The sequence below is a fragment of the Megalobrama amblycephala genome, linkage group LG20, assembly GCF_018812025.1.
Source record: "Megalobrama amblycephala isolate DHTTF-2021 linkage group LG20, ASM1881202v1, whole genome shotgun sequence".
NCBI lineage: Eukaryota > Metazoa > Chordata > Actinopteri > Cypriniformes > Xenocyprididae > Megalobrama > Megalobrama amblycephala.
Window position 1 is genome coordinate 31,954,556 of NC_063063.1, and position 140,000 is coordinate 32,094,555.

The 140,000-nt window shown below is 37.0% G+C and overlaps 3 protein-coding genes and 1 long non-coding RNA gene across 6 annotated transcripts; 1 reads left to right on the forward strand and 3 right to left on the reverse strand.

The window, feature by feature from the left end:
- Positions 1 to 2,913: 2,913 nt before the first annotated feature.
- LOC125255940 lies at positions 2,914 to 5,613 on the reverse strand. The gene is made up of 3 exons (XR_007182032.1): positions 5,300 to 5,613; positions 3,986 to 4,010; positions 2,914 to 3,731 (listed from the first exon to the last, which is right to left on the reverse strand). It is a non-coding gene; the product is annotated as an uncharacterized LOC125255940 (long non-coding RNA).
- Positions 5,314 to 12,413, forward strand: grem2b (gremlin 2, DAN family BMP antagonist b). Of its 2 annotated transcripts, none has more exons than XM_048171542.1 (2): positions 5,314 to 5,432; positions 11,520 to 12,413. In XM_048171542.1, the coding sequence occupies exon 2, from the start codon at positions 11,521 to 11,523 to the stop codon at positions 12,019 to 12,021; it is 501 nt and encodes a 166-aa protein (XP_048027499.1). In that variant the 5' UTR covers positions 5,314 to 5,432; position 11,520; the 3' UTR covers positions 12,022 to 12,413. The 2 variants fall into 2 exon arrangements, with proteins under 2 accessions (XP_048027499.1, XP_048027498.1); XM_048171541.1 differs by lacking the exon at positions 5,314 to 5,432 and adding an exon at positions 8,928 to 10,076.
- A 5,366-nt stretch (positions 12,414 to 17,779) lies between these two features.
- fmn2b (formin 2b) lies at positions 17,780 to 76,764 on the reverse strand. 2 transcript variants are annotated; one of them, XM_048170064.1, is made up of 20 exons: positions 76,616 to 76,764; positions 70,803 to 72,514; positions 64,685 to 64,848; positions 60,326 to 60,473; positions 59,991 to 60,008; positions 59,656 to 59,717; positions 56,569 to 57,518; positions 54,665 to 54,806; positions 45,949 to 46,036; positions 43,059 to 43,120; positions 37,848 to 37,939; positions 37,507 to 37,636; positions 35,103 to 35,249; positions 34,902 to 34,961; positions 34,690 to 34,810; positions 31,401 to 31,493; positions 28,704 to 28,755; positions 26,549 to 26,698; positions 18,741 to 18,822; positions 17,780 to 18,523 (listed from the first exon to the last, which is right to left on the reverse strand). In XM_048170064.1, exons 2-20 carry the CDS (start codon positions 72,487 to 72,489, stop codon positions 18,497 to 18,499), a joined length of 4,275 nt encoding a protein of 1,424 aa, XP_048026021.1. In that variant the 5' UTR covers positions 72,490 to 72,514; positions 76,616 to 76,764; the 3' UTR covers positions 17,780 to 18,496. The 2 variants fall into 2 exon arrangements, with proteins under 2 accessions (XP_048026021.1, XP_048026022.1); XM_048170065.1 differs by lacking the exon at positions 59,991 to 60,008.
- A 5,983-nt stretch (positions 76,765 to 82,747) lies between these two features.
- On the reverse strand, positions 82,748 to 115,088 carry chrm3b (cholinergic receptor, muscarinic 3b). The gene is made up of 3 exons (XM_048170066.1): positions 114,618 to 115,088; positions 95,269 to 95,342; positions 82,748 to 84,787 (listed from the first exon to the last, which is right to left on the reverse strand). Exon 3 carries the CDS (start codon positions 84,762 to 84,764, stop codon positions 83,184 to 83,186), a length of 1,581 nt encoding a protein of 526 aa, XP_048026023.1. The 5' UTR covers positions 84,765 to 84,787; positions 95,269 to 95,342; positions 114,618 to 115,088; the 3' UTR covers positions 82,748 to 83,183.
- Positions 115,089 to 140,000: the final 24,912 nt, after the last annotated feature.

The window sequence follows — 140,000 nt, forward strand, 5'->3', positions numbered from 1 at the left end:
TGATATTATGTATAATGCAACCCAAGAATTAAATGTTTTTTTTATTTTTTTTTTATTAACTATTATTACTTATACTAGTTTATAAGTTAGTACTATTTAATAAATAACTGATATTGCATATAAATTATTTTTGGAGCAAGCCAACCAGTCAAAAAAAAGTATAACTTTGCCAAATAAATGTTTGGATTATGTCACATCTGGAATGATTCTATGAAAGTTACTTCCATTTTTAGACTTTAAATCACACATTCATACATTTCTGTTTTGATAGGCTATTTTAAGTTACTTTCAAACCTGACAGCATTGGTCAGTGATGTGATGTCATGTTTCATTAATGTGTTCATTCTGTGTTGTTCACACGATTCACCAGTGACCTGTGATCTCACCAACTACTGTTAGCATTGTACAGAGCCCCACACGACATGCAAGAAATGTCATGTATGGGACTCGATTTATAAATCATGGGCATGATTTACTGATTCGTTCCCTCGATTTATAAATCGTGGGCACGATTTAGTAATTCATTTCCTCGATTTATAAATCATGCACATGATTTACTGATTCGTTCCCTCGATTTACTAAATCATGCACATGATTTATTGATTCGTTCCCTCGATTTATAAATCATGCACATGATTTACTGATTCGTTCCCTCAATTTATAAATCGTGGGCACGATTTACTGATTTGTTCCCTCGATTCATAAATCGTGCACATGATTTACTGATTTGTTCCCTTGATTTACTAAATCGTGTGCACGATTTACTGATTCGTTCCCTTGATTTATAAGTCCTGTGCATGATTTACTGATTCATTCCCTCAATTTATAAATCGTGTGCATGATTTACTGATTCGTTCCCTTGATTTATAAATCGTGTGCATGATTTACTGATTCATTCCCTCAATTTATAAATCGTGTGCATGATTTACTGATTCGTTCCCTTGATTTATAAATCGTGTGCATGATTTACTGATTCATTCCCTCAATTTATAAATCGTGTGCATGATTTACTGATTTGTTCCCTCGATTTATAAATCGTGTGCATGATTTACTGATTCGTTCCCTTGATTTATAAATCGTGTGCATGATTTACTGATTCATTCCCTCAATTTATAAATCGTGTGCATGATTTACTGATTCGTTCCCTTGATTTATAAATCGTGTGCATGATTTACTGATTCATTCCCTTGATTTATAAATCGTGTGCATGATTTACTGATTCGTTCCCTCGATTTATAAATCGTGTGCATGATTTACTGATTCGTTCCCTTGATTTATAAATCGTGTGCATGATTTACTGATTCATTCCCTCAATTTATAAATCGTGTGCATGATTTACTGATTCGTTCCCTTGATTTACTGATTCGTTCCCTCGATTTATAAATCGTGTGCATGATTTACTGATTCGTTCCCTTGATTTATAAATCGTGTGCATGATTTACTGATTCATTCCCTCAATTTATAAATCGTGTGCATGATTTACTGATTCGTTCCCTTGATTTATAAATCGTGTGCATGATTTACTGATTCGTTCCCTCAATTTATAAATCGTGTGCATGATTTACTGATTCGTTCCCTTGATTTATAAATCGTGTGCATGATTTACTGATTCATTCCCTCAATTTATAAATCGTGTGCATGATTTACTGATTCATTCCCTTGATTTATAAATCGTGTGCATGATTTACTGATTCATTCCCTCAATTTATAAATCGTGTGCATGATTTACTGATTCATTCCCTTGATTTATAAATCGTGTGCATGATTTACTGATTCATTCCCTCAATTTATAAATCGTGTGCATGATTTACTGATTCGTTCCCTTGATTTATAAATCGTGTGCATGATTTACTGATTCATTCCCTTGATTTATAAATCGTGTGCATGATTTACTGATTCATTCCCTCAATTTATAAATCGTGTGAATGATTTACTGATTCGTTCCCTTGATTTATAAATCGTGTGCATGATTTACTGATTCATTCCCTCAATTTATAAATCGTGTGCATGATTTACTGATTCGTTCCCTTGATTTATAAATCGTGTGGATGATTTACTGATTCATTCCCTCAATTTATAAATCGTGTGCATGATTTACTGATTCGTTCCCTTGATTTATAAATCCTGTGCATGATTTACTGATTCATTCCCTCAATTTATAAATCGTGTGCATGATTTACTGATTCGTTCCCTTGATTTATAAATCGTGTGCATGATTTACTGATTTGTTCCCTCAATTTATAAATCGTGTGCATGATTTACTGATTCATTCCCTCAATTTATAAATCGTGCGCATGATTTACTGATTCATTCCCTTGATTTATAAATCCTGCGAATGATTTACTGATTCGTTCCCTCGATTTATAAATCGTGTGCATGATTTACTGATTCATTCCCTCAATTTATAAATCATGTGCATGATTTACTGATTCATTCCCTCAATTTATAAATCCTGCGAATGATTTACTGATTCGTTCCCTCGATTTATAAATTGCGTGCATGATTTTCTGATTCATTCCCTCGATTTATAAATTGTGTGCATGATTTACTGATTCCCTTGAATTATAAATCCTGCACATGATTTACTGATTCGTTCCCTTGATTTATAAATCATGAAGATGATTTACTGATTCATTCCATCGATTTATAAATCATGCTCACTATTTACAAATTAGTAAATAGTCGCATGAATTAACCTACTATTTTTTTCCCTGCATGTCATGTGTGGGGCTCCGTAGTATTGATATCAACTACAGGAAGAATTATGAAGAGTGCACAAGATAAAGTGTTGACTGTGTCAGTGCCTCACATGTACAGTATGTGCTTGTGATCTTACACTGCCGTCTAGTGGTTGAATATGAATACTGCACTGAGTGAATGCATTTTTATTTATGATCTTTATTACAGATATTCTAAGCAGCTGCATTGGTGACATTACTCTCCTGAGTGAGGGACTTCCTGTGAGTGATGTCACCGTCCATCTGTGAGTCGCTGTGACCCGATGACATCAGTTTCTGTAATGCAGCTTTACCCCTCCACAGCTGGACTGGATTTACTGTTACCATGATAATGACTTAGTCATACTGACATTTTACAAACTTTTCATCCCAGTGGTATATTATAATGGAAGCCCTGACAGTCAGTGAGCGTGTGTATCTGTGTGATGTGCAGTGATTATATGTGTGTTTAAACAGAGTGTGTAAATTCAGGGTGTGTTTATTTTGACTGTTAATGGAGTGTGAATATATTACTCAAGGAGATTAAGCATGTCATATGTGCTAATAAAACAAAGAGAATCTTCTGAAACAACACTTACTGTCAGACCAAAACTTTATATAGAGCTATATACTGTGTATAAATATGGTATTTCATACAATAATATTAACTATATGGTATTATAACACAATACTTGTTTATTGGCCTAATAATTGGCTTGGCCATTATCATTGAGAAATAAATAATTACACAACAATATCAAATTACACAATAACAGAAATGAAAGCACTGTACAAATGCCACTGAATGTTTCAAGAACTGTGCAAAATAATATGTTTATAAACATTTTTAGCTCTGGTATCATATCTTGGCAACAGAATGGAATATCAGAATGATCTAGTGACCCTTCATCACTCCAGCTGCTCTTATTGCCTCATCTGTGATCTCTCCATCCTCAGAGCCCAAAGCCAGAGAGAGTGTGACTGATTAATGCAGCGCGTGTCCAGCAGGTGTCGCTGTAATAAAGCAAAATTCTCAAAAAGATGTTACAGGAGCAGAGGAAAATGAGTCAAATCAGACACTATATATATTTTTTTGTATCATGAATGCCTGAAACATATTAATCCATACAATTTTAGCTTTCCTTATAGTTTTAACAATAAACATGGAAATTAACATTGAATTGGGAGAATACACCTGATTCTAACTTAGCTCTAGATCTGATTAATAAATGCATATTTTAATAACAATAATGATGAAAAAGTATTACCTGACTGTGACCATGTTGAGAAACACTGCAACAAAAACATACACTAGTTACAAGCAACAGTCCACATGAAAATGAGAGAGAAAGAACACTTCAACTCTGTCCAACTTTTCCAAAGGCCATTAAAAAAGTTTCTTGTGATGCATAATCTCCTGAAAAAATACAAACCAACCTTCAAATCCTACAGAATCCATGTGTACACACACACACACAGGAGTCAAACACACTTAGATGTCCGCATCAATAGAGATTTACAAAAGTGATTTCATATCCATAGAAAGCACATTAAATGCAAGTAAAACATCTACTTTTAAGGTTTCAAATAAGTTTTGGGAGAATTAAATGTCAAAATGTGGGTGAAAATGTTCCATAGTCATTCAGTGTAACACTTATTTAAGTAAAAATCGAAACAACACACTTATTCTGACCTGTACATATTAAAATATAGCATACTAAATTTTATTGCATTTTAAATAAGTAAAAAAAAAAAAGTCTTGCTGACAAATGGGCAAAACTTAGGATAGTGGCAAAGTTTAAAAATGTAAAATTACAAGTAATTAACATGTGGGGTAAGAGTAATTAGTCTTTAATATGGCATAAATAGGTTTTTGTTGTAAATATCCCTGACAGTATATATTGTTACACTGAATGACATTTTTTAGTTTTTGTCTTCTGTAAATCATGGTAAAAATTTATAATATTTAATTTTTGCTTAGAAAAAAAAAAAAAAAAAAAAAAATTAATCAGGACCCATTCTGATGTATAGAAAATTAACAACAATTCGAAGCTGTATAACACTTGTTATGATGATTGAATTTTATTTGTCTTTGACCCACATGCATATGCATAAATAAAATAAAATGCAATAAAAAAAAAAGCAGCTGTGTATGTTTAGCATTTTTGGGATTTTATAAATATATGCAAGTTTATATTATTATATTTGACATAGCAGATATTTACATTCAACAAGACACAATAACAGTACAGTATTTATTCACACATTTCCTGTTCATAATTTGATTCCTCCTCTATCAGTTGCAATATTTTGCTCTCAATGTTCATGACAAAATCCTCAAAGTAGTGAAAAAAGCTGAAAACTGAAAGTATAAAGAGGGGAGTGACTGAAGAGAGAGAGAGAGAGAGAGAGAGAGAGAGAGAGAGAGAGAGAGAGAGAGTTGTGGCATGATTTGTTTGCTGATCAGAGCCAATAGAAAGCTCGCAGGGTGATAAGATCCACATGCGAGTGAAGGAGAAGAGCCAGAAACGAGAGTTCAAACAAACAGAGAAAGAGAGAGAGAGAGAGATTTATAGAGTCACCTCGAGAAATCAGCATCAGAGTCTCGGAGAATCCCTCAGTCGGGAATCACAGACTCCTGAGGAACCTCCATCTTCTCCTCCATGGGCTTCATCATCCGCGTCCCCCTGCGTCTCTGACTGCGCACGCCTCGAGGTGAGTCCGGGAGATGTGTGGAGAGCTGCTGATCTGTGAGTGTGTGTGTGTGTGTGTGATCCGATTACTGCGTTTCTGCGGGTGGTGAGCGCGCGCACCAGCACTGTCGGGTAAAGAGGATTTGTGGAGCCTTGCGCAGCATTTCTGATTCTGTTTGTGAGTCACACACTCCATCCTTCACTTTTAGCCACACAAATATTGCTATGGTTTTATAATTAATAATCATACTCGTGATTAGAGCCGATGATCGGCTGGTATTTGAGATTATTAGCAGCATCAGTATTAATCATCAGCTGCTTGACAGATTAACACGTGACTAATAAACTTCCAAAATCCACTGACAATCTTTAAAGTTTCATTTGGATGTTCCTCTAACAGTTTTTGAATGTTGCTGCTTGTTTCAGAGAACATTCAAATGTAACATTCTCATGATGTTTGAAGAATGATACAATACAATGGAATGTTCATTTAACGTTCGAATAACCAAGAAAGACTTTTGAATATTTAAAAATAACTTCTAACGTTCTAAGAACATCAGCTGCGATACATTTTAAAGTCTTTGTTTCTACAGCGCTTTATACAAGACAGATTCACAGTAATAAACAGGAAAATAGAGTTAATGTTGTAAAATTAAGTTTTTAATGCTTAAAATAATTAAGTTGAGTGCATCTCCTTTGCTGTAATTAAACTGTCACATCATCATCATCATCATCATCATCACTGTGCTTGAACACAAATGCTGAACTGAACTCTACAGAGAGACGGATCAAAGACATCAAGATCTTATGAAGAGCAAATCTGGTGATGAAGATCTGCAGCTCATGAACATCAAACGGAAATATTCAAATGGAAATATAATAGAGTTACTAAAGATGAAACCTTATATATTCCCATATTTCTGAAATCAGATACTTGTTTAAATATTTCAATCATAACTAGACAATGAACATTCAACTTTCAGCTAACTGATTGATCAGCCTTTAAACAGAAATCATCAAGCACAATGCAATTTATGTCACTATATCTCATTATACACTAAAAAATGCTGGGTCAAAAACAACCCAAGTTGGGTTGAAAATGGACAAACCCAGCAATTGGGTTAAATCTTTTATTTAACTCAACTATTGTTTAAAAATGACTTAAAATGAACCCAAAATATGCTGTAAACTAACATTAATAAGTTGATTAAATAAAAAACATTAAATTGCTTATTAATAAATGTTCACCTTTTGATTATTATTGTCTCCTCTAGTAATTATGTGTCTGATTTTTAATTTCCAGCATATTTTGGGTTCATTTTAAGCCAGACATATACAAACAAACATTTAACCCAATCTCTGGGTTTGTCCATTTTCAACCCAACTTGTGTTGTTTTGAACCCAGCATGTTTTAGAGTGTGTATATTTCACTGCATGCACATACACTGGAATGGTTACATTAGCAGAAACTAAGTTTTTCAGCTGGTGGCAATTACATGTGTGTGTGTTTTGGTGACAGGAGTGTATTGCGGTCCTGCGCTGGAGTCTGTCCGCCGCGGGCGACTCTAGAGCCGCTCTGAACATTAACTCTGTTTTGAAAGCAAATGAACTGGAAGCTCCGCCACTTTCACAGCGCTGTGATCGACTTTGATAACATGCTGTTCATTTTCACAGACGGCATGTGCGGCGTGTGTCTGACAGACTGACTGATTGACTTTTAAAAGCGTGTTGTTAAGAGAACGGAAATATGTGCATCGCAGAAGCAGCTTTCTTCACTAACAGTGTTTGTGTTTGAGCAGTTCCATTCAAGATAAAGAGTTTGGGCACACTAGATCTTGACTTTTTGCCGTTATAAAATGCTAGTACGCAGAAGTATTAAACATGATAATTGGAATAATGAAAGTCTAATTACAGGCTCAGAGTGAATGAATGTGTGGCTCATCCAATATATATATTTGTTTATTATGTCAATGTGGTTTTGTGTCACTTCCTGTGACCCCACCCATCTTCCTCGACCCTTAACAAAGGTCACGCCCTTTCCTTTTGCCTCAAATGGCTCCTGACCCCTGCTAACCCGCTCATTGAGAAGGATTGGCTTTCTGTCCAGATCTCCAGTGCCGTCTCACTTTCAGATAAAGACACATCTGCTTCCCTCATCCAGAGGATTTGCTCAGTTTTATCCAGGCTCATACTGATTCAAATCTAATGTTGTGAGAACCTTAAAGGGTTAGTTCACCCAAAAATGAAAATTCTGTCATTAATTACTCACCCTCATGTCGTTCCACGCCTGTAAGACCTTCATTCATCTTCATTCAAATTAAGATATTTTTGATGAAATCCGATGGCTCAGTGAGGCCTGCATAGCCAGCAATGACATTTCCTCTCTCAAGATCCATTAATGTACTAAAAACATATTTAAATCAGTTCATGTGAGTACAGTGGTTCAATATTAATGTTATACAGCGACAAGAATATTTTTGGTGCGCCAAAAAAACGACTTATATAGTGATGGCCGATTTCAAAACACTGCTTCAGGAAGCTTTACGAATCTTTTGTTTTGAATCAGTGGGTTGGAGCACTGCCAAAGTAACGCGAACTATTGAAATATCTAAACACTTATGACATAAAGCCTCGTTTACTGAAACCACGTGACTTTGGTGCTCCAAACCACTGATTTGAAACAAAAGATTCGTAAAGCTTCATGAATCAGTGTTTTGAAATCACCCATCACTAGATATTGTTAAATAAAGTCGTTATTTTGTTTTTTTTCTTGGCACACAAAAAGTATTATTGTTGCTTTATAATATTAAGGTTGAACCACTGTAGTCACATGAACTGTTTTAATTATGTTTTTAGCAGCTTTCTGGGAATCTGAATCGGATTTTATCAAAAATATCTTCGTTTTAATCCGAAGATAAACAAAGGCCTTAGTTCACCCAAAAATGAAAATTATCCCATTATTTACTCACCCTCAAGCCATCCTAGGTGTACATGACTATCTTCTTTCAGGCAAACACAATTGGAGAGATATTTAAAAATATCCAGGCTCTTCCAATGGGGAGCGAGATTTTGAAGTCCAAAAAAGTGCATCCATCCATCATAAAAGTAATCCATACAGCACCAGAGGGTTAATAAAGACCTTCTGAAGCAAAGTGTTTTTGTAAGAACATTTCTCTTTAAAAATTCTCGTTTTAGACTTCTAATTCATGATTTTCTGTCAGAGGTCACTCTTCCGCCGGAACTAAACCAGTGTAAAGTTATAAATATGGATTTTTTTCTTACAAAAACGCATCACTTTGCTTCAAAAGGCCTTTATTAACCCTCTGGAGTCGTATGGATTACTTTTATGATGGATGAATGCACTTTTTTTGGGCTTCAAAATCTCGAACACCATTCACTCCCATGATAAAGCTTGGAAGAGCCCGGATATTTTTAAATATAACTCTGATTGTGTTCGGCTGAAAGAAGATCATATCCATCTAGGATGGCTTGAGGGTGAGTAAATCATGGGATAATTTTCATTTTCGGGTGAACTGTCCCTTTAAGCTTGGGAAGTAGCTTTTATATACATAGACAAAATCTACAGTCTAAGAGAGAAACACTTCTGACAGGTCAATTAAAGACTGAAGGACTAAATCAAATAAAAGATCCTGCTGGATTCCTGGAGTTTCCCCCGTCAGCCGAAGACACTCAAGGGCCGCGGAGACACATTTCCAGTCATTGACTCCTGAACACAGCTTCAGTGACGCTGTAAGTCTTGTGCAACAGAACAGAGAGAGACGAGGAGGAGTGGAAGAGGTCGTGAGATTTATGAGGCGTCTGCGATATCAAACTCCGCCGAACACCAGCGGCTCCCGAACGCTTAAGCAACGACTCGCATTCATCATCTTTGTGCAAACAGTCCGAGTTTTTCCGAGCAGCTAGCGTAGATTCCTAATGTGGACGAGATGGAAGAGTCAGGGTTCAGAAGGGAAAAACAAAAGCCCGTCATTCCTGGAGATTTCTAATCAAGAGCAGGAAAAACTTGGAGGAAGGTTCAACCTTGACGCTCTCTGGAAGGAAACCAAGGAGCTTTGATTCATGAAAAAGAGCCGCTTTGTAAATATTTCGTTTATGGGAATGATTCACTCACATTTGTTTTTCCTTCCGGCGATGCCACATCTGTGCTAAAGATGTCCGGCGTGATTGACGGATGGCTTTCTCTCGCGCCAGAGCCGTCGTAGCTCTCCTGACTGCGGGCGAAGTGACAAATTAAAGTTAATCTGTGACTTCCTGTCTTCACAGGAAACAGTCGGGGTGAAACTCTTCGACCCCAGAGATCACTTTAGAGATGCTGAAGAACATGAGGAGGGATTTGATTAAACTGACCCATCATAATTAGTCATATGGAGGATATTCACAATATATGTGTGTGCTTTATTTATTACGGGTTCAAGCGTGTAGATCTGAAACTCTGTTGTAATTGTTCAAATTTCCAAGGATCAGCATTCTCCACTAAAAGTGATCAGACCAAACTGTAAGTCGTAGAGACTTGAAAATTTGAGGGCTGGTAGTGCTCACACCATCTACAGCGTCACCAAGGCTTGCCCAAAACTGTTGGAAAAATCCTTTGCTTAAGATGGACAAAATGCCACGGATTCGATTGTCATTCTGGCAAAATGTTCAGGTATTTTGGATTTTTTTTGAAAAACCCTTTGAGAACTAGTCCTAGGTTTTTGACCCGATCGGAACCAAACCAGTGAAGCAAGATTATCTGGAGTCTGATTGTCAGTAATTATCAAAAAAAGTTGAAATTTCGATTCACGGTCTCAAAGGGGTGCCAAAACGTTTGAAGTGGGCGGAGCTACTTTTACTAAAATGGCTATAACTTGTGAACGGAATGAGATATTTTCACCAAAATTGGTACACGTATGTATGGGCTCAATTTTTGGTCATGTGAAAAAAATCGTGGCGATTGGCCACTTGGTGGCGCTATAACAGGAAAAAGAACCTAAAAATGGCTATACCTACTTGACCGTTAGTCTGATTAACTTGAAAATTGGCATGCAGTGTCTTTGTCCAAGGTGTCATGATTGTCTATGAGGACATTGACGTATCTCAAAAAACATGTCCGCCATCGGCCAATGAAGTTTGAGCAGCTATCAGACAAGGTTATGGATGCCGATCAAAACAAAACTCGCTGAGCCTGTTTGACTCACGGCCCTAGAGGCCTGTGAGAAATTCAAAAGAAATTGGCCACAAGGGGGGCGCCTTCATGTTTTTCATGTGCATCAAAGATCGTATATCACATGATTTTTCGCACACACCCATGAAATTCATACCACATAGTAGAACTCATCATTCTGAGCAACTTTGCCTCTAGGACCGCCGCTGTCCATCGAATTGTTCGTTAAATATTGGAGATTATTTCAAAAACCTACTTTGGCGAACTGATCCTAAGTTTTTTTTCTCTGGAAAAAATTCTCGGGACTCTCGGAGTCAATAAACTATGGCCTTTGGATAGCTATAGCAGGATAATTTAGAAAATTGGTGTGGCCAAGTCTACCCAAAAGCCAATCATTCCTAAATGAAAACTCAGAACTTGGCATCATTACATGAGCATGTGCAGCACATGATTCTAAAGAAGTATGGAAACTTTTATGGATATAGGTGGGTCTATTTCCTATAATAAAAACATTTCCTACAATAAATTGCCTGCATTGGCTGTAAATGGTCTTTTCCATCTATGACTGAGATGGTTACAGGCTTTGCTAAATAAAACATTACCTTTTTACGCATGTGCTGAAAGGCCTTAAAGCACTTGAATACAGCTATATTACTTTTAATTTTAATCATTAGATGGTATGACTCAGTGAGTGAGTGTGTGAGTGTGAAAAAAATCCTTTGTTCCTTACATTCAAACTCAAATTGCTATACTGCATCCTGTTTAAAATCTCAAATTCAGTAATTAAATTAGAATTTAAAGGACATTCTCAATTCAGTTCTGAATGATGTTCAACCTGTGGTTTGTAGTTGGATAATTACTTTATCTGATGTAGTAACCTCGTTAATCCTGAAGGAAGAGTGTTTGGTCGTGTGTGTAACTGTCCGATCTCTCCGTCTGTTCCAGGATGAGCTGTAAGGTGGCGCTGTGGCTGCTGCTCGCCGGCACGCTGTGTGTTGTCTCCGCCGGCCGCAAGATCCGGCCGCAAGGCTCCATCCCGTCGCCCTACAAAACCAGCTCCAACACCTCGGACCGGCGTGCTCGCAAACAGGAAGTGCTGGCCTCCAGCCAGGAAGCGCTGGTGGTGACGGAGCGCAAGTACCTGAAGAGCGACTGGTGCAAGACGCAGCCGCTGCGGCAGACGGTCAGTCAGGAGGGCTGCAGGAGCCGGACGGTCATCAATCGCTTCTGCTACGGCCAGTGCAACTCCTTCTACATCCCGCGACACGTCAAGAAGGAGCAGGAGTCGTTCCAGTCGTGCGCCTTCTGCCGGCCGCACCGCTTCACCAGCCTCACCGTGGAGCTCGACTGCCCCGACCTGCAGCCGCCCGTCCGCTACCGCAAGATCCAGCGCGTCAAGCAGTGCCGCTGCATGTCCGTCAGCGTGTCCGAGTCTGGGAAACAGTGAGAGGACGATGCTTTACTGTAGACACCTGCTGCTAATCTGAGCTGAAAGACTGCGAACCTTCAGCACAGCGTCTTCAGACGGAGAGAGGAAAACTGATGGTGTTTGAGAGACTGTTCAAAGACAGACGAGATCCAGGCGTGACCTTCAGTGCTGGTTAACAGAAAACATGCAGAAAACACTCTTAGAAGAAAAGGTGCTGTATAGAGCCTTAAAGGATTCTGTCAGGCGATTCATATAGAAACTCTTAAGAATAAAGGTTCCAGAAGGGGGTTTCTATGGAAGCTTGTATAAAATGTAATTGCGACTTCTCACAATTCTGACATTTTTTTCTTAGAAACACGAGTTATAAAGTCAGAATTGCGTGATATAAACTCGCAATTTCAAGAGAAAAAAATTTGCAACTTTCTCATAATTCTGACATTTTTCTCAGAATTGTGAGATTTAAATTTGCATTTGTAAGTTATAAAGTCAGAATTGCTTGATAACTTTCAATTGTGAGAAAAAAAAAAATGAATTCTGACTATCGACTTTGTAACTCGCAATTCCGACTTTATATCACGCAATTCTGACTTTATAACTCGCAATTCCAACTTTATATCTCGCAATTCTGATTTTATACCTTGCAATTCCGACTTTTTAGCTCACAGTTCCAACTATATCTCGCAATTCCGACTTTATACCTCGCAATTTCCACTAACTCGCAATTGCGAATTTTTTTTGCAACTTTCTCACAATTCTGACATTTTTCTCAGAATTGTGAGATTGAAATTTGCATTTGTAAGTTATAAAGTCAGAATTGCTTGATAACTTGCAATTGCGAGAAAAAAAAAAAGGAATTCTGACTTTATATCGACTTTATATCTCGCAATTCAGAATTGCACAAATCTCGCAATTCCGACTTTATACCTCGCAATTCCGACTTTTTATCTCGCAATTCCGAGTTTTTATCTCGCAATTCCGACTTTATCTCGCAATTCCAACTTTATATCTCGCAATTCCGACTAACTCGTTATTGCGAAAAAAAATGTGCAACTTTCTCATAATTCTGACATTTTTCTCAGAATTAAGAGATTTAAATTTGCATTTGTAAGTTATAAAGTCAGAATTGCTTGATAACTTGCAATTGCGAGAAAAAAAACTGAATTCTGACTTTATCGACTTTATATCACGCAATTCTCTGACTTTATAACTTGCAATTTCTAACTTTATATCTCACAATTCAGAATTGCACAAATCTCGCAATTCCGACTTTATATCTCACAATTCCAACTTTATATCTCGCAATTCAGAATTGCACAAATCTCGCAATTCCGACTTTATATCTCGCAATTCCGACTTAATATCTCGCAATTCCGACTTAATATCTCGCAATTCCGACTTTATATCTCGCAATTCCGACTTTATATCTCGCAATTCCGACTTTATATCTCGCAATTCCGACTTTATATCTCGCAATTCCGACTAACTCGTAATTGCGAAAAAAAATTTGCAACTTTCTCATAATTGACATTTTTCTCAGAATTAAGAGATTTAAATTTGCATTTGTAAGTTATAAAGTCAGAATTGCTTGATAACTTGCAATTGCGAGAAAAAAAACTGAATTCTGACTTTATCGACTTTATATCACGCAATTCTCTGACTTTATAACTTGCAATTCCAACTTTATATCTCACAATTCAGAATTGCACAAATTTTGCAATTCCGACTTTATATCTCGCAATTCAGAATTGCACAAATCTCGCAATTCCGACTTTATATCTCGCAATTCCGACTAACTCGTAATTGCGAAAAAAAATGTGCAACTTTCTCATAATTCTGACATTTTTCTCAGAATTAAGAGATTTAAATTTGCATTTGTAAGTTATAAAGTCAGAATTGCTTGATAACTTGCAATTGCGAGAAAAAAAACTGAATTCTGACTTTATATCACGCAATTCTGACTTTATAACTTGCAATTCCAACTTTATATCTCACAATTCAGAATTGCACAAATCTCGCAATTCCGACTTTATTTCTCGCAATTCCGACTTTATATCTCGCAATTCCGACTTTATATCTCGCAATTCCGACTAACTCGTAATTGCGAAAAAAAATGTGCAACTTTCTCATAATTCTGACATTTTTCTCAGAATTAAGAGATTTAAATTTGCATTTGTAAGTTATAAAGTCAGAATTGCTTGATAACTTGCAATTGCGAGAAAAAAAAACTGAATTCTGACTTTATATCGACTTTATATCACGCAATTCTGACTTTATAACTTGCAATTCCAACTTTATACCTCGCAATTCAGAATTGCACAAATCTTGCAATTCCAACTTTTGATCTCACAATTCCAACTTTATATCTCGCAATTGCGAGAAAAAAAAGTCAGAATTGCGAGAGTCGCAATTACCTTTTTTTATTTAGTGGTGGAAACAAGCTTCCATAGGTTTCTGCAGTGATGCCACAAAAGAACCACTTTGGTTCCCTATAGAAGCTATTTAAAAACAAACAAATAATACAAAACAAAAAAACACTATAAAAGAACCATTTGTGGAATGGAAAGATTAAAGGTTCTTCATGAAACCATCGATTCCAATAAAGAACCTTCATTTTTAAGAGTGAGGGGTGTCCATGGTATCATTTGATGGATTTTAGTTTTAATTAATTTTGTTTGGTTACACTATTATTTCAATGGTCCACTTTAGACATTCTACTAAGTAACTTTGCAACTACATGTCAACTTATTCTACTAACCCTAAAAGTCTACTAATACTCTTGAGAGTTTGTTGACATGTACAGTAGTTGTGAAGCTACTTTAGTTAACCTTTTGTTTTAATTGTATTTTATGAATTAAGCAGCTCATAAAAGTACTTTATCACTAGAAAAAAAAAAAAAAAAAAAAAACTTGAAATAACCTATTATGCAGTCATTTTAGACGTTTCTCTTTGCTTTTTGGCATAAAGGGTTCAAGACCCTGTAGAACTTTAGAGTTCTATATAGAACCCTTTGTTCTAAGAGTGTAGACTGATTGTAGAGATTCTATAGAAATATGGTACAACAGAAGTATATTATATATGTAGAGAAACAACTGAAGTCTATATTAAAACTATTGAGTTTGTCATTTGTTCTTCAGTTAATCTAAAGCAGATGCACTCGAATCATTGATCCTTCAGTCCTATTATCTTGCTGTGAGTTCGATGATCAGTAGCACATGAAAAGATGAAAGATTCACCTTATTTCGATTGAGAAGATCTCAGTCCTCAATCCAACGCAGATCCGTCATGTCACCGGTGTATGCTACAAAATGATTTTTCAAAGTTGTAAATAAAAAGATTATTGGAGTACGTTTTACAAGAAAACACTGTTTCAGTCTTTTTGCTTCAAAACTTGCTTTTTCAGTGAATGTTTCTCAGTGTAAACACAGATTGATTTTTGTTTGCTGATTTTGAGGGAAATTCTGTGTACGGTTTTAAAGACCTGTTCACACCAAGAACGAGAACGATAACAGTAATTGCTCTAAGGAGCCGTTTACACTAAAAACTGAAAACTTGTGTGTTTTGGCCATTCATTTACAAGACAACAGAGTTTTGGTGGCCTGAAAATGGGTTTCAAAGTGCAAGTTTTTGAAAACGATAAAATGATATAAACTATAAAAAAAAAAAAAGTCATGCGCATGTGTGTTAAATGTTAAGGCTATAGCTAAGTGACGTCGCCATCTACTGGCCTGGCGTGAATAATACAATGGTTTTAGTAGTTTTCACAAATCCTTGTGAACGGGGATCGTTTTGACAACATTGTCATCATTACTCAAAGGAAAAACATTTCCGTTTTTAGTACATCGTTGTCATGTAAACGTACACTAAGAGAATAATGGAGTCCACACCACAACTATATAACGATTACTTCATGAACGATAAAAACATTTACAGGAAATCCGAATCCATCTAAGGACACGTTTGTCGAAACTAAGTGAAGTGTTTAACGACGAATGAAGCTAATGAAATAACGTGTAAATTTTACTTACTGATTTATTTATTGTCAACTCTACATTTTAGTGATTAGTGTTATCGATGAATTGGAAATTGTGTATTTTTAGTGGGGAGTCTTATTGATGAAATTAATTGATTAACTGTTGTCGTTATTGGTGAACTGAAGTGCTCATGATAATTTTAGAGGGTATTATTTTTATGAAATTTGTGTATGTTAGATTTTTTAGAGAAATTGTTTATTTAATGACCTGCCCAAGGACTACAGATGGAAATTAGCTAATAGCTAAATCTCTCTTCTTGAAATTAATGTTTTTCTGTGCATTGTCCTTGATAAACAAACAAAAACAATAGACAAACACAACAACGATGTACTAAAAATGAAAAAGTTTTTCCTTTGAGTTTTTCACATACAGACAACAATATTGTCAAAACGATCCTCGTTCACACAGATCCATGAAAATTACTAAAAACACCGTATTCTGCTGCCAGGGCTCTAGATGGCGACGTCACTTTGTAAAGAAACACTATGACTGAACGTATACGCATGCGAATGACGTCAAAGTTTTTGCTGTTTACACGGAGATGATAATGGTATCATTTTCAAAAACTTGCACTTTGAAATCATTTCCAAAGATTCCGTTTTCAGGCCCCCAAAACGCCGTTGTCATGTAAATTTACGGCTAAAAAGTTTTTAGTTAAAAATGGTGTTGAGGCTCCTTAGTGAACTAAAGCATTCCATTATTCATGGAATGTGTTCATTAAATCAGGAGAATAGATCACAAGAGTGCGCTGCGTTTTCTATATTGTTATTGCGAGAAAGAAAACATTGCCGCGGACTGAAAAGAGATCGTCACAGATGATACCAACGTCACATTAACTCTTTCGCCGCCATTGACAGAATTTTCCGGCAATCCATGTTACTACTGTTACGGTAGGGGGCGCTGTTATGCTGCATCTGAAAGAGTAAAGAATCTCCGAATCAAAACAGGCGAAGCAGCAGCAGAAATGTCGCTTATGAATGTTGTAGTCTTTGAAAAAACAAAACGTGATTTTCTCATTTTTTTGTTCAAAATGTTGCTTTTTTTGATTAAACTCAAATTCGAATGTTGGGGGAAAAAAAAAGAAAAAAAGGCATTTAGCATGAAATCAAAGCATGAGAAGCACGGTTCAATGCTGAGGACATTCATTAGAGTAGAAAACACTTTCAGGATTATTATCGTTAAACTATTACAAACATTTCTGTTAATTGAAAGCTGAAATAAAACAGTTGAAAAAATTAAAATTAGAAATGTCTTGGTGATAAACTTAAGTTTAAGTTTGAAGAACTAAAATTAACTGGAAATAAATCTAAACTAAAACTGAAATAAAAATAAATTAAAAGCACAAACAGCAATATTAATATAAAGTATGTAATATTTTTTAAAAATATTAAATTTTATATTTAAATATTTAAAATGTAAAGATTTTTATATTTAAATATTGCGTTTTTTTATTTATTTTTATATTTAAATATAAGATATAAAATGTTACATTTAAATATTTTTTAAAATATAAAAAACACTTTTTTTTAAATGTTTGTGTTTTACTTTTTTATATTTAAATATAAAAATGATAAATTTTACATTTAAATTAAATAACATTTTATATTTAAATATTTTTTAAAATATAAATACTTTTAAATATTGCTGTTTGTGTTTTTTACTTTTTTGAAATGACTAAAAATAAACTAAAATTAATGTAAAAACTAAATCAACACTGGTTCAAGTAAATTTCAAATCAAGTGAGATAAATTAAAATGTCTGAATTTATTAATCGCTTTATTTTACATAAATTACACTCTTCTCAAAACGTTCAGATACAAACAGTTATTGCACATGGAGCGCAGACGGATCCACACCTCCAACACGGACATGCTAAAAACAAACCAGAACGCTACATAAAGATGTTAATAACATTTACATTAATTTAAAAAAAACCTCATTTTTAAATACATTAAGTGAGTGTGTGGATGCAGCAAAACAATCTTGCATAATTTCACAAAAACACTGAGTTGATTTCCTGAACGTTCGCCGTTTCTTTCGATCACACTGTACTTTCTCAAGTGTCTCTTTCAGGTCCTGTAGGACGGGAGGGTGTTTGGCTCTGCTGTGCTTTGAACATGTTAAACGAGTGCGCTGATTAAAAGCTCGTGACGGTCGGCCGCTGATGTTCACGAATAAAGACGCATCAGATTTCTCTAAAAATAAAACAACACTTTTCTTTGATGATTTTTGCTTCCGTCCTCCGGTGTGCGCAGCGAACTTCAGCGGTGATTGCAGTGGGAATTCTGGAGCAAACATCTGATATGTTCATCACCGCACAGGATGTGACATCACGTTCTGAGGGCAGATCACTTCCTGTGTCCGTACGGCAGAAGTAGTAACACTGAAGCGGTGTGTGTAAGAGCGAATTAAAGATCGAACGGCAAGAGCCCGAGAGCGTTCGTCAGCCTTCATCAGACGTCTCATATCTTCATACCCAACTTTGCTTTCTGAGGGAGACAAAAAAAGAGGCCAATTTAATTATTAAAGACTCACTAATTGTGTTTAGCGTCTCCTACAGCAGGTTTACACTCATCCAAGGTCAAAAACACTTTAATTCCCTCATAATATCCACTGCAGCATCAGCTCTTTTCTCTCAGTGTCCGAAACGGTTTGAACATTAACATGTTCTGTGTGTGAAAAGAGATGTAGATAAATCTGACTTACGATTCCAGACGCGTGTTTGGGTTTGACGCTGTACGTGGCCTTTTCCTTCACCTGTCGGAAACACTCCTCCGCCGCCTTCAGCCTGAGAAAACATGAGGAGTGACTGAAGCAGCGGCTGAAACAAGTTCATTCTCATAAAAACTATGAACCACAAATGGATGAACAGGACAGGGCTAATCCTTATCCTCAACTATAACTATGATACCCAGTTACCCACAATCCAACACACTCGCACACACTTTATTATTAATATGGAACGTTTTTCTTAAAGGGGTCCTTGATTATGATTTCACTTTTTTAACTTTAGTTAGTGTGTAATGTTGCTGTTTGATCATAAACAACATCTGCAAACCCTAAAATTTACATAAACCCCGCCCCCGAGAACACGCAACAAAGGGGGCGGGGCCATGTTGGGCTGCTTTAGAGAAGAGGAAGAGTTGTAGTAGTAGAGTGTTGTTGTCATGCCGTCATTTTACGCCGGACTGCTTCAAAAACGAGGGTCAATTCAACACAAAAGATTAACATGATCTAGTGGATGAGTTGAATCAACTCCACAGCAACTACATCAATTTATCCACTAACCATTCAGAAACGTCTAAAAGTTGTAACTTCTTCCTGAGTCTCTCCATCAGTGTCGACTCCGGTTTGAACAATGTAAGGCTGAACACTGTCGTCATTTTGGCTGCGTGAGATTCTCCAGCTTTGTTGTTGTTGAGCTGTTAAAGCTCCGCCCTCTTCTGGAAAGGGGGCGGGAGCATCAGCTCATTTGCATTTAAAGGGACACACACAAAAACGGCATGTTTTTGCTCACACCTAAATATTTGACAAGATGTAATAAATGATCTGTGGGGGATTTTGAGCTGAAACTTCACAGACACATTCTGGAGAAACTTATATTACATCTTGTGAAAAAGGCATTATAGGTCCTGTTTAATAAAATAATACTCTAAATAAGAAACTAAAACTGTCAGTAGGTGGTGGTAAATGTATAAATATGTCATTCATTCATTCAAACAGCTGATTTATTCAGGAATGAAGTAAATGACTATGAATGAGCCATTGAATAATTCACCAGATTCATTCAGAAATGCTGCTGAGTTTATAGAACAACTATTCTGCTATGGCTTTATAGGTAACAAACAGTGTCAAAAATATATTACAATATTAACTTATTTATTGAACTGTTGTATAAAATCAGTATCACATTTGCACTCGTGCTATTCGGGACAAAAACAACACTCATGTGATTTATATATTTATATTTAATTAAAAATACAGTAAAAAACAGTAATATTGCAAAATATTATTACAATTTAAAATAACTGTTTTCTATTTAAATATATTTGACAAAGTAATTTATTCCTGTGATCAAAGCTGAATTTTCAGCATCATTACTCCAGTCTTCAGTGTCACATGATCCTTCAGAAATCATTCTAATATGCTGATCTGCTGCTCAATAAACATTTATGATTATTATCAATGTTGAAAACAGTTGTGTACTTTTTTTTTTTTCAGGATTCCTTGATGAATAGAAAGTTCAAAAGAACAGCATTTATCTGAAATACAAAGCTTCTGTAGCATTATACACTACCGTTCAAAAGTTTGGGGTCAGTAAGAATTTTTATTTTTATTTTTTGAAAAGAAATTAAAGAAATGAATACTTTTATTCAGCAAAGATGCATTAAAATCAATCAAAAGTGGCAGTAAAGACATTTATAATGTTACAAAAGATTAGATTTCAGATAAACACTGTTCTTTTGAACTTTCTATTCATCAAATAATCCTGAAAAAAAATATTGTACACAAATATTTTGTACAATTGTACACATTAAATGTTTCTTGAGCAGCAGATCAGCATATTAGAATGATTTCTGAAGGATCATGTGACACTGAAGACTGGAGTAATGATGCTGAAAATTCAGCTTTGCATCACAGGAATAAATTACTTTGTCAAATATATTCAAATAGAAGACAGTTATTTTAAATTGTAATAATATTTCACAATATTACTGTTTTATTTTTTTAATTAAATAAATGTAGCCTTGGTGAGCAGACGAAACTTCTTTTAAAAACATTAAAAATCTTAGTGGTTCTCTCTCTCTCTATCTATCTATCTATCTATCTATCTATCTATCTATCTCTCTCTCTCTCTATATATATATATATATATATATATATATATATATATATATATATATATATATATATATATATATATATATATATATATATATATATATATATGAGAAACTCATACAGAGGAATTTTTCCCCTAATATGTTGAATTTTAGGGTAATTCTAACTGTATTCTACAGGCTTCATCACACAGTGAGTTGTTGTCGTAAGGCCCTCTTTTGGCCTTGATAACAGCTTTCATTCCTGCTGGCATTGTTTTTATGTAAACTCAACTGTTTGTTTATATCGTCTCAGGAGTTTAACTATATCATCCAGCTCTGATGTGATAAATGCGACTATAAGGCATGAAGATATTGAGATACTATAAACATTAACATCATGACTTCCTGTAAAGCTGCTTTGAACGCGTGTTGTGTGAATTTGAGTGGCTGATCTGCTGTGGCAGGACACAAACAGAGGACCGGTCAGGAGACGCTTCGTCCGTGTTAACATCAACTAGTCTTGACAGATCTGTACGCCGCTTAATCGGAGCGTTCGGAAGTTATTATAATCTTCCTCTGTGGCTGAACGCAGATGATTAAGCAGCGCAGGAGCGGATTCGTTTACACTTCTTCTGCAGGTCATGTGTGCGGACGGATGCCAGGCGCTGCGCTGCGTTTCATGACCTCCGACCGGTGAATGAAGCCCGAGCACCATAATTGGCCATGTTTAGTCACAGATGAATCCTCTGATGCTAAATGCATTTATGAACCGACGGCATTAAATTATTTAAAAGTGAGTGTGAATCTGGTGTTGTTCAAGAAGGAACTGGATGAGAATGATGCATTTATTGCATTATTAAACCTGATAATCATTATTATATCAGTACTGGAGAACGTCAGAGGATCTTAATGCATCCTGAGTGAGTTGTTTCTACAGATTTTTCGATCCGAAGAGGCCAAACGAAGCAGAAGCGATGACCTCGGAGAGCTGAAGCTCATAAAACAAGACGGATTCAGAGCCGTAACTCAATCGCCGCGGCGTCGCGTCCGCTGGAACAGAAGTGCAAAGCAAACGGATCATCTGTTGTGATGTATTTGGCTGCTAAGAGCGCCGTGTGTGCCGGCCTTGTGAGCGCTTGAAATGTTTACTGGAGGGAGAATTATGGGCCGCGGGTAAAAGGCAGAGAGATATTCTTCCTGCACATCAGTAGCAGCTACTTCAAACACCGTAAAAACATCCCGGCGCACAGGAAAAGATCCATGTATCTTAGAAGCGCGAGTGCCGTTCTGTCTGTTGGACCGGGACGAGGACGAGACGCTGCCTTCACAGCCAAATATGGTGGTGCTGCGGCGCAGGTCACGATCCGCATCACAACCTTCCGCTCGTGATGAAGACATCGACACCCACTCCGAGAGAGAGAGAGAGAGAGAGAGAGAGAGAGAGAGAGAGAGAGAGAGAGAGAGAGAGAGAGAGAGAGAGAGAGAGAGAGAGAGAGAGAGAGAGAGAGATGCTTGTGCTGCGAGACAATCTGGACTTTAGAAACGACTGTAAGTCATTTCACAGGTTAAGAAAGATTTAAAAATAAACTAAATGAAATGAAATAAAAGGAAAACTAATAAAAATAAAAAAGTAATAAATAAAAATAAAGAAAAACAAAATTAAAACAATGAACAAAGAAAAAAAAACTAAAATAATGAGAAAACTATCAATAAGGAATAAAGAAACAAATTTAAATGAAAAGAAAAAAGAAAGAAGAAAAATATTATCAAAAGAAAAAAATAAGTAAAAAAAAGAATAAAAATAAATAGAAATAAAAGAAAAAGAAAAAAAGAACAAGAAATAAAGATGACAATAAATAAAGGAAAAAAAATCAAACAAAGAAAACTAATAAAAGAAAATAAGAAAATAAGCTTAATAAAATAATAAAATAAAGAAAAATAAAAAATAAAATAAAATTAAATGAAATAAGAGAAAAAATTAAAATGAGAAAGACAAGAAAAAGATACATCTAAAATAATAATACATTAAAAAAATAAAATGATCAATAAAAAAGAAAAAAGAAAGAAAATAAAATTAAGTGAAATAAAAAGAAAACTAATAAAAATAAAGTAAAGAAAAATAAAAAAATAAAAAGACAACGATAAATAAATAAAAGGAAAAATATCAAAACAATTAAATGAAATAAGAACAAACAAAATGAAGACTAAAAAAAAAAAAAAGAAAATGACTGAGAAATTAAAAAAAAAAATAATAATAAAATAAAACCAAACCAAAAATAAAATAAAAAATAAAAAAATAAAAAGAAATAAAGAAAAAAATAAAGAAAGAAAAGGATAAAACTAAAAAATAATAATAAAAAAAAAAGAAAAAAAAAATACCAATAAAGAAAGAAAGAGAAAGCAAGAAAGTGTATTGGAGACGTTGATGTTCTTCCACACGTTTTTACGAGCCGATCTCTGGACAGAGACTCTGTGAAAGTGTCGGAGGTGTGAGACACACGACTGACTTTACAGTCTAATATCACGTCTGCGATTACAAACAGCCCTTAAAGAGGACCTTATAAAACGAGAGATAATCAGCTGCTCAAAACACCAGAACAGAGTAGAAAATAAACAGACACCGAAACAAATTCAACGAGAGACACGACTGCTCTTGAACATTAGATTGAACCAAGTTCTGTTTACCTGTAAAGCAGCAGTGAGATGTTTATTTGCGTCACACTGCTGCTACTTCAGTTCAGCCCTCAAACCCAGACGGGGTTAAAGAAACACACACACACGTACGAGAAGAGCTCCAGGGCAGAGAAGACGCGCGGGAAACAAAGCAGCGGCGCGGCTCTTCACTTGAGTGGCTCCGCTGAGTGCTTTCTGTGTCAGACAGATTTGTCTCTCTTGGCTCCAGATGACGAGACGCTCCAAACAGCCGCCCTTCTGTTCCAGCGCACAAACGACAAGCATTCATGACAAATTGGGGCCGAGTGACAGGGAGAGAAAATTCTTTGGGGTTTTAGGTGCCGCTGCTGGAGAAAGGCAAACACTTTAGCAGCAGATCGTGTGATTAAGAGGCCAGCGAATGTCAAAGGAAACGCAACACTCTCTGGGAACTCATCTATCAGATGCCAGACGCGCTCCGGGAGTCAGAAGTGTCGTTTCGGCCCTCAGATAAAGGCGCTCTGTGCGGAATAAAGCGCCGTCTTATCGCTGCAGGTACGAGCGTTGGGAAAGACCGGGCCCGTCTCGTTTCGTACATCTGGACGATTGTGTTTCGAATTATACGCTGCATATTGAGTTTCACGCCCTGGCAGACAAGAGCTCGCCGCTAACCTCGCCGCTCCGGAGGTCAGAGGTCATGGGCTCCGGCCATCGGGATCCGTAGGCCGTTCCCACACGCCATGAGGAAAGATGATTTGGCACCCAACGGGTCAGACGCAAAAGTAGCAGAAGGAACGACAGGAAGTCGACATGTTTAATGGTTTGATATTAATGTTAAAGAAAGGAAGGAAGAAAAACAAAGCAAAATAAATAAATATATAGAAAGATAAGCATAAATGAACAAAAAAAGGAAATTAAATGAAAAACAAATACAAAACCATAAATAAAATAAAAAGAAAAATAGAAGAAATAACTGAAAACAAATTAAATTAAAAATAAAAGAACAAGAGAAAAAGAAAAGCACTAAATGATTAATAAAAAATAAAGGCAAAAAATAAATATATAAATGAGCAAAAACAAACCAATTAAAAGAAATAAAGAGAATCACAATAATAAATAAATAAATAAATAAATAGCAAATAAAAATAAATAAAACAAAACAATTAAATGCAAAAAAAGGGAAAAATAGAGAATGACAATTAAAACATTAAATAAATAGAAATAAAAGGAAAGATAAAAAAGAAATGAATAAATTAAAAAACCTAAGCCCTAAATGATAAAAGAAAAAAGCAAAATAAAAAAATAGAAAAAAAAAAGAAAAATAAATGAACAAAACAAACCAATTAAATTAAATAAAGACAAATAAAAAGAACAAAGAATGAGAAAAACAAAAAGAAAATAAAAATAAAAATAAAGAGAATGATAAAAATCTAAATAATAATAATAATAATGATAAATAAATAAAATAAATAAATTTAAAAAAAAAAAGCAAAAATAAAGAGTTAAATGAACAAAATTTAAAGAAAAAAACTGGAAAAGAGAAAGAAAAAGAAAAACAAAGCAAAAATAAAGAGAAAATAAATTAACAAAAAAAAATTAAATGAAATACATAAATAAAAAGGACAAAAAACAAGAAAAGTAAAGAAAAAGATGAGAAAAATGGAGAATGACAATAAAAACATAATATATAAATAAAGCAAAAATAAAGAGAAAATTAAAAGACAAAAGAAAAATAAAGGAAAAAGGAAAGAAAAAGAAAAAGAAAAAATAAAGAGAAAAGTAAAACAAAACAAAACAATTAAATTAAATAAAGAAATAAAAACAAAAAAAAAAAAGATAAAAAAAAATTGAGAATAGCAATTAAAACAAATAAAGAAACAGAAAAAGGAAAACGGAAGATAAGAGAAAAATGAAAAGAATAAAAGAAAAATAATTGAACAAAATTAAATGAAAGACAAAAGAACAATAAAAAAAACAAATAATAAATAAATAATGAAAGAAAAACAAAGGAAAATAAAGAGAATGACAAATAATAGCAAATTAGCAAAGTAAAAAACAGTAAAAATGGAAACGAAGGGCCTGTAATCTGCATGTGAGAGGCGAAACCGGACCGGCCGTTTCAGGACAGATGTAGAGATACGGCCGGCCCTCGGTGGCTCTTCCTCATGAATAATGTAAAGCTCGGCTGAAGGGCTCGTTTGTATCTGTTGACTTTCGGCGCTATCGCGACGCTCCATCGCACCACTGGAAGCTAACGGTACCGCTCCGGTACTCTTTTCATTAGCGGGGTTAAACAAACACAGGGTTCATTTGACGCGCTCTCGCTTTCGTAACGTGGCAGATATAATCTAATATTAAACACATGGCACAAGTTATGGGAGAGTTAAAGTGCTTTCAGTGAAGACACCGCCTGAACATCACATTACTGCACAAGAGTTGAGAATATTTAGAGATTTTGACTGGAAAACAAGACAAATATACTGAGGAACAACATCACTGCTCCGTTCTGCAGGGTCATAAACGTCAGACCCATCTTTGATCTTCACACAAATATCAGTGCAGAACAAACGCACGAGGAAGATTCAGGAGCGTCTAATTCCAGGAATGATGCTCCGGACACTTTTCCATGCCAGAACAAAGCTTTCCTCCATCACAGACGCAAGGTGTAACAAATCCGACCGCGGCGGAAGCGCCGTATATTCCCTCTGACAGAGCGTTCGCATATTTCAGACCAGAATGTAGCCATCCCATGATGCACCTGTGGACGCAGGCTCAGGTATTTGCAGTAACGCCACATTAAATCACGCAGCTGGACGGCAGGCGTTTCTAAAGCACACCTCGCCCCTCCAAAGATGTTTTCACAACACTTAAAGAGCGACTCCTCCACAGAAAGGAGCACTTCATTAATCAGCCAGGATAAAGAAAGAGCTTCGGGGTTTTTGGGTGTAAACCGACGTTCGCCGTCTAGCATTTCACCACGATGATCCTGGACTAAACACTGACGTTATGGAGGGAAAAGGTGTTTGTTGACACGCATACCTCTCCTGCAAAATGACCTTGTTCTCCTTCTTCCAGGTGTCTTTGAAATCGGTGGAGAACTCGTGCCAAACGGAGAAGAAGGTGTTGGGAGAAACCTCTTTCTCTCCGCTCTTGGCCTTGACCGAGAAGAAGACGCACAGCTCCAGGAACCTGCGGCACAAACAGGAGTTTTCAGAGAGATGCGACTGCAGTTCGAAGAATTCCTCGTGGAGGGAACAGAACGTCTCGGCACCAAAATGAGAGAGATTTTATTTTATTTTCCTGGAGAAACTTGGTTACTAGGTTCGTTCAGTGTTTTCTATGGAAGCTTGTTTCTGCCACTAAATAAAAAAAATGAAATAAATTCTGACTTTTTTTCTTGCAATTGTGAGTTATTCCCCCAGTTTCACAGACAAGGCTTAAGCTAGTCCGAGACTAAAATGCATGTTTTAACTGAAAGCAACTTGTACTGAGATATCTTAAAATATGTCACTGCCATTGTTTTGTCTCAAGACTCACCAGTAATGTTTTTTTTTTTTTTTTTCAAAGGCATGTTTATAAAAGCTACTTAAATACCTTAATTGAACTAAGGCCTAATCCTGGCTTAACTTAAGCCCTGTCTGTGAAACTGGGCCATAAAGTCAGATTTTCTTTATATACAGTCAGAATTGCGATATAAACTCACAATTCTGTGATAAAAACATCAGTCTTTATCCCCTCACAATTGGACATAACACGCAATTGCGCGTTTATATCTTGCAATTGACTAAATCTCACAATTCTGGCTTTATATTTTGGAATTCCAACTTTATAACTCGCAATTCTGACTAGAAATCTCGTAATTCTGATTTTATATCACAAAATTCGGACTAAATCTCTCAATTCTGACTTTATATCTCGCAATTCCGACTTTATATCACGCGATTCCGACTATACATCACGCGATTCCGACTTTAAAACTCGCAATTCCGACTTTAAAACTCGCAATTCCGACTTTAAAACTCGCAAATCCGACTTTAAAACTCGCGATTCCGACTTTATATCTCGCGATTCCAACTATACATCACGCGATTCCGACTATACATCACGCGATTCCGACTATACATCACGCGATTCCGACTATACATCACGCGATTCCGACTATACATCACGCGATTCTGACTTTAAAACTCGCAACTCCAACTATACATCTCGCGATTCCGACTATACATCACGCGATTCCGACTATACATCACGCGATTCCGACTTTAAAACTCTCAACTCTGACTATACATCACGCAATTCCGACTTTATATCTCGCAATTCCGACTTTAAAACTCGCAAATCCGACTATACATCACGCGATTCCGACTTTATATCAAGCAAAATCCGACTATACATCGCGCAATTCCGACTACACATCGCGTAATTCCGACTATACATTGTGCAATTCCGACTATACATCACGCGATTCTGACTTTAAAACTCGCAATTCCGACTTTACATCTCGCAATTCCAACTTTACATCACGCGATTCTGACTTTATATCACGCAAAATCCGACTATACATCGCGCAATTCCGACTATACATCTTGCAATTTAGAGAAAAAAAAATGTCAGAATTGTGAGAGAAAAGTCGCAATTACCTTTATTTTTTTATTTCATGGTGGAAACAAGCTTCCGTAGTTTTCCACCTAAAGATCCGTAAAAAAGACTGATTCACAAAAATCTTAAAGAACATACCAATTTTTTAAAGATAAATTCTAAGGAGTTTGTAAAATGTTCCTCAGTGCAATTATTGAAAAAATTTCATAAAATTACAAGTTGTCTTTGTGACAATCTTAAATACTTCTGGGAACAACAAAAAAAAAACATCTTAATTCTTAAATAAGTAGAAAGGAAGATTTTTATTATACCTGTTAACTGTTTGTGTTCCGGGTTATTGCCTCTTTTCCCCATTACATATTTTAATAATCATCATAAATTAGGTATCATTCAAAAGTTTAAACACTCAAAATTCACCCTGCGAAAATGTTTTTTAAATTTGACTGCGTTACAATGGAAACGCTACGTTAAATCCTTTTAGCAGCTCAATTTTTGTGATAATTTCAAATTTAATCCCCCCTTTTTTTTTTTGTTATTTCCATAAAAAAAAAAAAAAAAAGACAGAAAAGACATGGCAAAAATGACTCCTTACATTTTGTGCGTTTCACTGAGTTGCTTCTCTTGACTTTCCAGCTCAGTTTTTGCTGTAAAAAGAAAAGAATAAAAGTCATGTTTTGAACCTCCATGCGAGTTTACAATTATAAAACAATTAGTTTCTACAGCGCTTTATACAGTACAGATTGTTTGAAAGCAGCTTCACAGAAATAAACAGTGTTAATGTTACAAAAAAGGTATTAATTATGAAACAATTTGAGCTGTAAAGAAGCTCTACAGAAGACAATAGTGAGATCATTCAGACAGATTTAAGTGTGTCGTGCATCATTCCCATATTTTCCCAGATGTCTCTGTTCCAGAAGACACAGAAACAGACAGTCAGGCAAGGATCGGACGGTTTCTAGGAACATGGAATCAGGTTGTGTAATTGAAGCCAGAGAAGCAGCAGCAGCTGCCGTTAAATCATCTGACATCAGACGATAAGTGTGTGTAAAGGTGAGATTCGACCTGATCAGACGAGAGCAGCGTTTACTGTCCGTCGCTTATTAATGACAGATGTACAGCTCTTTCACTCTGTCTGGTATGATGTTCAAGTTGTGGTAACTTGTTAAAAGCATCACCGATCACATCCAATCCTTTACCAAAACACAGGAGAAATATAACGCTCATCTTAAGCAGCAGTGTAGGAAAAACAGACACTTGACCAGGAAACAGAAAGAAGCTGCTGCTTTTGATGTGATTCATGAAAGAGCTGCAGGTCAGATTCAGAGTTCAACTGAAACGAAAATGAAAGCAGGAAAAATGGGCAAGCGTAAGGATTTGAGTGAGTTTGACAAGGGCCAAATTGTGATGGCTAGACGACTGGATCAGAGCATCTCCAAAACTGCAGCTCTTGTGGGGTGTTCCCGGTCTGCAGTGGTGAAGTATCTATCAAAAGCGCTCCAAGGAAGGAACAGTGGAGAACTGGCGACAGGGTCATGGGCGGCCGAGGTGTGGTCCGATCCAACAGACGAGCTCCTGTAGCTCAAATTGCTTCAGAAGTTAATGCTGGTTCTGATAGAAAGGTGTCAGAATACACAGTGCATCACAGTTTGTTGCCGCAGACCAGCCCATGCTGACCCCTGTCCACCGCCGAAAGAGCATGGACCACGTGAGCATCAGAACTGGACCACGGAGCAATGGAAGATGATGAATCATGTTTTCTTTTACATCACGTGGATGGTCGGATGCATGTGCGTTGCTTACCTGGTAAACCAGGATACACATCCGAGTTTCTTTTAACCGTTTACACTCGCATAGGACATAACAGACAACTCCACACAATGTGCATTTTGACAATCGTGTGTGTATTTGATCATGCAAGCGCAATAAGCTGTAAAAGAGAACTGAATTCGGGATTTTCACGGCTTATTGTGATTAATAACACTCTAACATGTCCAGAACTCTAAACAGTGCTGTGATGTTGAAGTGTAACACTTTAGAAAATTGATTTTTGAAATTTGTGAATCAATGCGAATTGTAAGTGAACCGATTTTTTCACCCACCGCTAATATATAAAATGTATAAATTTGTATATGCATGAATTTGGTCTATTGGCTTCTTTCAGGAGAGAAAGAGAGAGGCTTCCTCAGAAGCGCAGAGGTCAGCAGGGGTCACCGCTCAAGGTGCTCTTTGACAAATTGAGGCCGGTAGTAGTTAAGGCTTCAACGCCATGAAAGACCACGAATCACCGGTCTGTCTGTCAAGAGTGTGTGTGAGAGAGACAGTATGTGATGAATGTGTGTTTTCACATGTTTTTGGAACACTTTTGCTGCATCTCTGCATGACAATACATCATTCTGCTGCAGTTTTGATAAAATCAGAACCAGATTTCTCCTAACTAAAGGCCACTGATATACTTCAAGCGAAATCGAAGAATGAACTGGTGTGACTTCATTCCGGAAAAAAATCAGGACAAAAAGTTTGTTTCTGGAAGTTTCTGAACTTCCCAGAAAAGTTCACTCCAGCTGGTAAACAAACTCCCATTGGTCCATGGCGATGATGCAATAGGTGGGTGTGGCTCTGAGGCTCCTCCTATTTATCCATGTGTACATCTTCGCCGGTTTATTTCTTCTGTTCAGTCCATCAAGGTCAGACGCGAGTAAAATGACACTGTTTTTCATGTTTAATAATGTAAAACTGCTGCTTTAAAGCGGTTTAATGTATAAAGTGCTGTATAAATATCCACACACTACGATCAGATGTTTTCTTAACTGCTGTTTTTTTGTTTATTAAAGGAAACGCACAGCACATAATTACATATTCATCTAATTGAGTGCGCCGTAGGGATGTTTGCTAACAGTATATCTCTGGAAAGGCATTTCCAACTCTTTTTACCCTTAAGCAAAGAACGAAAAAGGGTTTTCCTGGGAGTGTGTGTGTGTGTGTGTGTGTGTGTGTGTGTTGGCAGACGTCTAGTCCTGGTGGGTCAGAGACGCACATTAATGCGACTCGGGGTTAGTCGAATCTCATGCTCGGTGCTCCGGAGGTCACAACGCATTAGCAAACCTAGCCTCTAATTTTCACCCACGGCAGAAGAAATGGCGCTGAATTAAGTGGATTCTCAGGAGAGACGGAGGAATTCTGTTCCACCGCTGATGGGAAGAATCTCAGGAATTCCCAAGTTTAATTGACACCAGTCACACTTCAGCGACTCCGATCGCAGGACAGATCTGTGACTCCCACGGTCGCTCACCTTCACTGACGAACGTCTCCATCTGGTCTTTAAAGGGCTGTAGATGCTCTTCCGTCGTGACCGAGCAAACCTTCTCCACCTGTGCAGTGCATGCTGGGAAACAGGACATTTCACAGTCATAAAGAGTTGCAAAAATAATGATCTGCATAAAAATGAATGCAAAATATTAATAAAAACTATAATAGCATCTCAATGACACTAAAATAACGCAAACACACACTGACGATTGAACTGAAACGATCAATGCATCTCAAAAGCACATGGAATGATTCCCCTGACCTTTGACCTCCAGAAGGGTCAGAGAGCAGTTTGAGAGACTACTGACCGATCTGAATACATCTGCAAACATCATCGGGATGGTCCTGAGATTACCCTCACTAAACCGAAACAAACCATCCATCTTGATGTGAACGAAACTCATCAGATGAGCCGCTTATTAAAGCAGCGGTGAGCATGTAAACTCTGTTTGAAAGGGATCGTCTGCAGCGTTCATGCAACGTCTGAACCGTGTGAACCTGCTGCTTCTTAAACTCAGTCAGAAAAAAAGAAAAAGAGAGAAGTGTCAAAGTATCAAGTTGTTCAAAGACAAAACGAGCAGAATGTGTGGATAAACTCCAGGATTAGACAAATCAAACACGTTAACCTGTGAACCTCAGAGATTAAAGGAGGCAGAAGTGAGCGAGGGGGGAAATCTTCACTTCCTTCCCAGAAAGCAATCTTTCATTCTCAGCTAAAACATGCAGCAATTAGTCCAATTACGGTCACGGGAAACAGTCTGGGCAGAAGGCGATTACCGAGAGCTTTTCCTCACGACCGGAGAAATAAGACATTACTCCACCTGAGGGCAAACGCTGCCTTCCTCTGATTGCTAGTTGTGTTTTAATGTCACGGCGGGTAACAAGTTAAAACTATAAAACAGCAGTTAAAAAAAAAAAAAAAAAAAAAAAAAAAAAAAAAGACAAAAACTCAACCCTGAAACTATTTTTGAGTCTGTTAAAAATGTTTGATAAATAATATAATTAAACTATAACCTATAACTCTGTTTGTGTGTGCATGTATGTATATTTACACACATACATATATACATTTAAATACACTACGGTTCAAAAGATTTTTAATGTTTTTAAAAGTAGTTTGTCTTCTAAAAATACAGTAAAAACAGTAATATTGTGAAATATTATTACAATTTAAAATAACTGTTTTCTTTTTTAATATACTTTAAAATATAATTTATTCCTGTGATCAAAGCTGAATTTTCAGCATCATTACTCCAGTGTCACATGATCCTTCAGAAATCATTCTAATATGATGATTTGCTGCTCAAGAAACATTTATGATTATTATCAATGTTGAAAACAGTTCATATTTTTGTGGAAACTGTGATAGATTTTATTTTTCAGGATTCTTTGATGAATACAAAGTACAGCGTTTATTTGAAATATCTTTTGTAACATTATAAATGTCTTTTCTGTCACTTTTGATCGATTTAATGCATCCTTGCTGAATAAAAGTATTAATTTCTTTTCAAAAAAATTAAAATAAAATTCTTACTGACCCCAAACTTTTGAACGGTAGTGTATAATGCTGTTATTTTGAACTTTCTATACATTAGGGAATCCTGAAAAAAAAAAACTACACAACTGTTTTCAACATTGATAATTAAATGTTTTTTGATCATATCAGAATGATTTCTGAAGGATCATGTGACACTGAAGACTGGAGTAATGATGCTGAAAATTCAGCTTTGATCACAGGAATAAATTACACTTTACTATATATTCACATAGAAAACAGCTGATTTAAATTGTAATATTTCACAATATTACTGTTTTTACTGTATTTTTAATTAATTAAATGCAGCTTTGGTGCACAGACGAAACTTTTAAAAATATTAAAAATCATACCGATCCCAAACTTTTGTACGGTAGTGTACACATTTTTTATATATATTATATTTTTATTATATTATATTTATATTTTATATTATATATATATATATATATATATATATATATATATATATATATATATATATATATATATTCATTCCACCAAATGTTGATTTCGTAATTCTTCTGAAGTTAAAACATTAGTATCGTGTTGCTACACTGTAAAAAATTATTTTTAGTTTAACTTAAAGTTAGCTGGTTTCCTTAGAATTTAAGTTCATTGAAATTAAAAATTTGAGTTAATACAATTAAGGTTTAATCAACAAACTCAAAATATGTCATCTGAACCACATTAATTTTTGAAGTTCATTTGACAAAAGAAAAAATGCTGCGATTACAAATCATGAAAATAATTTTTTACAGTGTAGAAATGTTATGATTGTGTTTGTTTTCCTGGCTTTATTGGAGGACTATAAAACACTGCATCTTTTTTGTTTGATAATTTTGACCAATTGTCATTTACTGCAAATAAATGCTCAAAATGATATTTTTATTTCAAATTTGGAAGAAATGTTATTAGTTTATAGAATAAAACAATGTTCATTTTAGTCAAACACATTCCTCCCAGAAAAACTGGATTTTACAAAGTTATCAGTTTGTTTCGGTCTATTTTCAGTGGTGTTTGACAAAGCAAAACTCAAGAGCGATGCTGTGTGTTTGCGGTCATATTTTGATCTCTAGATACAGCATTGAAGAATAACCACAGGTTGAACAATGTATGCGAGAAATGTTTGTCTGTGCTGATTGTCAGCTCTGTTAACCTCACGAAGAAATAAAAACAGCCAATCAGAGCGAAATCAGCAGGACCAATTACAGCAGCGTCTGTTTCCTGGAGCGAAACCCTTATTCGTGTGATTGATCGAGGCCGTACCGGCTGCCAAAGACGCAAATTAAAGAGAATTTTTTAATAAACAATTGAGGAACTGTGTTAAAGAGGTACAATAAAGTATGTAGTAAAGGCCTGCTAACCATTTCAGAAGTGTTAACAACTTCCAGGCCCATTAACGGCTGACCTTAGGAAATGACTGTGCTTTAACAGAGACGGATCACAATGCTAAAGCCTTTTCAGTCATTTCTTGTATTTGATCCGAAGTTATGTTGATTTCACACTGTAGAAAGTCTCAAATTACATCAATAACCTTCAGACTTTAAGGCTTTTTCCCAACTTTCAGCCAAAGCTTGTCAATCAACTTTTTTCCTCGCTTGAGGAGAATCACTTTAAGCTACAAAACTTTAGAAATCAGAGCTGATTCAGGAAGGACTTCAGCAATTGAACACAAGGGTACATTGAGTCATAAACACATACACTCATCCATCTGTCAATATTTATTTAATTTTACCTCGCAGATCTTTTCGGAGTCTCAGAAGATCTTTAGTCAAGTCCTCAAACTTCATCTGAGAGGCCTGAAACAGGTCGTGAGGTTCTGGGAGGGGAAACACACACGTCTCCCTGCCCGCATCCTGAAACACACACACACACACACACACACTGAAGACTTTTAAACATTTTTGGACCATGCAGTTCTGTGAGAGCATCATAAATTAACCTCACCTCATCAAAGTGTCTCAGGTAGTATGACACGATGTATGACAGAAGACTTTTACTGTTGTCCTGAAAACCAGAAGAGAAAAGTCAGCTGATTGCATCAACTAAACCAGTTAAAAGGTGTGTGTGTGTGTGTGTGTGTGTGTGTGTGTGTGTGTGTGTGTGTGTGTGTGTGTGTGTGTGTGTGTGTGTGTGTTTGTCTCTTACGCTGCTCTTGACATCCTTGAGTTTGGGCAGAATGTCTAGCGTAAATCCATCTGCTTGACCTCTGGTGCGATTCCCTCCGTTCATGAAATTACCAAAAGCCAAAACTAAACCAAGAATCTTCAGAACTCCAGAACCGCTCTGAAGAGTCTGGAGAGAGAAGCATAGAAACCTGGATTCAAGGACAAAACGGGACAGTCTTTGTGTTTGTGACGGCTGAAAAAGAATCTGTTATCTGTTAGAGGGTTCGGTGCATCAGGCGATCCACACTCCAATCCAGAAGGGGGCGCCACAACAGGACAAAAGAGCAGCAGAAGAGGAGACAATCTACGCACCAATCCAAAACAAGAATGGCGAGTTCAGATGGCACCAAGAGCTTGCTAGTAGCCTACACGTTAAGTTTCGATTCATTTGTGACGCGCTCCACAAACTTCACGAAAAGGAGATTGTGACAGCAGAAAGTGTCATCCTCTATTTTACAAAAGCACAATGTTTTGTTTTTAAGTGAGTCATCTGAGTTGATTTTGTGAGCAAGAGAGTCATCTAAGCCAATTCGTTTAGTCATTCGAGTCGATTCTGTGAGCAAACGAGTCAACTGAGCCAATTCGGTGATTGAGTCATCTGAGCCAATTCTATGAGTAAACAAATCATGTGAGCCTATTTGGTGAGTGAGTCATCTGAGTTGATTTTGTGAGCAAGCAAGTCATTGAGCCAATTTGGTTAGTCATCTGAGCCAATTTGGTGAGCAAGCGAGTCATCTGAGGCGATTCTGTGAGTAAGCGAGTCATCTGAGCTGATTTGGTGAGTCATCTGAGTTGATTCGGTGAGCAAGCGAGTCATCTGAGCTGATTTGGTGAGTCATCGGAGTTGATTCGGTGAGCAAGCGAGTCATCTGAGCTGATTTGGTGAGCAAGCGAGTCATCTGAGCCAATTTGGATAGTCATCTGAGTTGATTCGGTGAGCAAGTGAGTCATCTGACCTGATTTGGTGAGTCATCTGAGTCAATTCGGTGAGTGAGTCATCTGAGCTGATTTGGTGAGAAAGCAAGTCATCTGAGCCAATTCAGTTAGTCATGCGAGTTGATTCGGTGAGTAAGCGAGTCATTTGAGTCGATTCTGTGAGTAAGTCAGTCATCTGAGTTGATTTTGTGAGCAAGCAAGTCATCTGAGCCAATTCAGTTAGTCATCTGAACTGATTTGGGGAGCAAGCGAGTCATCCGAACTAATTCTGTGAGTAAGTGAGTCATCTGAGCCGATTCTGTGAGTTAGAGAGTCATCTGAGCCAATTCGGTGAGTAAGCAAGTCATCTGAGCTGATTTGGTGAGCAAGCAAGTCATCTGAGCCAATTTGGTGAGTCATCTGAGTTGATTCGGTGAGCAAGCGAGTCATCTGAGCTGATTTGGTGAGCGAGTGAATCATTTGAGTCGATTTGGTGACCAAGCGAGTCATCTGAGCCAATTTGGTTAGTCATCTGAGTTGATTCGGTGATCAAGTGAGTCATCTGAGCTGATTTGGTGAGAAAGCAAGTCATCTGAGCCAATTCAGTTAGTCATCTGAGTTGATTCGGTGAGCAAGCAAGTCATTTGAGTCGATTCTGTGAGCAAGCGAGTCATCCGAGCCAATTCGGTGAGTAAGCGAGTCATCCGAGCCGATTCTGTGAGCAAGCGAGTCATCCGAGCCGATTCTGTGAGTAAGCGAGTCATCCGAGCCAATTCAGTGAGTAAGTCAGTCATCTGAGCTGATTTTGTGAGCAAGCAAGTCATCTGAGACAATTCGGTTAGTCATCTGAACTGATTTGGTGAGTAAGCGAGTCATCCGAGCCGATTCTGTGAGTAAGTCAGTCATCTGAGCTGATTTTGTGAGCAAGCAAGTCATCTGAGACAATTCGGTTAGTCATCTGAACTGATTTGGTGAGCAAGCGAGTCATCTGAGCCGATTCTGTGAGTTAGTCAGTCATCTTAGCCAATTCGTTGAGTAAGCGAGTCATTTGAGCTGATTTTGTGAGCAAGTGAACCATCTGAGCCAACAGGCTTGTTCGAGATGCATCGGCACCATGCAGACCAATTGTGTATGACAAAGTACCACGAGAGCATTTGGAGTGCATACGAGTCCTTATGCTTTTGAATTACTCTCGTGACACTTTGTCATACGCTGATCGGTTTGCACAGCGGCGATGCATCTCGAACAAGCCTAATATGGTGAGCAAGTGAGTCATTGAGCCAATTCAGTGAGTAAGAGAGTCATCTGAGTCAATTCGGTGAGTAAGCGAGTTTTCTGCCTGATTCAGATCAATGATTCCTGTATTTGATTCACTTTAGATTCACAAATGGTTCAAATGATTCATTACAAACAATCAGGATGCTTAGGTGATTAGGACACTAATCCAGTGCTTGGTTGTTGTACCGCACCTTGCAGACTCTCTGCAGAATCTGGAGTTTGCGTTGAACAGACGAGATGCATTCAGTGAAGGTCGACTGGAAGAGAATACAGAAGACTCGTCCGGAGAAATCGGGAATCTGGGAGAGCTGATGGAGGAACCTGTGAGCAAAAACAAATTAAAATGTTTAGAGAGTTTTGAGCTATAAATTCAAACAGTTCAACGTTAAAGAAATAATTCCCACAAAAATGAAGAGCACCTGGTTAAGACTCGTTCCCAACAAACAAAAATATGTTCTGATCTGCATATATTAAGTTATGAAAACTTTTCACTTCGGTTCAACTTTTCAACTTTTGTATGCGTTTTCCTCACTGTTCGGGTTTGTCCAGAGGTTTGCTTCCTTCTTTGTCTTTTGAGGATTTGATGTGTTTCTCGATTTTCTCCAGCTCATCTTGCTGTGCTCTCTGAAACCACAAAACAGTATTTCATTTTCAACACAAACTATTATTGGACAATAAACTGAAAGAATAAAACTGACATCTACAGTAGTTGTTGGTCAGAATACGCTTTAGTGTGAATCAGACTTTATGTTGATGGTGTAGTCAGTGCCACTTTCACAGCATCCACTGTATTTTACACAAATATGCACACTGGTGTTCTTTGCGTTTAGCCGCATTATTATTTGGGTTCGTTTGGAAGGAGAACAGAGTCGTAATCAAAGTCGTTAGGAAGCCAGAGTCCAATAAAAGCCGCACCGTCTCATGAGTTTCCTTCTCTCCGAGCAAAAGAACAACAGAAACGGAGTTTGGGGCCGCAAATTATGGAAAATGTGGTATTGTGAAAGTACATCAAACAGCCAGACGCAATTGACACAGGAAAGACAGAGAGACAGATACGCACTACGTCAACGCCAGCACATCATCAAGAGACCATAGAGGACAGAAACTGAGATTAAGCTCAAAAACCTTCCTGCATCGTTTAAGCGTCGCTAAATGTGAGACACAACAGGCAAAACCATTGTTTGTCTTCTTTGAGACTAGTGAAACGAAAACATCCAAAAGTTTTTTTTTGTTGCACTTTATCTTTATGCGTCTGTAGATTTCAATCTCAATTCATCTCTTTAAAAGGTGGTGAGTTTGAGTCAGAAATCTCCACTTCAGCAGCTTTACACACACACACCACACTTGTGCTCATATCATTCACCTGTTCTATAGAACATTTATTTTTCTCCTGAAAACAGTGAAAATGGTTTTTTTTCTTGCTGTTGACAGTAAAAGTCAACAGCAAGAGTGATACAAAGATTTCAGAATCCAAAACCCTTTAACTCTATGTCAAAAACAATCAAATAAGAATTTTGAACCTGGCTTTATGCAATGTTCCGATTTCTGGTCTGGAAATGCATGCAAATGAGTATTTTTATTCATAGAAAAATGCAAATTTAAATTTCATATTTAAACATAACATTTAGCTTAATGTACTGTGATTAATCAACTGTGTAATTATGATGATATCAATTTTTTCTAAGCAATAATCTTAGTAAACACCTTTTAATCATCCAGGGCACCTTAGCAACCACCTAGAACTGTGGCAACATGACCAAACTGTAAATGAGTGCATTTTCATTTGGTCGCTTCATGCATTTTTACTGATCAGCCAATCATGTTTAAATAACCTCCAAGATGCATTTGAGACCAACAGCAGCTGTGAAACTCACATCAAATGGCATTTGCTTCATCACGGATATGCAAATCTAATCAGATGGCACTTTAATCAAGCATATCCAATTAGATGGCATTTGCGTCACGCATATGAATATCCAATTAGATGGCATTTGTATCATGCATAGCCAATCAGAGGGCATTTGCGTCACGCATATCCAATTATATTGTATTTGCATCACATATGCATATCCAATCAGACGGCAATTGCATCATTATGAATATGCATATACAATTAGATGGCATTTGCGTCCCGCATATGCGTATCCAATTAGATGGCATTTGTATCACGCATAGCCAATCAGAGGGCATTTGCATCACATATGCATATCCAATTATATTGTATTTGCATCACATATGCATATCCAATCAGACGGCATTTGCATCAGTATGAATATGCATATCCAATTAGATGGCATTTACATCACGCATAGCCAATCAGACGGCATTTGTATCATGCATATGAATATCCAATTAGATGGCATTTGTATCACGCATATCCAATTAGATGGCATTTGTATCATGCATAGCCAATCAGAGGGCATTTGTATCACGCTTATGCGTATCCAATTAGATGGCATTTGTATCATGCATAGTCAATCAGAGGGCATTTGCATCACACATATCCAATTATATTGTATTTGCATCACATATGCATATCCAATCAGACGGCATTTGCATCAGTATGAATATGCATATCCAATTAGATGGCATTTACATCACGCACAGCCAATCAGACAGCATTTGCATCATTATGAATATGCATATCCAATTAGATGGCATTTACATCACGCATAGCCAATCAGACAGCATTTGCATCATGCATATGAATATACAAATGCCATCTAATTGGATCACGCATAACCAATCAGAGAGCATTTGCATCACGCATATGCATATACAATTATATGGTATTTGTATCACATTTGCATGTCCAATCAGACGGCATTTGCATCAGTATGAATATGCATATCCAATTAGATGGCATTTACATCACGCATAGCCAATCAGAGGGCATTTGTATCACACATATGCATATCTAATTGTATGGTATTTGCATTACATTTGCATGTCCAATCAGACGCCATTTGCATCAGTACGAATATGCATATCCAATCAGACAGCATTTGCATCATTATGAATATGCATATCCAATTAGATGGCATTTACATCACGCATATAGATTAGGGCTGGGCGATATATCGCATGCGATTCTCACGCGCATTTCGTCAGTAAAGCCGGTTCCCTGATTACCGCTAAATCGCCATCACCTGCTTTCAAATGGAGCGCCTTTTAGTCGATTCATCTTCGATACTGAACGCGATTTTGCGTGGCTTGTCCGTGAACTACGGCTCTGTCTATTAAAAGGCGCTCCATTTGAAAGCAGGTGATGGCGATTTAGCGGTAATCAGGGAACCGGCTTTACTGACGAAATGCGCGTGAGAATCGCATGCGATATATCGCCCAGCCCTAATATAAATATCCAATTAGATGCCATTTGCATCATCATGCATATGCATATCCAATCAGATGGCATATAACATCACGCATAATAGGGGTGTAATGGTACTCAAAAATGACGGGTCGGTACGTACCTCGTTTTTTAAAGTCCCCATGGAATCTAATGAAGTTTTTTGGCTTTAAGTATGAATATGTTAGCCTTACTGCTATTAAGCTATATAAGCTAGTGTTTTCCAAAACAATGACAAAATTGGCATTTAGAAGATTTAAGCATTCAAAACAGTCTCACTTCCGCCAATATGGATCAATGATTTTGATCACCTTTAGCTACTCAGATTTTCTGTCCAATCAAATGCTCTGTAGAATTTACAGCATCCCACCCCCTAACATTATAAATAGACATGGCTAAAATCTGTCACTTCACACATTTACTATTTTCTACATGGTGAATAGCTCATAGTTCACTATATAAGGAATAGGGAATGATTCATATGCTTTCCAATGGGGCGAATGAAGTCTGGTTTCACGTTAGTGTCGTGCGAACCGCCACAGACCAGAAAATGTATCGGACCCATTTAAATTCAGCACAGAATGCTATATTTTAAAGCGAAACGGAAGAGATTAGAAGGAAATTGCAGCTTTACCGAAAGCGCCCCCTTCTGGATTGGAGTGTGGATCACTTGTGACTGACAGTATTCGTCGTCTGACTGTATGCACCGAACCGTGATGGTTCGAGACAATTACATGTACCATTACACCCGTTAACGCATTTGCATATCCAATCAGATGGCATTTGCATCATCACGCACATGCATATCCAATCAGACACCATTCGGACCAATCAAGTGTCAAAATAATGCTCAATATGGGGAAAAATAAAAACATATGAAGTGCTCTGAATGCAGCACATCTTTAAAATGCAAGTTTTCCTGACTCATCGTCATTCACTAGGTGTGTAAGAGAATCAGCCACACAGACGGCAGAGTTTCCCTCCGAGCAGAGCTGCAGAATAAATACCTTCATAAACAAACCAGCCGACATCAAACGGCACAGAAACGCACACAGCCGAGCGGTTTAGGGCCATCAGGAAGGTGATCAAAGAGAGAAAACTGCTCTCTCTCCCTCTCAGACACAAGAGAGACGCACTGAAAAAATGAGGCTAAGACAAACACTTTGGTTCAGGAGAGCGACTTGTGTACGGCCCAGGCGTGAATATAAACTCTGGAAAAGTTCTCGGCTCCATTAAGCATCATCACGAGATCTATCACAGCCGCACATATACACACGGCACTTCAAACGCGGTGATTAGACGAGCGCTGCCTCCACGGCCTGCGCTCTGCATCCCATTTACTGCGTTTTAAGTGTAAATACTTTTAATATGAAGCAGCTTTCACAAAGGCTCGGCCGCGAGCGCCTTCAAACGCAAACTCAAAGGCAGATATCAAAAGACAATATACAGATACGACAGCGAGCGGCCGCTGCTAGAAGATCAGCGGCTTGATATTTATACGGGACTGACATCTGTATACGTGCCAGACTGGAAACTCGCACTCATAAAACGAGGGAAAAAAACACATTAGCGCGATCATTAGGTGCATTACTGGAGTCTGACTGCAAAAGACTCTGTATGTTTTTCTTTTTTTGCCCTTCGAACGGGTCTGGATTTCATAATTACGGAGCGAGCCAGACAAAAACATCTTAATGTTTCCTCTTCAACAGACAGACGGACTCTCAGATGATCAATCTGAAGACTATCAGGATCGAATCTCACTACAGTTCAAAGAAGTGCACGAGTTTGGCACGTGATGCCAAATTATATTTATGCAAAAGCAGCTCTCATACCAAAACAAAAGCTGCATTTTGGCTATTTCCATCAAAGCATGTGTCCGAAAGCTTTGTTCAAATGGGACGATTTTCTCCACACGTGCTTCTAGGGTACAATGTGGTTTCTAAATTTGTTTAAATGTTATTATATTTCAGGATTGTGCAAGTGAAGATTTTCAGACAGTTCAGAAATGTTTGACATCGTATTGTTCTGGGGAACGTTTCTTCACACTTCTGATATTAGATTCTTGCATGATGTGTTTGAGTCACAAGATCACTGCAGATGCACATTCAACACAAACTCCAACAACAAAAACATTAGAATGTAGAAAAGCATCAGCTTTGTTTCCATCCAGCAATTTTAAAGCAAATTTTTGGGATATTGCATAAAAACGCTGGATTGAAACGCCAAGACGTGCATAAATTCTAGAGAGAGAGAGAGACTTTTAAGGTCTGTTATTAAAAAGGGTTAAAGAAAACAGATGAAAAGGGTAAAAAATTAGATTTACCAGCAAACATTACTCAAATATAAATTTGCAAACAGTCATCAGAGTCAACTTCAAAGAAGTTTTCTGCTTACGTTCTCATAGAGGGCCTGTAACGTCTCCAGATCAACCACTGTGTTATCCAGATTCAGGATCGCTGGAGACACAAAAACAGACAGACATTAGACAGGAATCATCATAATCATATCTAAAAATAAAAAAACCACAAACTCACTAATGCAGTTTTTGTCCATGTTACATGAACCTAAATAACTGAAGTTCAATAACTGCCTCATATGAAACTGATTCCTTTTCCATTTAAAAAGTTGATTATAAAAGGTAAAAAATAAGGTATAAAAAAAATAGTTAAATATTAAATATTTATCAGACACTTATTTCATTGTTGTAGAAAAAATTAATACAACATTGTATAAACAGCAATAATTTATATTGTAATTTATATTATTGTAATATTTTCTGTCCGCTAGAGGTCGCTAGAGGCCTATTCAAAACAAAGGCGTAGCTTGATGACGCTAAGTTTGAGCGCGGAATCTTGGGACATGTGGTCTCCATCTCAACGGACGGTGCAAAAGAATAGGGATAGGACTCGGGAAGAAATCATGTTCATGGATGCGATTATTAACGTTACTGTAGTGTGAAGCAGAGCAGGAGCGAGTGTTGTGGAGCTGAACGAGGAGCTGGAGCGATTGATCAACACACGCCTCACGAGCAGCGGGACTTTTATTATGACACAGTCGCCGGCGCCGCTTCCGCTTTTCCGGTCATGAGTATGAGGTAACGCAGCTCTGTTTATCATATTAGATACATTTGAGTGTGTTGAAAATGATGTTATAACGTTACTCTGAGCGTTCGCTCGGCGGCTGCTGTGAGACACTGTTACACACTGCAGTAAGATAGATCGATTTTACAATATCATATTAAATGCTGGATGATTGTGTTGATAAATGGCATGCAATTAATTTTAAAACGTATTGTATGATGGAGAAAATGCTGTTACTAAAAATAAAGCTGCATCTGATTATGCTATGTTAGCTACTTCACAAAATAGTGTTTTTCTCTGAGGCATGGTAAAGCATGGTACTCGCAAAAACATCAAGAAAATTAGATTTAAACAATAAGAATAAACGTGTTGAGCTTTATAACAATAATTAGTTTTCTGTCTATAAATATATCAAAACAGTTGTTCTTTCATCTATTAAAACATGTAAATATTAAAGCGTCTTTGGTGTTTCCATGGTTTCTACAAAATCAAACCGGAAACCGAGGGTAAAGCGGGTATGACGCCATTGACAGGCGACGACTCACACGTCCCGGAGCCTTGGTTAAAATTGCAATTTTCTCACGATTTACAAATAATTGAAAACATTTGGGATATTGTAAGTACTCAAGTGAACAAAATATATAACACTGGCCTAGTGGTTTTTGGATATTTTACTGCAAAATTCTTACATATTGCACCTTTAAGTAAATAAGCAAATAAGAAAATAAATAAGCAAAGCAAGCAAATGAGCAAATACATAAGCAAATAAGTAAATATATAAAACGCAAGTAAATAAGCAAATGAGAAAGCAAATAAGAAAATATGTAAATAAGCAAGCAAATAAGTAAACAAATGAGAAGGCAAATAAGTAAATACATAAGAAAACAAGTAAATAAATAAGCAAATAATTACTCCAGAGATAACTTTTGTTGATGCATTTAAAAAGGGGGGGGAAAAAAGTCTCAGTACAGCTTTTCACACAATAGTTAACCCTGGGTCATTCTAAATCCCGGGTTATCTTGCGTCATGTTTCAAACGGCTCATAATTTATCCGGGGTTAACAATTAATCATGGGATTCATAAGCTGACTTTTCACCCTGTACATTCCTAAACCCTAGGTTAATGTTTTTATTTGCATATTTGCGGTGTCTTTGATTGGTTGAGTGTGATTAAGTGTCATTGAACGCAGCACGCAACCTGTTTATATATAGCGCTATATATTGTGCATCCTTGTATTGCCGACTGTACTATTAAGTTTATACTGAATGGACATTTCAGACTATAAAAGGTAAGAATGAAATGGTCTCTTCACTTAAATTGTCACGTTTTCCGTCAGCATTTGACATTTTTCCCCTAAAAATGCTGTACTTACTAAAATGCACAGTTTCCGTGACTGTCCAAAGAAGGCAAATATGAGTGTGCGATTGGTTGTCTGTTGAACAAACTTGTGAATCAGACACTGAAACTGAAGTGAAATATGTCCATGTGACTTTATCAGCTCTGACTGTATGGTAAAGCTCATGTAAGAGCTTGTGTGACAAACACCTGTCATGTGCATGATGATGTCACACGTCTGTGTTCGACTCGAGTAGACAAGGATGATGAAAGCTTCACGAGCACCTGAATTATTCTCAAACGTCTCGTTTAACAGACTCTGTGTCAGAAATGTGTATAAATCATTCATAAGTCATTATATGGAAATATCAGTAATTGTTTGTTGTGTGTCATCCTGCAGCATGGATGATTGATTTATCAAAACAACATGAGTTTGTTCAGAAGAGGTTCACATTCAGGGTCCATCTGATATGTTATGGATCTGATGGCGTTTCTGCCCAGAGCCGCCCGTGACCTGCAGGCTATCAGAGCATCAGGAAACACTCGCTGCCACCCAGAGAATGCCAGACGCTCCGTGACTCCAAGAACACGTCAATGCCCGGACGAGCATTCAAATGAAAGAGCGAGAAGAAAACAGGAAACACGCATGCCAGAACAAAACCTCCACCTCGACCCGCTGATGACCGCAAATGATCCGTCCGACGCAGTGTCACGTGACAACCCGTTTAAGAGTATAACTGAGGGTCAGTTTGAAATCAGATTTACTAATGGATCCCAAAACGGCCTTGTTTATGTTAATGTTCATTTTAAATCACACAAAAATATGAAAAGGCAGAAAGAAATGCATTAGGAGAATAAATTCAGCTCACCGTGCTGAATGTCCTTCATGTCGAGATGTAAACTGGACATCAGAATCCCCACCGCCTGTGAGCGCTTGGTGTTTAGCAGCTTCACCACCTAAAAACACACACAAACTCACTGCAGTTATTCAAATAACCAAGAAGATTTCAAGCACATTATATCATGTGACCAGTGAACATGTATGAAAGATGCAATGCATGGAAAATATTGTTTAATACACAATAACAGCCTCAAGTGCCTTACCGAGTTAAAAAAATTATGCATATAATAAGCATATAAATGAAGCACTTGCGCTTGAAGAGTGTATAAAAGACGCTGATAGATGTACATCGATATAATATAACATGACCTCAAGTGCTTTTAAAAACCTTTTGCACATCATTTAAAGCATACAAATTATTTAATCAAGTTTATTTAAGAGTCTCAAGTTGATTTAAGAGTCTCCCACTTGAAGAGGGTTTCCTGAACAGATAAAAGATGCTGTTAGACATTCATTCACTGTAAATACGTTTTTTTCAAAGTTGTAAACAAAGATTTTAAAGTCTTTCTACTTCAAAATGGCATGTTTTTCATTAAATGAATTATTATTTGTGAAATTTACTAGCAATTTCTGAGTAAAAACTGTATCAAAGTTAAGAGTAATTGAACTCACTTGAAGATGGTTTCCCAAAAGATGCAAAGAAATTATACATTTTTTGTAAAAAAAAATAAATACATTTGTAAAACATTGTTGTAAAACCTTTTACAAGAAAATAGTATTTCAGTCTTTCCACTTCAGTTTCTTTGTAATTATTTGTGAACTAGCAATTTCTCAGTGAAAATTGTTTCAAAGTAAATTCTGGGAATCTGGAAAATCTGGAAGCTTGTTTCCACCACTTATAAAAAAAAAAAAAAAATAAAAAAAAGGGGTACTTTTTTGCGACTTTCTCTCGCAATTCTGACTTTACATCTCTTTATATCTCATAATTCTGCAATTCTGACTTTATATCTCGTATCTCGCAATTCTGACTTTGTATCTCGCAATTCTGACTTTGTATCTCGCAATTCTGACTTTATATCTCATAATTCTGACTTTATAACTCAATTCTGACTTTATAACTCGCAATTCTGACTTTATAACTCGCAATTCTGACTTGTCTCGCAATTCTGACTTGTCTCGCAATTCTGACTTGTCTCGCAATTCTGACTTGATATCTCGCAATTCTGACTTTGTATCTCGCAATTCTGACTTTGTATCTCGCAATTCTGACTTTGTATCTCGCAATTCTGACTTTATATCTCATAATTCTGACTTTATATCTCATAATTCTGACTTTATATCTCATAATTCTGACTTTATAACTCAATTCTGACTTTATATCTCGCAATTCTGACTTTGTATCTCGCAATTCTGACTTTGTATCTCGCAATTCTGACTTTATATCTCATAATTCTGACTTTATATCTCATAATTCTGACTTTATAACTCAATTCTGACTTTATAACTCGCAATTCTGACTTTATATCTCATAATTCTGACTTTATATCTCATAATTCTGACTTTATAACTCAATTCTGACTTTATATCTCGCAATTCTGACTTTATATCTCATAATTCTGACTTTATAACTCGCAATTCTGACTTTATATCTCGCAATTCTGACTTGATATCTCGCAATTCTGACTTTACAACTCGCAATTCTGACTTTGTATCTCGCAATTCTGACTTTATAATCTCGCAATTCTGACTTTATAACTCTCGCTGACTTTAATTCTGACTTTATAACTCGCAATTCTGACTTTATAACTCGCAATTCTGACTTTATATCTCATAATTCTGACTTTATATCTCATAATTCTGACTTTATAACTCAATTCTGACTTTATAACTCGCAATTCTGACTTTATATCTCGCAATTCTGACTTGATATCTCGCAATTCTGACTTGATATCTCGCAATTCTGACTTTACAACTCGCAATTCTGACTTTACATCACGCAATTCTGACTTTATATCTCGCAATTCTGACTTTGTATCTCGCAATTCTGACTTTGTATCTCGCAATTCTGACTTTATATCTCATAATTCTGACTTTATAACTCAATTCTGACTTTATATCTCGCAATTCTGACTTTGTATCTCGCAATTCTGACTTTGTATCTCGCAATTCTGACTTTGTATCTCGCAATTCTGACTTTATATCTCATAATTCTGACTTTATAACTCAATTCTGACTTTATATCTCGCAATTCTGACTTTGTATCTCGCAATTCTGACTTTGTATCTCGCAATTCTGACTTTGTATCTCGCATTCTGACTTTATATCTCATAATTCTGACTTTATAACTCAATTCTGACTTTATATCTCGCAATTCTGACTTTGTATCTCGCAATTCTGACTTTGTATCTCGCAATTCTGACTTTATAACTCAATTCTGACTTTATAACTCAATTCTGACTTTATATCTCATAATTCTGACTTTATATCTCATAATTCTGACTTTATAACTCAATTCTGACTTTATATCTCGCAATTCTGACTTTATATCTCATAATTCTGACTTTATAACTCGCAATTCTGACTTTATATCTCGCAATTCTGACTTGATATCTCGCAATTCTGACTTTACAACTCGCAATTCTGACTTTACATCTCGCAATTCTGACTTTATATCTCGCAATTCTGACTTTGTATCTCGCAATTCTGACTTTGTATCTCGCAATTCTGACTTTATAACTCAATTCTGACTTTATATCTCATAATTCTGACTTTATATCTCATAATTCTGACTTTATAACTCAATTCTGACTTTATATCTCGCAATTCTGACTTTATAACTCGCAATTCTGACTTGTCTCGCAATTCTGACTTGATATCTCATAATTCTGACTTTATAACTCGCAATTCTGACTTTATAACATGCAATTGCGAGTTTAAATCTTTAAATCTGTTTTTTTGTTTAGTGGCAATATATACATAACTTATCAGTTACCACAAGATAAAATTATTGAGGCTTTACAGATAATCGTAGAACAAACTTGTCAATCCATCTCGATGGATGATGCAGAGGAAACCCTGACCAATAAGAGGACAGCTTTACTCACATGTGACTTGCATAAACGCATTGTTACACTTCGAAAAGTTGCCTTGTGAAAGCGAACCGAACCAAGAAGAAAATGCAACATTATGACAAATTAAGTCCCCATTTTGGAACAAAGCAAACGATCTACACTCATATTTACTGAAATATATAAACATAATTTAATCTCAGGTGATCGTCAGAACATTGACTCAGCGTCTTTATGTCCGTAATTGCATCTATTTGGTCATTATGTCCTAATTTTAAAAGAAAAGTGGTCTCGGCTCGACTTCAACCTGAAGAACAAAACCCAATTCATTCGGCGCTGATCTTTATCAATCATGAGGACAATGAGGTCCGTCTGCGCATGCAAACACGAACACGTGATCATAAACACGTCAGACAGGAACATGACAACCGTCTGACTGACTTCAGATCGATCACGGGCGTCTGCTTGACGTCAGAGAGGAACCAGACCACAATACACCTCACACAAACTGATCTGGACCCCAAACTACAATTGACTGTGAAGAACACAGCGTCAGCTGCTCAACAGGAAGTAGATGAGAGAGATTCCTGCGAACAGAAACCAAACAGGGCAGAAGCAGAAATCTCCAGACCAAGCTGCAACTACATGATAAATGTTTTATTTAATTAGACCGAAAACTCAGGCAAACAATTGAGCTTTAAAAGACGCCTGATGGCTTTTTTCCCTGTAGTTGATTTTGTTCTGTCGCTGCCAAAAACACAAACAAACTAGACAGAAGCAGAACTCTGTCCACACGCTCTCTCTCCATGGTTCTAATCAACCTTCAAACCTTTTCTTAAGCAAAAAAAAAAAATGCAAAGAAAAAAAAAAAAGTCTGAATAGGTCACCAACGGCATTACAGGGCAAAACACAACAATTATCAACTGCAGGCAATTATACCAAACAAAACACGTTACTTTATCAAAAGAAAATGTTGCCAGGCAACTCTTGACAGTTACGGAAACGAGTCTCCAATTATTTCCCTCTGAGATCATGTTTAAAACATGAGAGCCAACAAAAAGGCCAGTTCTTCTGCATTAAACAGGAGACGCTGATGTTTTTCAGGTCAAACGGCCCTTCGGCGAGACAAATTACCTCCAGATCCGTCAAACATCATCGGAGAATACAGGGCTTCAGAATTACCATTTCACACACAAAACCTTTAACCGGTTCACTGTCAGCGGGACGCTTGGTGCGCTTTATTGCCATCACATATTTTAGTAATCATCATACATTAGGCATCATTTCAAAGGTTAAACACTGAAATTCACCCTGTGAAATTAGACACTGTTACAGCATGGAAATGGAAATACTTTTAGTGGGCGGAGTCATGTTACAAAATTCTGCAATATTTTACAATCAAATCATTGGGTTAACATGGAAACGGTACTTTAAAACCTTATGGTCTGTCTGAATACTTGATTCTGATTGATTCTTGATTCTGAAACAAAATATAATTACATGTATTTGTATTACTGAATTTATTTAAAATACAATTAAATATTTATTAATTTATTTGAATAAAATACATTTTATTTTTATTTAAAAAAATACACATTATTTCTTAATGTAATGTATTTAAATAAAATATATAATGAAATATTTATATATTGAAATAAAATCCATGATTAAATATTTTTATGTATTTGAATAAAATATAATGAAATAATTATATTTATATATTTAAATAAAGTCCATGATTAAATATTTATATTTATACATTTAAATAAAATATATTAAACATTTATATTTATGCATTTATTTAAATAGAATGCATGATTCAATATTTATATTTATGTATTTAAAATATATGATTAAACATGTATATTTATGCATTTATTTAAATAAAATCTATGATTCAATATTTATTGCCTTTTATTTAAATAAAATACATGTATATAAAAATTCTTAATTTAAATAAATATATTTATTTTTATGTATTTAAAAAAAAATTCAATATTTTTATGTATTTAATTCAAATATATGATTAAACATTTATATTTATGTATTTATTTAAATAAAATTGTTTCTATATTTATTGTTTTATTTAAATAAGATACATAAATATTAAAAATTAATGTATTTAAAATATATAATTAAATATTTATTTTTATTTAAATATACATTAAATATTAATATTTATGTATTTAATTAAAATACATGTTTTTATTTAAATACATAAACATTTCTTAATATGATTTAAATAATATATAATTAAATACATTTACGTATTCATTTAAATATACTATAATACAATAAATAAATAAATACAATAAATAATAATAAAAAAAAAAAAAAAAAAATAAAAAAACTTGATTCTGATTGGCTGGAAGGTGTGCAATGAAATCATCAGTTTAATCACCGTTCTATATTAATGCGCTGTTTTCATTGATACACTCCAGAATGCTGGATCTAAATGAGTCGTAACTGACGAAAATAATGGTCTTTTTTACCCTTCAGGTCAAATATTGTGCTGCAAAAATCAAAAAATTTATTAATTTGTGATGGGAAATGCATCACATGGAGCGTGGATGTCGCCCGGTGCACCTAAACAAAATCATAATTTTTGTGATATCAACTTCAAATTTGGAACATAACTTGGTTAGACATATAAATTTGATTTTGTATCAATTCTAGAGTCCAAATTATTTTATTATTTTGTAAAGTATATAATTTGTATAAAGATGTTTAGTACATTTAATTTTTTGAACTGAATAATTCATTCATGAACTACATCCATTTAAGTTCGGATAGTACATTTTCATGTCTACGTTCAAAAAGGGAGTGACGGTTAACAGGTTAAATAAAAAAAATCCCATATTTTCCCATTTCTTATTAAGCTTGTGGTGCTCTGAGTGAAAAGCAAGAGCGAGTCTATGTGGCTGGTTAAATAAATGAGACATGGCTACAGTCGTATAAAACGCGTCTCCGTCAGCGTCCAGACAAAGTGCTTCCGCGTCCCTCGGAACAAAAAAGCCACAGACGCCAAACACCTCAAAATATGGTGCGGCTCAAACATTCTATCCCAGAAACCCTTCTAAAGCCGTACACCACAAGACACACTGCTGCCACATCCGCTCGGCCCTCGAAACGCTGACGGACGGGCATCTTTCTGGGTAAACAGGCCTAACTCATGTTATGTTAATGGATGAGTTGTAAATATGCAAATATTGAGCGGGAAGAGCATTAGTGTGGTTAACCTCAGGTCTGTTCACAGGCGAATGTAAAAGACATGTGGTTTGAATGTCATGTGATCTGAGACACATGGGGGGGGAATCACATATGAAAAACATGTTTAAAGATCAACAGGACTGGAGACAAACACACTCGTACAGCAAACTACTGAGAAAGTGAATCTGATGAACAACACGTCCCATGTGCAGATCATAATTCACTCTGAAATTCAAGGAAATTTTTTTTTTTTTTTTTTTGCATTGTGGCAGTTTTAATTTTTTAATTTAAGTTTTAATTTCTCCCATTTAAATATATAAATATAAATATTTCATATATTTTATTACATTAAGAAATATAATGTATTTTTTTTAATAAAAAAACATGTATTTTATTCAAATACATTAATACTGAATCATGGATTTTATTTAAATACATATCAATGTTTAATCATATATTTTATTTAAATGCATAAGTGTAAATATTTAATCATGTATTTTATTTAAATAAATGAATAAATATTTAATTGTTTTTTATTTAAATATTTAAATACAATAACACAAATACATGTAATTATATTGTTTATTTTATTTCTATTATATGCATTTTAAAATTTTACAATGAACTGTTGTTTTTTTTAAGTTTTATTTAAAACAGTAAGAGTTTTTTGCATTGTTAGTATTTTTTAAATTATGCATTTAAAAAATACATTATTATATTTCTTAATGTAATGTATTTAAATAAAATATATAATGAAATATTTATATATTTAAATAAAATCCATGATTAAATATTTATGTTTATGTATTTAAATAAAATATATGATTAAACATTTAGATTCATGCATTTATTTAAATAGAATGCATGATTCAATATTTATATTTACGTATTTAAAATATGATTAAACATTTATATTTATGCATTTAATAAAATTAACGTATTTAAATAAAATATATAATTAAATATTTATTTTTATGTATTTAAATAAAATTTATGATTACATATTAATATTTATGCATTTATTAAAATAAAATCTGATTCTATATTTATTGGTTTTTATTTAAATAAGATACATAAATTACATTTCCTAATTTAAATAAAATATATAATAAAATATTTATGTATTTAAATAAAATACATGATTAAATATTTATATATGTATTTATTTAATTAAAAATACATATTTAATGTTTTTATTTAAATAAAATACATAAGCATTTCTTAATGATTTAAATAATATATAATTAAATACATTTACGTATTCATTTAAATATACTATAATGCAATACAATAAATGAAAAAAACCCTTCTTATTTTGGGCTGAAATTTAAATATATTAAAATAATAATCTAATAAATAAATAAAATGCACATTCAACGTGTTAAAGATGAAAAATTCAAGTCATTATTTTAGCGTTTTATTTGTCTAGATCCATGTGTACAGCACTGTTTTGATTTCACCGTCTTGTCTTTGGGACAGTAATGCATTTGGTTTGTAGGCCTGCAGCGTCGGTCCCATCTGATCCAGCCTTGCGTCTGATCCGGAGCAGAGCCGAAACCCACAGGTGAAAGAACGATGGGTCAAGGATGAGCATTAACCGGGTGAAAACACAAGCCGGAGGCGGGAACAAGACGACACAGATATAAACTGAAGATCTGAGGAGTTTGCACAGGCGCCGAGAGCCTGAAAATCAGGTCCTTTCACTAGTTTATTTCTACCGACGACCCACAGGACAGACATGAATGTCATTTCCATCTCAAATCAGCATCATTCACTCTGTGATAGAAAGACTTCAATAACACTGTAAAGTCAATCAATTATGAAATGAGCTCAATTCAGATATGCATGACTCCACAATTGATTGATTTTCACATAATAAATACAGAATATTCAAATGGTTTGTTTAGATGATCCATTTTAGAAATGCAGCAATGATCATCTAGGTTTAAAAGTAGGCGTGGGGCAACAGTAAATGGGTTTTATTATCTGTACTGTTTGAAGCGCTGTGGAAATAAAGCTTACTTGACAAAACAAAAGTTGAAGTATGTTTCTGTTGATCCGTTTTAACAGAATTTCGCATAGTTGTGGAGCCGTTATAGAAACAGACCGAGTGTGAAAAGCACACAGATCTGATAAAACCAGAGATATTTATGAGCTGCAACACGCTTTTTACGGGATCTTTCGGTCATATTTCCAATCAGCAAATTCCCTCCCAAGAACTGGGAGCTGGAATTCTCCACCGGTGCGCGCCGGTGCCAAGCGCTCGGGCATTTACTCACAGCTGTCGGCAGAGGAGCCGGGATCTGTACACAAACGTCAGAACTAAGTCATGGAAATAGTTTCCCTGCATTCAAGCGCAATAAAACTGTATTTAAGCTTTATCCTGAGCCGCAGACATAACACCGGATGACCCGCGGCCCCGCCAGCCCGAAGCGACGCCTGCCGAACAGATTCATCTCCGCTCACCTGCTTGGTCTTCGACCTGCTGATTGTGTCCGAAAGAGGTTTCTTCTTCTCCTTGACTGCCGTTTTGGAGAAAAGTTCGACAAACTCGTCAAAATCCACGGATGGCTCTTCGATCGCCTCCCATACGAGAGAATTTGAGTCCCTGCGGAGGAATGAAAAATACTGATGAACATGAATCAAAGTGAATAATTATAACTGCTTTTAATTTATCTCTCTTGATTGGTCAGTGGTGTCATTCTGTATATGATGACTTTAAAATGTAAAACTGATCATTTCCTCCATTGCTGTGTTGTTTCACGTCTCTCGTTTCATCATAAAAAAAAAAAAAAAAATAATAATAATAATAATAAAATAAAAAATGTCCGGCTTGTAAATATTTATTAATGTATTTAAATATAATACACTATTACATAAATATAAGTATTTATTTAAATAAAGTACAGGATTAAATATTAACAAAATTTAATTATTTATATTTATGTAATTAAAATACACAATTAAATATTTATTAATGTATTTAGATATAATACGCTATTACATAAATAATTTAAATAAAGTACATGATTAAATATATTAATGTATTTAAATAAAATACATATATTTAATGTTTTTTATTTAATTAAAATACATAATATATTTAAATAAAATACATGATTAAATATTCATATGTATGTATTTAAAAAAAATACAAAATTAAATATTAATTAATGCATTTAAATAAAATATATGATTAAACACGTGCAGATTTATTTAAAATACATGATTAAATATATTAATGTATTTAAATAAAATACATATATTTAATGTTTTTTATTTAATTAAAATACATATTAATGTATTTAAATACACGATTTAATATTCATATTTATGTATTTAAATAAAATACAAAATTAAATATTAATGCATTTAAATAAAATATATGATTAAACGTGCGGATTTATTTAAAATACATGATTCAATATTTATTAATGTATTTATTTAAATAAAATACACATATTTAATGTTTTTTATTTAATTAAAATACATTAATATATTTAAATAAAATACATGATTAAATATTCATATGTATGTATTTAAATAAAATACAAAATTAAATATTTATTAATGCATTTAAATTAAATATATGATTAAACACGTGCGGCTTTATTTAAAATACAGGATTCAATATTTATTAATGTATTTATTTAAATAAAATACATATAATGTTTTTTATTTAAATAAAATACATATTTATTCATGTATTTAAAAACACGATTTAATATTCACATTTATGTATTTAAATAAAATACGATTAAACATTTATATTTATGTATTTAAATAAAATACATGATTCAATATTTATTAACGTTTTTAAATATATTTTAATGTTTTTTATTTAAATAAAATACATAAATTTTATATTTCTTAATATATTTAAATAAATTAAAAAATATTTTTAAAAAAGGCAAAAAAAAGAATTTTAATGTATTTAACAAATTCTGACCTTGGCTGTTTTTTTTTTTGCGTCTTTTTTTTTAAAGCTCGATGCTGGTCGCTATTCACTGCCATTATATGGATGAGCGCAAGCGGGAAGAAGGGTGTACAGCATTAGAACAACACCAGGTTGACTAAATGATGACAATTTTCATTTCAGGGTGAACTATCCCTTTAAGGCTGGAATACATTACACCGCTTTTATAATTGGAACAGATTCTGATCGTAGGCATCATGCACTAAACAAACTCAAAATATCAAACATATTTGAAATTCTCAGACTGGAGAGAATCACATAAAATGTGATTCACCATGTGATTTTCTGTGAAATCCATAAACTGACCAAAATCAGCTTGACTCAAAATCAAATCATGAACTATAAGTACTGATATAAGTGCTAAAATGAAGAAATGATTGTGAAGCAGAAGTACTTTTTGGCGTGCAGCTGTATTCGTGTCCAGTACAGCGGTTTCATGGGTCTCGGCGGCTCCACGATGAGCTTGCGAGGCGGTTTCTCCTGCGCCGCTCCTAACGCGTACAGACCGAGCGGCAGAGGAGGAGGCAAAGAGCCAAAACCGAAGGCCAGAGGAGGCGCACAAGCTCCAGGAGCCATAGATGGAGGAGGTGGTGGAGGAGGAGGAGGTGGTGCTGATCCTGCATTGGGGAGAGGAGGAGGTGCAGATAGACCTGGTAGAGGAGGTGGAGGAGGTGGTGCACATACTCCTGGTAGAGGAGGTGGAGGAGGTGGTGCACATACTCCTGGTAGAGGAGGTGGAGGAGGAGGCGCACCCATTCCTGGTAGAGGAGGTGGAGGAGGAGGCGCACCCATTCCTGGTAGAGGAGGTGGAGGAGGAGGCGCACTTAGTCCTGGTAGAGGAGGTGGAGGAGGAGGTGCACCCATTCCTGGTAGAGGTGGCGGCGGAGGGGGCAATGAACTGTCTGGGAGAGGAGGAGGAGGTGGTGGAGGAGGAGGAGGTGGCACCGAAGCACCCGGCTGCTGCTGGCAGACGCACACAAACGCTTGAGAACCAGCCTGAGACTGAGAGCCCTGCGAGGAGTCACTCCCTCCGGGCGCCTGCGCCTCCACAGGAGGCACTTTAAACCTAAAGCTCTCGTCCACAGGAGACGTTTGCACCGATTTGGCCTCCAGCGGCAGCAGAGCAGAGTTTTCCGTCTGTAGGTCCACATGGCAGACGTCCGGGATGAGGCCTTCCTCCCCGCCGCACTCCTGATCCTGCGTGATGATCTCCCGCTCCAGCAGGGGCTGCTGTTTCTCCAGCTCAGCAATCTTACTGCGCAGGTCTTCAATGGTCTGCTCCAGCTGCTCAATCACGCAGACGTGCTCCTGCTTCAGATTCACCGTCTTCAGCACGGACTCCTCCTACAGACAGACAGAGAGAGAGACAGGCGTGATGAGAAGCAGATAAACGCCACAGACAGAAACAGATATAAATCTGGGTTTCTCTTCCACTGAAGTCGCTTTCAGACTGCTGCAAATGTCACACGGTTAAACGTGTTTCCTGCTGAAGTGTGGACAGAACTGATGAGGAGCAGCTGCCTTCAGACTCGAAACACAACCATAGATGCCCACAGCATGAGGGGAATTCAACAGACCCCACAGGACCTAATAGAGAGCAGATTTTTAATGAGAAACACAGAGAATGAACGGACAGAGTGAGCGTGTCGTCCTATGTGTCTCTTGGTGGTTGACTGACAGGGTTTTCGTTATGGATGATGCCAGCACTGATATCTGGTCAGAAGGACAAATTATATAAATATATCACATGTATGCATATTTCATGATAAACGGCAGTCACAAATATACTGCTGGTCAAAGCTAATAAATGTAAAATGTATAATTAAAAAAAATAAATAGAGGCTTTTAGAGCAAAGGTGATGAGTATTTATATAAAAAATTATTAAATTTTTACTATACGTTTTCATATATATATATATATATATATAAAGCATTTATATAATATATAAGTAACAATTTATTATATATATATATATATATATATATATATATATTATTAATTGTTACTATAAATAACATTGAATGTATAATATATAATAATAATTTATATTCATATATAAATTAACTATATTAATATAAATTGTTACATATAAACGGTATATATTTTTATATAAACAATTATACATTCATGTGTAACTATATTAATATAATTGTTTTATATAAAATTACTATATATAAATATAAATAATTATTGTATTAGTAACAATTTAATAACATTTATTAATATTAATTATAATTTTTAAAAAATATATTAATATAAATTGTGTAATATATAACGTATATATACAGTAACAATTATATATATAATATATAAATTAATTATATTAATATAAATATTATTAGTAACAATGAGATATATATATATATATATATATATATATATATATATATATATAGTAACAATTTGATTAATATTAATTTTTTATATTAATATAATTATATACATTTATACATAGCAAACAATTTATATTATAAATTTATATTAATATACTAATCTATAAACATAGTAATTCAATTTATATTATTTATATATATTAATATAATTAATGCATATAAATTAAATTGTTACTATATATATATTTATAGTAACAATTTAATTTATATTCATTATTTATATTATACTAATCTATATACATGTATATATAGTAACAATCTATGTAATTTATTATAATATTATAAATGAATTAAAAAATATATATAATATAATATATATATATATATATATTTTTATTTATATTTATAATTTTAATTTATATTCATTATTTATATTATACTAATCTATATACATGTATATATAGTAACAATTCAATCTATATCTATATATATCTATATAATTTATTATAATATTATAAATTAATTAAATATATATATATATTATATATGTTTTATTTATATTTATAATTTATATTTTTTTTAATTAAACTGTTACTATATATATTATTTATATTAATATAATTCATAATTGACTTGTCACTGCACTCGCTTATTGTTGGTTTGTTGGTTTAACAGCTATTGCTGTCATTTGTAAGTGGCTTTGGATAAAAGCATATGCTAAACGTTTATACGTTTAATGTTATTTTATATATTTATTTATTTATTACAGTTTCAACTAGCTGTCTATAATCTTCTGGTGAACGTCTCATGGACTGAAGTGTGCAGTGATGCCGCCCTCTGCTGGTCGTCCACACTGAAGCGCACTCCTCCTGTTGAGCTCATGACAGATGTTTATTTTCTATTTCTGAAATCAAACAAACTCTGGGAGCTATTAAACATCCGTCCAGCAGCGAAGCATTCGAAATAAACAACACAATCAGACAAATAACTGATCAGCATCAGCAGAACACGGCATGAATGAATCATGAGACGAGCTTCTCACGCATCCGATCAATAAACCAGATCGACACACGTGTTGAAAAGACACTTTCTGCATTGGTCATGATGCTTCAACTTATATATTAACAAATACGAATAAAAGACGCACCTGAATTTGCCGGATTTCTTCTTCCTGTTGTTTCTTCAGGTCTGAGACGACAGCCTGATGTTCTGAAACACACAAACATAAGAAACTCAATATCTACAGTACTGTAAATATGATGGTTTTGGTGATGAGGACAGATGCTGATGATGAATGATGAATCTGTCCTGTGATTTAAGCTTGTTGCTAGGCAACATTTGTAAACAAACAGCAGCAAGTGAGGAAAAATGACCTAAAATGACTTAATTTCTATGAAGTAAAATCCAGCCAGTGACGAGGAGTAAGATGGGACGGTGTTAAATGACACACAGAAGTGGTACAGTTGTGACGGAGTTACTCACCCTCCGGCTCCTCGACCGCTGCAAGCGCAGAAGTGAGAAAAATAATCTAGTTTAGCTGGAACAGTGTGAAATGACCTCAAATCCTGTTTCTGAATCTAAAAGACGGACATTCGGCTCAACATGCATTTATTTAATAATTTAAAATTACACATTTAAATACGTTTTTTCAATGAGTTTCACATAAAATTGAGATTAACAACTCGTCTTCCCGTCATGTTGAATAAATAGCTCCAATGATGTCACTTCCTGTGTGTCACACTTCATGGCATGATTTTATTAGGGATAAACCCATGCAGGGTTGCACACAATAGATTATAGACTCTGTGTGTTCATACCTTCCTCTGTGTATTTGGGCTCGGGCCGCTCCTCTCCCGGTCTGGTCAGGGGCCACAGGCTCTTCAGGTGTCCAGGTAAACGTCCCTCCAAGCGCTCCAGCGACGGAGGAGGCTGGCTCACTGCCGCCCATGTGTACAGCTGATCTTGCTGGAGAGAGAGAGAGATTATATTAATATATGATTATATGAACTTTTTGAAGCGTCAAAACTCTCGGATTTCATCAAAAATATCTTAATTTGTGTTCTGAAGATGAATGACGGGTGTGGAACGACATGAGGGTGAGAGTAATTAATGACAGAAATTTCATTTTTGGGTGAACTAACCCTTTACTAGTCAAGCTACAAACTCATGCATGGAGAACAGGAGGACATTTCCCTGCATGTTAACACTCAAGAGTTCACGAGGAACGGGTTGTGACTATGAATAATGATGCGGCTGTTCAGCGGAGTGAGATCAGAGGAGCTCGACACTCGTGAAGTGAAGAAATCTGTCAGTTCTCACTGACTGATGCTCAGATCTTTGGAAACACGCATGAATAAACATCGTCGCCGACAGGCCAGAATGAGCAACATGATCAGGTGTGGAACTGCTGCTCACTCTTGTGCTGACTGAGAATCATGGGAAATGCAGTTTTGTGAAAACCTGTCACTTCATAAACCTTCTGAATCACTATTTTCTGGCCAGGTTTATCGTACTTCAAAAGGAACAAAAAAATATGAACGCAAAATGAAAAGTAAAGTCAACATTTTCTAATTCCAATTACATGATCAATATTGCAAATAGGGCTAGACTGATTTTATTTTAACTGTGAACTGCACTGGAGAAGTGTTAAACTAAAACATTAACTGAAATATATATATTTATATTTATATATATAAAAATTAGACAGTCAAACCAAATTATTGAGACTTTTATATTTTTGATATATTTTTACTAGTGGGTTCAGGACACTATAGTTCATTCAGTTTTAGTAATATTTTTATATATAAAAAAAATCAGATTATATATATATATATATATATATATATATATATATATATATATATATATATATATATATATATATATATATATATATATATATATATATATATATATATATATATATATATAAAAAAACATTTATTTAAAAAATAAGTTCTGTTAATGTTTAGAATCAGATTTTATATTTATTTATTATATTTATTAATAATTTATTTTTTCAGTTAATGTTTTCAGTTTAGTTCAGTTAAAATATAAGCAGTCTAGCCTTATTAGCAATATTTAAATTTTGTTCTTTTTATTGATTTATTTTTTAATATATATAATTTTTGGTTAAAGTTGAACAAAAATAAATCTAAATGACCTCGATTTAAAAAAAAAAAAAAAAGAAAAAAGTAAATAACCAACAAAACCAAATAACATTTATATTATCTAAAACGTAAAAAAAAAAATAAATAAATACATTTGTTAATTTAAATAAATGTTTACTGAAAATTCTATATTTTTAAGTGACTGTTTATTTTATTTCCGTTAAACATTTAATATTTTTAGTTTGAATAGTTAATACGTTTTTAATATTTTTAGATTTTCTGAACAAATATCAGTCAGTTGCCAAGGCAACATTTCAAATATTTTCTTTGCTTAAATTGAAGTACTTAAATTACTAAACTAAAACTGAAATAAACACAAATTTTTAATTCTAAATTAAATACATAAAGAATAAAACCGACAAACACACAACAAAATTACCAAAACAAGGATTATAAAATTAAAAACTTGTTCAGAATGTTAAATTAAAAAATAAATTACATTTTTTATAAATTAATTTATAAAAAAAAAATAATAATTACTAAAATAACACTGCACTGTAGTCCACATGAAGCAAACTGCACACAGAAGTTCAGAAAACCGACAAACCAACATCAGTCTCAAACTCTCAGATGCTGACGATCCAGTTTCTGTCTCTATAAACTGATAATTAACCGGACCTGGACGAGTTCAAACACGCTGCTGCTGCTGCGACAGACAGACTGTGGGAGTCTGAGCCGGACCGTGTCCAGTTGTGTTTCTCCGTCCTCTCCATGACCCCTGATAACCTCCAGAACAGACCCGTCGGAGCAGAGGACGGGTGAGGACGAACCTGCCTCCATCCTCAACCTGCGCCGCTGCTCGTCGCCATGGCAACAAGCACACGTGCAGTGAACAACACGCATGCACTTCTCAGTCGCAGGTGCTTTCGGTTTCCATATTAAACCTCAGACGCATGACTCAGCTGAAACAAACACGAGCTCTCCTGCTCCGTCTGCTGATGGTCCAAATCCGCAGCAGCGTCCGGGACATCCGCTCCCATCGCGGCTCGGCCCCGCGTCAACAAACATCATGCTTGAGCTGCACCGCTGACGATCCTGCAGTGAGATCAGGTTGCTTTATGACACAACAGCCTCTCGCTCGCTCCAGACACAGAGAGAGAGAGAGAGTGATGCAGTGGAGGGTTTGCGTGCTGGAGAATAACAGAGTGACGCCACACTGTAGATGAGCCAATCAGAGAGCAGAAGCTGTAAATAAGTAATAAATGTGCTGAACACACACTTTGGTCTCTCTGGACGCAATCACACACACACACACACACACACACACACACACACACACACACACTCACTCTCTCTCACAAACAACTGCATCACACCCTAAAATAAACACACCGCTCCAGCATAACCCAAATCAAATTCAGATCAAACTGCATAATTGTGAGAAAAATCCACTAAAGAAAGTCACATGGTTTAGAGCAACATCTGCCATCACAGCAGCCAGTGTCAGACTCCTGATCGCCAGCAGATGGCGCTCACTTTTTCACCTTCTTGGAAACCAAAAGATGATGCAGAGCCATTCCTGGTAAGAGCCAATCACAGAGAAGCAGATCACATGATGCCAACCAAAGCCAGTAAGAGAGGACAACAAAACTGCACATGTGGCCATTCATCACAGTGTGGTAATATTCCTGGTCTGGGTTTGATCTTAGGGCCCTATGAAATCCGTTTTATTTTTTCCCCAAATTCCGTTTTTTCAGTTTTATTTTTTCTGGATTTTTTTTTTTTCTTTTTTTCAGTTTTCTTTTTTTTTTTGACTCCATTTTAATGGTTAAATTAAATTTTAGTTATCAAAAAACATGTCTAATTAATTGAAATAATGAATCTTGTCCAATTTACCAACAATTTATTAAAAGTTCAAATAAAATTTTTTAGGGCCCTATGATAAACGTTTTATTCTTTCCCCTCAAATTTTATTTTTACCAAATTCTGTTTTCTGGTTTCCTTTTTAATAGTTTAAATTTTAATAATCAAAAAGCATGTCTAATTAATTGAATTCTTAAAGACAATATTTATTAATTAAAAAAATATATTTTTATGAAATGTTTTGTTTTTTCAGAAATTCCGTTGTGTATTTTAATTTTTCCGGCAATCAAATGAACGCATACCATTTAATTTATCTTTTAATCATTAAATTAAACTTTTGTCAAACAATGTGCTGCACAACAGAGCTTTACTGTTAAAATTAAAACATGGAATAAAAACTGAGATTGTTTAAAAATATATTTTAATAATTTATTATTAAATTAATTTATCTAAATTCTACTGTAATATGTTTGTCAAGTTAAACCAAACTTTTATTTTGACGGGTTGCCGAGAGCTTTAAGTTTCTCTGTGTTTACGACGGTAATTTTCTCAAACGAAGCGGTTAAATGCTGATGAAGTGACTTTCAGAGCAGCTCTGGAGATGAATTTTGTGCGTTCATATAGTGAGGCGACAGAGGACGAAAACACCGCGAGCGTCACATGTGCTTCAGCATGCGCCTGCGCGAGCGTGTGTGATAAATGAAACCGCGCTTCTGCATCATTCATTTCAGATGCACACAAACATGCAGGATTCATATTTAAATAGTCTTTTTGTGGTTTAATATTCATGGACACTAGTCTATATCGCAATTTGATTTAAGTGTACTGACCTGCTTTTAATTCATTCATCAAAAATGACAAATTCCGTGACATTCCGCGGAATTCCAAAAATTCCATTTTTATGACTGGATTCCGCGATTCTGTCTGCATTTTCTGCATCTGCAATTATAGGGCCCTAGTTTGATCTAAACCTCTAATCCAAAGATTTAAACTTAATGCAGACTTAGCCAATCAGAGCAGAGCAGGCTCTGGGAGAGGCGGGGTTTAGAGAGACCTTGATTGAACCGTTTCAGACACTGAGAGAAAAGAGCTGATGCTGCAATGGATATTATGAGAAAATTGAAGTGTTTTTGACCTTGGATGAACGTAAAACACAATTAGGAGATTTTAGGGGCAGTGAATGTGAAGTCTAACTGGACTCACGTCAAATTTGGGTGCGATCTGTCCGCTGCTGCCGCACGCCTCTCTGAAACAGTCGCTGAAGGGAAGCAGGAGACCCATGGCCAGGATCCTGGAGCAAATCTTCTCTGCCTCCTCCGGCTCGCTGGAATCCTGCTGCTGGAAAAACTTCTCCAGCAACGTCCGGCCTGCAGACACAGAAATCACCACTGACAAATGAGTCATTTTGCTCTTTGCAAATAAAAATATGCTTTTTTTATTCTGTGGTAAAAACTAGCTTTCATCATATTCCTTTTATGCATTTAAAAGAAAAAAAGTAGACCGGGTAATGTGAAACTAATGGCTGCATTTCAAAACAAACAACATATTTGGCTTTGAAACGAACATCAATTTTAGCTTTAGTTGATGAGAAATAAAGAGCATGTGTGACAGTAATTTCTGCAGCGCACACAGATTTCAGCTTGGTTTCTTGTGAATGAGTCACTGCTGCAGAGCTTCAGCTCTCAGTCTCCCTAAACCGAAAATATCAATGGAGTCACATGATCACTGCGAGCTCCTGCATCAAAGCACAGCACAATTCCATATTTGCATAAGATCCGGTCTAATCCTTCCAGCTCACTTTCATTTAGACGTGATGCAGCGGTGCTGGTCTGAAAGCAGTTTCTTTAGTCATATAGACATGGAAGCTTGTTTCCTCCACAGAATAAGAGAAATGTTTATGCAATTCTGACTTTTCCTTGCAATTTATATCTAAACTCAATTGTGAAGGGGGAAAAAAAATTATAAAAAGTTACAAAAACTCAAAATTGAAGAAAAAAAGAAAAAAGAAAAAAAATCAATTCTGAGAAAAAAGTCAGAATCGTGAGATTTAAACTTGCATTTGCACTTGCAAATTCTTACACATTTAATATATTTTACAATTCTGAGAAAAAAAATCTATAGGCCTATATCTATATCTAATAGAATTCTTAGAAAAAACTGAGATATAAAGTCAGATGAAATAAAGTCAGAATTGCAAGACAAAACATTTTCCATACAAACTTGCAAATTTAATATTAACACTAAGGATTTATGGCATTTCCATCCAGCGTTTTTTTAAATGTGATATCCCAAAATGCACAAAAATAGGTGGATGGAAACATGGCTGAGTTCAGAATTGCAAGGAAAAATCAATACATCTACATTTAATATATTTTACAATTGTGAGGAAAAAAAACACTAATATATTTCCGAATTCTTAGGAAAAAAACAGTAAAAATTGCAAAATATAAACAACTGAAATAAAGTCAGAATTGCAAGACAAAAGCCGTTTCCATCCAAACTTGGAAATTTAACACATTTTTAGAATTGAGGGTGTATCCATCCGGTGTTTTTTTTAAATGCTGTATCCTAAAATGGACATTAAAATAGGTGGATGGAAACATGGCTAAAGTCAGAATTGCGAGAAATAAATTTGGAATTGCAATAAAGTCAGAATTGCAAGACAAAAGCTGTTTCCATCCAAAGTTGCGAATTTAACTAACACATTTTCAGAATTTGTGGCGTTTCCATCCAGCGATTATTAATGCGATATCTCAAAATGCACATGAAAAAAGGTAAATGTAAACATGGCTAAAATCAGAATTGCGAGATTTAAACTTGCATTTGCTGGAAATAAAGTCAGAATTGCAGGGAAAATTGATATATCTACATTTAATATATTTTACGATTCTGAGAGAAAAAAAAAATCTATTAGGCCTATATCTATATCTAATATATTTCAGAATGCTTAGAAAAAAACTGTGAGATATAAAGTCAGTTGAAATAAAGTCAGAATTGCAAGAAATAAACTTGGAATTGTAATAAAGTCAGAATTGCAAGACAAAAATTTTTTTCCATCCAAAGTTGCGAATTTAATATTTACACTAAGAATTTATGGCGTTTCCATCCAGCATTTTTTAATGCGATATCCCAAAATTCACAAAAATAGCTGGATGGAAACACGGCTGAGTTCAGAATTGCAAGGAAAATCGATACATCTACATTTAATATATTTTACAATTGTGAGGACAAAAACACTAATATATTTCCGAATTCTTAGGGGGAAAAAAAAAGGTCAAAATGGCAAAATATAAACAACTGAAATAAAGTCAGAATTGCAAGACAAAAGCCGTTTCCATCCAAACTTGCGAATTTAACACATTTTTAGAATTGATGGTGTATCCATCTGTTGTTTTTTTAATGCAATATCCCAAAATGCACGTTAAAATAGGTGGATGGAAACACAGCAGAGTAACTTCAGAATTGCGAGAAATAAACTTGGAATTGCAATAAAGTCAGAATTGCAAGACAAAAGCTGTTTTTCCATCCAAAGTTGCGAATTTAACTAACACATTTGCAGAATTTATGGCGTTTCCATCCAGCGTTTATTAAAGTATTAAAAAAAAAGGTGGATGGAAACATGGCTAAAATCAGAATTGCGAGGAAAATTTATACATCTACATTTAATATATTTTACAATTGTTAGAAAAAAAAAATCTATACATCTATATCTATTATATTTCAGAATTCTTAGAAAAAAAGTCAAAATTGCAAGATATAAAGTCAGAATCGTAAGACAAAAAAATTTTCCATCCAAAATTACAAATTTAACAACCACATTTTTAGAATTTTTGGCATTGCAATCCAGCGTTTTTTTAAATGCGATATCCCAAAATGCACATAAAGTCAGAATTGTGTCAATTACTTTTTTTTATTTTTTATTCCTTGGCAGAAACAAGCTTCCAGAGTCTGTGCCGTGCGCATAGAGACTCACACACCGACACTTCAAGTTTACAGGCCTGATTATCAACAGATCATTAACTTCATTAGCATGTCAATAAGATCAAAGATGAGCCTGCATTTAAACAGTGTCAGAGAGCCAAGATACAGTAAGGTGCATCATGGGAGATGTAGTTCTGCCTATTAAAGACATCAATCAACACACGTCTCTAGCATTTCAATATAAGATATTGGAGTTCAGCACAAGAAAATACAGTAACATTAGACTGGAGCAACAGAAATCAGACACAGACTCACGACTGACAAGCGTTTAGAGAGATTTGACACGGTGCGTTTAACCCAATCAACCATGCGAGAACACAAAAGAGCAGCAAGAACACGTCTAAAACCGGTTCTTATTCAGAACCAAAACAATCCAAACACTGGACCTAAAAGATCTGAGCTTCTGCTGAATCTACAGCAAAACAAACAATGATGCTTTATGGTATTTTTATTAACTCCAATAACTCCATATACTCCAAATGGTTCAAAAACAGCATGCAATTTACTTTGGGTATGCTTTTTTAGGCATTTTAGGCAAATTTTAAAAGGTTAAAAATGCTAAGGGGTTAATCTCATTATATAAAACTATGTTATCAATGTGTTACACATGAACTGATTCTATGCCTTTATTTTGTTATTCAAATATATAGAAAAAGAGAATATTTCTTATCCTTTAATGCAGGCAAAAGCACACAGCAATGAATGCGTTAAACTCTAAATTCAAATTCCAGAACATGTTTTTATCTTTAAACAACCCTAAATAACAGACTTCCTGTTGGACGGAGCTTATGAATTGCAGTTCAGAAGTTGTTCGGCTCGATGAGATCTATATGTGTACAGAGTTTCATACATATATATGCTAGTATGTAGCCAAGATATCAGTTTGCGTTCAAGGGGGCGCTGTAGAGCCCTACTGCCACGCCCGTGTACCAGCTTTGGCGCGGACCTAATGGCCGAGGATTCTGACGTGTGTGCCAATTTTCAAGAGTTTGAGCATGTTAAGTACTGGAAAACACAAAAATACTGAGGAAGAGCAGCTGTGTATTGAATCTTTCAAACTGGTTCTTTTTAATTTTTAAATGAACATCCATGTAACCATTAAAATTTCTTCAGATTATTAAAATGTAAGAAAAAAATGGTTATTTTAAGAACTGATCACTGAAAGGTTCTTTGGAGAACCAAAAAACAGCATCGCTGCGAAAACCCCCTTTTGGAAACGTTATTTTTAAGAGTGTAGAATGATAATCGCAGAGTCACATGACTGTCTCTAGCGTTTATTCGGCCGCCGTTTCCCATCAATCCAGATCTTAGCAGTCAATACTGTCTAACATGGGCTTTGAACTACAGCTATCAGCTCTTGATCTGATTGGCTGAGAGCGAGCGAGTGATGTCACTAATGGACGAGAGTCCTCAGGGTCTGATCAGCACGATGCCATCTGCTCTAGTGTGTGTGTGGATCAAACGGGAAGAGCTGGAGAAGATATCCTGCTCTGAGAGGATGTTAAATAATGACATCACTGTATTGTAGTGAACTGAAATGACTCTATTGTCTTCTGTAGGAGCAGAATTTAAATTTGTCTCAAAGTTGCTAAAGTTTGCATCATTGATTCTGATATTTTCCCGTTTGTTTCTGAATGTTCTGTTTATATGAACCCTGAACTCTGCAATCTGATTCACATGTTTGTTTACATGTGCATGACATCTATTCTGAATTTGCACTTCATTATTTCAGAAAAACAAGACTTAATATCTGAAGCCATCTCACTTCTCCAGTAAATGCATCTTGATTTAAGAGTGTTTAGATATTTGTGCTGGAAAACAAGACAGAAATACAGGATCTGGGAGTAAAAGTTCAGATGCGGGAGAGAGAGTCTGTGAGAGCGATTCATTCAGATCAGAGTTGTTTATCAGTCACTAAAGACAAAGAGCTCTGCCAACACAACACTGACTGAAAGAGAGAATATATTCACTCGACGGCCAAAACAACTGCTTCTCTTTCACTCGCTGCTTCATTCTCGAACTCTCTCTGTCACCGACTGTGGAAACTACAGACGGGCCAGATCCATCCGTCTCTCACATGCTTATTTTGCTCTGTGCTGTTCTTGGTGTCAGTGTGTGACAATTTTCACTGCTTAGACACATGACATCATCTCCAGCTTCTCAATGCCGTTCCATAATGCCTCTCTACAGGACAGAGACTCTGAATAGGTGCTACATTTGAATTTGAACTTCACAACCATTAAAAAATGGTTCTATATAGTATGAATGTGTGTAGTATAAATGTGACCTACAGTGTCACTTGCGTCGTTCCAAACCCATAAGATCTTCGTTCATCTTCAGAACACAAATTAAGATATTTTTGATGAAATCCGATGGCTCAGTGAGGCCTGAGCATTGACATTTCCTCTCTCAAGATCCATTAATGTACTAAAAACATATTTAAATCAGGTCATGTGAGTACAGTGGTTCAATATTAATATTATAAAGAGACGAGAATATTTTTGGTGCGCCAAAAAAAACAAAATAACGACTTATATAGTGATGGCTGATTTCAAAACACTGCTTCAGGAAGCTTCGGAGCGTTATGAATCTTGTGTGTCGAAATCAGCCATCACTATATAAGTCGTTATTTTGTTTTTTTTGGCGCACCAAAAATATTCTCGTCTCTTTATAATATTAATATTGAACCACTGTACTCACATGACCTGATTTAAATATGTTTTTAGTACATTAATGGATCTTGAGAGAGGAAATGTCAATGCTCAGGCCTCACTGAGCCATCGGATTTCATCAAAAATATCTTAATTTGTGTTCTTTTAAGATTAATGAAAGTCTTACAGCTGTGGAACGGGATGAGGGTGAGTAATAAATGATATTATTTTCATTTTTGGGTGAACTAACCCTTTAAAGCTTGACAAATAAAAGTTTATTGAACCTATAGATAAAATATAAAAAATGAACTGAAGAAAAAGTTTGCATTTTTTAAGAGTGACACTTCAGAGACATTAATAATTAGTGTATTGCATATACGGTAAGCTTTATAGGGTTAATGTTCCTAATATTTTCTAGAATAGATGCAAGAAATGGGAAGAATTAGATGCAACAGAATATTCAGTATGCAACAATAACTTATTTCTCCGTTCAAATAATCTTTTAGTCTTCATTTAAGCTCCTACAGTCTGAGAAATATTTTTTTTAAAAAGTACAAGGTTCCAAATAACTTTAAAATGAATACTTATAAATCATACATTAATCTCAACATTTACAATCAAAAGTTGCATTCGTTAACATTAGTTAATGCATCGCTCATTGTTAGTTGACAAACGTGTCGCTGCCTCACCTGTGAAAACTTCCTGAAAGCTGCATGTCGACACCTGAGATGCAGACGCCCTCCGTGTGGCAGCGAGCGCCGGGCCGCCCTTCCTGAGCGTTCCCTCCGAGCCTCCGTACTCCAGATAGTCATCTGACCTGGCCGTTTTCGGAGGAAGACTCCGAAGCTCCTCGGTCCAGTCGGCGGAGCGGCTGATGGGGTCGGTGATGCTGTAGGAGCGCTGCCGCTTGACCCGTCTCCTCTCGGCCCTGGCCTCGGGCCCTCGCCGCGTGAACAGCGGGCTGTGAGACGGGGACGCCGCGGGCGAGCAGGAGGGCGAGCTCAGCTGTCGCGTGGTGGTTTTGATGTAGGACGTGCTGATTGGCGGATACGGCTTGACCGAGGACTTCAGCAGCCGCGTGGCCAGCGGGCTTTCCTGGTGCACGAACGTCACGCTGCTCTTGCGCCGTTCGCTCACTTCCACGGCGCTCAGACATTCCACCGACCCCGCCGAGAGCGTATCCGTGCTGGGAGCGTCCGGAGCCGAATCGTCCTCTTCCACGGCCTCCACTGCACTTTCAAAGGAAGCAGTGAGATCCGGGAAGCTGCACTCACTGGTTGTCTTGACAACCGCTGGAGGAGGAAGGGGGGCCTCAGGCTCTTTTGTGATGGTACAAAGGCCCGCATCCGAGTCTCCATTCACAGCCGCCTCCTCCTCCTCCTCCTCAGGGAGGTGCTCCGCACTAACATGCTCTTGTTTGGGAAAGGCTTCCAGCACTGTAAATTGCTCCGAGTCGGGGGTCGGAGTGTTTTTAGTGTCCCCACCGTTGGTTTGTTTACAATCCTTCTCCCACGGCAGGTCGACGGCGGTGGTGAGCATCACTCCCTGCTTCATCCGGATGGCCTGCTGGATGTCAGCCAGCAAATCTTCCTGCTCGGCGGCAGAGTGGAAACTATACATATCCGTGTCGGATCCGGAGCTGCGGATCTTCTCCTCTTCCTCGGGGCCGTCGGTGGCATCCAGCGTGGTCTGCCTGCTGTCGGCCACCAGACGAGGCCTCTCGGTCTCCATGTCAGACTGTCCGAGCTCATCTCCGGAGAGATCCGGCGTCTTATTGCAGAGAGATGGAACGCTATCGAGTTCATCCAGCGCATCTTCTTTGGAGGCGCTCAGCAACCCTTTCGCTTTCAGGTTCTTACGCTTCCGTATGTGAGGGAAAACGGAGGATCTGTCTGATTTGTTTTTCTTCTTCCCTCCCTCCCCCTTTCCGTGGGATTTCTTCCCTTTCTTTACACCCTCGTGAGCTCCATTCTCATCCACCGCGCCTCCTGCTTCCCCTCCACCGGAGCGCTTCAGCTTTCCGTCCTGGTTTCCCATGACGAGTGGCTCTCTCACGCCATGACTGCTGCGTTTGCGTCTGCGCGAGCGCCTCGACGACGTGCTTTCGCTCTCGGATGATGATGAGGAGAGCGGAGGGATGGAGGAGGAGGAGGCTGTGACGAAAGAGAGATACAGCAGCTCGCTCTCGCTCTCATCCTCGGCTCTGTAGAAGGAGCCGGGCAGGGAGGGGCTGCGGCCCCGGGGGACATGCGCGTCTGCGAGCGGCTCCTCCCTCTGCATGCGGGGGAAGCTGTACTGCTGCCGTCTGCCCAGACTCAAGGCCTCCAGCAGCTTCTGCCTGAACCCGGGAACCTCCAGCATCTGCAGCGGCTGCATCGTCTCTCTCTCACACACACTCCAGCTGCAGGGAAGACGAGACGAGCATCAATGCGATTCACTTTACACTCGGAAATATGAATTGTCAGAAAATCATTTTAACTCTATGCTGCAAACATTTAAACTCATCTCAGCTCAGTCATTTAGTGAAAATTATTGTTCTGATTGACAGCGGTTTCAAACATTTATAAAATGAGACTGAAAATAACGGTGGGAAATTAAACTAATTTACACACTGAAAAATCAAGTAGCTGTTTTTTACTCAATTAAGCTTAAAAAAATTATTTTTATTGCAAATATTTTAATGTCAACTCAGTCATTTAGTGAAAATAAAATTTATAGGATTGAAAAAAAGATTTTATATTATATAAAAAACAGCATTTTTAAACTTTTTAATATAGTAGACTAAATTCATCAAGTTTAAAAATGCCGTTTAAACATTTTTAAAGTTTAAGGATGTGAACTGACACTGAAAAATAAACCTTTATTTCCCATTTAAGCTTAAAGTTAATAAAAATAAATCTATTATTATTATTGACAGCAGTTTATAAGACAAGACTGATAATAATGGTGTGAACTGAAAATTTACATTGAAAAAGAAAGCAGCTGTTGAATTTTTTTTTCACTTAAGCTTAAAAAAAAACTTTTTATTGCAAACATTTAAACTAATGTCAACTCAGTCATTTAGTGAAAATAAAAAAAATGTATAGGATTGAAAAAAAAAAAAAAAAAAAGAGTTGGTTTCAAGTCTCTGAAAACAGCATTTTTAAACGTTTTAATATAATAGACTAAACTCATGTTATAAAAAAAGTTTAAAAATGCCATTTAAACATTTTTAAAGTTTAAGGATGTGAACTGACACTGAAAAATAAACCTTTATTTCCCACTTAAGCTTAAAAAAGTTAATAAAAATAAATCTATTATTATTATTATTATTATTGACAGCAGTTTATAAGACAAGACTGATAATAATGGTGTGAACTGAAAATTTACATTGAAAAAGAAAGCAGCTGTTGAATTTTTTTTTTTCACTTAAGCTTAAAAAAAAACTTTTTTATTGCAAACATTTAAACTAATGTCAACTCAGTCATTTAGTGAAAAGATAATTTTGTCTCTGAAAACAGCATTTTTAAACTTTAATATAATAGACTAAACTCATGTTATTAAAAAAATGCTGTTTACACTTAAAAATTTTAATAAATGCACAAGCTTAAAAAAGTTAATAAATAAATAATAATAATAGATTTATTTTGACAGCAGATTATAAGACAAGACTGATAATAATGGTGTGAACTGAAAACTAATTTACACTGAAAAATAAAGGAGCTGTTAATTTTTTTTTTCTTCACTTAAGCTTAAAAAACACATTCCAATTAAAATAAATTCAAGTCAGTCATTTAGTGAAAAGATAAAATAAAGGTCTCTGAAAAAAAAGTCTCTGAAAACAGCATTTTTAAACTTTAATATAATAGACTAAACTACTCATGTTATAAAAAGGTTTAAAAAAATGCAGTTTACACTTAAAAATGTTAATAAATGCACTTAAGCTTAAAAAAAGTTAATAAAAAATAATATAATATAAAATATAATATAAAATAATAAATAATAATAGATTTATTTTGACAGCAGATTATAAGACAAGACTGATAGTAATGGTGTGAACTGAAAACTAATTTACACTGAAAAATAAAGGAGCTGTTAATTTTTTTTTCACTTAAGCTTAAAAAACACATTCCAATTAAAATAAATTCAAGTCAGTCATTTAGTGAAAATAGAAGAAAATAAATGTTTTCATAGGATTGAAAAAAAAAAAAAAAAAAAAAAAAAAAAAAAAACAGTTACAAGTCTCTGAAAACATTTTTAAACTTTTTATAACATCAAACTAAACTCATGTTTTTTATACATTATATAAAAATAAAAAACGTCTAAAATGCTGTTTAAACATTTTTAAAGTTTAAAAATGCAGAATAATGTGAACGCACACTGACAAATAAACATTTTCCCCACTTAAGTTTTAAAAAAACTATTCTTTTTATTGCAAACATTTAAACTAATGTCAACTCAGTCATTTAGTGAAAATAAAATAAATGTTTTTATAGGATTGAAAAAAAAAAAGAGTTGGTTTCAAGTCTCTGAAAACATATTTTTTAAACTTTTATAACATCAGACTAAACTCTCATGTTATATATATAAAAAAAAGTTTAAAAATGCAGAACAATGTGAACGGACACTGACAAAAACATTTTCCCCACTTAAGCTTAAACAGTTAATAAATAAAAATAAATCTATTATTATTATTATTATCATTTATAAAATGAGACTGGAAAAATGTAATTTAAATTTTTTTTTACTTAAGCAAAAAAAAAAAAAAAAACTCATTCATCTTAACATTCATCTAATTTCAGAAAATAAGTTTTTATAGGATTAACAGCATTTTTAAACTTTTTGTATATAATCAGAAACTGAAAAGAATGATTGAGTTTTTTCCCCCCAACTTAAGCTTAAAAAAACAGTTAATAAATAAAAATCTATTATTATTATTACTGACAGCAATTTCTAACAGTCATAAAATGAGACTGATAATAATGGTGTGAACTGAAAACTAATTTGTGCACTGAAAAGTTTTTTTGTTTTTTTTTTTAATTTTAAAAGATGAAAAATGTTTTTATAGGACTGAAATTCTTCACATTACTTATATTCATAATTATTCATTATTAGAAAATAATGTTCACAATTGTTCATGTGGCAGAAGCAGTTTTTTCCCCCACTTAAGCTTGAAACAAACATTCAATATAATAATAAAACATTCAAAACAAGTTTTACGTCTGCTCATCAAATACATTGGTCTTATTTTAAGTTTAGTTTTTTGGTGTTAAGTCACTATTGTCTTCTATTGTTTTCAATACTGTTGTATTCTCATTTGTTCAGGTTTGCATCATTAATTTTCCTGTTTATGAAGCTGCTTTGAAACAATCTGCACAGTATAAAGCGCTTTAGAAAACTTTTGTTGCAATGATTAACAAATCAATTATTCGCTAAATTAAACATGCTGCAAACATTTAAATTGTTTCAGCCAAATCATTTAGTGGAAAGAGATGAAAAATAAATGTATTCATAGGATTGGCAGCAGACGCAAAGGCAATGGGGGCCCGAGATCCGCTTGGTTACAAAACATTCTTCCAAATATCTTCCTTTGTGTTCAGGAAAACAAATTTATACAGGTTTGGAACAACTTAAGGGGGAGTAAATGATGACAGAATTTTCATTTTTGGGTGTACTGTCCCTTTAAGCTAAAAAAATAAAAATTATTTAACGTTACAAGTATTTATCATAAGTATGTTTACGTAACAATTTTGTGGTAAACTGATGTACTGTAATTAATTTTCTACTGCTATTGGCCAAGCAATAATAAAAAAAAATAAAACCATCTCAAGATTAAAGTTGTTAAATTTCGGAAAAAACTCGTTAAATTTCGAGAAAAAAGTCGAAATAAAATGTTGAGAATAAACTCGTTAAATTTCGAGAAAAAAAAAATCGAGATTAAATGTTGAGAATAAAGTCATTAAATTACGAGAAAAAAAAGTCGTTAAATTACGAGAACAAATTCGTTAAATTACGAATTTGTTCTCATAATTTAACGATTTTTTTTCTCGTAATTTAATGACTTTATTCTCAACATTTTATTTCGACTTTTTTCTCAATTTAACGAGTTTTTTTCTCGAAATTTAACAACTTTAATCCCGAGATGGTTTTATTTTTTTATTATTGCTTGGCCCTAATCATTTTCCATAAATTTTACAGTCGTTTCCCGCCCATTTTTTCCCTGTCGTTAGCAAATTGTTAACTCTAATTGTTAGTAAACTGAAAACAATTAACTACTGTGAATCTGAACTGGGCATTAAAATCTATTCCGTTTAAAACACACTAAAAATGTTTCGATTCTGTTTCTTAATTTTAAAACAATCGACGAAAACCCACGTGACAAACCTGACTAACCAACAATACAAACAAACCTATTTATGCTGTAACTCCAATCAAACTTAATGAAAACGGAGAAAAACTGGCTGTAACTGTGAACTTGTGTTTAAAACACCATATTTGTGTGTTTGTCTCATATTATACTCACTCATTAATCACTTCTGCTTATTTAATCCTCCGCCATGACCGTGTGCTTGTGTGTGTTCATCTTTCCCGCCGGCGGTTATAATGCGCGGCACCTGCGCGCGTGATTTCTGCGGCGATAGTGACACCCAGCGGTCAGTTACAGTAACTACACGCAGAACAGACTGAGGCAGTGAAGCTTGGTCATTAGTGGGATTTAATAAACCAGTGAAATCAAGTTTACACAAAGAAAGAAAAGTCAAAGTTGATCTGAGTCAGGTTAAATAACCACAATAAATGAGTTTCACAATTAAAAGGCTAACAGAATCAGACTTTTATACTCAATATTTTTTGTATTCATCAAAATAAATGTCAAGGGGTTTGATGCTAATATTAAATTAAATTGACTTTTTCTAGAATCATTTTGTTAACACTCCAACGATGTGTTTTTATTTTGTTTATTGCATTTGTGTGTGTGTGTGTGTGTGTGTGTGTGTGTGTGTGTGTGTGTGTGTGTGGATAAATGTATTAAATATTTAGTACCTCATACAAAATATAACCACAAAAAAAACACAATTGGTTTTTATTGATCAAACATCTCAGTATAGACAAAACTCATAAAACTTTGTACAACAGTTTATAATTTATCACTCCCAGTGCTACAGTAATCAATATAAAGATTACCAATCATCCTGAATAAAGAAACAGTGAACTAAGTGTTTCATAAAGTGTGTTTAACAATTTTAAGCTTTTAGATCATAATATGAGTCACAAAAGCTGAATTAACATCTCAGAGTCTTGCTGTTTTTATTCCGCCCACTAGAGGGGAGTGTCGCTCTTCATTTGATTTTTTTGAGGTCTTTTATGTGTAAAATACTGTATCTCTTGACATCACTTCTGTTGCTGTTACAGCAGTATGTATACTACACATACAGTATTCAACATTGTTTGTAATCAAGGGATCTTTTACCCCAAACATGCTGAAAAAACAGGGAGATTGTTCAAAGGATTGTTCACATGAGCAGCCAGCCGTTCAAATTCACTTTTTACCAAGAGGAAATCCCCATCATAGTTTATTTTTAGAGACATTTACATATTGTTTTCTAACCAACCATATAAAAAAACACACCATGTATTTATTTGTAATCGAACACGACTTCGCATTCAAAAACAATCTAAACTACATAATCTTACAGAAACAGGCACTAAACTCCCATTCATCTGACATTCATATGCACAATAATGAAATATCACATTTCACAATTTAAAAGAATTCATTACACGATCCTTTTATTGGCACATTTTACATTTTGGGTATTTTTGCAGCAGATATTCCCTGCTTGAAGTTGTTTTTGCATTAATTTCCTGCTGAAAACAATGAGGAACCGTACAGTTCGACACTAAAACAAACAAACAAAAAAGCTTTAGATTCTTAAGTTCAGTCAACGTGAAATATGAAGTGTAAAGGAGCTATGTGTAGAATACAGTAATGCTTGTTTTTAGCGGCACCGGTGGCCGTTAAGTGAACTGCAGCTTCTCGTGCACACGCAACGTACAGCTTGATTTAATGCCCCAATATATTCACGGTTAATGTCTTGTTTTTTCTTCGCTTAGAAGTAAAAATAAGTTGTGAATACCTTAATTTGCAGTGATATACTGTTAACGAACTTATCGACGCTGCTGAGCGACGGTTAGATGAGTATGCAAATATGTGCACGCGCTTTCCTCTCAATAACAAAATAAACACACGATAAAAATGACAGAAAGCAGCAGTTAAGAAATCTTCTGATCGTGTTTGCACCAGCTCTGCGATTCACCGACATCATGTCGACAGATGAGGTAATTAATATTAGTTATGATAGTTTGATTATAAAGTATATTTTATATTTAAATAGAGACTATAGTTTGAATTAATCCCTTTTCTTTGCATGACACATTGACTTTATAGTACAGAATGGCTCTTTTGTCATTATCCTGAACATCATAAAGGCATTTATAATGGATGAGAGGCTCTCGGGAGCGCGCATAACCGTTATTACATTTCCCGGCTAAAACGTTCCACGTCACGTCCTTCACATAAAAATCAGTCTACAGGCTTTCATAGACAACAGGAAGTCAGGTAAGGTCTCGTTTTTTAAATTCCATTGCAAGCTGTTGGAAATAAAAACACATTGGCAATAAAAAAGCAATTAATACATGAAAATTCTAACATATATGTGACAACTTGGATATTTGAGGATATCTCAAGTTAAATCCAGGATTAAGTTATTCTAACGTAAATCTGTGAGTTGTGATAGCTAACTGCAAACATTTGTTTTTATAATGAAGTGCACACTACAAGACAGAAGTACATTTATACACTCACAGCTTGTTGTTTTCCGCTCTGAAATACTGAAAACACAAGGTCATTCTGAAGCTGCGATACTCTGGAGTTTATTCTTTTCAACATGCAGAAGGTTTAAACACTGATTTGCACACAATCTTAAAAATAAAGGTTCCAAAAGTGGGTTTTCACACAATGACATTGAACCACCATTCTTGGTTCCCCCACCGTTCTTAAAAGAACCATTTGTCTAAGAATAGTTTAAAGGGTTAGTTCACCCAAAAATGAAAATTCTGTCATTAATTACTCACCCTCATGCCGTTCCACACCCGTAAGACCTTCGTTCATCTTCAGAACACAATTTAAGATATTTTTGATGAAATCCGATGGCCCTGCATAGCCAGCAATGACATTTCCTCTCTCAAGATCCATTAAAGTACTAAAAACATATTTAAATCAGTTCATGTGAGTACAGTGGTTCAATATTAATATTATAAAGCAACGGGAATATTTTTGGTGCGCCAAAAAACAAAATAACGACTTATATAGTGATGGCCAATTTCAAAACACTGCTTCAGGAAGCTTCGGAGCGTTATGAATCAGTGTGTCGAATCATGATTCGGATTGCGTGTCAAACCGCCAAACTGCTGAAATCACGTGACTTTGGCGCTCCGAACCGCTGATTCGATACGCTGATTCATAATGCTCCAAAGCTTCATGAAGCAGTGTTTTGAAATCAGCCATCACTATATAAGTCGTTATTTTGTTTTTTTGGCGCACCAAAAATATTCCCGTCGCTTTATAATATTAATATTGAACCACTGTACTCACATGAACTGATTTAAATATGTTTTTAGTACATTAATGGATCTTGAGAGAGGAAATGTCATTGCTCAGGCCTCACTGAGCCATCGGATTTCAACAAAAATATCTTAATTTGTGTTCTGAAGATGAACGGAGGTCTTAGGGGTGTGGAACGGCATGAGGGTGAGTAATTAATGACAGAATTTTAATTTTTGGGTGAACTAACGCTTTAATAATCTATAGAACTTGTGTGGAATGGAAAGATTAAATGTTCTTCATGGAACCATTTATGCCAATAAAGAATCTTTATTTTAAGAGTGTAGAACAGAAAGAAAAAAAGAAAGAAAAACTGCTCAAATTCAGGGATGCGCCGGCGCTTGAGGAGACGTGGGCAGAAGGGTTTTTTGGCTCCCTCTTCCCATGGTGTTTTTTGAGATTTTATTGGCTCATTGCTGCTCTCAGGGGTGAAAAAGCACAGAGGAATTGATGGTGGATAACCATCTCAAAGTTTTACAACAGTATCTAGCCAAAGATTTACTTGGAATAAAAAAGATTCCACATTTACTTGTACTTCAGTATTTAAAGGCAAAACAGTAAATGGTTTTTTGCTTTAGAAATGACAACTTTAGGAGTTTTGCAGTCTCACGAACTAAAAACAAAGTGCTTCAGTTTTGCAGTGTGCACTTGACTTAAATGCATTCGGCATTATTGGGAAAAACAGTCATGACATCACACCCAGTAAAAGTCATTTTAGCAGTAAAACAAAAGTACAAAAATCACAGAAGTACCACAACATGGAGCATCACACCAAAAACCCCAATGAAACACATGAACCATATCAGTGAAAGGGATTATCAACAGCTTCATTTAGTCAAAATGAAACCGCATTTGTCCAACCCATTATTTTCTCACATGTTTTGCTCATAATGGTTATAAAAAGTTATGAGCCAAACGTGCAGAGTTGGACAAAGTGATTTATTTTTAAAGCTTTCCTGTAGATCTTGCAACACCAAGGTCATTGGTTTGATTCCCAGGAAAAGCGAGAACTGATCAAATGTAAATGTGTATAAAGTCGCTTTGGATAAAAGCGCCTGCCAAATGCATAAATGTAAATGTAAAAAAAGGATGAGCCCTTAAATACTGTATGTACCAACCCAACTTTTAGTTTCAGTAGGAAATGCATCAACACAGGAAAGAAAACTTTTAATTTCATATGTACAGGGTGCAGAAAATGTTTTGTAGTGGTTGATTTTGAAGTCACACAATCCGTTTTTGATGGCTTCACTGCAAACTTTCTTCCTCAGTATTTTTGTCTTCTTTTCCAGTTCAAATATCTAAATATTCTTAAATCAAAATGCATTTACTTGAGAAGCGAAATGCACTTATTTTCTGAAAAATATATCTAGTCGGGTTAGAAAAACAAACTTAGTTTAAAATAATTTTTCTGACCACATTGGCAGATATTGTTTTAAGCGTAAACTCACTTAATTTTGATGCACTTGTCAGAAAACAAGACTTAATATTAGGTACTTGTCAAAAGTACAGACTTCGGTACTGGAATTTTAAAAATGTGATGATATCAGCATCTCCCTCTAGCATTTTGAGTGCTGTTGAGTGGATTTTTAAACACCTCTGATTGGCCACTGTGTTCACACGCTCAACAGATATGTCTGTGATTGGCTACAATGATCAACGCTTCAAAAACATGTTGTAAATAGAAACCTTTGATGCTTTTTTAACACCTATTTGCCACTTGTTTGCCACCTGATGTCACCTGTTGGAGTTTGGGTTCCTTGCCGCTGTCGCCTTTGGCTTGCTTAGTTGGGGACACTTGACATTTGACTTGACATTTGATATTCAACAGTGCTTTGATCTGCCTGCATTGACACTATTCTTTAAGACCTGCCGTGCAGCCAAAATTATGTACCAGTTATCAATGTGAAGCTGCTTTGACACAATCTGCATTGCAAAAAGCGCTATATAAATAAAGGTGACTTGAGTTGACTCTTCACCAAACAATTACACAGATACTCGCGGGAGCTTTTGACTATCTGCTAATATATAGACACCTGCTTTCAAAGCTCCCGTATGTAATTGTGTAAGCGCTCCGTGAAGAGCATCAAACGTTTCTATTTACAACATGTTTTTGAAGCGTTGATCATTGTAGCCAATCACAGACATATCTGTTGAGCACATGAACACAATGGCCAATCAGAGGTGTTTAAGAGTCCGCTAGAGCAGTGGTTCCCAAACTTTTTAGCCTGGAGTACCCCCTGAAGGGATTACCATCCTTCTGCGTACCCCCTCTCTTTCACTTCGACTGCAGTCACACCTTTACCATTAAGGGACAATATTTGCCCCCTAAATTGATTTTCCAGTGCATATTTTTACCTTTATGAATAACTTTATAAAATAAATAATGTTTTAAATAAAAATGTTCAATAGAGAAATATGCAATGATGGTAAAACCAAGAAAAACTTTTAAATATTAAACTAAAACCGCCAGTAGGTGGCAGCAAGTCACTGTTTTTATGAGTGAGTCATTGAATCATTCATTCAGTAACAAAGCAAGTGGCTGTGAATGAATCATTGAATCATTGACTCTCACGATTCGTTCAAAGCCGCAGAATTGTTCGCGAAACAGAGACGTGTGTTGTAGTTCTGCTGTGGTTTTCGTTAGAACTATTATTTCATTGCAAAATAGAGCAAATACTGACAGTACTGTGTTTAAAATGTACGTTTTGTTTTTTGATCTGTTGTATAATAATGTCACGTTTGCAGTCATGTGGATATTTGGGAACAATTGCTTGTTATCATCATTAAATACAAGAACTCACACAAGGTATGTTTTTGTATCAGAGAAAGTTTGAGTCTTAAATCGAAATGAATCCACTATCTGTGTCTATATTTGTTCTTCATGCGAGTAAGTGTTAAATCCCTACTTTTACAAAGGTGCATTGTCGAGAACGACAGTAATTTAGCGCGATTTAAGGCAGCAGACTGCATGCAATCTATCATATGCACGCTGCTTATGTGGATACAGTCATTTTTGACTGCAAATGATGAGGTACTTTGATTAAATGTACTGGATTTACGGCATTTTGGCATTTAGAAATACATGCTCAGTTTTAATATTACTTTAAGGTAGAATTCTTAAAGTTCGCGTACCCCCTCGTCACCTCACGTACCCCAGTTTGGGCCAAAGAATGCTAGGGGGAAATGCTGGTATAGTCACATTTTTAAAATTTCACTACCAACTTGGTACAGAAGTCGGTACTTCTGAAAACCCTACTTAATTTATATATATAATTTTGCTTCTCCAGTAAATGCATCTTGATTTAAGAATGTTTTGGATATTTGTACTGGAAAACAAGAGGAAGAACATCACGTTTGCAGCGTTTAACTGAGGCACCTATAAACATCAATACTGCACAGCCCTTCAGAAACAAACGCACAATGTCGACCTTCAATCCGGACTTTGTTTCCGGTAGGTCGCCGCCGGCTGTCTCTGCTGGATCTGCGGTTTGTTGGGTTTCTTCTGACGCCACTGACACAGCAGAATGGATCTGAAGGTGGTGCGGAAGGTTTTGTTGCAGAGAGCGTAACACATGGGATTGACCGTGCTGTTGACGTAACACAGCCAGTAACCCAATGCCCATAGCGTCCTGGGGATGCACTCGTAGCAGAACACGTTCAGCAGGACCATGATGTTATACGGCGTCCAGGTGATGATGAAGGCCAGGAGAATGGCGCTCAGCGTCTGCGCCGCCTTCTTCTCTTTCACCAGAGACATCTTTTTGCGCTTGTTGACTTGTGTTTTGGTCTTGCAGATGAAGCGTTTGGCGTCTTTGTGAGAGATGTTGGCGTTGGGTTGGTCTTTCGGCGCTGAGGAACATCCCTTTCTGGATGGTCTTGCCTCTGCGTCCGTCGGTTGGAGGCTATCGGAGTCTCCGCGTCCTTCGAGCGCGACCGAGTAGATGGGACGGGCGTCTTCAACGTCCTCTTCTTCGTCATCGTCCGATTGGTCGATAGACACAGCCGTCTCATTGTTATTCCAGCTGTCGCTGCTGCTGCGGTCCGTGTCGCCGCTGCCGGATGTTCGACTCGACGGCCAGAACCACAAACGCCCCGCTTTCGTTTTCCCAGAATTTCTCTGGCTGGATGGATGCAGCTCGTAACTGCTATGACTGCGTGAGCTTCCCGGTTCTTCCGGATTCCCTTGGTTTCCTGAACCCTTCAACCCAGCCAGCTCCTTGGAACGGTTCTCTGTCTCCTTGTAGATCCGCCAGTAGAGGACGGTCATGATGGTGACGGGCAGGTAGAACGCGGCAATAGCCGTACAAAACGTAGTGATCGGCTCCGTGAGGAACTGGATGTAGCATGCGTCCGACTCGACCGTCCGCTTTCCCACGAAATACTGCCAGAAGAGGATGGCCGGCGCCCATAGGATGAACGAAATGGACCAGGCGAGTCCAATCATGGTCATGGCTCGTTTGGTGGTCCGTTTGGCTCGGTACGTCAGGGGGCGCGTGACGGAGAAGTACCTGTCGAAGCTGATGACCAGAAGGTTCATGACGGACGCGTTGCTGGCCACATAATCAATGGCCAACCACAAGTCACATGCCCAGTTCCCAAGAGCCCATTGGTTCATGATGATGTAAGTGGTGTAGAGGTTCATCGAAAGCACACCGATAATGAGGTCGGCGAATGCCAGGCTGAGCAAGTAATAGTTGTTCACCGTCTTCAACTGCTTGTTGACTTTAAACGACACCAGGACCAGGATGTTCCCGATGATGGTGACTAAGGAAAGCGAGCCACACAAGAACACGATCATCACGACCTGCCAGACGGTGTGGCCGCCGAGCGGGTCGTACGTCACTGGCGACGTGCCATTGTGGCTGCCGGTCAAGTTGGCCAGGAGCGAATCGTTGGCAGGCCGATCGGTCTGGACGTCATGTGGTACGAAAGCTGTGACGAGATAGGCCCGCATCCCCGGGGAGCTGTTGGTCAGGAATATTCCAGGCTCGGCGCTCAGCGTCAGGTTCATGGTGGCATATTCTGTGGGCGAAGCTGACAGACAAGAGGTATGAGAGAACGACACAAACAACTAGTTAAAGGATTAGTTCACTTCAGAATTAACATTTTCTGATGATTTACTCACTCCCCATTTCATTCAAAATGTTTGTCTTTCTTCAGTCAAACAAAAAGAAATGAAGGTTTTTGAGGAAAACAATTCAGGATTTTTCTCCATATGAAGAGTTTGGTTCCAAAACGCAATAACTCCATTTTGATTCATTTGAGTAAAAAGGTGTTTTCTTTACCAAGAAAGTGGCAAGATTTTCTGTTTCAAACTTTCACATAGCATCTTTTGGTTATGAAAACATTAAAAATTCAAATCTACATTTTGATTTTAAAAAGTTTATTATAAAAATGTATTATTTTTTCCCCAAAATGCAATAAATCCATGACACTTTTTTTTTCAAAATGTAATTAATCCATCAATATAAAAGTTATTTTTCAAATTGAAAATACACAACAAAGTAAGTTGATTCACATATATGACAGAGTCTAAACGTTGCCAATATTTATCTTATATACAGGCATTTCACAGACATTCGCTCCCAAAATGAATTCAACGGGTCATCTTGTTAATGTTATAAATTATTTGTCATTATCGATTAAAGAGTATCTGACGCCACCGCACGGTTAAATAAACACATTTGCAGAGTACATTGGTATTAAATGTGTGGAATGGTGCGCTGTGATTGGTTGTGCGGATATATCGCGTTCCGCAGAGAAAGGAGACTAACGTTTGTCGCGTTTTGGAAAGAAAGGGAGAAAACATTACAGAATAACACGACGGATATCGCATTTTGAGCAAAATTAATAAATTATTTTTCAATACTGATCAGATACAATACTTTTTTTAAAAATGGCGTTTATCGTGTTTTGGAACCAAACTCTCCATATAGTGGACTTCACTGGGGTTCAACGGGTTGAAGGTCCAAATGTCAGTTTCAGAGCAGCTTCAAAGAGCTCTACATGATCCCAGACGAGGAATAAGAGTCTCATCTAGAGAAACCATCGGCCATTTTCTAAAAAAAATAAAAATTATATACTTTTTAACCACAAATGCTCATCTTGCACTGCTCTGTGATGCTCCACGCATGACGTAATCATGTTGGAAAGGTCATGGAAATACCGATTCAGCGTCTACAAAGTGATCGTACAAAGACTAAGTCAAACTGCCTTTACAAAAAAAGATAAAACAATGATGTCGGACAATTTTGAAGTTGAAGGAGAAAATGAGATCTACCGCGGTACTTCCACCTACGTCACGCGTGACCTTTCCAACATGATTACGTCATGCGTGGAGCATCACAGAGCAGTGCAAGACGAGCATTTGTGGTTAAAAAGTATATAATTTTTATTTATTTAAGAAAATGGCTGATGGTTTCTCTAGATTAGACTCTTATTCCTTGTCTGGGATCATGTAGAGCTCTTTGAAGCTGAGATTTGGACCTTCAACCCATTGAACCCCAGTGAAGTCCACTATATGGAGAAAAATCCTGGAATGATTTCCTCAAAAACCTTAATTTCTTTCCGACTGAAGAAAGAAAGACATGAACATCTTGGATGTAAATCATCAGGAAATTTTAATTCTGAAGTGAACTAATCCTTTAATAACAACATTTAAAAAGCATTACTAAAAAGAAACAAAAAATATTATTATATTACATTATATCCTTCTTTATTTCTCACAACAGCTCTGTTATCTGTCAGGTAGCAGTCAGAAGTATCACGATCCACAGGAAGAGGAAGATTATCAGTGATTGTTTGATGTTTGCAGGATGTTTGAGTTTGATTGCACACAGTGACAAAACTCAATGTCAAACTGCGGACGGATCCACGTAACAGATCAACCTGACAAGAGACACCAGAGAGACAGACAGACAGGAGGAAACGATCGTGAACGAGCTCATCTGATCCTGATCTCTCGTCTCTGTATCTCGTGTGTCTCTGTTTATGATGTCTGTATTCAATCATCAGGCTCATAATGTTGTTTTCATCTGTGGGTTTGAGTCACATATGATATTGATTCACATCATGAGACAGGGTTTAATTCATAACACCCTGTGGATAGCAGAATTATTAAAATACATGTCCAAATTAATAACCCACATGATTCATTTACACACCTAATTCAAACTGTGAAATTTTAATATCCTCTTTAGATTTGATTCATAATATTACACAACCACACACACACGCACACATATGCGAACTAAAGACAAACATACAAACACACATACTTTACCTGCCATGCACACAACATAAAACACATAAATTAATAAAAATAAGCCTATTAACATATATACTAATGTTAAACTCATATGTCTCATATACACAGACACTGATAAACACTCAGCACTGTTTAATAAACATTCATTATGTGGATTTGATCTTCAAACATCATCATGATGTCCTTCACACTGAGATGCGCAAAACACTGATATCCATCGAAAATCAGCATATCATAAAAACACAATAAAACATTTACATTCAGATCCTGAAATCTTTGTTTTGTCCTCTGGTTGTGACATCAAAACTTAGACATGAACACCAGTGAAAGTGTTTACATGCAGAGAGGAATCAAGACAAAAACATCAGTCTGATATATATACAACTCAAGAAAAAATACATATTTTGCAGTTTTCATCATCACAAGGAGGTTTTGTCACATTCAGCTCACAGTTTTGGCCTCAAAGTAAAAACACACACCTGAGGTCAGCTGAAGGTCAAGGGTCGCAGATGTCAGCCAGCTCTCTGTTAATTAGGAAGAGTGTGTGTGTGTGTCGCTCAGCTATGAGACCATCTGTTGTGCTTCACAGTCACACTCAAGACTAAAACCCACTCAAACCCCAGAACACACACACACACACACACACACACACATTTGTTTTTATGAATTATGGGGTCATTCCATAGGCGTAATAGTTTTCATACTGTACAAACCGTATTTTCTATTGCCCTACACTAGGGTTGCAAAATACCGGGAATTTTCAAAGCAGGAAACTTTCCATGGGAATTAACGGGAATATATTGGCATTAATAAACAGGGAATTTGCAAAATTTCAGGTTAGCCTATAACAAATGTAGTTGAAAAAAACACCTTGCAGCATAATTTTGATTAAAACAATCATATTTAATGCAATTTTAGTTGAATTTTTACCTTGCACTTTCCTCAATCACATTCACACAGCACACTATTACTGCACCCCCTGCATGCACTGTACATAACATGCACTTTTGATCAAAAATACAGAAAAAAACAGTAATTTTGTGAAATATAACTACAATTTAAAATAATGGGTTTTCTATTTTGATATACATAATATACACATTGATACTCAGTTATTATCAATGTTGGAAACAGTTGTGCTGCTGAATATTTTTTGTAACCTGTGATACTTTTTCTGGATTCTTTGATGAATAAAAATTTAAATATCAGCATTTATTTAAAATAGAAATCTTTTGTAACAATATACACTACCGTTCAAAAGTTTGGGGTCAGTAATTTTTTTTCTTTTTTTTTTTTGAAAGAAATTAATACTTTTATTCAGCACGGATGTGTTAAATTGATAAAAAGTGATAGTAAAGATTTATATTGTTAGAAAAGATTTATATATTTTGAATAAATGCTGTTCTTTTTAACTTTTTATTCATCAAAGAATCCAGAAAAAGTATCACAGGTTATAAAATAATATTAAGCAGCACAACTGTTTTCAACATTGAGTATCAAATCATCATATTAGAATGATTTCTGAAGGATCATGTGACACTGAAATTAATAACACAACAATTGCTGCATTAAAAATATATTTATTTTACATATTTACTAAATTAGAATTAATCGAATGCAAAAAATAAATAACTGTTATTTAATGTTATGACCAAACAAAATGTTTATATTTGATTTTATATGATACATTTTATATAAATATTATACATTTATATAAATTTCCCAAAATTTCCAATTAATTCCTGTTAAGTTTCCAAATTGGAATATTTCCAAAATTCCCCAGGTTAGGTTCCCGTGGAAAGTTTCCGGAAATTTACCAGAAACCTTCTGCCCCTTTGCAACCCTACCCTACACCAACACTACCCCTAAACCTAACCATCACAGGAAACTGTGCACACCTTTACTTTCTCACAAAAACTCATTCTGTGTGATTTATAAGCCTTTTGAAAAGTGGAGACATGGAGTAATGTCCTCATAATCACCCTCTCCTTGTAATACCCATGTCATTATAGACATTTGTGTCCTGATATGTCACAAACACACACACACACACACACACTCATGCACACTCACACAGACACTCACTCACACCCACTAACACACACACACACTCATGCTCTTACAAACACGTGCGTGTGCATTTTTAAAAACTCTATTGCACAATTTATGTTTTGTGCTTCAGAACTTCTGTTAAGTGAGCATAGTGCTCCCTGGGTTTCATGGTGCATTGTGGGATTTTTTTAGGGAACAAACCTTTCAGTGTCTGAGACTTCTTTCAAAAACATTAAAAAATCTTACCAACCCCAAACTTCTAAATGGTAGTGTGCATCAAACAAACACATCAGTGTGTGTCTTACTGTTAATGTTGAGGTGTTTGAGAAGTTCAGTGTGCCTCAAATCCCAGCAAATATTTATTTGAGTCCTCCTTATTAATGAACAAACACTCCTTCAGCGCTGAGATCTCCATTAAAACAGTCTGTCATGATGCATCTGATTGACAGCTGGGTTATTCAAATGTGTTAATGTTATATTTGAAAGTAACGTTCTCCAAAACTGCTGCTAGACGTCATGAAGATCCCAGAGACGGAAAAGCAACATTTCAAAAGAACAACCCGTGTTTAGCAATTTAACAGACTTTCATAACTAAAGGTCTTTTATTGTTTGCCCAGATTTATTTAGAAAAAGACAATGTTTCTCCTGCCAGCAAAGTGACAGAATGAAAATATGCATGATGTGTTTATTTGTGATTTTGGTTAATATCATATAAACAAGATGATTTATCTGATCAGCTATTATTACTCATAAAAGATCATGGCAAACTGTCCGACATTCTGTTACAGAGACACGAGAAAACGACAATGACAAATGATGAGCAACGCAAGCTTTGGAAGTGCATCTTTATATTGTTTTCCAGCACAAATATCTAAAAATTCTTAAATCAAAATACATTTAATGGAGATATTAAGTTTTGTTTTCTGAAAAAAATGAGTCAAAATGAAGCAAGCTTTTGCTTGGGGTGTGAAAAATAATCTTTTTTTCCCTTTGAATTAAGTTTTCTGACTCCACTTACAGATATTTGTGCTTCTTTTAAGCTTAATTCTGATACATTTTTCAGGAAACAAGCCTTAATATCTACAGTCATTTGGCTTTTTCAGTAAATGTATCTTGATTTGAGAATGTTTAGATATTTGTGCTGGAAAACCAGACAATAATGTTTAATGATGGCTTTTGTTTCCATCATTTTACCCAAACACACCATGAAAGACGCACTAAAATATCAGACAAACGCTGGATTTTTTGGCAGTGCTCTTGGAAACAGAAATAATTCAAATTTGCACATTATCTGTGAAAACTCTCCCCCGCCTGGAACATCATTTACTTTCCACTGACTATGACATTACACAAGAGAAACGTCTCAGAGGAATACGAGAGTCTCTCCATCACAAAAACATGCAGATGAAGAGACACCATGAGATTCAGTGATACACAGGCTACATATGCAATGTAATAACAGCATTTCATAAACATGGACTCATTGATGACGTTCATTTATCAGGCAGGGAGATAAGGCCTGACCTCTCGGTCTCTCTCTGCGCTGTGATTAACATTAGCAGCAGGACCAGACGTGGCCATTAATGCTGCCCGTACTGCTGCCATAATTCTAATAATCTTCACAGCATAAAGCCGGAAAGGACACGCAGGTCATGATTCATGTCAGAAAGCGCTCCACCTGCTCATTTACACCCGTTTACCATCACTGAATGTTCCTGAACGGGAAACACACGACAGACGACATGCACACGATCCACTCGCTCAGTTTCTTCACTGTTAAATACAGAAATGCCATTGATGTGGTTCATGAACACTTTGATTGACGTTTACATTAGTTAAACAAGCAATAAAAGGTCATCATTTAAAATACATAAGTAGATCAGACTAAAAGCTTATGTATAAAATAAAAAAGGTAATTGCGGCTTTTTCTCTAACAATTCTGACTTTTTTTCTCAGAATTGCGAGTTATAAAGTCAGAATTCGAGTTATAAAGTCAGAATTATGAGTTGTAAAGTCAGAATTGCGAGTTATAAAGTCAGAATTCGAGTTATAAAGTCAGAATTGCGAGTTATAAAGTCAGAATTGCGAGTTATAAAGTCAGAATTACGAGTTATAAAGTCAGAATTCGAGTTATAAAGTCAGAATTACGAGTTATAAAGTCAGAAATCGAGTTATAAAGTCAGAATTGCGAGTTAAAGTCAGAATTACGAGTTATAAAGTCAGAATTCCGAGTTATAAAGTCAGAATTTGAGTTATAAAGTCAGAATTGCGAGATATAAAGTCAGAATTATGAGTTATAAAGTCAGAATTGCGAGTTATAAAGTCAGAATTCGAGTTATAAAGTCAGAATTCGAGTTATAAAGTCAGAATTGCGAGTTATAAAGTCAGAATTATGAGTTATAAAGTCAGAATTACGAGTTATAAAGTCAGAATTACGAGTTATAAAGTCAAAATTACGAGTTATAAAGTCAGAATTCGAGTTATAAAGTCAGAATTCGAGTTATTAAGTCAGAATTCGAGTTATTAAGTCAGAATTGCGAGATATAAAGTCAGAATTCGAGTTATAAAGTCAGAATTGCAAGATATAAAGTCAGAATTGAGTTATAAAGTCAAAATTGCAAGTTATAAAGTCAGAATTCGAGTTATAAAGTCAGAATTGCGAGTTATAAAGTCAGAATTGAGTTATAAAGTCAGAATTGCGAGTTATAAAGTCAGAATTGAATTATAAAGTCAGAATTGTGAGTTATAAAGTCAGAATTGCGAGTTATAAAGTCAGAATTGAGTTATAAAGTCAGAATTGCGAGTTATAAAGTCAGAATTGCGAGTTATAAAGTCAGAATTGAATAATAAAGTCAGAATTGTCAGTTATAATTTCAGAATTACGAGTTATAAAGTCAGAATTGCGAGTTATAAAGTCAGAATTGCAAGTTATAAAGTCAGAATTGAATAATAAAGTCAGAATTGTGAGTTATAAAGTCAGAATTACGAGTTATAAAGTCAGAATTGAGTTATAAAGTCAGAATTGTGAGTTATAATTTCAGAATTACGAGTTATAAAGTCAGAATTGCGAGTTATAAAGTCAGAATTGAATAATAAAGTCAGAATTGTGAGTTATAAAGTCAGAATTGCGAGTTATAAAGTCAGAATTGAGTTCTAAAGTCAGAATTGTGAGTTATAATTTCAGAATTACGAGTTATAAAGTCAGAATTGAGTTATAAAGTCAGAATTGCGAGTTATAAAGTCAGAATTGAATTATAAAGTCAGAATTGTGAGTTATAAAGTCAGAATTGAGTTATAAAGTCAGAATTGTGAGTTATAAAGTCAGAATTGAGTTATAAAGTCAGAATTGCGAGTTATAAAGTCAGAATTGAGTTATAAAGTCAGAATTGCGAGTTATAAAGTCAGAATTGAATTATAAAGTCAGAATTGTGAGTTATAAAGTCAGAATTTGAGTTATAAAGTCAGAATTGAATTATAAAGTCAGAATTGTGAGTTATAAAGTCAGAATTGAGTTATAAAGTCAGAATTGCGAGTTATAAAGTCAGAATTGCGAGTTATAAAGTCAGAATTGAATTATAAAGTCAGAATTGTGAGTTATAAAGTCAGAATTGAATTATAAAGTCAGAATTGTGAGTTATAAAGTCAGAATTGAGTTATAAAGTCAGAATTGCGAGTTATAAAGTCAGAATTGAGTTATAAAGTCAGAATTGCGAGTTATAAAGTCAGAATTGAATTATAAAGTCAGAATTGTGAGTTATAAAGTCAGAATTGCGAGTTATAAAGTCAGAATTGAGTTATAAAGTCAGAATTGCGAGTTATAAAGTCAGAATTGCGAGTTATAAAGTCAGAATTGAATAATAAAGTCAGAATTGTCAGTTATAATTTCAGAATTACGAGTTATAAAGTCAGAATTGCGAGTTATAAAGTCAGAATTGCAAGTTATAAAGTCAGAATTGAATAATAAAGTCAGAATTGTGAGTTATAAAGTCAGAATTACGAGTTATAAAGTCAGAATTGAGTTATAAAGTCAGAATTGTGAGTTATAATTTCAGAATTACGAGTTATAAAGTCAGAATTGCGAGTTATAAAGTCAGAATTGAATAATAAAGTCAGAATTGTGAGTTATAAAGTCAGAATTGCGAGTTATAAAGTCAGAATTGAGTTCTAAAGTCAGAATTGTGAGTTATAATTTCAGAATTACGAGTTATAAAGTCAGAATTGAGTTATAAAGTCAGAATTGCGAGTTATAAAGTCAGAATTGAATTATAAAGTCAGAATTGTGAGTTATAAAGTCAGAATTGAGTTATAAAGTCAGAATTGTGAGTTATAAAGTCAGAATTGAGTTATAAAGTCAGAATTGCGAGTTATAAAGTCAGAATTGAGTTATAAAGTCAGAATTGCGAGTTATAAAGTCAGAATTGAATTATAAAGTCAGAATTGTGAGTTATAAAGTCAGAATTTGAGTTATAAAGTCAGAATTGAATTATAAAGTCAGAATTGTGAGTTATAAAGTCAGAATTGAGTTATAAAGTCAGAATTGCGAGTTATAAAGTCAGAATTGCGAGTTATAAAGTCAGAATTGAATTATAAAGTCAGAATTGTGAGTTATAAAGTCAGAATTGAATTATAAAGTCAGAATTGTGAGTTATAAAGTCAGAATTGAGTTATAAAGTCAGAATTGCGAGTTATAAAGTCAGAATTGAGTTATAAAGTCAGAATTGCGAGTTATAAAGTCAGAATTGAATTATAAAGTCAGAATTGTGAGTTATAAAGTCAGAATTTGAGTTATAAAGTCAGAATTGCGAGATATAAAGTCAGAATTATGAGTTATAAAGTCAGAATTGCGAGTTATAAAGTCAGAATTCGAGTTATAAAGTCAGAATTCGAGTTATAAAGTCAGAATTGCGAGTTATAAAGTCAGAATTATGAGTTATAAAGTCAGAATTACGAGTTATAAAGTCAGAATTACGAGTTATAAAGTCAAAATTACGAGTTATAAAGTCAGAATTCGAGTTATAAAGTCAGAATTCGAGTTATTAAGTCAGAATTCGAGTTATTAAGTCAGAATTGCGAGATATAAAGTCAGAATTCGAGTTATAAAGTCAGAATTGCAAGATATAAAGTCAGAATTGAGTTATAAAGTCAAAATTGCAAGTTATAAAGTCAGAATTCGAGTTATAAAGTCAGAATTGCGAGTTATAAAGTCAGAATTGAGTTATAAAGTCAGAATTGCGAGTTATAAAGTCAGAATTGAATTATAAAGTCAGAATTGTGAGTTATAAAGTCAGAATTGCGAGTTATAAAGTCAGAATTGAGTTATAAAGTCAGAATTGAGTTATAAAGTCAGAATTGCGAGTTATAAAGTCAGAATTGAATAATAAAGTCAGAATTGTGAGTTATAAAGTCAGAATTGCGAGTTATAAAGTCAGAATTGCGAGTTATAAAGTCAGAATTGAGTTATAAAGTCAGAATTGTGAGTTATAATTTCAGAATTATGAGTTATAAAGTCAGAATTGCGAGTTATAAAGTCAGAATTGAATAATAAAGTCAGAATTGTGAGTTATAAAGTCAGAATTGCGAGTTATAAAGTCAGAATTGAGTTATAAAGTCAGAATTGTGAGTTATAATTTCAGAATTACGAGTTATAAAGTCAGAATTGAGTTATAAAGTCAGAATTGCGAGTTATAAAGTCAGAATTGAGTTATAAAGTCAGAATTGAGTTATAAAGTCAGAATTGCGAGATATAAAGTCAGAAATGAGAATTTATATCTCGCAGTTCTGTTTTTCTCACAATTTTGATTTTTTTTCTCTGAATTGCGAGATAAACTCAATTGCGAATTTTAGTCATAATTGCAAGATATATAGTTTATGTCTCACAATTCTGACTTTTTTTATTCTCGCAATTCTGACTTTATATCATTTATATCAGAATTCAGAATTGTGAGATATAAACTCAATTGCGAGTTATAAAGTCAGAATTGCGAGATGCAAACTCACAAATTGCAAGGGAAAAAAGTCCAAATTGTGAGATAAAAAGTCACAATTACCTTTTTAATTTTTTTATTTAGTGTCAGAAACAAGCTTCCATACTATTGGGATGAATGCATAAAAAAATCTCAAATCCATCCAGTGGACTTCAATGCTGATTTCATGGTGTTTCTGACACCAGAACAGTTTGTCCCATCTGTTTTCTCACCGTATCTCCTGATTAAAGCTCATCGGTGGCTCCGCTGGATCTCATGTGTGTCTGTTCAACATCTGCGGCCGTCACTGAAAAACACACATTCACACACAGAGCTTCAGATCATCAGTCCTTCATACTCATTGAGCTGAATTCATGTTATTCTCATATAATCCTGCTCATCCAGTGTTATCTAAGGTCTCGCAGAGCGTTTGTCCTTTCACTTCACTACTGCAGAAACACATTAGCTATTCTGAGTCGAGCAGAACCACTAAAACAGGCTCATTATCTGCTTGAAATATTCTGATGGATGAGATGTCTTTCAATATGTTTACTCAGCTCTTTAAATACGCATTAATCTTCCTGCTATCTAAAGCATCAATAAACATTCAAAGGGTTTTCCGAGCTGCGGTTCAGCACGCAGGTTAGATGGGAATGGGATTAAAGCTCTGGTTCAGGGCCGATAACGGCTGCCTGAAATATCACACGAGAACCCAAAACACTGAATCACGCCACAATTACAGGCTGAATGATCGGAAATCAGTGTTATTCACTACAGTTTGTCTGTGTTGTTCTGAACATTGGTCATATTCAGCAAACTGCACCGGCTTTAAAGGATTAGTTCACTTTCAAATTAAAATTTCCTGATAATTTACTCACCCCCATGTCATCCAAGATGTTCATGTCTTTCTTTCTTCAGTGGAAAAGAAATGAAGGTTTTTGATGAAAACATTCCAGGATTTTTCTCCATATAGTGGACTTCAATGGAGCCCAAACGGTTGAAGGTCCAAATGTCAGTTTCAGTGCAGCTTCAAAGAGCTCTACATGATCCCAGACGAGGAATAAGAGTCTTATCTAGAGAAACCATCGGACATTTTCTAAAAAAAAAAAAAAATTATATACGTTTTAACCATAAATGCTCATCTTGAACTAGCTCTCTTCTTCTTCTCAATTAGAATTCTGGCAGTGTAGACGCTGTATTACTGCCCTCCACAGGTCAAAGTTTGAACTAATTGTTATATACAGTACAGTACAAAAGTTTGGAACCACTAAGATTTTTAATGTTTTTAAAAGAAGTTTCATCTGCTCACCAAGGCTACATTTATTTAATTAAAAATACAGTAAAAACAGTAATATTGTGAAATATTATTACAATTTAAAATAACTGTTTTCTATTTGAATATATTTCACAAAGTAATTTATTCCTGTGATTAAAGCTGAATTTTCAGCATCATTCCTCCAGTCTTCAGTGTCACATGATCCTTCAGAAATCATTCTAATATGCTGATCTGCTGCTCAAGAAACATTTAATGTGTACAATTGTACAAAATATTTGTGTACAATATTTTTTTTCAGGATTATTTGATGAATAGAAAGTTCAAAAGAACAGTGTTTATCTGAAATCTAATCTTTTATAACATTATAAATGTCTTTACTGCCACTTTTGATTGATTTAATGCATCCTTGCTGAATAAAAGTATTCATTTCTTTAATTTCTTTTCAAAAAAATAAAAATAAAAATTCTTACTGACCCCAAACTTTTGAACGGTAGTGTATAATGCTACAGAAGCTTTGTATTTCAGATAAATGCTGTTCTTTTGAACTTTCTATTCATCAAGGAATCCTGAAAAAAAAAAGTACACAACTGTTTTCAACATTGAAAATAATCATAAATGTTTATTGAGCAGCAGATCAGCATATTAGAATGATTTCTGAAGGATCATGTGACACTGAAGACTGGAGTAACGATGCTGAAAATTCAGCTTTGATCACAGGAATAAATTACTTTGTCAAATATATTTAAATAGTACACAGTTATTTTAAATTGTAATAATATTTCACAATATTACTGTTTTTTACTGTATTTTTAATTAAATAAATGTAGCCTTGGTGAGCAGACGAAACTTCTTTTAAAAACATTAAAAATCTTAGTGGTTCCAAACTTTTAGACTGTACTGTACTTGCACTAGCATATTGTATATGACTATTTAGTTGAATTCCCTAATTCACCAATTGAAAATCACTAAATTGTCATATACAATATGCTAGTGCAAGTATATAACAATTAGTTCAAATTTTGTCCTTCAACCGTTTGGGCTCCACTGAAGTCCACTATAAGGAGAAAAATCCTGGAATGTTTTCATCAAAAACCTTCATTTCTTTTCGACTGAAGAAAGAAAGACATGAACATCTTGGATGACATGGGGGTGAGTAAATTATCAGGAAATTTTAATTTGAAAGTGAACTAATCCTTTAATAAATAACCAGTACGTACAAATTATAGTCAGTTACTGATTCCAAATTACAGGATGTAATCAATTACATTACACATTTACATGTTATAATCATCATACAGTAGTGTATCAATAAATCACCGCTGACCAAAACTGACTGAAGTCAGAGGAATGAAAGGTTTAGTGTTGAGCCAGTGAGTCTGTGCTGAATCAAACACTGAACAACTCAAACTGAAGCCAAACACAGTCGTCTCTCATTATCGTTAAGCTCAAAGTCTGTTCGTTTGACTCCGTTAAAGACACACAAACATCTGAAAACAAACTCAAGACTCTCATTATGATGACGCACGTGAATCAGGATCTCAGAGGCCGTCAGATCGACGACCAAACAAACTGGATGTCGGTTTTACGTGTTATAAATGTTCTAGACTTTAGGATATTGATTTTCAGTAGAATATATAAGCTTCTAACCAGATATAGAGAGAGTGTGTGTGTGTGTGTGTGTGTGTGTGTGGCCTTCTATCGTATGTGTTCCTCGCTCTGAGAATATTAAAGCTATTAATTTTTTGAATGGCCGGAGCTCCTGAAGAACGTCTCTGAATCTCAGCAGTGACTGATATGTGCAGCGCTGTGTGTTACTGCCGCTTTCGATCACTGTACAGATGCAGAGATGGTAAAGAAGCCGACGTCTGCTTTTCTCAGTCCTGACGACACTGTAAGACACACACTCACATCAAACATCAGATGATGGGTCCAGACAGAAAAGCATGTCAAGTCTGTTCTGGACTGAACTGGGAAGAACAATACTGAATGATAAAACTAAAACTATAATGGTGTAAAGTTATGATAGCTGAAGAATAAATGTGTGTCCAATCAAACTGAACAGCAGAAATTCAAACTCATTAAGAAATTAATTTACAGACATTTTAAACATTTCCTGTTTTGTAAATACTTGCTTAGTCCTGGTTGAATTGCTCATTGCTGGTTAATTAACAGTTAATGCATTAACTAAACTTTATTGTAAAGTGTTACTCATTTACTTGATTTCAAGTTTTTAGTTTTAGTTAACTCTAATAAGCATTATGTGAATTTCAATGTTTAATTTTAAGGACATTTTGTTTATTTTGCATGATGATCTATTTCAATACAAATAAGAAGCAGTGAAATAAACACTCTTCAAACATGACATGAGAAAGAGACAGACTGAACCAAACAAACGCCAGAGACCGGCATTAAAATGCAGTTTAGTTACAACAATTTCAGACAGAAAGTGAAGGCAAAGCGAATACAGACTGAACATCAGTAAATGTGTGACACATGTACAGTATATTTCAACTAAAGCCTGTAATCAAAATATAAAAGCCTGTAATCAAAATCTAACCCTAAACCCATTCTGGTGATGATTTGCATATTTTATAAATGCTAATGAGTCCGTTGAGGCTGAATCTCCATCTGAACGAGGAGATTTCTGACCTCGCCACACAGATTTTGTACACGTCTGCTGTCGTTCTGGAGCTGGAAATCCTCTCGCTCTCTTGCACAAACCCTGGGATAAGTCTGTCACTGATCTGACCCGCTTGATCCGATCTAATAATGATCCACAGAAACACAGTACTGCATGCGCTCCAATCTCAGGCCTCATGTTTCGATCAAAGGACATCATTACTGCAGCTTAATAAAATTATTATTGTTCATAATTTTCACGTAACTCACCCTGCACCATCATCTACACTGTAAAAAAAGAATTTGTTTACTTAAAAAAGTAAGTGGTTGCCTTAACATGAATGACTAGCACAAATAATGTCAACCATTCATCTGAACATTAGTGAATCTAAGTTGATTTGACAGTAGGAAAAAAGGATTTGATGCCAGATCATGGAATTTGTTTTTTACAGTGTACAGACCAATGCTTTTCACACCAGATGCTCTAGCAATCCTAGCAACCATTCTAGAAACACCTCAGCAACCACCCAGAACACCCTAACAGCTGCATAGCAACACCTCAGGAACAGCCCAGAACACCCAGTTGCATAGCAACACCTTAGCAACCAACCAGAATACCCAACTGCATAGCAACACCTCAGCAACCACCCAGAACACCCTAGCAACCATCCTAGCAACACCTCGGGAACCACCCAGAACACCCAGCTGCATAGCAACAACTCAGCAACCACCCAGATGCATAGCAACACCTCAGCAACCACCCAGAACACCCTAGCAGCTGTATAGCAACACCTCAGCAACCACCCAGAACACCCTAGCAGCTGCATAGCAACACCTCAGGAACCACCGAGAACACACAGTTGCATAGCAACACCTCAGGAACCACCGAGAACACACAGTTGCATAGCAACACCTCAGCAACCACCCAGAACACCCTAGCAGCTGCATAGCAACACCTCAGCAACCTCCCAGAACACCCTAGCAGCTGCATAGCAACATCCCAGGAACCACCCAGTTGCATAGCAACACCTCAGCAACCACCCAGAATACCCAGCTGCATAGCAACACCTCAGCAACCACCCAGAACACCCAAGCAACCATCCTAGTAACACTTCAGCAACCACCCAGAACACCCTAGCAACCATCCTAGTAACACTTCAGCAACCACCCAGAACACCCTAGCAGCTGCATAGCAACACCCTAGCAACCATCCTAGCAACAAGTCAAGTCAAATTTATTTATATAGCGCTTTTTACAATTGGTAATTGTTTCAAAGCAGCTTTACATATTAGAAGCACAGAAAAAAGAGAAGTGGTTAAAAATAAGCTGTACAAGCAAGCGTGGTAATATGTAACATATACAAGATGGTGCTACATTAAGCCAATGTCGGCTGACTCCCAGGGGTGGAAAAAAACCCCTAGGAGAAAAACCCAGCGTGCTAACACTGGGAAAAAAGTCCTAGGAGGGAAAAAAACCCTTGGAAGATATATATATAATATATGTAAATGGATATGGAGATCAAAATCTGAATTATACATTTTTATTATAGAGATTAAAAATAGATTATATATAAATATATGTAAGCAGATACGGAGATACGGCAACACCTCAGCAACCGCCCAGAACACCCAAGCAACCGTCCTAGTAACACTTCAGCAACCACCCAGAACACCTAAGCAACCATCCTAGTAACACTTCAGCAACCACCCAGAACACCCTAGGAGCTGCATAGCAACACCCTAGCAACCATCCTAGCAACACCTCAGCAACCGCCCAGAACAGTCTAGCAGCTGCATAGCAACACCTCAGCAACCACCCAGAACACCCTAGCAACACCTCAGCAATCACCCAGAACACCCAATCAACCATCCTAACAACACCTCAGCAACCACCTAGAACACCCTAGCAGCTGCATAGCAACACCCTAGCAACCATCCTAGCAAAACCTCAGCAACCGCCCAGAACACCCTAGCAGCTGAATAGCAACACCTCAGCAACAACCCAGAACACCCTAGCAACACCTCAGCAACCACCCAGAACACCCTAGCAGCTGCATAGCAACACCCTAGCAACCATCCTAGCAACACCTCAGCAACCGCCCAGAACACCCTAGCAGCTGAATAGCAACACCTCAGCGACCACCCAGAGCACCCTAGCAACACCTCAGCAACCACCCAGAACACCCTAGCAACCAACACAATAGCAACTGTGCAGCAACAGCCTGTAAACCAAGCATACACTGTTGCATCATGACAGTGAGTTTTGCATGGGAAAATACTCTTATTCCTCTAAAATATTTATAACTCCTGCTCACAGTAACCAGGTTAAAGACTAATTAAACCAACCATTTTAACAACAGCTAAAGATCCTACAGATTTAGTGCAATTATTGTTGCAAATTTTTGTTACTTGGAAAGGAAATAATTCTCTGCAGCAGAGCAGCCTGAGGGGAAGCGAACGGAAATCCTCAGGGTTTATTCTGTTTTGCTTTTGCATAAATCAAAGGGCTGCGGATTTGAGCGAAGGCTTCACCGGTCAAGCAGAATATCTCAGACTTTCATTGCAGTGCTTGTATGTAGTTAAAGGAGCCGCCGCTGTGTGCCATCTGAATGAACTCTGAATCCTCCAGAGTCCCGCGACACACAATCACAACTACAGTATTAATCAAACCGGGGCAGGTCGTCACAAGAGAACATTAATTCTCAAACATCTCCACTGCTACTGGCGAGGAAAATAAACATTGTTGTCACAGTGTTGAGCAACTTTTCATAATGGAAATCTTTTTTTTGACACTGATAAAATATAAGTATAGGTATTTAATGGTTGTACTTTATTAATATATATCTATAATATACCACCAGAACAGAGATTCACTGCAGTCCAGTCTTCAGAGTAAACTCCAATGCATTGATGATTCTGGCATAGATTAGCATAGCCTGTAAAGAACTGACATCACTAATACAGGCTATACTAATTAAAGCCAGAGTCATCAAACCAGCCTTCAGACGTCAAGGAGATTCTGACGATGACGTTTAATAACGTTAAAACTCAATGAATCGCTTCATATTGAACTGGAAACTGTTCTGAATCTCATAAGGATCCAGATTATACTTCACCCTTAAAATATATCCAATATTTTGCATTGAGAAAATGATTTTTTTTTACATTTTAAGAAAATTAGGCATATTCAACCCTCATGATCGTAATGCAAATTACTGCTAATGATAATTACTTTATCATTTAAAGGCAGAATACAATAAACAATACAATGCTCTATTACTATGTATAAATAAAATATAAACACAAATACAGTACGATTTTTTTATGCACAGTAAATGGTATATTTTCCACATTTATAAGAATGAGATAAATATAACATAACAATGCTGCAAGTATTAAGTCTTAAAGGGCTTAATTTTCTTTTGTGAAATATAATTTCTTCTTGATTTTGATTCTGAGGTGTAATAAAACTCATTCAGGATAGAGTTTGTTAGATTCACCCAGTTAAACGACCGACATCTAGACACACGTCGAATGATTAGACTGGGGTTAACGGTTAATGGACATCTCAGCGGCTCATTATTAAAGCGTCAGTCGTTAGATGACAGATGACAGACAAAGAGTTCAGTCAAATTACAATAAACAAACCAGCGTCCTCTCAGTAAACACATAAATGAACATGAGAGTGTTTCTAATGGAGATCAGAGAGAATCTGCCCTTCCGTTCACAGAGACGCCATTAGAATCCATTACACAAACTCACATCAGACTAATAATGAAACAATCCATCAACAAACATCATGCAGATCAAACAAACCCTGTTACCTTCAGGATCATGTCAATCAATACATCAACCAATCAAGCAAATATATAAATAACTAGTGTTCATCAAACCCATTTAGTCCTCGAGCTTGATTTAGTGCAGACAGCCTGATACTAGTTAAAAACACTCAAAACCAGCTGACAGGAAACATTCTCTCAAAGCTATGAACAACCGTTCTTCCAGTAACATTAATAGAACATTCATTCCAAGTTATGGGGTCTTTAATAATGTTCTCAACTTATATAATAAAACTACCCAGCAACATTTAACCCAACCTTTGGGTTAAAACAACCCACTCGCTGGGTTTGTCCTTTTCCATATTCAATGTTTCCTTAAAATAAATTTAGAGAGCAAAGCCGGTCAGGATGAATTCTGCATTGCGTTGATTTGAATTTGTGTTGGTTTGTGTCTCGACGGAGTAAAAGTTGAATGTTTTCAAATGGATTGGTTTGAATCTGTTGTTAATTTGTCTCAATGGGAGCAAAATCTGTTGATCTGAAACCGTGTTGGTTGATTTGAGTCGTCATGGACATTTGAAATGGAAACTCTCTCATTTTCCAGAGACGTATGCGTGTGTTCCCCACGAGAGCAGGTCGTGTTTATCTGTCTGTCGCTCATCCCGTGTGGTTTGTGTGGTGCTGATTTTTATGGGCTGCTTATGGGTTTGTTTTAACCCAGCTATTGGGTTGTTTTAACCCATCGATTGAGTTGTTTTAACCCATCGATTGAGTTGTTTTAACCCAGCAATTGGGTTGTTTTAACCCATCGATTGGGTTGTTTTAAACCATCGATTTTAACCCATTGATTGAGTTGTTTTAACCCAGCGATTGGGTTGTTTTAACCCATTGATTGGGTTGTTTTAACCCATCGATTGAGTTGTTTTAACCCAGCAATTGGGTTGTTTTAACCCATTGATTGAGTTGTTTTAACCCATCGATTGGGTTGTTTTAACCCATCGATTGGGTTTTTAACCCATCGATTAAGTTGTTTTAACCCATCGATTGAGTTGTTTTAATCCATTGATTGGGTTGTTTTAACCCATCGATTGAGTTGTTTTAACCCAGCAATTGGGTTGTTTTAACCCATCGATTGAGTTGTTTTAACCCATCGATTGGGTTGTTTTAACCCATCGATTGGGTTTTTAACCCATCGATTAAGTTGTTTTAACCCATCAATTGGGTTGTTTTAACCCATCGATTTTAACCCATTGATTGAATTGTTTTAACCCAGCGATTGGGTTGTTTTAATCCATCGATTGAGTTTTTTTAACCCATCGATTGGGATGTTTTAACCCATCGATTTTAACCCATCGATTGAGTTGTTTTAACCCATCGATTGAGTTGTTTTAACCCATCGATTGGGTTGTTTTAACCCATCGATTGAGTTGTTTTAACCCATCGATTGGGTTGTTTTAATCCATCGATTGAGTTTTTTTAACCCATCGATTGGGTTGTTTTAACCCTTCGATTTTAACCCATCGATTGAGTTGTTTTAACCCATCGATTGGGTTGTTTTAACCCATCGATTGAGTTGTTTTAACCCATCGATTGAGTTGTTTTAACCCAGCAATTGGGTTGTTTTAACCCATCGATTGAGTTGTTTTAACCCATCAATTGGGTTGTTTTAACCCATCGATTTTAACCCATTGATTGAATTGTTTTAACCCAGCGATTGGGTTGTTTTAATCCATCGATTGAGTTTTTTTAACCCATTGATTGGGTTGTTTTAACCCTTCGATTTTAACCCATCGATTGAGTTGTTTTAACCCATCGATTGGGTTGTTTTAACCCATCGATTGAGTTGTTTTAACCCATCGATTGAGTTGTTTTAACCCATCAATTGGGTTGTTTTAACCCATCGATTTTAACCCATTGATTGAATTGTTTTAACCCAGCGATTGGGTTGTTTAATCCATCGATTGGGATGTTTTAACCCATCGATTTTAACCCATCGATTGAGTTGTTTTAACCCATCGATTGAGTTGTTTTAATCCATCGATTGAGTTGTTTTAACCCATCGATTGGGTTGTTTTAACCCATCGATTGAGTTGTTTTAACCCAGCGATTGGGTTGTTTTAATCCATCGATTGAGTTTTTTTAACCCATCGATTGGGTTGTTTTAACCCTTCGATTTTAACCCATCGATTGAGTTGTTTTAACCCATCGATTGAGTTGTTTTAACCCATCGATTGAGTTGTTTTAACCCAGCAATTGGGTTGTTTTAATCCATCGATTGAGTTGTTTTAACCCAGCGATTGAGCTGTTTTAATCTATCAATTGAGTTGTTTTAACCCATTGATTGGGTTGTTTTAACCCATCGATTTTAACCCAACGATTGAGTTGTTTTAACCCAGCGATTGAGTTGTTTTAATCCATCGATTGAGTTGTTTTAACCCATCGATTGGGTTGTTTTAACCCATCAATTGAGTTGTTTTAACCCATCAATTGGGTTGTTTTAACCCATCGATTTTAACCCATTGATTGAATTGTTTTAACCCAGCGATTGGGTTGTTTTAATCCATCGATTGGGATGTTTTAACCCATCGATTTTAACCCATCGATTGAGTTGTTTTAACCCATCGATTGGGTTGTTTTAACCCTTCGATTTTAACCCATCGATTGAGTTGTTTTAACCCATCGATTGAGTTGTTTTAACCCATCGATTGAGTTGTTTTAACCCAGCAATTGGGTTGTTTTAACCCATCGATTGAGTTGTTTTAACCCAACGATTGGGTTGTTTTAATCCATCGATTGAGTTGTTTTAACCCATCGATTGGGTTGTTTTAACCCATCGATTGGGTTGTTTTAACCCATCGATTGGGTTGTTTTAACCCATCGATTGAGTTGTTTTAACCCAGCAATTGGGTTGTTTTAATCCATCGATTGAGTTGTTTTAACCCAGCGATTGAGCTGTTTTAATCTATCAATTGAGTTGTTTTAACCCATTGATTGGGTTGTTTTAACCCATCGATTTTAACCCATCGATTGAGTTGTTTTAACTCAGCGATTGAGTTGTTTTAATCCATCGATTGAGTTGTTTTAACCCATCGATTGGGTTGTTTTAACCCATCGATTGAGTTGTTTTAACCCAGCGATTGGGTTGTTTTAATCCATCGATTGAGTTTTTTTAACCCATCGATTGGGATGTTTTAACCCATTGATTTTAATCCATCGATTGAGTTGTTTTAACCCATCGATTGGGTTGTTTTAATCCATCGATTGAGTTGTTTTAACCCAGCGATTGAGCTGTTTTAATCTATCAATTGAGTTGTTTTAACCCAGCGACTGGGTTGTTTTAACCCATCAATTGATTTGTTTTAACCCATCGATTGGGTTGTTTTAACCCAGCGATTGAGTTGTTTTAATCCAGTGATTGAGTTGTTTTAACCCAGAGATTGGGTTAAATGTTTGCCCCAACCTGCTGGGTAGTTTTATTTAACCCAACTATTGTTTAAAAATTACTGTATGGCTGGTTTAAAATCAGTTGGAAATTAAAAATCAGACACATAATTACAAGAGGCAACAGTAATAATCAAAAGGTGAACACTGATTTATAAGCAATTTAATAAATGTTTATTATTTATTAAACGTATTAATAAATGTTAATTTCCAGCCTATTTTGGGTTCATTTTAAGCCAGCCATAGTAATTTTTAAACAATAGTTGTGTTAAATAAAACTGCCCAGCAGGTTGGGGCAAACATTTAACCCAACTGCGGGGTCAAAACAACCCAATCACTGGGTTTGTCCATATTTAACCCAACTTGGGTTGTTTTTAACCCAGCATTTTTCGACTGTATAATGAGGTGGCTCACTGTATAAGGCTCTATCTTATTTCTGCCTGATGTTTAGAACAGCCATTTTGTGCGAGGAGGGTTTAAACAGATCGATCTGCCCACACCAGAAACAGGCTGATTAAGGGAAATATTTTGTCAGAACCTGAAACTAAAAGCGGCCGCATCATTTCTCTCAGAGTTCACAGTTTTCAGTGTTGACCGCAGCAGGGTAATTATCCTTCGTTTACCATTCCTGGTGTTAGGTTGATGTAAAGGGCAGGGTGTTTATTCATTCACATTCACATATATAAGCCTCATTTTAAATGTGCATCCGTCTCTGTCTGACTGTTCATGTACAAATGAGCAGAAGGGCTTTACAACATCAGAGTTTCAGTTTTAAACTAAACAGTTGGTGGATGTGTAGACGTGGATCATTGAGACGCATGAGCTGCGCACGACGTACAGCAGAACTTGAGCGACGTCCAAAGCCGTTCATCTGTCGATGTGTGCGGCCAATTCATCAATCGCCGCTGCCAGAACGTGACAGACATTAGACAAGCATGTATGAGAGAAACAAACAAGCAGCTCCGTTGATGTTTTCTGCGCATCACCAAATGCCTTTCAGTCTAGTAAATGTTTCTGTTTCAATCATAATCGATGATTAAAGCAGTCAGATTCATCGGCAATCCTTCTAAATGGCTAAAGAGGTGTTTCAGCTTTTGTTTGTGAGAATGAGTACTCATCTGAATTCAGATCCTGCTCTGTAAATTCATCACCGCTTGATTCTTTCTTTATTGTGCAGGAGCTTGTTTTAACTTTGAAATGTCTGTGAATTAATTAACTGAACGCAGAACAAAGAGTCCTGGACTGTATAAAAGAGGGTTTCTATCTTCAGACGGCAGCTAACCGTCTTATCAGCACACATTTGTTGTATTTAATTACTTTCAGCTGGAGTCATTATTTTCCAAAATACAAATGAAAGAACTCAAACTCAACCAACACCTGAAATGTAAATGAATCCACTGATCTCAGGTACAATGATTCGCTGATGTCTGCTGGGAAAATAATGGCATCTCTAGTGCATTTTCCAGTGAACTAGACATGAGTCTGATTGGATTTGTTTAAGCAATGCACACACTAAGTTGGGTTAAATATGGACAAATCCAGCGATTGAGTTGTTTTGACCCAGCGTTTGGGTTAAATGTTTGACCCAACCTGCTGGGTCATTTTTTATTTAACTCTACTATTGTTTAAAAATTACTGTATTGCTTGCCTAAAATGAACCAAAATAGATTGGAAATTAACATTTATTAATAAGTTTAATAAATAATACATTTATTAAATGTTTATTAAATTTATTAAAAATGTTTAAGAAATGTTCACCTTTTGATTATTATTGTTGCCTCTAGTAATTATGTGTCTGATTTTTAATTTCCATTCCATTCAATTTTGGGTTCATTTTAAGCCAGCCATATAGATATTTCTGATCAATAGTTGGGTTAAATAAAACTGCTCAAATATTTAACCCAACTGCTGGGTCATTTTTATTTAACTCAACTATTGTTTAAAAATTACTGTATTGCTTGCGTAAAATTAACCCAAAATAGATTGGAAATTAACATTTATTAATAAGTTTATTGTTTATTAAATGTTTATTAAATGTATTATAAATGTTTAATAAATGTTCACCTTTTGACTATTATTGTTGCCTCTAGTAATTATGTGACTGATTTTTAATTTCCAACCAATTTTGGGTTCATTTTAAGCCAGCCATATAGTAATTTCTGATCAATAGTTGGGCTAAATAAAACTGTTCAGCAGGTTGGTCAAACATTTAACCCAACTGCCGGGTCAAAACAACCCAATCGCTGGATTTGTCAATTTTCATCCCAACTTGGGTTGTTTTTAACCCAGCATTTTAGAGTGTATTCAGAACACATAATCCCAATACAATCTACATTTTCAGAGAAACTGCCTGACTGTGTCATGGTGAGCGAACGGTTCCCAAACCTTCGACAAAGACATTGCATGCCAATTTTTAAGTCAGTTGGACTAATGGTGAAGTAGTTATTTCATGTTTTTTTCCTGTTATAGCGCCACCAAGTGGCCAGTCGCCATGTATTTTTTCATGCAACCTTCGAATTAGCTCTTACACAGGTGTGCCAAATTTGGTGAAAATATCTAATTCTGTTGACAAGTTATAGCCATTTTAGTGGCTCTACCCACTTCGAATGTTGTGGCGGCCCTTAGGGACCGTGAATCGAAATTTGAACTTTTCTTGATAATTATTGACAATCAGATTCTAGAGAATCTCGCTTCAGTGGTTTGGTTCCGATCGGGCCAAAAACCTAGGACTAGCTCTCAAAAGTGTTTTTTCAAAAAATCCAAAATACCTGAAATTTTCACTAGAAGCCAGATTACATTTTCAGAGAAACTGCCTGACTGTGTGATGGTGAGCGAACGGTTCCCAAACATCCCTATAAATGGGTAAAAACTGTCCAAACGCCCACTCGAGCTTCTCCTCTTCTAATATCGCCGGTCTCTGGCCTACGGTTCAGAGCAAATCATGTCATGTTCTGTAATGCAGCTTTATCTGTCAGCAGCTAATCAAATCCAGATCCTGCAATGGACCTGAGCTCGGCTGATGCTAATTAATGTATATCCTAACGACACGCGCCACTGAACACAACATCTGATCGCTGCCAAGACTCCAGATCAACTGAGACGGACTCCATGTTCTCCAGTAGAGAGAAACTGACGGAGCAGCTCCAAAACGGGCAGAAACCTCCCGGATGAACAGATAAAGAGTCCTCAGCTGAGACGGGCAATCACAGAAAAATGTGCAGCTCATATTTCATTACAAACAAGTTACATGATGAAAATTAAGCCTGATCTGAGGAGCATTAAAGATCTGCTAAATAGTAACATTACTGTACGCTCATGAGAAGGTCTAGTTCAGCCAGAAATGATCATTCTGTCACTATTTATTCACTCTCATGTCATTTCAAACCTGTATGACTTTCTTTCTTTGAAGAATGATGGGAACAACACAGAAGCCCACTGACTTTCACTGTATGGACAAAAAAACATCTTCTTTTGTGTTTCACAGAATTAACAGCTTGAGGCTGAGTACATGATGACAGGATTTGCATTTATTTTTTTGCATGAACTGTTCCTTTATATTTCCTCCATTGATTGTCAGTCACTTACAAAAATGCATTTTAAGAATGTTTTGCTAATGTTCCAATTAAGTTATAAAAATGTTATTTCTGAATGTTCTCTGAACATAGTTTTTTAAATGTTTTAAAAACGATTTTTTTTCTTGGGAAAGGGAACATTCTATTTTAGAATTCTGCAAACAATATGGGAACGTTACTTTTGAATGTTCTCTGAACATTCTGAAACAATTAGTAACGTTTAAAAAGCGTTTGGCGAACGTCCAACAAAAATTTTCAGAAAAAAACACTCCATAAATGATGTTTTGAGAACTTTAAAGACCAAATAACTTGCACTATTAACGTTACTGGAAGAATGTTTGTTCATAACTTTGCCAGAACATTCCCTGTTAGCTGGAATAATACAATAAAATCTAATTTTCATCACTATAATTCCAAAAACTAAATTAATTATAGCTGCGAGCAGCAATTATCGGGGTTCAAGAGTTTTAAGGCCTTTCAGCACATGCATAAAAAGGTATAATGTTTTATTTAACATGCATGTAACCGTCTCGATCATAGATGGAAAAGAACATTTGCAGCCAATACAGGCAATTTACCATAGTAAATATGTGGTTAATAAAGCTTTTTAACAGTTATCGAGGTTGAGCCAAAAACCTAGGACTAGTTCGCCAAAGTTGTTTTTTGAAATAATCTCCGATATTTAACGAACGATTCGATGGACAGCGGCGGTCCTAGAGGCAAAGTTGCTCAGAATGAGGAGTTCTACCATGTGGTACAAAGTGGTGCAAAAAATTGACTAATACCCAATCCTTTATGTACACGATAAATGCAAAGACGCCCTCCAGTGGACAATTTCTTTCAGGCCTCTAGGGCCGTGAGTCAAACAGGCCCAGTGAGTTTCATTGCAATCAGCCTCCATAAGCCTTGTCTGATAGCACCTCAAAATTCATTGGCCAATGGCAGACATGTTTTTTGAGATACACCAATGTCCTCATAGACAATCATGACACCTCAGACAAAGACACTGCATGCCAATTTTCAAGTCGATCGGACTAACGGTGAAGTAGTTATAACCATTTTCATGTTTTTTTACCTGTTATAGCGCCATCAAGTGGCCAGTCACTGCATCCTTTTTCATGCAGCCACCAAATGAGCTCTTACATAGGTGTACCAAATTTGGCTAAAATATCTCATTCCGTTCACGAGTTATAGCCATTTTAGTAAAAGTGGCTCCACCCACTTTGAACGTTTTGGCGGCCCTTAGAGACCGTGAATCGAAATTTTACTTTTTTTTTGATAATTACTGACAGTCAGACTCCAGAGAATCTCACTGCACTGGTTTTGTTCCAATCAGGCCAAAAACTTAGGGCTAGTTTGCAAAAGTATATAAATATAATACCCAAAAGTTTCACTAGAACGACAAACGGCTTGAGCCAACGGCTAACGATTTAGGAGTTATGAGTGATTTCGTACTTTTGACCGCTGTAGCGCCCCCGTCAGGCTGATCGGGGTGAGCCTTGGTGACGTTGTAGATGGTGTGAGTACTACCAGCCCTCAAAGTTTCAAGTCTCTACAACTTACGGTTTGGTCTGATCTACATGCTTGAACCCTTTTCTGCTGAATTTAATATAATGCCACGATGCAAAAATGCTGCTTACTGGACCATCATCACCATAAACTGCTGTCGTATGTGTTAAAATGTCAAAATTCTCCTTTTGTATTTAATGAAAAAAACAACAGCATGCAGGTTTGGAACGACATGAAAGTGATTAAATGAGAGATTGATCATTTAGAGGTGAAGTTTCCCTTTAAGAGTGAGATTCAGACAGAACCTGAAGTAGTGAGAGAGAGAGACGGGCATCTGACAGCAATTAGAGATTGAGACACAAACCGTCTTCCTGCGCAGAGATGAAATGATCAGGAATAATTACAGTGATGATTCTCTCCACCTGCTCCGAGTCTCACAGACCTGCTGAAAGCGGATGAGGGATTATAAAGCAACTAGTTGAGTTAGTTGAGATCGGTCAGTCAAGTGTTGATCTGTATCTGTTCACTCACAACACCAGAGAGCAACTACTGACCTGAGATCACTACTGTGACCTGATGTCTAGTGGTTTTGCTGCTAACCCTAACCTGAATGATATTGGTGCATTTCTTCTTGTTTTGAGTGACGAGAGCTGCATGATAGAGAGTGAAGCGTTGTGGATGTTTCTAAATGCGACTGCATTAAAATAACATCAGAAGAGCTTTTAGACTCACGGCGATCAGATGCCAGAACTCATTTACAGGAGAAAGCATCCAAAAACGCCCCTCACACAAACTCATGTACATTCATGCATTTGGCAGAAGCTTTTATCCAGTCAAGCTTTACATTTCAGTTCATGCATTCTCTGGGAAACACATAAATCTAATGTTGAAATATAGTGCACAAGACACACAGAGCAAGGGTTTTCACTTTCAAAACTCAAGAATGACATCACACGGGATAACCGTGTTTCCATCCGAGCTTTATATGAATTTTGGGATAACGTATAGCAAAAATGCTTGATGGAAACGCCGAGATGTGCATAACGCTCACACAAGCTGTGATTCTTAAAGGATTAGTTCACTTCAGAATGAAAATTTCCTGATAATTTACTCCACCCACATGTCATTAAAGATGTTTGTTTTTCTTTCTTCAGTCAAAAAAAAATGAAGGTTTTTGAGGAAAACATTCCAGGATTTTTCTCCATATAGTGGACTTCACTGGGGTTCAACGGGTTGAAGGTCCAAATCTCAGCTTCAAAGAGCTCTACATGATCCCAGACGAGGAATAAGAGTCTTATCTAGAGAAACCATCGGACATTTTTTTTTTTAAAAATACAAATTTATATGTTTTTTAACCACAAATGCTCATCTTGCACTGCTCTGTGATGCTCCACGCATGACGTAATCATGTTGGAAAGGTCATGTTTCTCTAGATAAGACTCTTATTCCTCGTCTGGGATCATGTAGAGCTCTTTGAAGCTGCACTGAAACTGACATTTGGACCTTCAACCCATTGAACCCCAGTGAAGTCCACTATATAGTTTTACTTGTATGCTTTTGGTTAAATTTTTTCTCAGAAGTGCTTCTTTGCATTCTTTGGGTGACAGGGGAAAACACTGAAATGGTAGACATGTTCCTAATATGGTAACAGATGACATGAGGGTGGGTAAATTATCAGGAAAATCTCAGTATGAGACCGAAACTAGAGGAAAGCGTCTTCAAAAAGCCCAAAAGAGTTATTTTAAGGGGCTGAACTCTTCTGACACACAACAGAAACTGACTCAAACAGACCGTCACTCCTCCAGCAGCTCGTCAGTAATCGTGTGTGTGTGTTTCTTCTCAACAGGTGTCGAAATCGAGCGTTCAGAGGGTCCGACTGCAGGACCGATGAATAAACAGGCAGATGGATTTACTGAGACACACGGGATGAAGAACTGAGCAAATATTTGATTTAACAGTTGGACCTGAAGAGGCTTTGGCTCTGAAACCACAGAGAGTTTTTATATAGAGTCACATTAAAGAAGATTCATGTGCGCTGAATATTTATACATGTGCTGATGAAGAGATGTGTTCACACACACACACAGCCTATAAAACTATAAAATTGCAACAAAATCAAAAGCAAAGGTGTTTTCCAAATTTGAAGTTATATCACAAAAAAAGGTTTTAAAGTAGTGTTTGCATAGTAATGCAATTTCCAATTTCAAAGCGGTTGTCACAGGATGGATTTTGAGTCTTTTAAACTTTCAAATGACGTCTAATTTACTAAAATATTTGATAGGGGAAAAAAGTCTCCTGCTAATTCAACACTGACATTTAACAAGATATAAATAAACAATGAAGAATAAATGCATGAATCACACACTGAACCTACACACACTCCATTATAAAAGATTTTCCTACCAAAGTTACAAAAGACACCCGATAAACACCCAATAAAATACTGCAGACAAGACCGTGTGTGTGTGTGTGTGTGTGTGCATTTTGTGATTTATGAGGACACACATTTGTATAATATCATGGGTATTACACTGGTATTATGATGTAAACATTAAAGATGAGGACATTTCATGAGTCCTCATATATAAATAGCTTTAAAAATATACTAAACAATGTTTTATTAAAAATATAAAAATGCAGAATGTTTTCTGTGATGGTTTAGGAGTAGAGGTGGTGTAGAGGGAGAGAATGTACAGTTTGTACAGTATAAAAACCATTACGCCTATGGAGAGTCCTCACTAAGATAGAAAAACAAACCTGTGTGTGTGTGTGTGTGTGTGTGTGTGTGTGTGTGTGTGTGTGTGTGTGTGTGAGGGACTGAGGGAATGTGAGCAGAACTGACAGAGAGCAAAAAAAAAAAAAAATGCAAAAGAGAAATAGAGAATCTTAAACAATAATGATGAAACATTAAAATCCGAAACTCTGAATGGAGCCATCAAAATGACTTATTAATGAAATATTCTTATATTATTTCAATGCACTCTGTATAAATTAATTCCTATCCTATTGCAATGAATGTGAACTGGGTTTGAGAGACTCAATGATTCTCCTTCTGCTGACAGAAATCAAACTCTCTAAACACAAAAACCAGCAGAAACACACAAAACCACCGCAGAGAAACACTTCAGAGTCAAGCACACACAAAAAACAAGAATTCAACCTCCAAAACCAGTGAAAAAACAACCACATCGAAGATAAAGATGGCTATAATAACTGATTTTTATCTTATAATAAGCCTAAAATAAAAATTGTTTTTACTATAAAAAAATATTACAAAAGTTGATCAGTCAGGACTGGACTGAATTCGGGTAAATAATATTTAATAATAATAAAACTCATATAAAAAGCCTATGAATAATTATTAATGTATCGCAACTCAAAACTTACGAATCTTTGAGTCCAAACTGAGTCATTTAGATCCACCTGAAGCGATCAGTCCTCATCAAACATCATCATCACTTCATCTTCATCTTTCTCCTCATCACTCCAGCAGCTCCGACCGCATCTGAGAGGATGATGGATTCACGGTTCGGGGCGGGATTCGGTGTCGGTGACGTACTGACGTGTCGTATTCCCTCATTGAGTGTGTGTGAAGCGACAGGTGCGACGCGATTCGGGACGCGGAAAACGCGACGCGACGCGACGGCCAGAGGCTCCCTGCGCGCGATCTGATGGATGAGTGAGTGATCTGAACTAACCAGTTCAACCTCTGAAGAACTGATCAGTAACAGAATAAAGAGAGAGAGAGAGAGAGTTTAAGCCTGTGGAGGCGTCTCAAACCCTAGTAAGATGCCTAACTAGACAGCAGCAGTTCTGGTTTTGACATTGTGCAGCATCTAGAACGAGAAATGTTGACTGGATGATATATTTACTACTTTTATTCAGCAATGATGCATTAAATTGAAGTCATTTATTTCAAATTTTTCTTCATCTTTCTTTCTGTTCATCAATGCATCATGGTTTCCACAGAAATATTAAGCATTGCCTGAACGGATTGTTTCTGATGTTTGACACTGAAAATCTAAATACATCTGACCAATCTTCCAGAGAAACATCACACTGCCCCCTACAGGAGAACAACACCTTCCTGAAAACCAGAATATAACAAACAGCAACAGTCATTGCTGGAATATGTGACCTTATAAAACCAGTCATAAGGGTCAGTTTTTTTAAATTGAGGTTTATACATCATCTGAAAGCTGAATAATTAAAGGATTAGTCCACTTTTAAATAAACTTTTCCTGATAATTTACTCATCTCCATGTCATCCAAGATGTTCATGTCTTTCTTTCTTCAGCTGAAAAGAAATTAAGGTTTTTGATGAAAACATTCCAGGATTATTCTCCATATAGTGGACTTCAATGGGCACCAAACGGTTGAAGGTCAAAATTACAGTTTCAGTGCAGCTTCAAAGAGCTTTAAACGATACCAGACGAGTCTTATCTAGAGAAATCATCAGTCATTTTGGAAAAAATACAACTGTATATGCTTTATAAACACAAATTATCGCCTTGCATGTGCTTCAGCTTTCCGTATTCTTCAAAAAGCTTCTACTTATGGAACGAACGCGGCGGCAGTTTCGTTTTTTTTCCGTAAGTAGAATAGGGAAGGCGTAGGACATACGGCGTAAGCTTTTTGAAGACTACAGAAAGCAGAACCACGTGCAAGGCGATCATTTGTGTTTATAAAGCATATAAAGTTGTATTTTTTCCAAAATGGCTGATGGTTTCTCTAGATAAGACTCGTCTGGTATCGTTTAAAGCTCTTTGAAGCTGCACTGAAACTGTAATTTTGACCTTCAACCGTTTGGTGCCCATTGAAGTCCACTATATGGAGAAAAATCCTTAATTTCTTAATTTCTTTGAGGAACATCTTGGATGACATGGAGGTGAGTAAATTATCAGGATAATTAATCCTTTAAGCTTTCCATCGATGTATGGTTTGTCAGGATAGGACAATATTCTGGAATCTGAGGGTGCAAAAGAATTAAAATATTGAGAAAATCGCCTTTAATGTTGTCCAAATGAAGTCCTTAGCAATGCATATCTACTCACAAAAATACATTTTTGATATATTTATAGTAGGAAATTCACAAAATATCTTCATGGAACATGATTTTTACTTAATATCCTAATGATTTTTGGCATTAAAGAAAAATGGATAATATTGTTGGCTATTGCAACAAATATACCTGTGTGATTTATGACTGGTTTTGTGCTTCAGGGTCACAGATGTTACGCCGGCACAAACCTTCACTGCTTTAAAGTCTTTAATATAACAGAATAAGTGTGTTTTCATTTCATGCTGACTTTACTTTAATAATGTGCAGTTTTGCAATCTGAAATCTGACTGTACTGAAGGCTGAACTCCATATGGCACTTATGATGGAGCGAAACTTCCCAATCTCATCCAGCAGTGCTGCGATTCCATCAAGATCAACTTCCACAAGTGTGTGTGTGTGTGAGCGACTGTAGTCGTCTCCTCACGGTTGTCATAGTGACAGGTCTGTGACATTGGAAATTAAGGGACTGAACCGAGAAGCTGAATCCACACACAAACCGCTGCCGCTCTTCAACATTACGCTGATGAATTTGATTGATGCCGTAAAGGAGAAACATCTAGAGCTCCAGGAGAACTGCTCTCACAGCCACAGATCTGAATCCACTCACTCTAATGTTCGTGTAGGCAAACGAGGCCATATGATCATCTACATTAATGTCTGGAGCCTGTTTTCCATGTCAGCATGTGGATTGTTATGAGATCTGTCAGGTCCAAATGTGCTGAATTAAATTTTCATCCACAAATAGAAAATACTGAAACAATGAAAATAAAACAGAAATGTGGCTGATTAATAAACATGCACCAAGGAAAAAAATCTTTGCTTTTGTATTTCATAATTATTCATCACAAGTGTCCGTCTGCCGTGAGTGAGGTGCATGATGGGAGAATCCCAGAAGTCCTTCTGGATGTGAGCAGATGCTGCAGATTTACTGTGCAAACAAACACAAAGAAATCATATCTGACATATTAAAACCTGCTGATTGTGACCTTTGATACTTCACAGAAGAGTGAAAGACTCAAATGAACAATATCATATTATATTATACATGGAATAGTTGTATTAAGTGTGTATCAAATAACTGCAGTGGATCAGGATTGAATTGGAACGTTATTCAAGACTTGATTGACACTTCAAAAGAGTTATTAAAGACTGAATATGTACGTTTGATACTTTAAGAGTTATACAGATGTTCTGGAAACCTGTAACTTATTAAATAAGTTCACTTCGAAGATGTTAATAAAACAGAGATTACTGGAGTACGTTTTACAAGAAATTACTAGTACTGAAAAATATCACATTTAATTCAATGTGTTACAGTTCATTTCTGCATGATAGATGGATAGATAGATAGATAGATAGATAGATAGATAGATAGATAGATAGATAGATAGATAGATAGATAGATAGATAGACGGATAGACGAATGGACAGATGATGGATGGATGGATGGATAGATAGATAGACAATGGATGGATGGATGGACAATTGATAGATAGATAGATAGATAGACAGATAGATAGACGGACAGACAGACGATGGATGGATGGATGGATGGATGGATAGATAGATAGATAGATAGATAGATAGATAGATAGATAGATAGATAGATAGATAGATAGATAGATAGATAGGATAGACAGACAGATAGATAGATAGATAGATAGATAGATAGATAGATAGATAGATAGATAGATAGATAGATAGATAGACGGATGGACAGACGATGGATGGATGGATGGATAGATAGATAGATAGATAGATAGATAGATAGATAGGATAAACAGACAGATAGATAGATAGATAGATAGATAGGATAAACAGATAGATAGATAGATAGATAGGATAGACAGACAGATAGACAGACAGACAGACAGATAGATAGATAGATAGATAGATAGATAGATAGATAGATAGATAGATAGATAGACGGATGGACAGACGATAGATAGATAGATAGATAGATAGATAGATAGACGGACAGACAGACGATAGATAGATAGATAGATAGATAGATAGATAGACGGACAGACAGACGATGGATAGATAGATAGATAGATAGATAGATAGATAGATAGATAGATAGATAGATAGATAGGATAAACAGACAGATAGATAGATAGATAGATAGATAGATAGATAGATAGATAGATAGGATAAACAGATAGATAGATAGATAGATAGGATAGACAGACAGATAGACAGACAGACAGACAGACAGACAGATAGATAGATAGATAGATAGATAGATAGATAGACGGATGGACAGACGATAGATAGATAGATAGATAGATAGATAGACGGACAGACAGACGATAGATAGATAGATAGATAGATAGATAGATAGATAGACGGACAGACAGACGATGGATAGATAGATAGATAGATAGATAGATAGATAGATAGATAGATAGACGGACAGACAGACGATGGATAGATAGATAGATAGATAGATAGATAGATAGATGGACAGACAGACGATGGATAGATAGATAGATAGATAGATAGATAGATAGACGGACAGACAGACGATAGATAGATAGATAGATAGATAGATAGATAGATAGATAGATAGATAGATAGATAGATAGATAGATAGACGGACAGACAGACGATGGATAGATAGATAGATAGATAGATAGATAGATAGATAGATAGATAGATAGATAAATAGATAGTAAACTGTGGCCTGGAGCAGCGGAGCGGATTCTGTCCGGACTGACACAGGGTCACATTAATGAGCTCATTATTTATTCTCTCCATCATAACAAACGAAGGCAGAAAGTCGTTCATCAGCGGCTCAGAGTCTGTCACACTCCAGCATGATTCTGCTTATATGGACTCTGAGACTGAAGAGGGCAAATTCATTCAAACAAACTCTGAACGGCCCGTCACACACGCCGCTGTGCCCCATCCTGCTTCATCACACGTCTGCAGTGGAACGGCATTCAGAAGCTCGTTTATCATCAGTCATTTGATTACGTGCACATTGTGCTCAATCTCAAATGGGTTTCCGGCCTGGAGGAAAATCTGGAGAAATAATATTAAAGTTAGTTCACCTCTGCGAGCCGTACTGTATGTTCATGATTTCAAAAGCTTCAGCGATTCAAATTCAAACCAGCTGTTGTTGTTTTCTGATATTGTTGATGAAGTCAGAAGTTTATCAATCAGTCATGTAGATGATTCATAAAGCTTTTGATTATTTGGGATTCTATTTATAATCCAAGACCACCATGATCACATCATCAATCAACCAGTAAAACACGGATCAAATGAACTTACTTTCTGAACTAAACTATTTTGGGAACCCATCAATCAAACTCATCCAGCTCTAAAAGTCACTTTCACATGGATTTGATTTGGAGAAACAATCATTGATTCTGAGTGTTTGGGTTTGATTTCTCAGGCTCTTCTCATCTGTAGAAACATGCACGCAAGAATCCAAACCACCTGTGAAAGGTCAAAGGTCAGATGCTGTCACATCAACAACACTGGGATTTAAAGCTGTCCTCAATATCTACTCCAAAGCAGCAAGTGGCTCAGTCGATGGAGCAGGTTCATCACGTTCAGAGAGTGTGTTCATCTCTCCACATCCGCTACAGTTTCAGCCCTTCATGGAGTTTCGCTCGGACCCTTATTTAGTCTCATCAAGGACAAACGCTTCATCTAATCTGGTGGAACTCCAGAGGACGAGGCAGCGGTGAGGAAACGGCCAAATATGGACTTGATTTGCTGGGACTGTGCTAATTTTAAAGTCTCCATGACTTGTGATATGGTTCACGAGCAGCCTCGAATCTGTTCATTACAGTATATAGAAGCTCAAAATGTGATCTGAGTGTTTTTAGTTTGCTTGTTTGTCATTTTGATAAAGTAAACATCTTCAATCCATATGAAATCTCAATTGACCATATGCATGTTCTTAGAAACTTGTGCAATAATATAAGCCAGTAGGAAAACTTCCGGTGAAATGTCCTGAGGTCGCTTTAACAGCATCAATGGTGTAATACTTAGTTTATAATCAGAATATAGACACTTAAATAGTCAGGCCTAGCGTTCATTTAGATATTCAAACATTCTCAGTGTTCCTCCTCTGCAAAATTCAATTCGACCATCAGTTTTCACACTTTTGTGTTGAATCAACTCCACAGCAACTACATCAATTTATCCACTAACCATTCAGAAACGTCTAAAATTTGTAACTTCTTCCTGAGTCTCTCCATCAGTGTCGACTCCGGTTTGAACAATGTAAGGCTGAACACCGTCGTCATTTTGGCTGCGTGAGATTCTCCAGCTTTGTTGTTGTTGAGCTGTTAAAGCTCCGCCCTCTTCTGGAAAGGGGGCGGGAGCAGCAGCTCATTTGCATTTAAAGGGACACACACAAAAACAGCGTGTTTTTGCTCACACCCTAATATTTGACAAGCTCTAATTAATGATCTGTGGTGGATTTTGAGCTGAAACTTATATTACATCTTGAGAAATAAGCCCCCTTTAATTTTTCCTCACCTAGACATATCAGACAATTCTGAAGTCGAATGATTTGCATATTTCATTTTGATTTTAAAGTCTCTGTTGAGGTCCAGATTTACTGGAAGGCACAATGTGAGAGTGTTTTTCTCAGGAGGCTGTTTCTCTGAAACACATGAACTCCTGTTGAGATGTGATAGAGATTTAATGCATTGGAATGAGAGCATGAATCTAGCCGTCAGAACTCCTGCTGATGTCTGATATTGTGCATTGAAACTCTGAGGAGAAACACATTCAGATGCTCTTCATTCATGTTTATAATGGTCTGGTTTTGTTGCATTGGTTGTTTTGCTCATTCTTATGTGTTTCGATTGTTTATGCAGTTCTTGTTTTATGTGCATAAGTGTGTATATATATATATATATACAGTACAGTCCAAAAGTTTGGAACCACTAAGATTTTTAATGTTTTTAAAAGAAGTTTCGTCTGCTCACCAAGGCTACATTTATTTAATTAAAAATACAGTAAAAAACAGTAATATTGTGAAATATTATTACAATTTAAAATAACTGTGTACTATTTAAATATATTTGACAAAGTAATTTATTCCTGTGATCAAAGCTGAATTTTCAGCATCGTTACTCCAGTCTTCAGTGTCACATGATCCTTCAGAAATCATTCTAATATGCTGATCTGCTGCTCAAGAAACATTTATGATTATTTTCAATGTTGAAAACAGTTGTGTACTTTTTTTTTCAGGATTCCTTGATGAATAGAAAGTTCAAAAGAACAGCATTTATCTGAAATACAAAGCTTCTGTAGCATTATACACTACCGTTCAAAAGTTTGGGGTCAGTAAGAATTTTTATTTTTATTTTTTTGAAAAGAAATTAAAGAAATGAATACTTTTATTCAGCAAGGATGCATTAAATCAATCAAAAGTGGCAGTAAAGACATTTATAATGTTACAAAAGATTAGATTTCAGATAAACACTGTTCTTTTGAACTTTCTATTCATCAAATAATCCTGAAAAAAATATTGTACACAAATATTTTGTACAATTGTACACATTAAATGTTTCTTGAGCAGCAGATCAGCATATTAGAATGATTTCTGAAGGATCATGTGACACTGAAGACTGGAGTAACGATGCTGAAAATTCAGCTTTGATCACAGGAATAAATTACTTTGTCAAATATATTTAAATAGTACACAGTTATTTTAAATTGTAATAATATTTCACAATATTACTGTTTTTTACTGTATTTTTAATTAAATAAATGTAGCCTTGGTGAGCAGACGAAACTTCTTTTAAAAACATTAAAAATCTTAGTGGTTCCAAACTTTTGGACTGTACTGTATATATATATATATATATATGGATACCCAAGTCAAACCTCTGAATGTAACTGAAATGCTCAAATGCAGCAGGATCTTTTCACACAAGTCACCTCAGTTTATCATAAGTTTCTCAGTGTAGTTTAAGCATCAGAAGACTTTCCGTGCGCCGCTTCAGACTGTTGAATCTGATCTTCACGCTCTTTATGCCACAATAAGCGGCAGTGTGATTGACGTTTGATTGCTGTGCTGATTAGGGAAACGAGCTCATCAGTATTCATAATCCAGAGCCACTGGTATCAGATATACACATGCGGGTAATATTCATGATTAACAGAAACCCTAAAATCACATCAGATCATCAAACAGACTAATTTCTGACAGATCCACAGAGGGCAGTTCATGAAGACAATGCCAATAAACTGAAGATGAAAAACATATTATTATCCAGAGGACCTGCAAAATATGGAAAGGAAATCACATCGAGATCTCTTTAGCATCCCTGTTTTATCTTCAGTGAGATTAAATGGGGAGTTTTGCTGAAGTCTCAGACGTTTCTCCTGAGAAAAAAACTCTATAATGATCTCAATAATGTCTCAAACCAGTCTACAATCAAAAGTTATGATCTGACACTACATATATATATTTTTAATTTATTTTAGCAACTTAAACTAAATGAAAACGAGAGATGCTGTCTTGACATGTCTTATATTATTGTTTTTTTAAATGCTTTTATTAGTTGAAGTTTTAGTTAACGACAATAACCCTGGATCTGATTTTATTTCTCAGCATTAACATCTGAACAATAACACTTCCTGTGGGAACATGAACATATTGTTTCGGTGATTGATATTCGCTCATTATGAGGCTGAAAGCAGGTGGAGACGGAACGAGTGAATTATCAGCTAACGAGCGTCTCTCACCTGCGGCTCAGACTGAGATTCGTGTGCTTCAATTCGACAAACCATCTTCCTTTATTTTAAAACTTACAAGGTTGCAGTGTTACATTATTAGAGGACAAAAAACAACAAAAATATCAGAACAGTTTGTGTAACTTGTGCTATATTCCATTTTTACTCCAAATCTCTGTCATAGCTGCATCATTTATAGAGAAACACCGTGATCTTGTGCAGTGATGTGTGTGTGTGATTGTCCTGATACTCACCGTGTGAAGGATGCTGGAGCTGAACTGCACCTGCGTCTCTCTCTCTCTCACACACACACACACACACACACACACACACACACACACACACACACACACGTGTCATCGCACACAGACAGATCAGATCAGACTAAAGAAAACAACAGCATGAACAGTCCAGCATCTTCAAACCTTTATCATTTCTTGACCTAAAGTCTGTCTAGATCAGTTCCTCTCTTCATATCATCAAACTGATTATGAATTATGAGTGGTTTGCGTCAATGGCACATGATCTTTAATCAAAGTCTATTAGAAATGCTTCCAGAGCATCTCATGTTTCTCACTGGGCATTGAAATGATACTCATTTTAGCACCTTTGGCCATTTGGTATTAAATCCAGACTGTGATCGTGTTACTGTACGGAAATATAAGATTAACAGATTCAGTTTATAATAGTAGAACCATCCGGAAATTAGAGAAGCTGGTTAACAGGGAAATAACTATTTAAAGGATTAGTTCACTTCAGAATTCAAATTTCCTGATAATTTACTCCACCCACATGTCTTCCAAGATGTTAATGTCTTTCTTTCTTCAGTCGAAAAGAAATTTGAGGAAAACATTCCAGGATTTTTCTCCATATAGTGGACTTCACTGGGGTTCAACGGGTTGAAGGTCCAAATGTCAGTTTCAGTGCAGCTTCAAAGAGCTCTACATGATCCCAGACGAGGAATAAGAGTCTTATCTAGAGAAACCATCGGCCATTTTCTGAAAAAAATAAAATGATATCATTTTTAACCACAAATGCTCATCTTGCACTGCTCTGTGATGCTCCACGCATGACGTAATCATGTTGGAAAGGTCATGTTTCTCTAGATAAGACTCTTATTCCTCGTCTGGGATCATGTAGAGCTCTTTGAAGCTGCACTGAAACTGACATTTGGACCTTCAACCCGTTGAACCCCAGTGAAGTCCACTATATGGAATGTTTTCCTCAAAAACCTTCGAGAGAAGAAAGAAAAACATCTTGGATGACATGGGGATGAGTAAATTCTCAGGAAATTTTCATTCTGAAGTGAACTAATCCTCTAAACTCTTTTCCTAAAGCTAGTGAGATGCACACAAATAGCATTTTAGACTTCATTATGCTGCTTTATACTGTAAGACCTCATCACATATACATAATGACAGAATAAGGAAGCATATACATAATGATTGACTGATTCACATACAGCACATATGTATAATGATGCATATAAATAGAGATCTCAATTCTGACTAATGCTGTTAAAGCATTAAGAACAAACACACACGTTCTTCATGCTTCCAGGTTTGTGTTTCTCTGTCAGTGTCCATCTCTCTAACCGTGCTCCGGTGGGCCAATTAACCATGACAGCTAGACAGGCTGGTTAATTGTGGTAAATTCTGGGTCAGATGGATGACAAGACCATCCAGGAAAAGACTACAGCTTTCACCCTCCCATTACACTCTCTTGAACAATGCATACTGCAAGAAAATGTACTTTCCCAAACAGTGTCAGTTCTGACTCAATATCTATCTAGAAATACAATTTACATCTGAGATCAACTGCTCTTTAGGTCTCCTAAACAATGTGCACTTTAAATGCATGAGCGTTTACTGGAAACACACACAATTAAGCTCTTTTGATGTTATTGACACACTCTTCAGCTCGCAGCGGATCAATGATTTGTATGTCCAACAGGATTCAGTATTGATTTCTCCAACTACAAAGTAGAAGAATATTAAGTGTCAATGTGGAATCGCTGAAAGCAGCGTGATGTCGTGACACGCAGGTCACATGACGAACACGTGAATTTAAAGTGGGATACAAATGTGTGGAATCTTTGACAATTCTGTGCTTGTTTTCCTGGGGAAAAACAGGAGCCTGTGGAAGCTTGTTTCTGGCAGGGAATAAAAAAATAAGAACAGTGACCCTTTGCTGGGAGTTTGATTGACAGGCGACCTAACCAATCATAACACCAAATCTGCATTTTTTTCCGACAAAGCATTCAGGGGAGTTAGTAGATTAATGTCGGTGGATTTGAACTTGAAAACTGACATCTTTCCACAGTTGAAACAACATACCTTCTGATGTTCATTATTTGATGCTATAAATGAACTAGCTTGAGCTGAGGCACTACAGCGATCTGTCACGACACAAGAGCCACTAAATGGTATTTATTGTTTAAATCGTTCAGAATCGTGAGCTATAAACTCATAATTACGAGAAAAAAGTCAGAATCGTGAGCTATAAACTCGTAATTACGAGAAAAAAGTCAGAATTGCAAAATATAAACTCGGAATTGAGAGAAAAAAGTCAGAATTGTGAGATATAAACTCGTAAATGAGAGAAAAAAGTCAGAATCGCGAGATATAAACTCGTAATTGAGAGAAAAAAGTCAGAATCGCGAGATATAAACTCGTAATTGAGAGAAAAAGTCAGAATCGCGAGATATAAACTCGTAATTGAGAGAAAAAAGTCAGAATCGTGAGATATAAACTCGTAAATGAGAGAAAAAAGTCAGAATCGTGAGATATAAACTCGTAATTGAGAGAAAAAGTCAGAATCGTGAGATATAAACTCGTAATTGAGATATAAAATCTGATTACGAGTTTATATCTCGCGATTCTGACTTTTTTCTCGTAATTACGAGTTTATATCTCGCAATTTAGATTTTTTTCTTGCTATTCGGAATTTATATCTCGCAATTTCGACTTTTTTCTCGCAATTACGAGTTTATATCTTGCGATTCTGACTTTTTTCTCTCATTTACGAGTTTATATCTCACAATTCTGACTTTTTTCTCTCAATTACGAGTTTATATCTCACAATTCTGACTTTTTTCTCTCATTTACGAGTTTATATCTTGCGATCTCGCAATTCAGATTTTATATCTCGCAATTTATATCTCGCAATTCAGATTTTTTTCTCGCAATTACGAGTTTATATCTCGCGATTCTGCCTTTTTTCTCCTAATTACGAGTTTATATCTCGCAATTCAGATTTTTTTCTCGCAATTACGAGTTTATATCTCGCGATTCTGACTTTTTTCTGGTAATTACGAGTTTATATCTCGCAATTTAGATTTTTTTCTTGCTATTCGGAATTTATATCTCGCAATTTCGACTTTTTTCTCGCAATTACGAGTTTATATCTTGCGATTCTGACTTTTTTCTCTCATTTACGAGTTTATATCTCACAATTCTGACTTTTTTCTCTCAATTACGAGTTTATATCTCACAATTCTGACTTTTTTCTCTCATTTACGAGTTTATATCTTGCGATTCTGACTTTTTTCTCTTATTTACGAGTTTATATCTCACAATTCTGACTTTTTTCTCGCAATTACGAGTTTATATCTCACGATTCTGACTTTTTTCTCTCATTTACGAGTTTATATCTTGCGATTCTGACTTTTTTCTCTCATTTACGAGTTTATATCTCACAATTCTGACTTTTTTCTCTCAATTCCGAGTTTATATTTTGCAATTCTGACTTTTTTCTCGTAATTACGAGTTTATAGCTCACGATTCTGACTTTTTTCTCTCAATTACGAGTTTATATCTCACGATTCTGACTTTTTCTCTCAATTACGAGTTTATATCTCACGATTCTGACTTTTTTCTCTCATTTACGAGTTTATATCTCACGATTCTGACTTTTTTCTCTCAATTACGAGTTTATATCTCGCGATTCTGACTTTTTCTCTCAATTACGAGTTTATATCTCGCGATTCTGACTTTTTTCTCTCAATTACGAGTTTATATCTCGCGATTCTGACTTTTTTCTCTCATTTACGAGTTTATATCTCACAATTCTGACTTTTTTCTCTCAATTCCGAGTTTATATTTTGCAATTCTGACTTTTTTCTCGTAATTACGAGTTTATAGCTCACGATTCTGACTTTTTTCTCGTAATTATGAGTTTATAGCTCACGATTCTGACTTTTTTCTCTCAATTACGAGTTTATATCTCACGATTCTGACTTTTTCTCTCAATTACGAGTTTATATCTCGCGATTCTGACTTTTTCTCTCAATTACGAGTTTATATCTCACGATTCTGACTTTTTTCTCTCATTTACGAGTTTATATCTCACGATTCTGACTTTTTTCTCTCAATTACGAGTTTATATCTCACAATTCTGACTTTTTTCTCTCAATTCCGAGTTTATATTTTGCAATTCTGACTTTTTTCTCGTAATTACGAGTTTATAGCTCACGATTCTGACTTTTTTTCTCTCAATTACGAGTTTATATCTCGTGATCCTGACTTTTTTCTCACAATTACGAGTTTATTCAGATTTTTTCTCTCAATTACGAGTTTATATCTCGCGATTCAGATTTTTTTCTCGCAATTACAAGTTTATATATCACGATTCTGACTTTTTTCTCTCAGTTACGAGTTTATATCTCACGATTCTGACTTTTTCTCTCAATTACGAGTTTATATCTCGCGATTCTGACTTTTTCTCTCAATTACGAGTTTATATCTCACGATTCTGACTTTTTTCTCTCATTTACGAGTTTATATCTCACGATTCTGACTTTTTTCTCTCAATTACGAGTTTATATCTCACAATTCTGACTTTTTTCTCTCAATTCCGAGTTTATATTTTGCAATTCTGACTTTTTTCTCGTAATTACGAGTTTATAGCTCACGATTCTGACTTTTTTTCTCTCAATTACGAGTTTATATCTCGTGATCCTGACTTTTTTCTCACAATTACGAGTTTATTCAGATTTTTTCTCTCAATTACGAGTTTATATCTCGCGATTCAGATTTTTTTCTCGCAATTACAAGTTTATATATCACGATTCTGACTTTTTTCTCTCAGTTACGAGTTTATATCTCGCGATTCTGACTTTTTTTTTGTAGTTACGAATTTATATCTCGCAATTCCGACTTTTTTCTTGCAATTATGAGTTTATATCTCAATTCTGACTGACTTTTTTTTTTTTTCTCGCAATTACGAGTTTATATCTCACAATTCTGACCTTTTTCCCACAATTATGGGTTTATATCTTCGCAATTCAATTTTTCTCAGAATTGTGGGTTAGGAATAGGGTCAAAGTCAGAATTGTTAGCTATAAACGAAGAATAGTGAGAAGTAAAGTCAGAATTGTGAGAAAAAAGTCACAAAACTTTTTTTTTATTCTGTAGCGGAAACAAGTTTCTATAGGAGCCACATGCGTATGAATAAATGTCGTCAGAATATTTGGCTGAATTATTCCTGTAGTAATCACAGATCTGTCTCAGTGGTGCACAAGTAGGTTAGTGTGTAAATTTGCTGCGTAAACAGAAAACTGATGTTATAATTACTGAAACGGGGGGAGATCTGAGTCTTTAATGTGCACACTTTAGTCAGCAGATTCACTCCTGATGATACGAATGCAAACTTCTGTGATCATAACACGGATCATCATATCTGTGCAGATCAATATAAAATATCTGCACAACATTCAGATAAATGGCTAATTATTAAATGATCACCTCCAGTCCTAAACATGAGCTCAATGCCACACAAAGTCCCACAAAGTTATTTATTTTACTATAAATATATTTTGCATCAGTCAAATTGATTCAGTAATGCAGTGGACACACACTTCGGGAATATTATGATCCGACTCCAGACTCTCACCTCTCTGAAATCAGTCTCTGCGTTTAGACGTGTGTTCAGGTGATCCGTCTCGACATCTTCAGCACTCATTCCATGATAAATGAGAAAGTAATGAGCAGATGAAGACTCTTCTCACTCATTATTTCATGACTCTGGTATCACAGGGGCAATTATTCAGCAGACAGACATAAATAAACTAGCATAAAGTCATTGTTATTAAACACCCCAAATATGAGTTTAACCTCGTGAAAGCTCAGGCCAGTTTTAATTATTTAAAATATGTGAATAATGAGTGTTAGGCTGCGTCTGGACTGAAACATTCACATATTGTTTAATATTCTTGAAAAACAGAATGTGAAACAGTGGGAAGTTTGTAACATACCGCCACTTTATGAGTAATGAGCTACTCGTAATTTAAAATAAAAATTATTAAATATATTTGTTGCCTATAATAACCCATTCATTGACATGAACTGTCTGTCATGATTACTAGTGAGAGTGCCCTAATTGGCCACTAGAGGGCACTCCAACCCGGACTCTCGTTTCACCCCTTGGACTTCATTTCCCATAACACACTTCCCGGACTCATTATCCTGTCATTGCAACTAGCTGTTTTGTGTTTGCTCATCGGTGTCTGTCTATTTATACATGGTTTGTTTTTGCTTTTGTTATCGCGGTTTCATTTCATGTCACCTGCTTCCGTTTGCGTTTGCGTTTGTGTTTTGCTTTATTTTGTATGGACTGTTCTGTGGACTTTGACCCTCGCCTGCCTGGATTATGTTTATTGGATTACCCCATTAAAGCTGCACTTGGATCTTACCTTCTTGTCTCTGTGCTTATGTGACAGAAACCGCGATCATGCAAAGATCCAGCAGCAGGAGACTCCGGCCAGCGGCTAGCACCCGGGGAAGTCGGAGCAGTCCCCAGGATCTGACTAAACTTCTCCAGAGAGGTATGGAGGTGCAGGCATTCACCCAGAAGTTCTGGTCACGGGCGGAGAGGTTTAGTCTCCCTGATGCGGTCCTCAAGGACACATTAGATGACCCTCTGCCGCAGTGGGAGATGGAGCTGGTGAAGGGGTTAAATTTCTGGAATTTCTCTAATTACCTGTATCTGCGTAAGAATGGGCAGATTCGGTTACCTCCAGCACCTGCTCCAGCCCATCAGTCCACTCGTCAGCCCGCTCCAGCCCGTGGGCCCGCTCCAGAACCCGCTCCAGCCCGTGAGTCTGCTCCAGCCAGTGAGCCCGCTCCAGAGACCGCTCCAGTCCGTGAGTTCGCTCCAGAGCCCACAGAGGAGGTGGGTACAGAGTCACCGCCTCACTCACGTAAAAGGAGGAAGAGGAGGTGGAAGGCTTCCTTCATCCCTCAAGGCCCAGAGGTCCTGTCAGTCCCGTCATGGCCAGAAGGACTGTTCTTACGTTCTATGTTCTGGCTGTCTTGCGGGCCTGGAGGATACATTCCAGTTCCTTTGATCGTGGACCAGTCTGCCAGCCCGAGCCCGTTGCCGTCCCGGAGCAGCCCGAGCCCGCTGTCGCCCCAGAGCAGCCCGCTCTCCTTGTCAGTCCTGTCATGGCCAAGAGGGCTATCTTCACTTTTTATGTTCTGGCTGTCCTGCGTGCGTGGAGGATGCACTCAAATTTTATTGACTTTGGAACAGTCTGCCAGCCCAAGCCCGCTGTTGTCCCAGAGCAGTCTGCTGTTGTCCCATAGCAGTCTGCTGTTGTCCCAGAGCAGTCCGCTGTTGTCCCAGAGCAGTCCGCTGTTGTCCCAGAGCAGCCTGCTTCCGTTCCAGAGCAGGCCGCTGTCATTCCAGAACGGCCTGCTGCCGTCTTAGAGCTGCCCGCTCTTCCTGATACGGTCACTGAGGCCGTCACCAAGCAGGCAGCTCTCCATGATACGGCCTCGGAGGCTGTCAATGAGCAGTGGTGAGCAGTGGTCTCTGAGCTCCCTTGGTCTGCCCCGCTGCCGCCCAGGCTGTCAGTCCTGCTGAAGCCCACCTGGTCAGTTCCTCCAGCGCCGCCATGGCATTCAGCCAGGACTCCGACCTTCATGGAGCCCCCGTGGTCTGTTCCTCCGGCTCCCCCCTGGCCTTTGGTCAGGGACTCAGGACCTGGCCCACCGTCCCTCCCCCTGGTCCTCCTCCAGTCCACCTCCCTCCTGAGAGTTTTGTTTTTTGTTTTGTCTGGTGGAGCGTCTGGTAGCCGCTCCTTTGAGGGGGGGTACTGTCATGATTACTAGTGAGAGTGCCCTAATCGGCCACTAGAGGGCACTCCAACCCGGACTCTTGTTTCACCCCTTGGACTTCATTTCCCATAACACACTTCCCGGACTCATTATCCTGTCATTGCAACCAGCTGTTTTGTGTTTGCTCATCAGTGTCTGACTATTTATACTTGGTTTGTTTTTGCTTTTGTTATCGCGGTTTCATTTCATGTCACCTGCTTCCGTTTGCGTTTTGCTTTATTTTGTATGGACTGTTCTGTGGACTTTGACCCTCGCCTGCCTGGATTATGTTTATTGGATTACCCCATTAAAGCTGCACTTGGATCTTACCTTCTTGTCTCTGTGCTTATGTGACACTGTCAGAACAAAGTGATTCACTGAAATAAATGTGACTCTCCACAGTGATCCCTGCATCAGTCCATCCGGCCGAATAACTAGTTTGATGTGTCCTTGAGCAAGACTCGACCTCTGTGGTCCAGCAGCCTCTGAACGGGAGGTCAAAGGTCAGCGCGGGTCAGTCTCAGATCACTGCAGTGTCAGTAATTACAGAGTCCTCCTGTCGTCCTCCCTGCCTGTCTCACACCACAGACGGAGGGAGAGATGGAGTCAGTCCGGGTCGAACACACACACACTCACACTCACACCCTCACACACACACACCAGGTAAACTTTGTCAAATCCAGTGATTTATACCTTGTAAACAGGAATGAAGAGTCTTTTTCTCAATGTGAGAAACTTCTTGTACGTTCCTCAATGTCTCGATGTACACGAGCGAGTGAACAGGGTGTTCTGTTCTGTCCGAATGAATCCTGTGATTCGCCTACTGAGGAAAAACATCCGTTTACTGAAGCTCTTTCTGATGACATTCATGCAACAATCATGTAGAACATGAACAAAACCAAACAGGACATATAATTGAGGACCTCTCACTGATGCCATGGTGTTTATTCTACCTACACTAATCTGATGACATTATATTTAAGACAAAAAAACTATTTAGTCGATTTATGATTCTTTCTGATTCACTCTGAAAACTTAAACTATAATGCTGTTTTTAATTTTTTTTCTCACAATTATGAGTATCTCACAATTCTTTTTTCTTGCGTTTATATCTCGCGATTCTGACTTTTTTCTCGCAATTATGAGTTTATATCTCACGATTTTCACTTTTTTCTCGCAATTACGATTTTATATCTCACAATTCTGACTTTTTTCTCGCAATTACGAGTTTATATCTCGCAATTTTGACTTTTTTCTCGTAATTACGAGTTTATATCTCGCGATTCAGGCTTTTTTCTCGCAATTATGAGTTTATATCTCGCGATTGTAACTTTTCTCAATTACGAGTTTATATCTCACAATTCTGACTTTTTTCTCGCAATTATGAGTTTATATCTCGCGATTCTGACTTTTCTCGCAATTATGAGTTTATATCTCGCAATTTTGACTTTTTTTCGTAATAACGAGTTTATATCTCGCGATTCTGACTTTTTTTCGTAATAACGAGTTTATATCTCGCGATTCTGACTTTTTTCTCGCAATTGTGAGTTTATATCTCGCGATTCTGACTTTTTTCTCGTAATTACGAGTTTATATCTTGCAATTTTGACTTTTTTCTCGCAATTACGAGTTTATATCTTGCGATTCTGACTTTTTTCTCGCAATTACGAGTTTATATCTCGCGATTCTAACTCTTCTCAATTACGAGTTTATATCTCACAATTCTGACTTTTTTCTCGCAATTACGAGTTTATATCTCGCAATTTGGACTTTTTTCTCGTAATTACGAGTTTATATCTCGCGATTCTGATTTTTTATTGTAATTACAAGTTTATATCTCGCGATTCTGACTTTTTTCTTGTAATTACGAGTTTATATCTCGCAATTTTGACTTTTTTCTCTCAATTATGAGTTTATATCTCGCAATTACAGTCTTTTTCTCAGAAGAAGCAAACATGTCTACATTTGCTTCCCATTTTATCTCTTGTTTAGGATAGACAACTGAGAAATAAATCTGAGGAATAAAGGGAATTGTTTACAAAATGGTTTAATGTGGTCGGCCGCTGGTTTATGTCACTGAAGGTGTTTGACTGGTTTCCAGACACCAGTGAAAATATGTGTTAAAGACAGTAATATTTCAACTGCACAAACAATCATCAGTGGGATCCGGTTCATGAGCTGCACTGGAGAGAATCAAACACAGATGAGCGAATCTTCACTTTATTCATCTGCACATCCTCACAAACTACTGAAGGTTCAGTGACGCTGCTTTGATATAATGTATATCATGATACTAAATGAGTATCTAAAGTTTAGAGAAACTGATGCCATGATAGTAATCAACACGTCTGTGATGGAGAGTTTACACATGAACTCACTGACTTGACCTAACTAACCCGTGACATTCCCTCTAATCGTTACTGCAGTCAAAATAATTAATGTGCTAATTGCTTTGACTTCCATCTGCATTTGATGGCAGTGACATCTGACCCTCTTTATGACTGACACTTGACACTTCACATTCAGCAGTATTACTGATTTGACCGCACTGACACTATTGGATGAAAACTCAACTTAGCTGGATGATGACATCACTGTTTCCTCCAGAGCTGCTTTAAAGCTGAACTGAACTCATTTCATAATTGATGTACAATAATTATTGAACCAAAGTTAATCAACACTAAAACATCTGTCTAGATAGATAAACAGATAAACAGACAGATGATAGATAGAGATAGATAGATAGATATTTAGATAGACAGACAGATGAATAGACAGACGGACAGATAGATGATAGATAGATAACAGATGGATAGACAGACAAATTAATAGATAGATAGATAGATAGATAGATAGATAGATAGACAGACAGATGAATAGACAGACGGATAGATAGATGATAGATAGATGGATAGATAAACAGATGGATAGACAGACAAATTAATAGATAGATAGAAAGATAGATAGATAGATAGATAGATAGACAGATGAATAGACAGACGGATGATAGATAGACAGACAGAGAGATAGATAGACGAGAGATAGATAGACAGATGATAGATAGATAGACAGATGAATAGACAGACGGATAGATAGATAGATAGATGATAGATAGACAGATGGATAGACAGATGGATAGATAGATGATAGATAGACAGATGGATAGATAGACAGACAAATTAATAGATAGATAGATAGATAGATAGATAGATAGATAGATAGACGGATGGATAGATAGACAGACAGAGAGATAGATAGATAGACAGACGGATGGATAGATAGATAGACAGGTAGACAGACAGATGGACAGACAGATAGACATGAATAGACAGACGGATAGATAGATAGATGATAGATAGACAGATAGATAGACAGACGGATAGATACAGACAGATAAACAGATAGATAGATAGATAGATAGATAGATAGATAGATAGACAGACAGATGAATAGAGAGACGGATAGATAGATGATAGATAGACAGATGGATAGAAAAACAGATGGATAGACAGACAAATTAAGATAGATAGATAGATAGGTAGACAGACAGACAGACAGATAGATAGATAGATAGATAGATAGATAGATAGATAGATAGATAGATAGATAGATAGATAGATAGATAGGTAGATAGATAGATAGATAGACAGACGGATATAGATAGACAGATTGATAGATAGACAAACATAGACAGACAGATAGATAAACAGATGGATAGATAGACAAATTAATAGATAGTGTGACGCGTGTCCCGGGCACTCATCAGCGTCGCCCTGGGAACAAAGAGGAATCACCTGTTCACCCTCATGACCAGCAGATCGGTCACAGGTGTTCCAAATCTGCTGCTCCCTATAAAAGCGGCACACACTGGCTGTATGGGGAGAACTACTCTCCAAGAGACGTGCAGCTAACCTTTGTCTGTTCTCCCTTTGCCAGAGTCAAGCGTGTGACCCGTCTGCCCAACCACAGGAGCACCCACGGCACTCCTTCTCACAGCCACGGAGATTGAAGGAACAGCACGTCACCTTACTGCACTACCTAAATTGGGTTTTCCTAATAAAATCCACCCTCCGGGGACTTTCACCGCAACCCACTTGTCGTGTGTTTCTTCACCCTGCCACAGTGGTGGAGAATGCGGGCAGCCCACTGAAGAAACACAGACACTTCACCGCAAAAAAAAAAAAAAAAAAAAAAAAAAAAAAAAAAAAAAAAAAAGAAAATCACTTTTTTCCTGTTTTTTTTTCCCTCTCCCAGGCGGCTGCCCTCCCTCCCTCTTTCAGCATGGAAGAGCTGCTGAAGCATTTAACCGAGGTGAGCATCCGGCAGCAGCAAATCATGGAGCACATGGCTGCGCGGCAAGGGGAAACCGAACGGGAGCTCTCTGCGCTCCGTGGAGCCGCCGCCCAACAGGTTCCGTTGCCAGACCCCCGAGTACAGGCCACTCAACTCCTGCCTAAGATGACGGCGAACGACGACGTAGAGAACTTTCTACAAATGTTTGAAGCCATCGCCGCCCGGGAAGTCTGGCCACCTGAGGACTGGGCACGGATACTGGCTCCCCTGCTCACTGGCGAGGCACAGCGTGCATATTTCATGATGGACCCAACCCTGGCAGCGTCATATGATGAGCTCAAAAGAGAGATCTTGGGGCGCGTGGGCCTTTCCCCAATATGTGCGGCACAACGTTTCCACGATTGGGAATACCGAAGCCGGGTGCCGGCGCGTGCCCAAGCTGCCGAGCTCACACGTCTCGCTCACCACTGGTTGTTGTCCACCAACCCTACCGCGGCTCAGGTCGCCGAGCGGGTAATAATAGATAAACTCCTCCGTACCCTTCCCCGACCACTCAGGCAGGCGGCTGGCATGCGGAACCCCCAGAGCGTCACAGAGCTTGTCGAGGCCATCGAGCTGGCGGAGGCCGCCCAACACCGAGAGGCTGGGGAGAGGGCGCCGCCTTTTCCCCGGAGGGTGGTCCAGGAGCGACGCACGCCGGAGGGCGCCACGCGCGCAGTAAGCAGGCCGGCGGTTCCTGAGCCCCGCGACGAACCTATGCCTACGGAGCCCCCGCGAGCATGGCTGGCAGGCTGCGCAGTACACCGCGCCCCATCAAAAGCGGCGCCGCGAGCGGAGGTGAAGCTGAATGGCCGCCCCTTCCAAGCCCTCCTCGACTCTGGCAGTGCGGTCAGCCTAGTGCAACCTTCAGTTCTGCCGCCACGCACTGAGTCCAAGACCCTCCTTCCTATCACCTGTGTTCATGGCGACACTCACTACGTGCCCACACGACGGGTGAACATCTCGGCGTCGCAAGGGACTTGGCCAGTGGAGGTGGGCATCGTTAAGGAGCTCCCCGTGCCAGTGCTGCTCGGCCGAGATTGGCCAGGCTTTGAGCCGCTGCTCTCCGCCGCCACCCAGCCGGATAGACAAGCCGGGAACCGCCGCCGCCGACGACCGAAGCGGCCCTCTCCGCGCTGCCCTGCGCTGCTGACCTCTGACAGTGCACGAGATGGTGAGTCCACCCCCCGTAACTCTAATCTCTTCTATGATCTGTTCCAACAGGTGACGGGGGGGGCCGCGTTCGCCAAAGAACAGCTAGAAGACGATCGCCTCAAGCATTGTTGGGGCCAGGTGAGAGAGATAGATGGAAAAGAAGTACGGCCGCCTCCCCATCCGACCCCTCACTTCGTCGTCCGAAACGGCCTGCTATACTGCGTTGCGCCACGGAGGGGGGAGGAAAAACCACTCTTAGTAGTCCCGCGTACGAAAACGGCAGTGATCCTGGAACTTGCTCACGCTCACCCGATGGCTGGCCACCTGGGGGCTCAAAACACAGCGCAGAGAATCAGGGATCGTTTTCACTGGCCGGGACTGGAAGCTGAGGTGAAAAGATTTTGCCAGGCGTGTTCCACCTGCCAACGAACTTCGCCCCAAACTCCTCCCCCCAGTCCGCTCATACCGTTGCCCATCATTGAGGTGCCCTTCGAGCGAGTCGGGATGGATCTCGTAGGGCCGCTGCCGAAATCCGCCAGGGGGCACGAACACATCCTCGTCATCGTGGATTATGCCACCCGGTACCCCGAAGCCATCCCACTTCGCAAAGCCACGGCCAAAGCCATAGCTCAGGAGCTATTTCTCCTTTGCAGTCGGGTCGGCATACCTGCAGAGATACTGACTGACCAGGGCACGCCGTTCATGTCCCGGCTGATGGCCGAACTCTGCCGTCTCCTAAAGGTGAAACAGCTCCGAACTTCAGTCTACCACCCCCAAACGGACGGATTGGTCGAGCGGTTTAACCAGACGCTCAAACAGATGCTCCGCCGAGTGGCCGCCGAAGATCGGCGGGACTGGGACCAGATGATCCCGTATGTGCTATTCGGCATCCGAGAAGTGCCGCAGGCGTCCACTGGCTTCACCCCATTTGAGCTACTGTTCGGCCGCCAACCGCGAGGCCTCCTTGACGTGGCTAGAGAGGCCTGGGAACATCAGCCCACAACGGCTCACCGCTCGACCATTGAACACGTCCGTGCCATGAGGGAAAGGGTCGACAGAGTAATGCCGTTAGTCCGGGAGCACCTGACGAAAGCCCAGCAAGCCCAGCAGCGACACTTCAATCGGGCAGCCCAACCGCGGGAGTTCAACCCAGGCGACCACGTGATGGTTCTGGTACCCACCTCGGCCTGCAAATTCCTCGCTTCCTGGCAGGGACCATACACGGTGATCGAGAGGGTGGGTCCCGTCACCTACAGGGTCCGCCAACCTGGCCGTCGGAGAGAGGAGCAGCTGTATCATGTGAATCTCCTGAAGCGCTGGATCGGAACACGAGACCAGCTCTCTGCCCTTGCCAACGTGACCCCCGTGGTTGTTGATGTTAGCCCCCACCTCTCGGCTGCCCAGAAGACCGATCTGCAACATCTGGTCAGTCAGTTTTCTGATGTGTTCTGCCCCACGCCCGGGCAAACAACCATCCTACAGCATGACATCCGGACTCCACCAGGGGTAGTGGTGCGGCAGCGGCCCTATCGTGTGCCTGAGGCTCGGCGACACGCAATCGAAAAAGAGGTGCAGGAGATGTTGAAGTTGGGAGTTATTGAACCATCGCGCAGCCCCTGGTCCAGCCCAATCGTCATGGTCCCAAAGCCCGATGGCACTCTCCGGTTCTGTAATGACTTTCGCCGCCTAAACGAAGTCTCTGAGTTCGATGGCTACCCCATGCCCCGCGTCGATGAGTTACTGGACCGCTTAGGGAGAGCCCGGTTCATTTCCACCCTCGACTTAACAAAAGGGTACTGGCAGGTGCCATTGACCGAAGAGGCCAAAGCCAAGACCGCCTTCTCAACGCCCAGTGGCCACTGGCATTACCGGGTTCTCCCCTTCGGGCTGCACGGGGCTCCAGCTACATTCCAGCGACTCATGGACATCTTACTGCGGCCCCACCAGACTTACGCGGCGGCATACCTGGACGATGTCGTCATACACTCGGAGACTTGGGAGAGCCATCTCGAGCGGCTCCGGAGGGTGCTGTTGGAGCTACGACGGGCTGGACTGACTGCCAACCCCCGCAAATGCCACCTCGCCTTATCAGAAGCCCGGTACCTGGGATACCGGGTCGGTCGAGGGACTATCCGGCCACAAGAAGAAAAAGTAGCTGCAATCCTCTCAGCACCACAACCAACCTCTAAAACTCAGGTACGGGCATTCTTGGGGTTGGCAGGCTATTACCGCTGTTTTATTCCCAACTTCTCCTCCATAGCTGCACCCCTGACAGACCTAACTAGGAAGGGACAGCCAGAAGTAGTGCGCTGGGGACCAGAAGAGGATCGAGCGTTTCAGCAAGTAAAGACAGCGCTGACCACCGAGCCCGTGCTGCGGGCCCCCGACTTTAACTGTCCCTTCCTTTTGCAGACGGACGCCTCCGATGCCGGGATGGGAGCTGTCCTTTCCCAGGTTGTGGACGGGGAGGAACACCCAGTGGTATACATCAGCCGAAAGCTGACCCCTGCCGAACGACGTTACGCCACGGTAGAGAAGGAAGCGTTGGCCGTCAAGTGGGCTGTCCTGGAGCTCAGGTACTACCTGCTAGGACGCCACTTCACCCTCGTCACAGACCACGCCCCGTTACAGTGGATGGCCCGGGCAAAAGACACCAATGCCCGGGTGACTCGGTGGTTCCTGGCGCTCCAGGATTTCCACTTCACCGTACGACACCGGGCGGGGACGGCCAATGCCAACGCGGACGGACTCTCTCGAACGTGGGCAGCTTTCGCGGGTCTGTCAGGTATCACCTCCCACCCACCCTTGTTCTCCCCATTTTGCACAGGACCAGGACGACGCTTAGGGAGGGGGAGTGTGACGCGTGTCCCGGGCACTCATCAGCGTCGCCCTGGGAACAAAGAGGAATCACCTGTTCACCCTCATGACCAGCAGATCGGTCACAGGTGTTCCAAATCTGCTGCTCCCTATAAAAGCGGCACACACTGGCTGTATGGGGAGAACTACTCTCCAAGAGACGTGCAGCTAACCTTTGTCTGTTCTCCCTTTGCCAGAGTCAAGCGTGTGACCCGTCTGCCCAACCACAGGAGCACCCACGGCACTCCTTCTCACAGCCACGGAGATTGAAGGAACAGCACGTCACCTTACTGCACTACCTAAATTGGGTTTTCCTAATAAAATCCACCCTCCGGGGACTTTCACCGCAACCCACTTGTCGTGTGTTTCTTCACCCTGCCACAATAGTTAGACAGATGGATAGACAGACAGACAGATAGATAGATAGATAGATTGATAGATAGATTGATAGATAGATAGATGAATAGACAGACGGATATAGATAGACAGACGGATAGATAGATAGATAAACAGGTAGACAGACAGATTGATAGATAGACAAACATAGACATAGATAGA

Excerpts from the sequence above, each read along its gene's own strand:
- fmn2b (XM_048170064.1), bottom strand. The coding sequence starts at position 72,489 with ATGCAGCCGCTGCAGATGCTGGAGGTTCCCGGGTTCAGGCAGAAGCTG. Across the intron at positions 31,494-34,689 it reads ACTCCGAAAAGATCTGCGAG|CATGCACTGCACAGGTGGAG; the intron begins GTAAAATTAAAT and ends CCTGTTTCCCAG. Across the intron at positions 26,699-28,703 it reads CTCAGTGAAACGCACAAAAT|GTTCCTGGAGCTGTGCGTCT; the intron begins GTAAGGAGTCAT and ends TTTGTGCCGCAG.
- chrm3b (XM_048170066.1), bottom strand. The coding sequence starts at position 84,764 with ATGAACCTGACGCTGAGCGCCGAGCCTGGAATATTCCTGACCAACAGC.